Source organism: Platalea leucorodia (assembly GCF_965183815.1).
Source record: "Platalea leucorodia genome assembly, chromosome: 9".
In the NCBI taxonomy this organism is placed as follows: Eukaryota; Metazoa; Chordata; class Aves; order Pelecaniformes; family Threskiornithidae; genus Platalea; species Platalea leucorodia.
The window spans coordinates 1,517,218-1,658,696 of NC_138831.1; the positions used below are offsets into that span (position 1 = coordinate 1,517,218).

Genomic DNA, 141,479 nt, shown 5'->3' on the forward strand with positions numbered 1-141,479 from the left:
ATTAAACTTTCTTCATAGACCATGCAAAGAGAGGCACCTTCAGAATATTCGGAGACAAAACCCAATTTACACACTTGGAAAGAGCTTTAGTATCATTCACCAGCCATGGAGAAAATATGCCTATGATAGTAAAAAGTGAGACAAACTGGGGAAGTAGTCTCGACTTCTCTCTGTAAAGCCAGAGATTAATAGCAGAAATTCACCTAGTACTTTTTTCTAACAAATCTGTGATCTACAGGTGGAAGTCTGGAAGTATCTACTTGTATTTTTTAAAATACTGAATTTCGGTTTATAGTTATTAATACATTTAAAACCTTAAAATATTTAAAATCTGAAGTAATCAAATCAGCTCTAAAAATATGCAAGTATTTCCAGTAGATGGCAGCATCAACCTGTAGGAGAGATTACAGTATTTTAAAATCGGGATTCATGAGTAAGCATGAAATATGGAAGAACTGTCCATTCTGGACCTGGAACCCCATATTCAAAGGAAACAAACCTTCTTCCATATACGTGGAACTCGGTTTCTGGCTCTGTTAGCAGACAGTCTTGATTCCCAGGATCTAAGCACCAGACAGTATCACCCCAAAACATCAACTTTTTCAAAACCAGCAGTTGATTAAACTGACATCTAGATGTTCTGATATATCTTTCAAACTCTAGAAATTTCTGGGAAACCTGCTTCTCACTATTGCAGAGGCATTCCTCAGGCAGTATCCCTGGTTCAGCTGGGTCATGCTGAATAGGAGTCACCCCTGGGAAATACCTTGTCTACCTTGGAGTTCAACTTTGGGCCTTTTACCCAGATTCTGGCAATTGACTCCTCGGTACTGAGCTTCACAGACTTCAAACTAAGTGCTCCTGCTGTCTCACAGCAGACCTTTCTGTTCCAGGAGACAGGTCTTCATCCTGCATTGTTCTTTTCAGTGCTGCAGACCAAATCTAGGGAACCAAAGACCACGGTTACATTTTCTTTCGTAGTCTTGGGGGACCCATATATCTCAAAGGCTTCAAGGGCATTCTCTTTGCTTACCTTTCTTTCTCAGTCAAGACAATCTATGCTTTTACCTTTACTACTTCTGGTTCATCAGATCTTCCCACAAGCCAAGACTACCCTGACTGTCTGCTCCTACCAGGAATAAAAGAGCCAACAGGTTGGTAAGATTTGTCAAGATTTGTCAAAAAGGTACGAAGCTCTCACATCAGACTACTGGCTTCCTGCTCTCGAGAGCAAGATGCCTCGCCACTCACTCTTCTCCCAGACGGTGAGATCCAGAGTACTCACACCTCAGATTTAAAGGAGCTGGAACTCACCAGCATCTGCAGTCCTCTCCTTATTTTGCCACCCCCTCATGGCGATCTCGGAAGCCCTTGACGCCTCCAGCTCTTCACTGCCTCTTGCCTTTTTTACACACTCCACCCGCTCTCGTTCACTTCCTTGCCATGGCACTACTCTTCCGTCTGAGACACGAGTGATCCAAGATCCCTCAGAGATCCAACACGAGGATTACACAGCTTTGCGCTGTCTCCGCAGTGGAAGCACTGTACATGCAATGGTGGGCGACCTGAGAAATCAGAAGCAATTTTCTGGGTAAGAACCATGCAGAGGCCTATGCGTACTGCGGACATGCAGTACGCGTGCCACTTGGCTGCTGCAGCTTCTCAGACTCCATCCTGCTGACATCAGGATTACTAACCATGATGATCACTTTGACATAGTTACTTACATTACGTTTCCTCTTTACTTTGCATTCCGCATTTTACATTTTACCCATCCTTTTTGGTACGTTTTATTGTCCATGCCCCCCTCCCCCAATCAAAAGCAATTCTTTCAAAAGCAGCAGCGTTTTAAAAGTGCTAGACACAAAACAAGCTAACCAAATCCAGAACGATATTAGGATTCTTAAAGTGGAAGTCTTATTCCTGAAGATGATTTGAAAAAAAACCATCATTAAGCTTTATTAGATCAAATCAGTTGCTAAGTGCACCTCAGCTACAAAGCAAAACTGAAACACCTGCACTGCAGTATGTCGAACACGATGCTAAATGATAGTACACAAATGGAAATTATTCTTCTGAGATTCACTGGCTGGTTTGTGGCTTTTTACGTGCCCCAAAATTCATCATCTCAATGTTTTGGAATAATATATATTTAGCAGAGATGCGACCCACAAGGAATCAGGAGAGAGAAACTGATGGCAGGACATTAATTTTTTGTTCCACCTACTTGCTAGATTGATTATATAATACAAAACTTTGGGGAATGTGCCGAATTGAGTGCAGTGACTTGTTTCTTCATGACTATTTTGTATCTAGCAAATTAGATCCAAATATGTAACGCTTCCACGAGAACCAAAATATAAGCGTTGGTCACATATGTTAAGACTCACTGTGCGCACCGTCGAAATCTTTTTGTAGTCTTCTTGCACAAACAACCAAACCAAATAAAAATCAAAATGGTTTAATGTAATTTATTTGAAATGCTTCCAGAAAACTTTAAGGCTATTATTTAAAAAAAAAAAAAAAAAAAAAAAGAAAAGAAAAAAAATACACACATTCATTCTTTCTTCTCTATCTGAACACTTTACACCTTTTTTCGCTCTTTTTAAACGTTTTGCTGAACAGGTTGTATGAAAATGGTTCATCGTCTAGTATGCTTTCCTATGCCTTTCCTTCTGCAAATTTTTCCTTTCTCTCTTCACTGGCATACTCATTCAGCTCTAAAAATGAAGCAGTTGAAATAAATTACAAAGCCTGAAACAGAAAAGAAAATTGACTTTTTTGAAAAACTATAAATACGGAAATATGTTCTATAGGGTAAAAATGACATTTTTTTAAAAAATAAAAATACCTTGGTTTATATTGTTTATCATCTTGTCACACTGATTTCTGTAATGCGCATCAGCATATATATATGTAAGATACTTGACATTTACTATTTTCTGTAAACTTATAGAACACAAGAAAAACGTTTTTGGCAATAACTTAGCAGTTTTTCTACTTTTGTTGGTATATTTGCACAGGTTATCTTGTGTGCTATCAAGGATCATTTAAACTTATTAATATATCATTTTCATAGCTTGCCATACAGCACTGGCATTATTTCTTATACTAAGAAATAAAATCTTACCCAGGGATTCCTGAAAAGCAACAGGATGTTGAACTGAGTGTTTTAGACTGCATTTAAGTGACTCATCTGCTTCTCATCATAATGAGTAGATTAAATCAGCCACCAGAAAACACAGTAACATTCCCAATTACAGCATGAGATTAAATGCAACAGAAACTTTAAAACAAAACTTGAGAAAAATATAAAGGATGTAATACATCCTAAAGGAAAAGCAATTCCCTTTTTGTTTAAACTTTCTCTACATAATCCCATCGGGTATTTGTAGAGCACCATTTATATAAAATTGTCACTTAGTTTAAAAAACAACTATATGTAATTGTAAACAGACATTTACAGAAAATTAAATGTTTTAACATTAGTTTAGTGGTGTTTAAAACCAACAGTGGAGGTCAGTGGAGTGCAAAATGCTGAAGAGGGCCTATTCACAAGCAAAATTTTTTTTCCATTCTTATCCTGTTTGGGATTTTATATATATATATATATATATATATATATATATATATATATGGCACTGAAAGCAAACTACCAGCTTATTTACAAATACCCAGTATTCTCAGCATTTCATTTAACTCAGTGCTGGCTGTAGAGGTTGTTTTTTTTTTTTTTTTCTCCAGTTGATTATTTTTAGCATTACATGCTTTGATAAATAAACCATAGCACTATGCTGACCACTTAACTGACCAGATTTTAATAAGTTTGGTTGCTGGATCTTAGGACAGTGCTTCATTTTGAAAAATTAATCCCTAAAGAGTCACTGGTTACATGGCCCGTTGTTTATAGTTCTTGTTGATTTAACACCGCAAGAGTTCAGACAGGTTATTGCAAGATGTTTTTCTTTTTTTCCAAGAAACTATGTTTCCCTTCCATGCCTTTATGAAAACTTACGATCTTGATACCCATCCTGAAACTCCATATTAAGTCCACATCTTCAGCTGCCCCATTAAAGGGCAAATAAAGTACTTTTAAAAATTATGAAAAGGTTCTTTATGTAACGCACATATGAACAGTAGTTTAGAGATTCTGTTTACAGCAGGACATTGAGAATAACTGGTCAAGTACCTCTTTCATCCACCTTAGATGTTTAGGGAATATAAGCACAGGACATGAGTTGCAAGAGACTCCAGCTTATACAGATCGGCAGTTACAGTACTACACTCATAGGTACAAATACAAGAAGGGCTGCATTGACACTGTCACAAAAAATATTTTAAAAGTGCTTCTCCAAATGGTTCCATGTATGGAATGCAAATACTGTACAGGTAAGAGACAGATTTTCTTCCACGAACTGTAAGTTTTTGTCAAACATTGGTTTCTATTTGCTTTTCATGTTCACAGGAGTTTGCCTGTTCCATACGTTCACAGTCGACGCTGACCTCGCTGGTGTCCATGCTACAGTCCGACTCACAGTCCGACTGGTCCATCCGCTCAAGCGTGGTTTCTCCCTGGGGTACTCTGCTGCCATTTGGTGACAAAAGAAAATGCGCTTCCGAGTTCAGCACGCCAGCTTTGCCTGCACACGTCACTTTTTCTTTGGCCTGGCGGATACAGTTAAGCCACTGTTGTTTGTTGAAGGAGTCATTGGCTTGGAGTGAGTGAGTCTGGCTTTGAGATCCATTTTTGAAGCTGACTCTAAAGAAGTTTTTGACTGAAAGAAACAATACACATCAAAACACTGAATGCTTTGGCTGAATGGATTTTATAACCAAAGAGTATATAACAGAACCTGCAAAGTCTTTGACTTAAGGTGTTTTCCTGCCAATACCATGTCAGACCAGAGAGAGGAGTCTGGATATCTCCTTGTTTTGTGGGGCAAGAACACAGAACACCACAAGCACTTCTAATAATTTCTTATTGCTGGTTTAAACAATTTTGGTTCTGCCAGGCATGAACTACCCATAAAGCTTTAAGTGAATCAGCAGGATTAAGGCTTCTCCCACACTTCAATGCCTCTCCTCCTACTTCTCTGCAAAGCAGATTTCCAGAACCTTCACTGAATACTGTGCCTTGTGTCAGCCGGAGACTGCCTCATCTCTTCCATTCACTTCACTAATAAAGCGAATACATACAAAAACACCCTCAAATTTTTCACAAGGTAAGTGAGATTCAAAGGACCCTTGTAACAGAAACAAGCATCTTTATAATATGCTTAATTAGAAGGACATTAACTCTTACCTCTTGACATTAACAAGAATAGCTGCTGTCTTAACACTGAGCCCTACATTAATTATCTGTCAGCTGAAAGACTTAGTTATGGATTAGCAATCAATGTCTCCATAATACAAGGGAAGTCAGAACAGCTAAAGCTTAAGATTTCAAAATACACTTGCTTATAATTTTGTCGTTTTGCCACTACATTCTACATATTCTCCCCTTCTCAATTCAGTACAGAAGCAGGTGTGGGGAGAAATCCCATTATCAATATAGTGAACTTTGAGAAACAATCTAAAAGAAGCAAGTTACAACGTAATAAACTAGTTCAAAGTAAAAATCAAGGTGTTGGATATAGATAATGCGAATGTTAGAGAAAACATTCTGATGTCTCATTAGCAGGTGTCTTACGGTTATAATGATCCTATATGAGCAAATAATAAAAGGTGTAGTCATACTTCTCTCGTTGTTGCTGAATGCACCACGTATGGATCCACCCAATCGCACCTCTCCATCTTGCAAGTCTTCTAGCACAAGCTCCCTCACCGGAATTGGCTGCCGATACAGCTGGTAGCAGAGCTGTTCATTATGGGTGATAGCTCGGGTAATTACCAGCACTTCTTCAAAGAGGAAGACATGCAGTTTCTGTTAAAAATTAATAAATAATAAAGCATTATCCCTTCTTTAGAACATCATTATATTTAAACTTATGTTTTCAACAGTCAAAATAAGGATTCCTCTCTTCCCACTATTTAGAAGTCTTATGGCACAACAGCATGTAAATATGTAAATACAACAATTTAAAAACTTCTAAAATTATTTTTCCTGTCCTCTTCTCTGTTTCTTGTGTCATGATCCTAATTAATCTTCTGGTGTTGAGGCCTTGAAATGTACATGACATTTGGAAGCTCTCTCTACAGCAGCATGCTTATACGCATTCTGCCTGTGTTACTAAGAAACAGGTAGTCTTATTCATCCAAATACTTTCAGTGAACAAATATGAGCAGTCTTTTTACAGTTCACGTGCTGCTCACAATCAGCTTCACCACAGCTCTTTGAAGCTCAGAAAATTACTTTTGCTCCTAGCTGGCACAAGTCACCTGTTACCATCTTTAAATTATGTTCCTCCTCACATTTTGCAATCTCCAGTGGCTTCCAGTAATAAACAAACTGAAATTTTAAATTCATTTCACTTGATATCACGCATTGGAATTAATTTTTTTCACTGCCAAAATTTTCTTCCCAGTCACAAGTAACTGTTCTTTGCTTCTAAAGCTGACCTGACTCTAAATCTAAACAGACACACTATTTGCAGTTTTAACACAAGATAGATCTTCAGATCCATTTAGCTCACTGTCCCATCTTCCAGTAGCTCATGTTTTCAAAAAACTATAACGAAAGAGGTAATTATAGCAGAAACCTTTCCCAGTATGCCCTGGCAGTCTTCTGATATAGGAAAAGTCCATCTTCATTCTATTTTTCCACAAGAGATGCCTCATTTTATATCCACGAATAGTCCCAATTTTCTTCCACTTGTGCCTCTCTCAGTCTTTGCAGGACACACACCTAAACTTTGTTTGTTCCTTATTCCTCAGTGCTGTCATCTTTTGTATTAACAGCGACACTGTGCAGAGTCTGGCAAAGAATCTATCCCTTATGTGTTTCAGTTTATATGTTCAACAAATGGCTACCTTCTCATATGAATGAAATACGAAAGAAAGCAAAAATGCGTGAGATTAAACATTTGAGGTATATACAGGTATGGATGTTTGCCTGTTAAGTAGGACTGGGGTTTGGTTTTTTTCTTAATATTCTAAATGTGTAGCAAAAATACCTTGTTTATTCTGAAACTCAGTTTTCAAACTATCATCCACAAAATGTTGCAGATTGTTTATAATGTAAAGCTTTGTTATGGCTGATTTTAGTGGAAGTCATATGGAACTCCTTTCAATGGTGAGATCTCTTGCTTGCTGCAATAGCTAATACTCCGTAATAGCAGGTGTGAAAAGCAGACTGGTAACATTAAGATATGAAGAATCTGTTTTTCACCTCAAATCAAAGAAATGCATGAACAAAATTATCCCACACTGTCAACTGTATTCAAGGAATACGTCAGTGTGGAAACCTCCCAAAAATGGTGGGGAATTTTAAATACTGTTCATAAATTGAAAATAATTAATTATATACTTAATGTTATGCTACCAAAGAAAGGCAGGGGTAGTGTGGATGGAATAAATAAAGTTCACCAGAAAGATTAAATTTGCCAGTGTCTTCCTGCTAGCTTGCTATACATTAGCTGCTTGCCTGATCTTTTTCGGGTGAACCAGAAAACGGCATCTATTTCATCTTTCCAACTCAGCCGCACGGTAAAACATGATCCTTCTATTGTAGGCATAAACACGCTACATAGAAGCACTCTCAATGCTGAAAAATGTATTTAGAATCCTGCTTCCTTTGTTGGTTGTTTTTTTTTAATAAAACACTTCCATAAGCTCAGTTAATGAGAAAAAGATCTTTTTTCATTGTTTGTCCATTCAAAATTTCATGTTGTTTCTATTTAACCTTGGGGGGGGGGGGAAACCTCTAAGAATGACTGGTTTCTCTTCTATTAATATCTCTACTAATCTGCATGGTTTTGTTTGGGGTTTGTTTGTTTGTTTGTTTGTTTTAAAAAAAGGAAAGCTCAGCTTATGACACTTATCAATAGTGCAGACTCCAGGAGACTGGAATTCACAGTATCAAATACCAAATTTTTCTGGTCAATAAATTAACTTTGACTTCAACAAATAATCAAGTAAAACATTCTTAACAACCACAGCCTTCAACAGATTTAAAATTTGTTAGTACATTTTGTGTGTCATTATAGACATTACTATCGTGTCTCTGAGACCAGAAATACGTTTCTTATTTGTTTTTTTTCCCCTGCGAGTTTTACTGAAATTTATCAGATTTACAATTTAGCCAGGATATTGTTAGGTCCCCTTAAGAGACAGAGACACGTATAAGCTTATTATCTCCATATACAGATATCTGACTGCTAACAAAAAAGATGAGCGTTAGATATACTAGCTAATATTTATCAACTTCCTATATATGAGAGGGTGATGTTTCTGCACGTATATTCACAGCTCTTTTAGCTGCCATGCGAAATGAAGATATCTTTAAAAGCTATTTATGACAAAATATTTATTCCTTACCACGCCCCTGTTGTTCTTCAGTTCACCGTGACAACACACAACACGTGAATTATCAATCAATGAATCCCTTTGGCCTTCTTCAAGATAAATAAGTCTCTCTTTGTAATACCGGCATTCAGATTCACCAGTCTTTATGTTGATTTCAGCCACTATGCCCTGAATTATATTTATCTACAGAAAAACAATGAAAACACATGAACTTTAATTAGACAGTCCAATATTCAGAGATATCTCCTAATAATTTGAACTGTAGCTACAAGAAATACATTTTAATTTACAGTATATTTTTCATAAATTTTTTGAAGACCAGTCTGTAAGAGTATTAATATTAGCAACAGAATTAAGCAGACTACAGTGTATAAAGACACTTTAGCTTGGCTTTATCATTGTTTCTAACAATGGCTTAAAAATCTGATATTTATCTCTTTATATCAAACCTAAATAGGCAGAATTAAGATAAACAGATGTAGGAAATAAAATCAGATGTATTTTTGTCCGCTGAAATGTGCCAATAAATGACACAGGACAAATAACCTGCCTTAAAAATATTTAAAATAGGTTATAATTCTCTGAAAACTGCTGCATTGTATCAGAGAACAAGAAACAGAAGAACTATGAAGATCCTTATCCTGCAGAACATGCCCAAAACACTAAATTCTCAACTTTTGTTCATTATGAAAGTTACCTTCTGGAAATAAGGTAAATTAATTTTATTTTACAATACTACTTGCATATACCTACAATTTTACAATTGAAAGTAATAATTATTTTGCCTTTTTGCTTTAAAAAACATTTAAAAGAAAGCTTTGCCTTTTCTATAAAAATACGCTCCCTATCTTGAACTTCCTTATACTATGCAGCCTTCAAGGACTTTGAGATCAATTTATCCGAAACTTAAAATATGGCTCCTTAATTGGGCATGTGGATGTGACGTTCTGTTGGTTTTAGTCAACTCTAATAGTGATCATAGGCTGCTTAGACGGATCAAATTCCTCTGTTAAATAACTGGAGGTGGAGCAGGGGAAGGGCTGACATACATGCCCAAAGAGAGAATTCAAGACTCTGCTGATCCCAGATTTGTCTGGCACCAGCTGGGCCCAACGTGCTTACAGCAGATTGCCGGACAGGAAGACAAATGCACTTCATAAGCCTCAAACAGTGCTAAGAGCCAACCACATCGAGTAATTTCTGTTTCCTAATTTAACTTGGCAAATATACAATTTCTGAAATACATCACTATAAGATAAACAGTGTTCTGCTGAAGCAGAATACCACAAAGCTATATAAGGCTACTGAAATATCAAGAAAAAAATCCTGATTATACTTTATTAAACAATTAGCTAATACAAGGACTAGAAGAAAGCATTTAAAATATTTTTTTTAAAGATATTACCAGACATTATGCATAAAAGCAAACCTTAGAAATAAGCAGAAGAATTCTTTGAGATATTTATGGGGTTTTGTTTGAGTTTGAAAGAATACGCACAAGGGGAAAATGTACCGTATAGATTACACCTAAATGCGAGTACCCAAGCTTTGAATTTAAACCACAGCTGTCCAATTTTACAACAGAGAAGTTGAGCTGGGCAAGGGATTTGGGGAAGGAATAGCAGAGCGGTAGTGGTCAGGTACGCGTGTTCTGAAATATGCACTTCCCCAAAAAAGAAGGGCTGTCATTTTTCAGCAAAGAAATACTAAAATACACAAAATATTAAAGTCTAGGCAAATCATTAATTTTGCCCTCAAAATATTAATGACATTTACTTATATTTAAATACTATTAAAAAGCAGTAGGATACCGATTATATTTATTCATTAATTTACAAGTGTGTTTCAAACAAATCCGCTACACTACACTCACTGACTCCCAGATACACATTTGCATGTGTGCACATATTACTGGATTTTTTTAATATACACACACGCACACACACACATATATGGGAAAGAACCTTTCAGAATATCTGAATCAGGTCCCTTTCTATTAATAAGGAATTTTTAAAGCCTTGGTTTTATCCCTCTGGTTTTACTTCAGAAAGTGCAACGCTATTCCAAATGAAAGACAGAACGAAGGCAAATTTCAACAACATTCCCACAGACGATAATTAATCTAGATTCAGAGGTTATGTAAAGTTCTCAAGCCAGGGAATAAAACTTATCTAAATGATCTAAAACCTGAAAAGAAACGTCCACATTACTCAGATTAGAACAATGCGACATTGAAAGGTAAATACAAAATGGACAGGGATCAGACAAGAGCTGTGGAAAACACCTCCCATCCCCTACTTTTTTTTTTTTAGTATCACTTTGCTACTGAAATAGGATTTAATTGGGGGAGCAGGGCTAGATAGTTCATGTATTAGTTTTGGCTGTTTGTATAAGTATTAGCATTTCCATATTTTACGTAGCGTCCCTTAATTCATTAATAAGCTAAAAGTGCTATAGTCTCCTAAAAAAACCCAAACCCAACAGTAACTCACAGCTTCTTCAAGGTGCTGCTGATCTGGATGATCATTTGGTGTGTGTCTCAAAATCTCTCTGAGTAGTAATGGGTATTTAACCAAACGGCTTCTTGGGATGTCAAGGAAATTCCAAAGGTCCAGTTTGCGACTAAAGGGGGACTCTAAGCAGCGCTGTAGGAAGTCTTGGACTCTATGATCTTGTTTCTTGTGATCCAATAAAGCTTTGGCTGCTACTTGATTGCTGCAGTAGCTATCATAGGAGTTCAGGCATGGAAGCTGAGGAAAGGAATAAGTTATTCTCCAGCTGAAACAAAGCACAGTTTGCTATATAGAAAGTTTCAAGTGATTCAGGATGTTAGAACTCATGCTGAGAATCTTTTTTCTGGAGATTTATCCACAATTTCTTGATGATAATGTTTCCAACAAAGATAAGGTTTACAAGGGTCCTCTGACCACCTTGTTCATCATTTAAATCCTTTAGAAGCACTAGCTCATCTCTCAGTTCCTAGAGATCTCCAGTATTATTCCAAAGCATTACAAATATCCGTGACTTAAGACTGAGCACTACTTCGTGCAGACAATAGTTGAACACAGAAGTCCGATTTTCATTGTGAATGGAAACGAAAGCCTAGGAATGAGTACTCCCAGACCTGGCCTTTTTAGCCAAGCAAAATTCTATAGTCAAACTTCTATATTGCCCTCAAGAACCTTGACCAAACTAAGATGACAGAACCATGCCTTAAATCTGAAAAAAACTAGCTTGTATGTTGATTAGAACAATAGATCCATTTACAAAAACTGCTATATTAACACACAATTATATGTAAAATCTTCAACAAAGGAAGTTAGACTTGGACATATTTGGACCACGAGAAGTTCACTGGTGTTCAAACACACCAGAAAGTAAATATATTTAAAATCACTTTATGCAAAGAAAAAGAGAGATAATCTTTGACACTTAGAAGCTTATCATTAACTATTTGCATTATGTACTAGTAGTGATCGTGTTTCTCATGTTTACAATAGGCCACTATTTCACACACAGCTGCTGAATATGTTACTACTTAATCCCTTAAACCCAAGCCCTTTTTTTCCTGCTCAATTTCATTACTTATGTATACTTACAAGTAACCTTTTCACATATCTAAATCCTTTCAAAAATAGCTCTTTTAATATAATGAGCAATTTTATCAACAAAGCTACCAAAAACTATTTTCAGGGTTTATGTTGTTGGATGCTACTGAAACTGAACTTACCCACTTTTTCTTTTGTGTGGCAGCAATAGCATCTCTCACGTATCCCTGTCTGCCTTATTTTAACAAACTTTTAGAAAATTATTATCTTCAACAGCACTAACAACTACCTGTTACCTTGGCTGGAACAGGCTGACATTGAAAAATAACTGCAGGGTGCCATTACACAATGTGACTGTTCAAGCTTCATTTCCCTAGGGAACCAGAATACAAATGGCGGCAGATTCTTAAATGATCTACAGCAGACAAACTCTAGTCTGACTCTTGATTTTTATTTGAAGCATATTAAATACTGCTCATCTCCTGAATCGTAAGAGCTTTAAAAATTAAATTCTAGTCTAAATCTTTTCATGGAAAATCCTTGAAGAGAGCAAACAGTCCATTATGTCTCTAAATAGTTGCCTTACCTTCTAAAAATACTTTGAGAATATATTTTTTGACATGTTATGCTAGATATGGAAAGGAAATTGTCTGATAAATGTAAAAACTATGTTGCAGCTCCAAACTAAAGTCCCCAAATTGATTAAAAACTCTGCCTTACCCAACCCACAAGAATATGGCCAACATGTTCTGTTGATCCATCAGGTTTCCTGACTTCTTGAAGTCGCCTAAGAAGATCTGGTCATGATTAAAAAAATAAAAGAGAGAAACTTCACTTAATGAACCAGATGACTATAAATCTATGTGCAATAGTAACGCAGACAAAGACTATTTGAGTTTTACCTTCATGTAGAGGAATTAGAGAATCCAACGTTCCAAAAATCTGGTTCAACTCTTGCTCTGTCATTATGGAAAGTTTAAGCATTGGGTCATGATAAGCCTGAAAAGAAAAAAGGGGAGCTCTGTAATTAACGTATCATTGGTAGCTGAAAAATTAGTGATAGCATTTGAAGCTCCCTGTAAGTAAAAAAGAGACCAATTGCTGACAATATTTTAAGGTTTCATAAGCGCATCTTATCTATCCATTTCATATGTTAAAAAATTTAAAGCAGCACATTGAAGTGTTTCAGAAAGAATGGGAAAATAGAAGTAGGGTTTGGCTTTTTTCCCCCTCTTACTGTCTTCGCAATTATAAAAAGCAAGGGTTATTTTAAAAGTTGTATGAACCAATGAATGCTGTTTGTTGTGTTTTGTTCTTTTAAAAACAGACCTTTTTTGCTAACTTCAGATCTTCTATCAAGTCTTCTTCTCCCTGGGCAAGTTCAAAGATAGCCTGTAAAAAGAGAAACAAACATTATACAATATCTTTATTTAATCTGTACTCAACTTGTTGAGTTGATGATATCTTCTGAACAGTTGACTTAATACCATGTAGCAGAATTTCTCTGCTAAATCTAACAGCATAAATAAAACAAGGCTTTATTCCATAGCTACAGAATTATGTGCAGTATTTTTAAAAACACAGCTCTATCGGATTGCTCATAAAATGCTTCTCTTATCTGAAATACCCACAGAATTTTTTTTTTTTTCCAAATGGATGTGTTTCTGGGTGGGGGAGCTATCTTTTAAGTGTGATATTTTGGCTCGACTATATCTTAACCGTTTATACAACTATTTGCATAGGAGTTTGTTGCGTTCCGTTTTTACACGTGCAGTGGTAAACTTTCTAGGTGGCCTAGTAAGTAAAAGACAGACCTTCTTTAAAACACTTCTTCGGTAGTGAGCACTTATTTTGGTACCAGTTCATTTGTTTTGTTATGAAGGCAGAGCTTTACTCCACTCTCTGCTGATATTAGTTACTTGTCTTGAAGCAGATTTGAGACTTTAGAGCTGGCAGATTAAAAATAACCACCACCTCAATACACTGGCTTATCAAAACCCCAATGTATCTACTTATTGCATGATGTCATTCTAAACTGGGGTACAGTAAGAGTTAACAACATTTTGGTCGGTTAGAATTATTAACTTTACAGTCAAGGCTTTCAACCCGCATGAATCGTGGAAGAACATCTTCAGCTAGTGCAGGTTCTCCTAGCTTGATAATACGTGCAGATGGAAGGCTTGCCACGGTGTGAGTTAACGGGCGGCGCACGCCTGGGAGCGCTTCAGATATTCTGTTGAGGCGTGCAGTGTAAGAACCAATGTACGGCAGATCCCTCATGCAAAACTTCCTGGAATACAGCTCACTTATTTGGGCTCTGTGAAGGGTCCTGGCTTCTGTCCCAAGACAGCAATGACTCTTACACTATGCAAACAATTTCTACAGTTTATTTTTCAATATGCTGCCTTTGAAGTTCTCAGTTTTAAGAGTTATTTCCTATGAATTCTGACACAATGTTAAAATCTGCACAAGAAATGCTTGATGTTACTCTTGTTTGATTTGTGACTCAGTCCCTGAAGTATTCTCAGAGATCTTGTTATAAACTTTGTTGATATTGCTAGAAATTTCTGTAGAAAAAAAGAATTCTTGATTCTGCGGGAGCTCTGTCATTGGCTGTAACATCAACTATTTAGAATTTGTCATGCACAACACGTTAAAACCACTGACGTACTCTTTTTTTGCTTTGAAAGATATATCTTTTGATCAATATTCATCTTTCTAGCACTGAAAACTTCCTCAAAGACACTTTTCCAACACGGGAAATGATTGTGCATTTCTGCGTGTACATATCACTTGATGAATACCTGTTCCTGAAATAGCATGTTCATCTGTCATTACTAGAACCACAAAATGAAACATGAGAATATCAACCACCACTACAGAAACTGCCACAGTAAACGTGTACACGCAACCAATCACAGTACAAGATATCTTAGTAACTTCACACTTATTAAGGAAATACGATGAGCTGATTTTAAAAAAGAATATATTCATCTAATATAAAGACTAAGGGTAGAATTCTGTTTCTAGTGGAGGGGGTGAGGTTCTGTTTAATTTCAGGAAAGCGTCAAGTGCTGCCCTAATGCCTACTAGCATTCCTCAACGCCATGCTTTAAAGATGACTTTTGAACATGAAATCTACGGTTAAAAAAATTATACCTCTTGACGCTTGATTTCTTTAGATGTAAGCATGTGATTGACACAAACATCAAAGGTCTCGCTCCATAGTTTGCTGTCTCTCCGCTTTGTGTTAGCAGGGGGCACGTTTCGAGACCATGGTCGTGGACTGAACAGATCTGGGCGACTGTCACTACGGAAACTGATAGAACGCTGGAAATATATAGAAGAATAGTTTTTATTGTTAGAGCATTTTCACATTACGCATTTTTTTTTCCCCTAAGGAATTTACATACATAGTTCAGTACAACAAACAAATGTCATCTAATTAGTTTTTACTGTGACTTAATAGCAATGTTTAGTACTAGGACTGTAAGAAAAATTATCTTAATTCATCTTTACGGAAGGCCAGTACTTCCGTTCCTGCAGTGAATTAGGTCCACGTCCTGTTCTTAACACGTTTAAAACTGTACAATGCACTCACGTACCATGCAACAAGAATGAATACAGGGATAATGGCAGAATGGTCCAACACACTGAACTAACATAACTGATCAAACGCAAAGTTTCAATTCAGTAAACAGACAGGAATTATTCATGCATTACACATATCGGCCTCACTAGATCCCTAATACCTAAAAATTTAGAATTAATGCAAATTTTAGAGACAAAACGAGTAAGAATACTTTTTTGGTTCATTTTGAAAGAAGGATTCAATTGTTACAGAGAAACTCTGGAAAGCTGGGACAGCAAAATCTGGTAGATAAACTCATCTTGCTTATCAGCTGAAAGGCAACAGAATTGTTGGGGTTTGCTTATTTTTGGGGGGTGGGATTTTGGGGTTCAAAGATGTCTGTACTGAGAAACAACAGCTCCTACCTCGAGGATATCAGATAAAAAGGTGCATTACATCAAACACATATTAATGGTTTAGGAAAAAAATGTTTTCTCAGTTGGGAAGAAAGAGGGTTCATAAAGCGAGACCGCCCTTCAAAACCTTTCCTCTTACCTTAGTAAGTGTCTTGCTACCTGATGGTAATACTTTTTTTTTTTTGTAAACTGTCAGAATCATGAAAGATTTGACTGGTATAATCATTCCAGATATGTCCATAAGCAGGATTAAATAATTAGCGCTATAATGCTCTAACTGGCCAAACTGGCTTTGACACATGGAGAAACCTTCAGCTGGTGACATCCTGCCCCTTCAGATATATAATGAGATCAAGAAACTAATTCACATAGAAAGGTGTGACATGGAGATCTGAATGAAAGGAGAAGAACAATCACATTATCTTTAAGGAAAAGGTATGTCAATATGCAGATTTTAATGTTTATGACAAGCAACAAGCCAGATTCTTTTCACACCACTTGTTCCTACTTATTTCTTAGCATTTGAAGAAATGTGTGAAACAACCAGCGCTAGCAGATGGCAAATTGTGAACTACCAGTATTGTGTTCCGCTATTGTAGAATCTTTATTAATATTTCTGGAGCCTCTAGCCTGTGATGATGTGTACCAGCATCTCTGTATCTATTATGTGGCCTGGTCTTAAACTTCAATAAAAACGAACCCAATTTTAAGTGAGACTTGAGAGTTCCATTTGCCTGTAGACTCTTAGAAAGAGTTCAGGCTACAGATACATACTTTATGCTCTCACTGTCCTATTTTGAAAAGATTCCTTTCTTGCTTCCTTAAAATTACAGGCTTCTTTTTGAGGTCCTACCTCTGAAATGCCTCAAGTATTTCACATTGTTGAAATACTCTACATTTTTGTTGTTATTTAAAACCTGCCTTACATAACACAATCATTTTTCAATTGCCTTGGATAAGAATATTTAAAACAAAATAAATTATCTTCATTTCCAGGTTGAAAGCAGCATATACAAAGTACAATATTTGAAATTCTTCTCTGAAGATAAGAGCCCATGAAATGCAAACACTGTCTATAAATACAATATGTTTTTAAAATATCAGAATACGCTTTATATAAATAAAATCTGTGCCTTTTAACGGAAGCCATTTTGAGCCCTACTTGGAACTGACAAAATCCCTAAAAATAAAGACACACACACACACACACACACACACACACATATATACCAACCTTCCAAAACTTTGCAAGTCAGGTGCTAGTCTTCCTTCAAGAGTTAAGAAGATAAAGAAACACACGTGAAATTACATGCTTAATTTACACTTGTTATAACGATGAATCATGGAACCCGTTATTTTCACATGCAAATGGAAAGATTAGGAAGAAGAGGCAGAGTGTGTTGCATCCACAAACCACCACCCATGAGAAGGCAGCCAAGCAGAACAGTTGTCATTCCATGACCCAAAGTGGAACGCCCCTTCCCATGCATTCCCATGTGCATCCTCCAGTCTATAGCTCCTTCCTTTGTGGTGGTGATTTCTTAAAGGAATGTTTTATGTTGAATGAAGAAAGTACTTATAATGAACAGCAGCAGACAGACTAATTTTTAAAGTAAATGCCTTGATCTTGAAACCTTTTAACAGAAAGTTATATCATGTTGTAACATGGCATGCACCTGCAATAGCAAACTGAAATTACATACAGTGTTTTGAAAGAAGTAAGCTTTCACATCCACTGACAGTGATGTTTCTCTACGCTGCGTGAGAGTGCTCGATACTTTTCTCTAAAGCCCTATACTGTCCTTACTGTCCTCCATTGGGCAGAAGGGGCACAAAAAGGCTGAGACTCTCAAATGGAAACCAAACTACCCCAAATCCTGCTTGCTTGCTTAGCATCTTTGCTACCTGGACACAGTAAGTATACCTTTAACTGATTTCTCTCATACATCAGCCTTTGAATTAACCATACAAAGCGTACCTTGCTTAATATTAAGAAGGCACATTGGACTGAGGGTATTTATTAGTGGAAAGGGAAAGAAATGTTTTGAGGTGTTATTTAACAATGAGGCCAAATTTCACTTCAAGAGCAAGTGGTTTCCTTGTCTGACATGTTTCCTCCTTTATTATACACTAACGCAGCAAAGGCAAAAACACGGACTGACTTTATCCTGGTACACGGAAATCTAGTTAGGCTGGGAATCACATACTGCAGTGTGGAATCCAAGCTTATTTTAACATGTTATCTTCTCCTTTGCAGAAATCGGCTTGTAAAGCTATGACGAGACAAACTAACACATCACCAGGGAAATACTATTTAATGCTAAAATTAATACTTTGTCACTTGAGAGTCAAGCAAACTTGAATCATCAATGCTGTGACAAGAATAGAAATGAGACATAAACCTCATATATAAGCCTAATTAAAGAAATCCCCAAATAAACAATAAATTATTTCAACAAACCTCTCTCATAGTTTAAGATAAATGTACAACATCAGTTTAACCATCTCAGTTCTACTACTTCACGTTTCCCCCCCCCCAAATAAACAGACCCATTTCAGTTTGGTGGAATAGAGCCCTAAACTGAAGTTCTAGCAGAGTTTTTAAAAAACAAGTTTAAAGGTACTCTCATGGTATCTTTAGTTGTTACTTGCCATAAAGGGGGGGGAGCAGTCATGTGATAGAATCCCATGGAAGAATTGTAGGAATGTCAAAACAGCATTTCTAGGCCTCCAGTCTTAAAAATATTGTCTGGGTTGCTGGCTTCCTTAAAAAACATGTCCAGCATGCTCGTTAAAAATTATGCCCATCTGGGATTATTAAAATTTTCATGTAATTCCAAAAACTAAAGGAGCTGGGGAAGAATCCAGCCACAACACCTGATATTGTTTACTGTGTTTACCTGACTGCAATAGCTCTCACTGGCTGTTACAAGATGGTTACTGTGAGGGGTCAATGTGTTACTGATGTTAATTCATGCAATTAGCAAACCTTCATTTCAGCTGCAGTTATGCAAACAGCTTTATGCACTGGGGAGAAGGCACTACAGAGCAAAGTCCTAGCATTCGGAACCGATGTTACAGTTTTCTTCTTAAGGATGTTTAGAAATTTCCAGTCTCCTAGGACAGATAAAAATAATTTGGACTCCCTACTTAAATTCAAGACACGCTGATGAAAACTGAAGCTGCAGAGGAAGCTGGCCAGACTTTAATGTCTCTCTTCAGCATCAGCTGGAGCTCTTTTTCTGATCCTGCTTTCAGCTTTTAAGCCGAACAGCACAGCTGTGAATAAGACCAAGCAGAAACAAGCAGATCATCATAATCATTAGTCTAGCTTGATGCAGGCTGAAAATACAGCTATGAAATAAAGTGGTTTTCCAGGTGGATAAACAAATAAAGAGTACCTGCTTAGCATCTGGTATCCTGCAGATACACAGACAGACTCTGTCAGAGATGAAGCTAACGGCATGATATTAATCAGTTAGCGTACAGTGCTCCATGTGACAGAAACAGAGTGACTACAAATAGTCAAAAAAACCCCCAGAAAGAATGCTGGTAAGACCTTATGTGTTTTGGTACTTGGAATCCTGGTGGAAAAGTATTGACAAGAATGTGGAAAACTGTAATAAAGTTAAGACGACAAAAAAAAAAATCGAATACCTCTATAATCAATAAAATATGCAAAACTGAAAAGTTGCTAAGAAGGTATCTTGGAAGACACTACACACATCTCACACAGAGGTGTTTCTCTTCAACTGGCATGCAGGAAGTCTATTAATATAAAGTGGAAGCTACATATACAGAGGTAAGGAAAATTATGCACAATAAACTTTTTTTTCCCCTCTTACATGTATCCTCCGTTCAGAAAGAATATATAAGAAGGTTTGTTTGAAATGCCATAAAGGAAACTCAGAATTCTCTAATTCCTTTCATTGACGTTGTTGGAGTGGTCTTTTTGGGTGGATATTCTGTTGGCTTTGTTTGGTTTTCTTCCAGGGGAAGAAGTTGTTTGTTTTGGATGTTGTGGTGATGATAGTAGTTTTCTTCGTTTTACAGATACAGAACATCTAGCAGCAATGCAAGAAGAAACATGGGTTTTGACTGAAATAACTTAACAATAAAGATACGTAAAAGTTCATCCAGTGAGAAAAATCACCACTTTTTGTTCTTTTTATAGGTATTACACCATGAAAAAAAATCCTGCTCTATACTGTTCCACAAGGCACAGTGACAGCTATGTGAACACATAATAAAGTAAAAAAGCTATACATGCTTCCCAGAATGTTTCTAAATAATTCCAAATGGGGCACCCGAGCACAAGAAGGTCAGTCTTTTCTTCCCCTGTTCTACTGTTGCTGACAAAATCAGATGAGAAGTCAATTTACAGCCAGCCACGAAGGCAGTTTTGAGAGACATCACCAGCATTCAGCACTCGGAAATGGATTCAGACCTAGGATTTGGAGAACGTACAGGTTGATTTCTCATCGCAGCTCATTCAAGGACATAGTTACTTAGGGGAGATGGTATGAATAACATCGCTGTTTAATCTGCTTAGAAGCAGACAGTTAATGAAAATATATTCTACTAATCAGTATGAACAGAGCAAGACAGAAACGCCTGCAACAGTAGGACTTGCAACAAAGCCACTGTTTTCTCTCCTGTTTTTGTCAAAATTTGCCCCGAAACACATTTATGTAGCTCATCTCGGGGAGCTGCTACTACATGCATGAAAGGATAGCTTGTTATGGACAGTCCAAATCAAACTGTATTAAGTATAATATTGTACTGGACAACCCAGTCTCAGAGGCATTCACTACAGAACGATAGCGTAGGTACCTAAATGAGGACAACAGCTGTCTCGGGCTGTGAAAAGGGAAGCGCCGTGCTCAGAAGCAGCTTAGCCAAAAATTAATTCGCTTTCCACACTCCTCACAACTGGAACTAATGCAGTTCTTTCAGAGTCGGGCCAGTTCTTTCCTGGAGGCAGACTACGGAGGAGATTTATACACCGCAGGGAATACAGGCATCTCTGCTCTAGTCACGCTATAACACACCTTCTGGATCAAGCCCAGACCGAGGGGAGTGCAGCCCTTTTGCCTCGCCTCCAACCCACACGTGCGGCTGTTGTATGCCGATGTCTGCACTTTCAAAATCATAGGAACGCAGCACAGGAAAACCAATGTTAAAGAAACCCTGTAATATCTGTTTACCAGATCACTACCACTACAGAAAAATGGGGTTCTTTCCCATGACTTTTTATTTATTTGTCATAACTCCTAGCTCTAAGGTTTTATTTCTTTCCTCCTTGAGGTTAACAGACAACTTCAGTAATGCTCTAATTAAGCTAATTTTGATTAAGTAACATTTTTAATACATTCAAGATATTTTTATATTTCCTCTCATCAAAGAAATTAGGCTTGTTAAATAATTTTCTTTAGATCTTATACATGCCTTCTTACATAAACTGTTTTAAAGAGGAAACAGTCTGGCCTGCTAGGCCAGACCCACAGCAATACTGCAGCTCCCAGCTGTTTGCCACTCATAACCGTAGGAGTTGAGCACCCAAATGGTTTGCAGTTTCTAGGTCTGAAGGCACAAATACTTCATAAATTAAAGTCCCATTAGTCTCTAAGTATGTTAAATATTACACACCCAATCTATAATATAGAAATTGCAACTACAAAAATATGTAATTTCTAAACTGCATTTAAAATTTGCTTGCCCTTTATTAATTTTCATCAGCAGCCTCAAAAAACGACTTTTTTCCAATTGTTCACTAACACTTTTGTTTGGGCAAGGCCAAAGTTCGCTACACAGAAGGAAATTTAGGAGTCCTACATGACGTAGCTATACCAAAAACAACCAACCAAAATTAATATTAAGTGTCATGGAAAATTCTGTTCATGAAATTTAAAAAGCAATCGCAATCCTTTACCATAACAACTTTTATACGCTACAGGTGCAATGGTTTTCTTACTGGTAATTAAAAAACATCAGTTAACTGGACAGAGAAGTGTGTTTTTGAAGCGAGATTTCTGAGTTTTTAAGCGGGGTGCCTCTGTAGCCGTGAGTTGCCTAACCCGGTTTGGCACATTACAACGGCGTGCGCGCATACGTGCGGTTCACACCCCCATGCTAACCCCAGGAGAGACTGTGACCATGTACGCATTCCCCTTTGAGCAAGGCGGTGTAATGCAGCAATGCCTGTGCTGGGATTACCTGAAGCGTCTGGCTGAACCGCTTCAACGGGGTGGCACGCACGGGAGGGATGAGGCTCGCTAGCGAGGTAACTCTGGAGAGCGGCTTGACCCGTTTGTTACTGGGCTCCTGGAGCGGGGGGGGGGGGGGGGCAAGGGAAAGGAAAAAAACAGGGGGAGCGTGAGCATTATCAGATAAACATTGCTACCAGTTTGGCTGATTTTCCTAAGAAAGCATTGGTAAAACGCAAGTTTGTAAACCTGGTACATAATTAGGGTAGTAAATAAAGGATAGCAGTTTGAAATGCTGACAATGACGGATTGCTCTTGGCTGGTACGTACAGATCCTGGAAACAGCTGAAAAATGTAATGATGGAGAAGGTGGCATGGCTGGGAGCAGAGGAAGGGAGAAAGGTAAAGAAAGACAAAATCTTTTTATTATATTAACTCATTTTTAAAAGAAATTTTTAGCAGTGCTCTGCAGCTAATGCATGTTATGATAATCTCGTCATTGAAAGGAATGCTTTCAAATAAAACCAATTCCATTCGTTTCTCTGCCTCTGGCACTGTCAGCATGTGACTCTATTCAGTTAAATGTATTTTATTCCAGAAAATATAATTTAGACAGGAATCTCTAACCGTACTTGTCCTTTGAGTGCACATTCCTATGGAAATACTTATACATACAGGCAGACACATTAATAACATGTTTACATATATTTAATTTTTGTATAAAATAGAAAGGAAAATTAAAAAAAAATCTACCATAAAGCATTCAACTACATGTTTTTCTTTTCATATATACTTTTAACAGCACCTATAGTAATACATAACCCCTTCAATATAAAATGCCAATTGTCCTGCAGATTTAAAAAAAAAAAAGTTAACAGAAATCATTACACAAGAAGGAAGTTATTATAAATACATAAAAATAGAACAGTTACCCTTGGCTTCCTAACCTCCATCTGACATTTAATGGATCTTGAACAGCACATGCAAAAGGCAACTTTTGACAGAAAAAGAGCCAAACCTTCCAAGTGAAGTTAAAAAACCCATCCAACATCATATTTCAAGGACATCCTAAAGCAGTTCATCTTTCTTTTTCAGCCATGCTTATAAAGTTTGTGTAGGCTTGCTATGCCTCCAGTTTCCTAGACATAGCTTTAAGAAAATGAAGCATGCCTATTATCCTTTTGTTCAGAAATCCAAATCCTTCTGGAAATAATGCAGATTTCTCATCCTTCCTGAAATCAAAAAATAATAAATCTCAGCAGCGATGATCATCATCTGTGTTACTGGCAAGAAAAATTCTCTTCCATTAGTACAGCAACAGAGGAAAGGTGAGAAGCAGCGACATATTTAATTTACTTCTCAGCAGGCAGACCTGGAAATCCATAAATGCCGGCTGAGATGAGGGACAAAGTGTTTAACCCTCTAGCAAAAATAACGTATTCCATCACACATGAAACCTGGCATTACAGAATTTTAGCAGCTTAAATCAAGTTACATCCTTATCTTCACCACTGCACTGCTATTCGTTTTCCTTCCTTTTCAGCAACTATGTCTTTGACACAGGTTTTTGAAGGAGTGTTTTTTTTTTTTACGTCATTGCAGCACCACTAGCATATTTATCTACAGCATCACCATCCCCACCCCCTCCCCCCAAAAAAAGAAGAAAAACCTTTGAGATTCCACTGCAATTCTTCTCTAACTGGTGGCTCAGCCATCAGCTGGTTTTTTTTATGATTATTCAGAATGCCAGTCCTGGTGCACAGATAATATCCCATGGCAGAGCCTGCTTGTCACGAAGCGTGCTGCACTGCAGTGAAAGGGCCTGGAGTCCCAGGCAGTCGGGCAGGGCTACGCCAGCAGCACGGCTTTTGCTAGCACCTCCACCTTGGCAGCAAAGGCTGCGTAGGCATAAATACCACACCCCGAAAGCAAAATCTGGAAATCACGACTGTATGGACCTTCCAAGAAAACAGGGCGAGGGGGATGAGGATTAACAGAAAAGATTTCTCCTTCTTTACTGCTGTATCCTTTCTGTTACCTTACAACTTTGCTGCTATGTACATGTTCTTTGGTCAAAAGACAAAACTCATGCAAAATAGCACAAATTTGATCATCACAGCCATATCTTGCTTGAAAGTTAAATGCTCCCCATAGCCTTACAGACCTTTTCCACACCATTGTGACCTATCCACAACTTTGCACAGTCTTTCAGTCTTAACTTACAACAAAACTAAGCCCAGAAGCCCTTGGATAATTTTCTGAGGCGTCTACTGGCAGCAAATGAACTCACAAAACAAGTAAATCTGTATTTCACTGCATCTCTGCAGCATTTCATTTGAGTGCGTTGCAAAAAACTTGAATGAAACTTCCTCAATGGCATTTAAAACCAAGTAAGGAACAGCAAGTCAGTCTATCCTTATTTGAATACTTCCAAATACTGTGTGTGTGACTGCAGCTGAAGTTTATTAATTCCTACCCAAAGCCTGCAGGCTAAGCACTGAGACCAGGACCTAATTTGCTCTGCCGTGTGGGGCACATAAACCTCAGGCAGCTGTGAAAATTGATGCACAGCGTCAAATAACCTTGGAGAAAATCAGCCTGAGTAAAAAGAATGGAAATCGCCTTCTTTCTCTTGGAGAGTGAGAGGAAGTGAAGAAAACAAATATGATCTCCCCTTCTTCATGTCAGAGCGCCCAAAGGCTCTCTGGGACCGGCGCTGTCTCCTGGCCAAGGATGCCTACAGCTCCAGGGGAACACAGCAGAGTTTCAGCCACCATCACAAAAACATTAAGCTCTTCTAGAGCTTCTTGGTTTAAGCCACGAGAGGTCAGCACTTCTCCCAGCAGTCAAAGCAAAGTTAGCTAATGGGCCGTGAAGGTATGCCTGCAGGGGTCCTGCTCCTTCGGCCTCAACATCCCATCGTGTCTTCCTCATGGAGCGTATCGTATTCTGATCTCACACTGAAAAATCTGATCAGAACTCAAAATAGCTAAAATATGTAGTTCAAATTAGGAATTTGATCTTATTAAAATAGATAAGCATTATTAGAGGATTCTCTCCAATAGAATTATTTAAGATAATGAATCAATAATTTCAGAAGTCTAAGACTTTACACCTTTACCAATTAGGACTGAAAGTAAAACTTGTTAATCAGAAGTTCTTAATTACGGTGAAAGCTTCTTTCTGAATACTTCTAATGTGATTTTCACCCCACATTAGAAACAGGCAGTTAGGTTCAGATAGCCAGCTGGAAGTGAAAACTCATCAAACCTTGGTGCTCCAGGTGCCATCTCCCTCAGAGACGTCTCACAACAAGAGCAATCAGCACTGGGTCACCCCCGCCACTGTGGAATAATAAAGTGTGTCCAGGTAAGGCTTTGGCTGTGCAACGAACATAGAGCACAACCAGAGCAATTCTAGAACTGTAAGAGAGTAATACTGAAACTTAGACATTCGATCGCAGTACTTCTGTTGCATGGTCTACGTCCATTCTGCCTCCACCTCCCCGTTCATCAACGCCCTCCTTCGCAACACCAGCACCACAGAGAAGCTGAACAAACTGCTGAGGCCAATGATCCGGGCAGGGAAAAATTCCACAAGGAAGTGCATAAAAAAGTAAGTTTTAAACAGATGGTTGTTTTTCTCACCAAGGGCTCTGTTCTTCACAAGCAACAGATCAAACGGAGAGAGGAGAGTACCTGAGCTATCCTGCTTTACCGATCAGAATCTGCACTTGCATGTTAGTCCAATAAGATCAGGGAGCTGCATTCCAAATGCTGCTTCCCAAGCCCCTTCAATTCTTTTTTTTTTGAAGAATAAACTGCTTGCAGTTAGGAATTCCTAGTACATGTGCTCATTATTTTACTGATTTGTCTCTGCAAAATCTCTGGTCTTCCAGTTAACCAGGGGTCCCGCAACCATAAAATCTTTTGGGGTATGAATCTAAGCACACAGGAATGCTGTGTCTGCCCAGCACGAAGAGGTGCTAGTAAGGACATACTGCCCAGGTAGAATGATCGTCAGATTCCAGGTCTGTACCTCTGAGTGTGCTCGGGAGACTCAGAGCCACCCCAAGTCATCGCTTCTCCTGCTCCCCCTCCCAACTCAGGGAACGTCGAAGCAGACGGGACTGAGAGATGGGATTTAGCGGCTGGATCCACTTGCAACCACCACCACCTGTCCAGCCTGGGAACTGGGCCAAGTTATGACACAAAAAATTCAGGAGTTACCAGGTTGTGCCTGACCTTTTAAAGTTGCTGTTATTGGTATTGAAAATAATTTCAGAGTTTTGAAATAAAACAAAATGTTAGACTGCCTTTTCAGAGCCACGAAGGCTTGCCAAAACAAGGCGGGAAGTAAGTTAGAAAACAAAAGATCCAGACTGCAGTTTGGCAGACTTTCCAAATTGTGGAGATGGTATATGTGAACAAGTAATATTAATCTGACAGGGCTTTAAATTTGATATAAGGCTAAATAAAGCTAAGGGAAACATGAGTGCAGGAACTTCAAAGGCTGAACAGTCAAGTGAAGTCAAATTAATACCTGACTAGGCCAGAACAAAGAGCAGATGGCTTTTGGAGGGAGCTGTATATTTGAACTCAAGATGACTTTGGTAATATTTGAATTCAGAGAGAAAAAAATTAAAGCTGGAAATACCGTGTATATATGCAGCCTCAAGAAGATACTGTGAACAAACTGATAAAACAAGCAAATCTGCGTCCACAATCTGGATGGTTCTGGAAACCGTACAGTGGACATTTCAAACAACTGCTGTGTCCTCTGAGAGAGTATATTTTTTTCATATATTTTTGGGGGGAATTCATAGGAAGAAAAATTAGAGTAATCACAATGGCATAATCACTGATTATCACTGATTGAAGACAGGAAACTATCAGATAAGTTTCCAAGATGGCACGCCTCACCGTTCTGTTAATGGCCGCCCAGGTGTGAAGGCTGCAGTTCTCTAGATTGCTTCTTCGTTGTAATTTATTCTGTAGCTCCAATATATATGTGCAATTGTAATTCCAGTATCTTCTACATATTAAACTCTAACCTAATGATTGAGACTGCTGAGTAAGAAAGGAAAGCTCTAGCTTTTAATGGATAATTTTCAAAAAATGAGTCTTCTGCTGTTGGACAGCTGGGCAATGCGGACAGCAAGCAGCTTCAGCTGTAGTGCTACCGGGAAGCCACGCTCTTCTGAGCAACTTCTGCCAGCTCCCTCTTGAGTAAAATTTAAGTCTTTCTGCCTTGCATAACTGAATGAGGTGTTGCTTTTAAAAACTGTGATATGGTCATTTCAAAACGACAACACCTTGGCAAAAATCTAGCTTTTGTATCATTATTTTTGGCTCTAATACGCATGGATTACCATTTAAAAGGCTGCATTGTAGCATACAGCACCCACTCCTGGGGCAAGCTTCGCTCAACAGCCACAGAAGCGTGTTAAAGCAGAAGATCCTTTGAAGAATTAGGCACTTACATTAATTGCAATGTACTAACAGCTAAGTTGATGTTATTTTTATTTCTTCATTAGTGAAACTGGCACCTAATAATTGGATATATGATATCCAACAACACATTACACAGATACGAAAAAGCTCCTAGGAGGAGGCTATTTAGGGGAAGAAGCTAACACTTCTCATGCTCTTCAGCCACAAAACAACTCTTCTACTAGTATATGTAAAGAATGGAACTTTCCCAAAGTTTAAAGCAGAGTGTCAGAGTGAGTTAAATCCATTTAATAATATCAATTAGTTTTCTATACATTGTCATTCAACAAGGCCACCCACAGCTTAATTACCACACTTCGATGGATAAATTACTCCAGCAGAAGATTGGTTTTGATTTTGTAACCAACAGAAGGATAGGAAACAAAAAGAACTAGGCCAGGGTCCCTTTAGATTGCCTGCAGAACAGCAGAACCAACGACCTGGACAACGCACGCTGCAGAGCACAGAGCAGCAGTCAAGGCGCCCTGTAAGAGGCCTTCGTTTGCTTCACTACCTCACGTCCAAATTCTTTCACTCTGTGCTCCTGACCGGCTTAGCCACTGATTTCCTCCCCGCGAACAGTAAAAAGCAAACGTGTGTTCACTGCCGGTATGACTGTTTTTCCACCTGACTCTCCCATCTCTTATCAGCAACTTCAACAACAGTCTCCATGTCGGAGAACTGGGGCTGAATTGGACAAACAAGGGAAAATATTTCCCCGAGGGGCCGTTACACGCGGGTCTTCAGCCCACGTGCAGCACTGCTGTGACCACATTGTGTTGATTTTTCTGATTGTATTTAAAAACAAACTCGACAAAAGGAACATAGAGATTTTTAAGGCAACCCAGAAAATAAGTGCTACGTGAAAACTGGTACAGGCAATTAGCATTTTAGAACATTAGAATTTACCCTGTTTACCTTCAAAGGCAAACTAACCCTCTCTCAATCCACATACAAACCCACTGAAACTGGCAATGCTTGTTAAAAACATCCTAACTTACTGGAGTTCAACAAGTTCTGAAATAATTTATTTGCTGCAGTAATTCTGGATTTGGGGTTGCTAACTTTCTTGACATTTTATAAAAAAATTGCTGGTTATTTTTTTTCCCCTTTCGATATACTTTCTCTTTGTGAACCCAGACAAACAGATACCCAAAGCATTCATTCTGTGCTGTGGCAGCATTCATTAGTGCAAAATGGTTTAACTTAAATTAGTCTCAAAAGAGTTAACAGTGTAATAAATGGAAGACACTATAAATTGAAGTAGTACAGTAACCTTTGTTTCAAACATAATTCACAAGCAGTGCCAGCAAACTAAAACAGAACCACTCTGTTTCAGACTCCATGTAACTGGCTAAATTTCCATACTCCTATACTTTAAAAGTTATTAGTTCTTAGTCAACTTTATAAGGGTAAGTCAACATTTGTCATGGCAGGAAGCCCAACATTATTATTTTTATTAGTCTGCTACTAGTTAAATTGGCCTAAGATTAAACAGTTCTAATAAATGCCCCCAAAACTTGGAGTTTAATAAAGAAAAAAACACATTCAAGCTCTGTTCCACAGGATGTTATCAGTATTTAACCTTCAGCAGGATAAAAAAACCAAAACAAACAAAAAAGGTTAAAATAGAAAAAACAACCTGTGTTACAACACAGTCTGTTAATACAGCGAACACTTAACCCAAAAATAAATTCAGCCAGGCATCTCAGGCTTTTTGCACCTTCAGAGAGAAGCAAATCGAAACCTAGAACAACATTCTCAATTGTAAGCGGCGCTAATAAAGACTCTATTTTTTAATACTTGAAACAGCAGAGAATTTGCCTTTGCTTCACAGTATCTTAGAAATATTCCAATTGGGAAATTCTAGAACATTCACTCTTCTAGAGCTGAGGTTGATGGTCAAGAAAAACGAAGTAGGTGACTCTAAAGCAGCTCTAAGTATAGTTCAGTGTTGCACAAAGGTAACGGTAATCATCCACACAAATCCATCCTAAAACCTGGGAGAGGCATCCCGTTAGTAAAACAGCTAGCATCGCAAGACGCCTTTATTAAGCCATTTAAGTAAAGTGATACGCAAAGGCAACCTGATCAGCCAATAAATTGTATCAATGATACAACTTTCCTTCAAATCCACAAGGCCCCATCCACCGCCTGTGCTCCCTGACGGGAGCGGGAGGAGGTTTGTTACTCCTCCTCTGCCAGTCTCTGCAAAACCAGCGAGCAAATAAAGCCAAATCCAGAGACATTTTGTTTTAATCACAGCATTATAAAGAGGACCTGAAACGATAGTCGGGGTACAACGAAAAGCTATATAGAGAAGTGGTGAAGTATTCTCAGTCGAAGAAAGTTTGCAACACGCTACCGCAGCATGTGTTCGTCAAAGACCAGCTCCTTGCCGCAAGCAGGCTGCCCTCCTTAGTCACCACTCTTAGGGCCTCGATTTCATTTGCTGTACGCAAGACAGAACCACTGAGGCGTCGGCAGCACGAGGACAAGTTGCATCCAGCTATCTTGACTGATCATTCATCTGCAATATCCAGAAATCAATATGTCTGCCAGCAGTTAGGAAATGAAGGCCAATTAACAGAAAAACCTCACACTGAGGTGAATTAACACAAGTAACAGAAACCCTGAAAAACCCAGATAACTAATGTAGAGCTGATTAAATTCTGCATTTCCTCTCATTAGAAGCTGCTTGTACAGACTACCTAAGAAAGACCTTTTCCATTCTGGAACAAACTGGATATGAAGCTGGACCGCCAATTAACAAGCAGACATCATACGGCGAGTTACTGAATGGAAAAATAAAGGCAAGCTGTTTTGTTTCCAATTGCCGTTAAGCAGAACAGATCAGCAATTCCAAGCGTGGGGTTTTCACATGTTTCCACGTTTAGCTCACTGCAGTTACACTGCACATGAACTTACCTGAAACATATCAAAACTGCAGCTTGCTTATATTTCATTAAAAAAGAAATACATACGTTTATGAAGATCAAAGAAAATTCATGACTTGCTGTTTATCTCAATCTTTTGGCCCCTCTCCCTCTGGCTCCATGCCTGGTTCTCATGTTCATGAGGTGCCATGGCCCGGAGGCCTGTGGGTTACCCTTCGGGTTAGCTTTCCTGCACTCCCCACGCCGAATTAAACACAATCCTGAGCACGAGGCAGCCTAGACCTCCTGCACATCAAAATAGTGAGGCTATCGGGAGACAACAAGAGACAGATTGCAAACAGCCCTGATGCCTAGGTCTAAGACTTCTGCAGCGCAAGAGATGTAGGCAGACAGACAACATACTGGAGACAGAACGGAATTTATGCCACTGTTGTAGTTTTTAGAGCCTAAACCCAGGCACCGTATGACCTCCTGTACAGCAGAACCGAACATCCTTACTCTGAGGAATTCACGTCTTCCCATGACTTCAGACCTTTAAACTTCATTCTGCAATTGTGTGAGCCCTTTCTTGTCTGCTGCCCATCCACTGGCTCTGCTTCACTGTGTTTCCTTTAGAGGGGGTGGTAAGGGTGCTTTCACCAGTGAAACACCCTAAATAGTGTGTGTGTCTGTGTGTGTATATATATATCATTGGGAAAGATGGGGGTTTTTTTATACCTTAAAGCAAGGAAATTTCAAGTTTTACTGTCTCTATTTTTGTATTATGAAAAAGCTGGAAAGAGCCCAACACCTCTGTACTGTTTACTCCTAGAACTGTACTACGTTATTTTATGTGGGGTATGCAATGGTGTACGTAAAGGTCTTATAGTATTTCCTGTATTAATTAATTCCTCAGACATTGAAATGTTGTGCTGCCCTTAAACTGCATTAGAAAGAATTATAATTGGACTTTCACTAGAGGTACACTAGACTTTTCTCAGAATCCAGATTTTTACTGTTCACGTACGTTTCAGACATTTTATTTGTCACAGCTTTGTGGCCACGCTACATCTATGGAGTTTATGCCAAGGAAGCCAGTGTGGCTTAAAGAACGAACTCGAAGGAGAAAACCTCCGTCCTCTTTTGTGCCACTGACTTGTTCATCAAAAACATTCCTCGTTTTCCATTGCTGCTCTGCAGGCTCCAAGTGAAGCCCAACAATAAGGAAGAACTAATAATCTGTTGCCCTTAAGCTTCAGCTTGTTACCCAGAGATCCTGCTGGAAATTCGGGAAAATTTTACCAGTTCAGTATACGCTCAAGTTTTTAGCTGAATTTCATCCCATGTAAGTACGAATGTACTTGATCTTCCAGACTATATTCTGTATTTGTTCAAAACAAACACTAAAAGATTATTGCTTAATAAGGTCAAGGAAAATATTTTATAATCATGAGTTCTGATTTAAAACCAAAACCCAACATCTATATAGCAGAAAATCAGTTCTGTTCCACACATATCACCATTTATGCACAAGTTAGGTTGTTAAATAAATCAACCAACTTCACATGATAATAATTTAAATGAAACTCAGATTTTCAAAGCCACAAATTCATAACCCCCACACAACAAGCTAGCTTTCTGGTGCAGTAACACAAAATTGTGGTAGAAGGCGCCCAATAGCTTTATTTAGACTTGTATATACCAAAGGGTGGAAAACCAGCTTAATATTAGAGCTTGAGAAGAAACGCGGATTTGCCCCCCCCCCCCCCCCCCAACAGACTTCAAAGAACCAGGCTGCACACATCTGTCCTTGCAGTGCCCTTCCCAAAGAGCAGGTTTTATTTCTGCTTCCTTAACCAAATTTCTGGAGCGGCAGGTGGTCTTTTCATACCCTCCTAAGACGAACAGGAGAATGTTTAAAAGTTTATTTTTCAGAATGCTGGAAGTCCATCATACTCTCAGAAACCAGCCTGAAAACAGAGGGTACATTTTCTTATCCGTATAAAACGGAAACTGAAAGATTATAAATCCAAACCAACTGTTCGCACATTGTAATTTTGATTTATCACATCTGTTATTAGATATCTCCTCATGCTCTAAGCATTCACTGAGACTTTTTCTTTGAAATTTGACTATAATTAAGCTGCCCTTCCTAACTGTATGAGAGCAACACTCCGACTCTTCAGATTTGACAATTCATTCATAAAAAATGCTTCATGCAGTAAAGGCTAAAACCACATTTCTTTAATATTATAGTTAGTAAAATAAGTATCCTTAAGAGAACCATTTGGTACTTAACAACTCGTGTTTTACATAGGGGCATACGTACACGCACACACTCAGGGTGTTTGTTTTCAAAAATACACAGCTGAAAAAATTCCACTTTTGTTAACTGCAATAATTAAATTCCTTTATGTAAAAGTACACTGAAAAGCAAGACCACAGCATCTTCTTATTAGTTCCTAGCTTAAGCATCACGATTAAATAGTGACTTGGCTTGTGTTACTTTTACTTTAGATATATTCAACTGCTGAAGGTAATTAATCTTTGATGTAGTTGTATTAAATGCACCCAACCAAGTAAGTTGTCTTTAAGTTACTCAGCAAACAAGACTAGTGAAGAAGCTATATATTTAAGTGATAAAAACTTCCAGAGAGAAATTTTATCCCTCCCGCAGCGCAGCTAGACAGAGTCCTTAAGGTCACTGTTTTCTTTCCAAACAAGCACACAAAGCGACTTGACATAAAGTATCAAATATTTAAGTCTTTCATGAACATTGTTGCTGAAAAGTTTTACCATTTGTGAGAATTCTGCAAGTGAGTATGTTGAATTTGGGTGAATAAGTTAAGATTTTTCATGTCACTTGAAAGGATTTCACGCTTTTTAAGAAACAGAGTAGTCAACCCGCTGGCAGGGCAGCGTTTTCAGTTAACTGTTATCATATTAATTTCTTGGTTTATTACCGATAAGGAAAAGACAGATAATGCTTTAAGACACCGTTTTCCAGATTCCCTCCACTCAACAAAGCATTTAACCAGTTCCTCCGTAAGCTGAACAATTTGTAAGTAACGGTTAGCACTGGAATAAAATACAGATAAATGACTTTGAACTACATATCTAAACCAGGTATTTCTCAATTAGCTGCTTAGAAGATTAATTTTAATTCCTTAAAATGACAGCTGATGCAAATCTAGAGTCTTTGTTCCTTGCCTTATTCCAAAGGCAAGTTCAACATCTAGAGATGGCAGTAAAGGATGCCCAAACAAACCAGGCATTCATACATAGACGCTTATTTTCAAAGCGCGTTCCTTTTCCCCAAGGCAATGCAGGCCACGCTATAGAGAAAAAAGGAGTTGCAACCGTATCACCGGCAGATTAAGTACCTCCGTCTCTGTAGCCGGGCTGGTCACTGTCTGCGCGTCCAAGGCACAATTTGCCCTCTTGACGGAGAGGTAAAAAGGATAATCCTTGGCCACCATGGCGGCGGCAGGAGGAGCGGTTTCGGGGGTCACAGCTGATTCCGTCCGAGGACAAAGCGTGAGGACGAAGCCGAGCCTCCCCTCCCGGCACCCGGCAGCTCCGCCACCGAGACGCCCCGCAGCAGCTCCGGCGCTCGACTGCGGCACCAGCGGCCCCGAGCGCCCGCAGCGGAGCGCGGCCCCGGCCGGGCCCGGACCCGCCCCGGGGCGGGGAAGCGGCGGCGCGGGGGGGGGGGGGGGGGGCGAGCGGCCGCGGGGCGCCCCAGGAGGCGGCCGCCCTGCCCTGCCCTGCCCCGGGCCGGGCCGCCCCCCTGCCCCGCCCCGGCAGCCCCCCTGCCCCGCACCGGGCCGGGCCGCCCCGCCCCGCCCTCAGCGCCCAGCCGGCGCTGGCGGCACCTGCTAGACGGGGAAGCCGTCACCCAGCGCCCCTGCGCGCCCCCCCCGGGCCGCCGCGGTTCGGCCCCGCTGGGCCCCGGCCGGCGGCCCCCAACACGGGCTGCGGTCCCAGGACGGCAGCGGCATCTGATCTGATCGGAGAAGGAATGCTGCATCACGTTATGCTGCCACAGCCTACAGCACTGCTTTTATTTTTTCCTTTTCTTTCCTTTTCTTTTTTTTTTTTTCTGTTCACCCAGATTGTTGCTTTTTCCTGTCTGGAAAGCAGGAGTTTGTTTCTTGTGTTTTTAAAGTTCCACTTTTGTTGCTATTGTTTAGTCAAAGAGCTCCCCTGCCCGCACCCCTCATTGTAAGAAGCTGAGAAAGTGGAAAAATACCTTTGCCTAACATATCTCACAGGGCATTTCAGTGTCTGTGCGGCCAGGCAAATTCTGTTTGATGTCCACCTTAGGACAAAAGTAGTGAAAATTTCCTGAAAAGAAAGAGGAAGCGTTAGGGGCCCCGTCTGCATCACAGGGTGGGTGCGACAGAAAGAGCCGATGGGAGGCAAGGAAAAGGAAACCCAGGAGGAAGGGGGGCAGGGGAGGAGGGAAGGGTATTTTCAGCCAAAGGGAAGCAGCACAACCAAGAATAACTTCACAGGGTTTGAAAGAATTAACTGGTTTTAAAGGCAGACTGTATGATGGATGCTGCTTTACAAGCATTTGTTTTCCTAAAGGTTGTTAATCAGATAGCGATGTCTTTAGAATAAGCATAGTCAAACGGCAGGCATAGGCCTCATTTGGACACGACACTTGGACTTCAGCAATATCCCGAACATATAAAGTTCGCTGAAAGCATGAACATTGAACAGCTTCCATGTAGAGAACAGTTAAGCAGACAGGACATTTCAGAGAAGAAAAAGAAAATCAGAGCCGGTGTGATAAAGATGTACAAACCATGAGTGACAGAGAAAGCAAATAGGGAATGATTTTTCACTGCATTCAACTAGAGGGAAAAAAACGGTGCATCAGATTAAAGCGGATGGTGTCAGATTCAGAGCAAAGAAGCTAATTCTTCACATTATGTACAATTTCTGTGCTACATACAGCGGAAGTATTTGTCACAAGATGCTGCTGCTAAGAAAGCTTCTCAGACACAAGTTCTCGGCTACTGGGATAGTACTTTGGGGAAACATCGCGACAGGCTCTTTCTGTTCTGTACTCTTCCCTAAGCATCTACTGCTGACCACCACTGGAGGTTCGGCATTAGCTTACATCAGTCTTTGCTGCAGCCCCCGTTCCTTTCCATATTGCAAAAAAAAAAAAAGAATGAAAAGAACATAGCGTCTTATTTGAAGACTACCTGTCTTACCTGAGGATTTCTGAAGCTACCCGCAAGTTTTTCATTCGCATGAACGTGCATTCGTTTTTGCAAGTCTTCTTCAGCGCGACGTTGAGAGGACACGCCTCTGAGCACAACCTGGTAACGCGGGGCGGTTTCTCCTCGCGTTTCGAGCACAGCAGAACACCAATACGCACAGGTTGTATAAAATGGCCAAGAACCTCCCGAGAACGCTGCAGCTGCTGTGTAGCCATTTAAGCTCAAGAAGCCTTGATTTCAAATACCATCTGTGTATGTTTGTTTATGGATGTGTACGCTATCACCATTTTAGAAATCAGCTTCACTCAAATCGGTTAGATAAAATGCCTTCAGGGCTTGGCCTCAGAGCATTCCAATCCCGTAACATGCTTCACAGCATAAAGAGCGCTTCACACCGGACAAGAGTGTACCGGTTTGGAGATTGAAATAATGAACTTTGGTTTATACATGTAAAAAAACATAGGCCAAGAGAGGGACTCTGTCATTTTTCCATTCATCAGGCCACTGCACTTCAGCTTGACTAAGCATTCCTGAGAAACAAGAGAAGAATCTGTCTTAAGAGGAATACAATTCTTAAAAACAGGCAGGACCTCCATACCAGTAAGTTTCAGAGCATCTCGCGCCTACAAGGTAGACTTCAATGAACATCTAAAACAGGATTCATCAGACTCTCTGGATGTTTGTTTACTTCACCAGAAGAGTGTAAATACAGTTTCAGAACTGAAATTTGGACCCGAAGTTCACTGATGAATAGCACCTACTTTATAAGTATCATATTATCTGATGGAATAACACAATGGTACAGTTTCAGACAATTCTTTCTTCCAGAGAACTGAATTTGTCTGTAGAACACTACGTGCATTCATAATCAAAAATATGTCACTTTATTCATAGCATTGGGTCCCATCCGTATTGCGTATCAAATGCAACACTTGGAGCCCACTCTGAAAGATCTTGCAAACTTAGTCAGTGCTGATTTACATTTCGTTTGTACGTTAATTTAGACGGCAAAGTGACTGCCGTCAATAGTCACCGTGCTGTGTTGTCTTGTGCGCGCAGGCCTGAGCAGAGCCAAGCGCCAGTTCGTAAGCTGGTGGCTGAAAGACTCCGCAGTGCGCTCCAGTGAGAGACCCGGAGAAATAACGGGTTCAGTGACACCACTAAGGAATCCCGTAAGACTGGAGCCAGGGAGCTCACTCATTCCAAAAATTATACTGAAACTACAAATCTACAGTAACACTATAAAAATTAGACACAAATTGTAAGCTACTTTCAAACAAGAAACTAATACTTAAGAAAACACGATGACAGTGCATCCAATTTTGCCATTTCTGAAACAGATTTTTTGTGGGTTTGGGGGTTTTTTTTGTTTTGTTGTTGTTGTTTGTTTGCTTTTTAATTTACTTAGGCCAAAGGCACAGTTTATTCTGAGAGATACTTCTCTGTCAGGAAGAAGTAAGTAAACTATTTGGTAACTCGGGAAAGCCCTGCTCAAGAAAGGCGCGTACCGCCGTTGACCTGGTTCAGGACTGGAGTTCACTGACAAGGTGGTTCTGTGATTGAGGGTGTTGGTTGATGAGAAGCTCAACGTGAGCCGGCAATGTGCGCTTGCAGCCTAGAGAGCCACCCGTCTCCTGGGCGGCATCACAAGAAGCGTGAGCAGCAGGTCGAGGGAGGGGATTCTCCCCCTCTACTCCGCTCTGGGGAGACCCCACCTGGAGCCCTGCGTCCAGCTCTGCGGCCCCCAACATAAGATGGACATGGACCCGTTGGAGTGAGTCCAGAGGAGGCCACGAAGATCATCAGAGGGCTGGAGCACCTCTGCTACGAGGACAGGCTGAGAGAGTTGGGGTGGTCCATCCTGGAGAAGAGAAGGTTCTGGGGAGACCTTATAGCAGCCCTCCAGTCCCTAAAGGGAGCCTACAATCAAGCTGGAGAGGGACTTTTTACAAGGGAGCATAGGGATAGGACAAGGGGTAATGGCTTTAAACCGGAAGAGGGTAGATTTCGATTAGATATAAGGAAGAATATCTTTACTATGAGGGCGGTGAGGCACTGGCACAGGCTGTCCAGAGAAGTTGTGGGTGCCCCCTCCCTGGAAGTGCTCAAGGCCAGGCTGGATGGGGCCCTGAGCAACCTGGTCTGGTGGAGGGTGTCCCTGCCCAGGGCAGGGGGGTCGGAACAAGGTGATCCTTAAGGTCCCTTCCAACCCAAACCTTTCTATGATTTTGTGATTGTCTTGTTCACACCAATGCCTTTAGCTAGTTTCCTCACACATTCAAAACCTAATACTGAAGTGATTATTGCAAAAGCATCTGTCTGCATGGCAAAGTCCTTTGAAATATTTAGGTTTTGAACCTTAAAAATATCTTCATATGTGGCCGGAACTCCTTTTCACCTTATGCTAATCTTTGAGATTCATATAGCTTTGATCAGAGTAATTTTAAAATTAAAAAGCAGTTGATTAAAGATTTCTCAAAGGATACAATGTCAAAAGAATAAAAAACAAAAAAACCTGTTGCCTTTTAAAGAACAGTTAAGAAACCATTATTCTAAGCAGTAGCAAAGGGAACTGAGACATTTAATCTAAACGTTTAAATAAGGAAAAGCCCAGAGGGAAGAATCTTCAACCACCAAAGCCATGGGCTTTAAGGAGTTCAGTGGAACTGAAAATCATCAATTAAAGCTGAACTCTGCCTAAGGAAGAAAACCCACAACTAGATTGTTTCAAGATTTGAGTTGGTGTTTTTGTTGTTTTGTTTAAGTTTTGTTTTAACATGATCTTTGCCAACACATTTTAACTGCCTTTGGGCAGAAATGCAGAATCTGTGATTAAACAGAAATATTTTGAGATGTCTACACCCAGATCTCGATTACCTTCTGCCTCCTGATATGCTAATGTGACTGCTTTCCCTATTAAAAGTCAAAATCTGTTTTGCCAAGCTGTTAAAAAAATAAACACAGATAAATACAATTAATTTTTGTTAAAATACTGGTATGCCAAGAAGTAAAAGACACTGAGTATCTCTCTGCCTGCTTCTGCTTTTCTTCCCTCACCCCACGGGAAACAGCCCTTGGCCTGGTTTTGGTCTGCGTTTGACTGGGATGCCCAAGCAGCAGCCTAGCCTTAGCTGCAACAATTCAGTCTAATTATTTATTTTCTTAATTACAACTAGCAAAGCTAGAAGAAAAACACTAACTGTATTTCTCCTGTGATTCATATTAATCAGAGCTTTTCCTTTTGATCTGTCCATTCTGATGACTTAGAGACATACACTTATGCAGTTAGATACTTTCTTGGTAAAATATATGCCTATGTGACAAGTTTCCAGTAACAAGACAAGAGTTTAACAACAGGTGTAATGCTTAAAAAACCCCGAACAAACCAACAAAACCAACTATGCTACCACTATCATTTTCAGATATGCTATATTCCCAGCTGATTTTAAGAAAATTACATTAAGAACAATAAACAGTCCATTGCTTTGTTTTCAAAACAGATGAATTGCTGTAAGAACATCGAGTTACCCAGTAGTCTCTGAGTCATCCTGGGTACGGCAGCTCTGCTGCCTAGCTAAGTTAATCCCGGTTTATGGAGGGAGTAAAAGATTTAACGTAAAGTGTGTTGCAGAGGACCAGAATCTCCTATACAATTTTGGCCAAGTGTGCAAAGAATACTTGGCATATGATGTTTCTGGAAATTTTACGCACCATAAAACCATGAAATTAAGTAGAAACATTGCATACAAGTTTCAATGAAAAAAAACAGTCAGTGCTTTACATTTCATGGTGTATTCTCTCATATATGCACCCATCCTACGTATGTGGTTTCACAAAAGAAACAACCCAGAAGCCGCTGCCTAGGAAAGGCACAATTTCGCTAAGACTATTCAAAGAAAAGCTACTATTCCTACTGTTCTGAAACGAGCAGCGGAAGTTCGCCAAGCTAATGCTGCACATACACACACACTTCTGCACTTACTGAGTATCTCTGAAGCCGCTCTTCAACGTACCCCAAGCTCTCTTCAGGGTAATCATTAGGAAGCTTTCCTTTCAACAAAAACCAACCACCAAAACCAGAAACACACACCAACAACCAAAGCAGTCATTTCAACCAAACATTATAAATGTGAATCTGCTCAGGAGCTGGAATGCAGAAACACTGACAGAGGCGAGGGAGTAGCTAGGGCGCGTATAAACCGCGAGGTAAAGGGTATTTATCAGGCAGTTGCACAGCTCTTCATGAAACCAAAATTTCCTCATTGCAAATATGGATTGTACACATGGTAATGAGAGTTACAATTTACTAGGTAATAAATATTAGAAAAATATCACTTGATTAAATACTTTGGTGCTGAGAAATTCCCATAAAAATATGATTACTGGATAAACGATTACCATGAAAAACGTTCTCTCAAAAGACATAGCTATAGCTTTTCCAGGTAGAGTCCTAATCCTGGAAAGACCAGTGCAGAACAAAGAAACACATCTCTGGAGAACATCTGACATTACAAAACTGAACCCCAAATTTCTAGCCTGCCTAGATTCTCCACTGGAAGATTACCTCGCTCATGGCGTAACAGGAGGAGGAGGAGGAGGAAGGTGTGTTTCCCCACTGTTACCACGGGCCGTGCTTCGGGATTTGCAGCCAAGATGCCCTGAACTATTCCCCTAAGTTTTTTTCAAATACAATTAATAAATAGCAGGAGTCTCCGCTGTCTTCCACTGTGAGCGATGGCTATTTCAAAATACCCCCTTTATACCGAAGTCCGTTCATGTTCAACTGATGGAGAGACATGATTCTCATACAAATCATCATGGAAGTTTTATTGTACAGACTCGCATACTGCTTGTAAAGCAGTCCGCAGGCTTTCAAAGTAAGACATGCATACAGTGTTTCTTCATATAAATGCAGCATGTGGAACAATCCTGCACTGGGGGACAGACAGAGGAAAGAACCTGCCAAGTTGTTTTGTTTGCTTTCCTTTTGCTAAATTCACGTGACTTTTGATTACTACAGCAAGTCCTGCGCAGTTAAAGGATGCCCTCTAACAGCTGCATTTGCACTGAGACAGAAGCGCTCCCTTCACGAGCTTCCCTCAGGAAGCCAATAACAACTCATTTTTAAAGCCGCCTCACATTCATATCTAAAGGCTGTTATGGGGACTGGTCTGCAGCCCAAGACCAACGATGGCTCGCCTAGAAAAATCAGGAAGGATTCATGCTTCTCCCCCCGTTCCCACACCCAGCAGCGCAAACTGATGGGCGGTCCCCGGCGAGGGCAGGCAGCGGTGCGGTCAGGCTGGACAGAGCGACCCTTCAGGCGTTACGGAGTCGGCTGAGCGCGTCTGCCTGCCTCCCTGGGGCGAGCAGAGAGGAGGTGGGAAGGACTGCACTGACCGATCGACCCGGACTTTCAACCGCCAGTCAAGTTCTGCAGAGGGTGGAATGATGGGCCAAAGTGTAGCGTCCTTTCCTGAAATTTTATGTCGAAAGAGGCATTCTAGGGAGAGGAAATCACTTGTATGATGTTTAAATGAGATTACATGTAATTAAAATACTTTTCTTTAAGTTACAGGCAGTGTGGGAGCAGGAATTTCTCTTCAGAGCACTTCTGCCGACTGGAGAATTAAATAACAAATTGCTTTGTAAGAAATCATTGCCTCTAATGCACAGCGTTTACCGGGACATCACAGTAGTGGTCTATTTTTTGTTTTGGTCAAATTTTATTATAACAACATTTATATTACATGAGTAACTCTATAATATTTATCCTTAGAGAGGACAGTATTTTGTAATCTTTTGCTATATGCAAAACGAGGTATGAGCGAGCAGCACATTCTATTCTATTAAGAAGTAACAGGAATTTTCCCTGCTCTGTAACCGATCTCACATGTAATACTGGCCAAATGCCACTCGGCTTGTTCTTGCGACCACCCCCTCCCACTGCAGCGTGTAAAGCAAAGTTTGGGGGTAATATGGCTTGTTAGGCCAAATTATATAACCAGGGGGAAAACCAACCAACCAAAAAAAAAAAAAAAAACCAACCCAAAACCAAACCAACCAAAACCAACCAACCAACAACAGAAGAGCTTTCAGGTACATAGGTCCTTCTTCAGGTCAGAAATAAAAGCAGGGGAGAAAACAAAACAAAACAAAAAAACAAAAGAAAAAAAAAAAAAGACTTGGGCCTTTTGAGTTTTCTTTTTCTATCCATTTATTTACCTAGTTGTACAAATTTCAAGCCTTGTTAGACATTTCACGTTGTTCAGTTTGATACGTTTTACTGCATTTACCTGTCAGTATGATTCTCCCCAGTCCTGAGAAGTTATCTCAGTTAGTCACATTCTACCCTTCATTAATATTCTATTATTTTTATTAATTCCAGAATGAGTTTTTACTTTGGGAAGTGCTGTACTCAAGATGCAAATAAAGTCTCAAAGTGCTGGCAAAGAATAGGATTTTACGGTATCGCTGAGGTGAATTAACAGTTTGCCACTTGCAGAGGCATAAACCCGATTTCCCGCTCCTCTGTCCAGACTCCTCCTCCTCCTCCCTCCCTGCACGCTCTGCCACTGGCGCTGTGCCCGCTCTCTGCGTAGGCCTCCCCTGCCACCTGAGCCCAGCGCTGGCACCCATCACACACTGAATAGGTTATTGTGCCATGAGAGAGGCACCAGAACTGACTGAAGGTGAATGGTGGAAAAGTGCACAGGTACGAATAAGGACAGGGCAGGGAAAAGGCTAATTTTTCTCCTCCTAATAACTATAAACTGTTAGCTCAGCTGAAGTTGTTTCATGAAGTCATACCCAAAGAATACTGTCAGGATTTCAGTTTTTTGGACGAAAGTTTTGGATCAGAAGCTTTATTTATTTTAAAAAATCAGACCCGCCTATTAATTTCCATAACAACTGTCCACTGTTACTCATCTTCTAGTCAGTTATTTTTGCCAATGTGACTATCTTGAAAGTATGAGAACATCTGTGCTTCTTGAATAAATATTTAGAACACAAACCTTGAGACTGACTTCATGTTCTCCTGAGCACAATATACCCTTTTCTAGACCATAGCCAAGGAGATGCCAGCAGCGTTTCTAGACCCGAAGTTAAGCAACTTACAATTCTTCGGTACAGACTGCAAGACGTCCATGGGAAAGAGTGATGGTACTCAAGCAAATAGCGAGACTATTAAGTGCTATGCAAACAGTAAGAACAGTCTAATATCTCAACCCCAGCAGAGCAATCTTGAACCTTAGATGCCTCCTTTCACACTGCAATACTCACTGACAGCCCAGTGCAGAAAACCTCCACATTTGGCCCTGAATAGACTTTTGCAGATCACAGAATGCCTTACAATCCAGATTATCGCAGTGGTTATCCGAATTGCAATATTCCACTACTGCAGAATTAATCTTTTTAGAAATGCTGTTCAATTCCCATGTGCTATGACATACCATACAAAAAAATCAAAGATGAACACAACAAAATTAAATCATCCTTCTCTTACACCCACATCCTCTCCCTGTGCGGCGGGGAGGGAAATCGTGGTACAACTTCAAAAAGAAGTGTCCTTGCAAATACTGATAACGCATCAAACAACGACAGAACTAACCTGCTCCCAGTACCAACTGCGTTGTAGATGTATGACCTTAAAGATGATGTGGCATTAGCAACAGTGTGACTACACTTAAAGAGACGGTTGAAATGGGACATAACATCTTCAAAACCAGACACCGACAACTCGCCCTAGGACAGAACTTCTTTGTTCATACCCCTCGATCAAGAATCAGGGAAGGGAGAAGCCATTCCCAGGAATGTTTCACTTTGGGTTACAAAAAGGTTTTATTTAAAGTTACAAAATAACTGTCTTCCCAAGTGTAAATATAATGAGGTAATCCCATATGGTACAGAGGTTACTGTAACAAGTTAGTATAACTGAAACATAAAAATATAAATAAGAAAGTTTTCCTGAATACTTCTTTCTTGGTTCAAGAATGCTAACTATAATTTCCGAAGGTTCTCTCCTCTCTGGTCAAGTTGTTAACCACAAACTGCTATCTGGCAAAAAGATCAAGTACATCCTACTTTTACATGATCTCCATTACAAAATCTGCAACCACGATCCCAACAGCTACGAATTTTGGAGAGGTCCCTAACAACCACAGTTAACTTTGTGCCCAAAATAGCAGAGAGAGTCAATAATTGAGAACAGAAAAGAAAGTCTTAGAAAGTGATTCCAACCACCACAGATAAAATATTGGTTATTATTTTAAAAGCTAAGAAACAACTCAAAATTGCATCAGAACAGAATTTCTGCATCTATTAATCTTGAAAACATAGTGATTGAACACAAAAGCAAGATGATATAATCGTATGTTTTAGCAAACATTCTGATTTTATTATATAATTTGGTTGGCCTGAAATTACATGGATGTCAAATATTGTATGTTCAAATCCCTGCAAAAACATGAACATGCTGTCTTCTCAAGACCCTAGTAAATAGCGAAGTGTTAACATAAGAGACTTTAGAACAACGGGAGGAGACTTAAATATGAACCCATACCCATAGAATTATTTTGTTCTTATGATGCATGTTAAACAGAAAATATAGAAAAAATAAAAGAAAAAAGCTGTATACATTTAATACCAGGCGTTGGTTTCAGAGCCTAAGATGATGAACAGCTGTCAGGTTTGTTCTGACCATCATGTAACTTTTGAGGAGGGTTCTGAAAACATGGGGCTGTATAGGGGGGGGAAAAAAGCACACAGATTTAAAAATAAAAAAATCAAGTGAAGGATGAAGGCTGGTATTCCAGACCAGACAGGAACAGGAGTGAACCACTTCAATGGCAGAATGATTTGTGGGATTGGGATAAATAATTTGTCTATCCTTTCAAAAGCCTTTGTAGTTTCTGTTTGATGCAAAATAGAAGTCATCAGAGCAATGCAAAGAGCAGGACAGCATGAGCACAGTGGTCACCTAGGAAAATGGCTTTTGTAATAACATGGCTATATACATGGAAGGCAAAACTCATTTTGTTGAAGTCAGAAAAAAAGGTTGTTGCAATAATCAAAAATGCAACATAGTAAGATCCCGAGGGAGAATTTTAGCTTCGTAAATTGAAAAGACCAGAAACTAATGATGACATGGAAATAACACGCAAAATCAGACACAGGGCACACAAAAGGACCTGCTTCTCAGTCGAGTCCGATACCATTCAAGAACACAGCAAAAGAATTTTGGAAGAGATGGCATTATCGCATTAAATGAATTCTTCTGTCTGAATTTTATGTGTGGTAATACATGTTCCGTAATTGATCGGCAGAACAATTTTTGTTTTGAAGGCTACGTACTACGAGTGTCCCACTAGCGACCTGTACACAATACCACACACAAACTCCCAGAGACATTCCTGTTACTCAACTGAATCTTCAGTCTTGCACAAAAGCAGCAGCTTAGGTAGAGATGCAAGTGATAAAAAAATTCCTCCCAAAAAATCTTATTGGACTCTTCAACTCTCAAAATGCGAGTTCACGTATGAGTTCTAGGCTACTACAGAATAGAGGAGAACAAGATCACGTAACACTTCTCCGTAACTAAATCTGCTATGGTTATAATGGCTTGTAACAAAGAACTGCTTTCTGATTTTTGTTACTTTGAAGGACAGTCTAAACAAAGTATTTCTATGCCCAAACCAGAGGAAAAAACCAAACTTTTATTTTTGTTTTGTTACATCTTTTCAACCTAAAGAGAGGGGCAAACCATGAAAGAAACCCTGGCCACACTGGAATCAAAGGAAGTTTTGCCAGAACTCCACGCAGGCTGCAGTTCACCCATATCAGAAAAACACTGCACTAGTATAACGTAATGTAATTTGAGCAACAGCAACTTAGGCTAATTTAGAGATATTGATACCAGAAGAAGGTATCAATGGAAGCCATCTACTGACCTAGCAATGAGCTAAATTCCTCTTAGAAAAAAAGTGAATTAAAAAAAAATAAAAATCACTGCACAGGGGAGGGGGGAATTAAAAAACAAAGAAACCAAAACCAAAGTTGCAACCATCCAGAACTGCTAATGTAGCCTGAAGCAAAAATATTCTGTCAGATATAAAAGTTGAAGGAGAAAAAAGGGAAGTAAAAGGTGCAAGAGCAGTAAAAATCATGTTTTTCCAGGCTGCAGGATACAGGGCCTTCATTTTGATTTCCAGTAATAACTATCGATGAGAAGCATGATACATTCCAGTGCCTGTATACTTACCTTATTCCAGATATGATAATTAAATAATGACTAGAAAAGTATAATCAAAGCACCAAAAAATTAAGAGAAAAAGCAAGAGCAGAGTGCTGGCATGTGAACATAATGCAATAAAGTAGAAGGAAAAACGTTAATCTATGTTGTACTTCAAGCACGTTGCCTGGTACAGGTGTTCTCCGTGTGCTCTGCAAGCTCTCCTTGAACTCACCACTCCATTGCTCCCTAAAACAGGACAGGACAGGGGAAGAGAGCACAGACAGATATTCAAGATGACCTAAGGGAGTTGCAATGATAATCCACAAGGAAAAAAAACCTAAGTGTTTAAGTCCTATGAAATGTCCAGCCGTTGCACGGATGAATCAAAATTGAAAGGTTGAAAGGACACCTTCATAAAAGCATAGCTGTATAATAAAGATCGGAATGCACTTCATATCTGGAATAGAAAAGCAGGTATGTTATTACATACTGTTCTCTGGAATTTGGTGGGTTTGTTTTTGTACAAACATTTAGAGACTACCTGCTTCTGTTCACAATTGCTTCCTCTAAATCTGGTATTTGTATTAAAATAAAGGATATCTATCCTCCCAAAATGATTGCCGTTTTACCACAATAAGAATCTATCTATTTTGTTAGTTCAGGAAGTCACATTTATTTTAGTACGTGCTATGTAACAGCAGATGTGCATTAAAATGTGTCGTTGCAGGATATATCAACCACATCACATGAATAAGCCAAACAGCTGAAACAAGAAGCTACAAAGACCTTTTTGAACATGAGCAGCCTCCCTGATCTCTATGAAACTAAATCACCTCCCTGATATTACTCACACATATGGGAAAGATACAATAACCAGGCAATAGATCTTATGGAAAGCACAGCCTTGCGCCTTACAGCAGTACACTTGTTTCACGACTGTTACCTACCCTACCAGCACTTCCCCCCCCCCCAGTTATGCATTTAAACATCTACAGTATATCTACAACACAATTACAATTCAGGTATTATTTCCCCAAGGTACAAGAGCTCTGAGGGTGGAGGGGAGGTTGGTTTGTTCGTGGTGTTTGGATTTGTTTCTTTTAATCATTGCCTGCCCTCACATTCTTTCTCAACATCTGCAACATTTGAGCTGCAAAATCCTCTAAATTAATCAGCTTCTGCTCTAACATTTCTATCAGAATTGCAATATCCCCGCACCCTTTCCAAGGTGCAACGCAATCAAGAAACAATGTTAGCCAATTTTTACGTTTATATTTGGACTATGAGAAAGCAGTTTTGAGTGAGATACTGCCAGTTTTCCAAAATAATGGTAACAGAGAGAAACCCAAGTAACAAATTACTACAAAGGGACATATTTATTTTAAAAAGAGAAAACAAAGAGGGAAATCCTTAGCCCTGATGAATCCTTCCTGATGCCATCTCTGGTGTTTGAAGATGAGCCGCTGGCATTCGGACTTCATGTCCAACTCAGTAGGAAAATGTCACCCAACACCATGCCAAAAAATGACGTCAGAAACACTGCAATGTTTCTCATCCTCTATCTAACCTTACAGAAGCATACAGTACAAATCCAGTTCTGCCTTCTGACATACCCATGACATACCCAGGCTTGCAGAGATATCTCCATAAGTACCTTTTGCGAGCAAGTGGGCTCAAGAGTCAGACATTCTTTGGAAATAAAAGCTACGCAGATTTTACACTGGTAATCCCCAAACTTTAGGGATCGTGGACAACAATACTGAGTGAGTGCTGTGCTTACCAACAACTTCAGGATTGTAATTAGGAATTTTTTTCTAAACTTCCTATGGCCACAAGAAACATTAAGGTGATCTCAAAGACAGTGCTGTCTGCCATCCACAATCTCAGGTCAACTGTTTTAGACCTTTTTCCTCCAGTGATTAATAACAGCTGTGCTTGGGAGGTGACCAATACTAGCAGAAGTAATTGAACAGTTCACATGATACTAACAACAACAAAAATTCAAATGAAACTCAATACCACTCCAGTATGCACCAGTGGGGAGAAAAAAAAAAGCAAGAATACTAAAGAAACACTCCTAAGAGATAACATATTTGCTTACAGTTTTTAAGATTCTGATATGATCATTTTGTTAAATATTTTTCCATATGTGAATAAATTCCCCTATTTAAGACGACAGTTTCTTTTCTACTGTATTCAGTTCTTATAGGATGAAGATTATGTCTTGTTTGGGAAACCGGGTGGAAGTTGTTAATGGTCCTTTTCAGGAAGCATGCATCTGTTTTTTAAACCTCTTCCTTCCTAAACTTGCTAAAGCTGGCCCCAGAAATGTATCAGGAAATAACTGGAGGATGAGGGGGATGGGGGATGAAACTTTAAAGACCCCTTGTCTTAATTAAATCTAAAAGCGTTACTTCTTCCTGTTCAAGGGAGTCGCGTCGAGCGTTAGCACATCACACCTGGCTGGGGGGGACGTGGCGCCCCCAGAACCGGTCCGCATTTCAGCGCCCTCCCGGACCCGGCAGCCTGGAATTAATTAACGAAGTGGAACCAGCACATACTTGAATGCAGCACAACATCAAACATGGCAAGCAGTACAGAAAACAACCAAACATTACTGCTTTCTTCAACGCTCTTACTGCTGCAAAATGTGGAAAGGTGAAACGGTAAAGCCAAATGCAAATTAACCAATGGATGGCAGTGCCTCTAGCAGTCATTTTTACCATGGGGGGGGCTCTCGGCTGCTAAGCTCTTACCTGAACAAACAGGTAACACTAAGAACAGTTATCCTACCTAATAAAGAACAGCCTTGGACATTTTCAGTCTTTTAGGGTTTAGAATTATTTTAAATAATCTGTCTAAAGCCACATGATTCATGTGGCTATTACAAACAGTCTCAGCTGGAACCTCTCAGTACACAGGATCAACATTTCAACCACTAATTCAGCTGGAAAGCCAGGGTCAGGAATGCCGTCAGCTCCGTGTTCTCACCGACTCATGACAAGAATGTCGTTTCTGCACCCTTGCTTCTTGATCAGCTCTTAGTGTTCAGCACAAGCCACCTTCCCAGAGACGAGGCCAGATATTTAACTGCTGTGTTTTAAAGAACCACCTTTGGAAGCGAATGGACTAAAAAAATACCCAGTTATTTTTGGAGCATTTCCTTCTATTTCTTTTTGTTGTTAAGTAACAGCAGATCTTTTAAGAATATTTCTAGTGTCCTGAAAGAGTCTCAATTCAAGTCACTTTTTTTTTTTTTAACCTCAATAAATGTCAGAGAATCTCTGCTGAATGTTTTGGATTGTTTCTCTTGAATGAAGCTTCCCTTCTAAAGTTCTGAGCAAACACCGCTACCAAAACAATTTGCCTCTTCAAAATATCCTACAAATTTCTTATACTATTCCTGTAAAGCAGTAAAGCATGCCTCCTGCTTCAGCAAGGAGAATGTCAAACCAGGTGAAAAACGATGCGAGAGAGTTCAGGATAGAAGTCATATCTGAAATAAATTTTAGAATTTGGGAGTTCCCAATTCTGTATCTTCTGTTCCGCACGTTTGAGTGTTTTTTCTTCCTAAAAACCTCACTAGAAGGCTTACCTTAGCAGCAGCTTAACGAGACATCCACCATGAACAGTATCCTAATGGCTCCTATTCTCCTAACCTGGCCTGGGTCCCTGTCTCTCTCTGTCTGGGAGCCCTTAAGTATAGCCCTAAACAGACTGCACACTTAAATAAAAGCTTAGGAGCAAAGTACGTTTAGTATCTTGTCTTTTTTAACCATTCTTTCAGCACTTCATTAAGCAATTCAGTCAAGATTCAGAGAGATTCTTTGTGAGAAATATCGAAAAGATGCTTCTTCAGTAAAAACACAGGGTTGGGTTTTGCTTTAACTGCTCTTACAGAGTATCTGCAAAGCAGCAGATAATTTCTTCACAAACAATGTACATAAAAAAATCAGCACAAATTACTTACGTAAATTTATAGCTACATCACATAAATAGCTACCAGAACTTAAGAGTGCCAGTGATTGCTTCTTACAGTGGAACTTGCACTGATTTAGAGCTTCACAGAGTTGTCATTGATTCAGTTCACTATATATACACACGCCACTTCCAAGTAGTCATTAGTAATAATTCTATAAAGGAGAAAGAAGCCTTTCAAGTATTTTTTAGGTGATGCCACTCCAAAAATCACAGGTGCAAGCTTGGCTGGCTCAAACCTTGTCCGTATTAGGAAATGACAGTAACCTGGGAACAATCCAGGGTTCCTTCATTCGCTTTTATAATCCCCAAGGATAACACCTACTTGTTACAGACAGAAGTTTCCACATGGAAGAGCTGTAACATTTTAGCTTTTCTGACAATCCTTTAACAGAAGAAAGATGAATGTTGCCATTAACGATTTCTTCCCACCTCTATTTCCTATTTCTTTACCCACTGGGCAATTTTAACTCGCTTTTTTACTTTTAAGCAGCAGGAAGCTATGCAAGCTATAATAAAACATGGCACAGCTTCATTACCTGTGTAGCAGTACCTACATGTACCACTACAGAGCTCTATCAATCCTTCCTTTCTCACCTGCGTATAGGTTTGCATTTTGGAATGACCTCACACATCAGATTAAAAGAAAAAAACTAAACGCTGCCGAATGCACCAATTCTTTGCTTCTTGAACTAAGGCCACTAAGAGGAAACTAGAGGATGAGAGGTTTATCGGTAAATCCATCCAGCACTTGTGTATTTAAAACTTTGTGGTCTGTTTAATGTTAAGAACTGCTTTTTAAGATGTCCTCATCCGCATCTCTCATTTGAAGAAGGTTTTTAGCCTACTTAAAACAGTGAACACCACAAAGAGGAAGTTATTTTTAAAGAGCACTAAAGGTGACAAATGTGAGCAAATATATCTCGCAAGAGATACATCATTGCTTAACTAATGGATGAAAAATTATTAGTATGTTGACACTATTTATGTTTTCTGCTAATGTAAATAAAGACCACTAAAAGACAGATGACAACAGTAAGAATCACAGTATAGCTATACTATTGCCACTAAAGAAATTATTTTAGAAAGAAGGCATCTCATTTAATGGAAGGGAACCCATGGAGAAAATGATTTTTCCTGAGGCACACCATCTGAACTTCTTGAGGAGATACGCAAAAGCCGCCAGTTATGCATCTGATCCCACGCATGACCCTAGGTGCAGATGGTATCCTGTTCTATTGGTCTTTCCCTCCCCACCCAGCCCCTGCCCCATTAAAAAAAAAAAAAAAAAAAATATATATATATATATATACACTCAATTTAAAAATACAAGTTCGAGGAACGATGGATGACCAATGGCCACAAAGGGGTCATATTATCCTCAGCTGTCTCTTTGGCCAGTCAGTGTCTTTTGGAACTTCTGTAAATCTGAAATAAAGTGCCCATTTAACATGTCATTTTAAAGCCTGTACACAGAAAAATCAAGTGAGAATTTGATGCAGGTCCTGGCTAGAAAATGTCCTGGCAGACAGAGATCAGTATTCACTGTTATCTCAGCCATGTCGTAATGGCTCTTATCTTCCCCCCCCTTCTTACTGTATAACAGAACACCATTGCATTGACTTCATGCAGTAAACTGATTTTAACAAATTTGTACTGAAGTACGTCCTGGGACTGCTTTTAATTTGCTTCTTTCACAGCTGTGCATCCTATATTAAAAGACTATCTCAGCCACAGCAGGTCCTGAAATTCTGCAAGCAAAGCAAGCTCAATCTCAATCACGTAATAAAAGAATAACAGAATAAGTTTCCATTTTAATAACATTTTGTATAGTCCCTTAAATTTGATGAATGAATTTTCTTGCTATCGCTAAGGAAAAATAAGCCCATCAGCATTTTATAACCAGTGAAAACAAGCCACAGAACGGGTGATACGTCAAGTTCATACGAGAAATGTATGCCATAACCACAAATAGTCTCATAACTCCAGACAGCCACAAACCCAGCCTCCACATCAGTTCTTTGGCCAATTCCACATAGACGTGGGCAGCAAATTCATTATCCATAAACTTAAAAATTTCATGTGAGCAGAAAAGGGCATAAAAAACTGCTTATCCTGGCAAGAGTTCTACTCTAATAACAAAAATGTCTTCAAACATGAGAACGCACAAGCTGCTTGCGTTCGGAGCAGGTTTCACACCGCGCACAGGAAGTCCCTGGGCTATTCTAAGAAGTGATGGTAGCAAAGAAAAAAAGTCACAAAAGGAGCACAATTAACGTGCTTCAGATGTAAGCAAGAAACAACAGAACATGAAAACGACTCTCCCAGAAATAACACAATCTTACAATAAATAACATAACGTATACAACATATATTCCAATACAACAATGCTCAGACAACGCTCAGCTTTATGCCCCAGAACTGATTCATTTAGCTTAATTAAGAAGCAACTATGGAGCTTTCATAAAAGGGGTAAGAAAAACTTCATCAAACTACTTTGTACTACCTATAAGTACTTTCAGAACTTTACTTAATGGTTAATTAGTAAATAGTTAATTGGTAAAACAAAGTAGTGCAGACGCTCAAAGAATGCTTCTGCTCTCAGGACAGATCTAGTCACACAGTTTGCCCCTTCCTAAGTCCCATCCTGTTTACATCCCATACACATCACTGACCACCTTTAGACCCAACAACAGATACACACTAGACAAAAATATCTGATTTAGATGCTGACATATCTGATAAAAAGATAAGAGCATTAAAACTTTCAACTTGTCTCTGTTAATATTTTCACGCAATCAGGTTCCCTATTCTGGCTGAAATCAGAGGTTCTGGAAGAAATTCCATTAACTTCACAGGAAGAAGAATCACAGAATCGTTTAGGTTGGAAAAGACCTTTAGGATCATCAAGTCCAACCGCTAACCCAGCCCTGCCAAGGCCACCACTAAACCATGTCCCTCAGCACCACATCTCCCCGGCTTTTAAATCCCCCCAGGGATGGGGACTCAGCCCCTGCCCTGGGCAGCCTGGGCCAGGGCCTGACAGCCCTTTGGGGGAAGGAGTTTTTCCCCATACCCAACCCAACCCTGCCCTGGCGCAGCTTGAGGCCGTTCCCTCTCGTCCCATCGCTTGTTCCTGGGGAGCAGAGACCGACCCCCCCGGCTCCAGCCTCCTTTCAGGCCGTTGCAGAGAGCGATGAGGGCTCCCCTCAGCCTCCTCTTCTCCAGGCTGAGCCCCCCCAGCTCCCCCGGCCGCTCCTCCCCAGCCTTGTGCTCCAGCCCCTGCCCCAGCCTCGCTGCCCTGCTCTGGCCACGCTCCAGCCCCTCCATGGCCGCCTTGGGGTGCGGGGCCCAGCGCTGAGCACAGCATTCGAGGGGCGGCCTCACCAGTGCCCAGCGCAGGGGGACCATCCCTGCCCTGCTCCTGCTGGCCACACCGTTCCCGATACAGGCCAGGATGCCCTCTTGGCCCATTGATCCAGCCTGCCCAGATCCCTCTGCGGAGCCTTCCTACCCTCCAGCAGATCAACACTCCCACCCAACCTGGTGTCGTTTGCAGACTTACTGAGGGTGCACTCGATCCCCTCGTCCAGATCACCGATAAAGATATTGAACAGGACCGGCCCCAACGCTGAGCCCTGGGGAACAGCACCCGTGACCGGCCGCCAACTGGATTTAACTCCATTCACCACCACTCTCTGGGCCCAGCCAGTTTTTTACCCAGCGAAGAGCACACTCGTCCAAGCCGTGAGCAGCCAGTTTCTCCAGGAGAATGCTGTGGGAAACGGTGTCAAAGGCCTTACTAAAGTCCAAGCAGACAACATCCACAAAAGAAATTTACTGCCAGCTTCTCCCCCTCCAGCTAAGGGCTTGCATTTGTTTCATTAATTATTGCACTTCTGGAAGTGTGCAATTAATTTCATTTACTTTCAAAGCTCTTCACTAATGTTTACAGAACAGTAACAGCTGCACAAAGAACACCAAAACTCTTTACCGAGTTTATATATTTAAGCCTCAACTGTCATACATTTTCATTTGCGTGTCCCATAATTCAAAACAAAGATAAATGAATGAAATCTCTTGAAAGATGATGTATTCAAAACAGGCCGAATAACATATAGCCAGTTTTTACATTTCATTGAAGAACTAGCTTAAACACAGAAAAAAAGCAAAATCATAGAATTAGAACTTTGTGCTTAAATAGGTAAACTGTAATTAAATTGAACAGGTAAACTGTAATTCTAGTGATGCTATGGCTACTCTTTGTAATTACCAGGGTATCTACACAGCTTAGAGTTGCGCCAGTAGGAACACATTCTTGTTTTATGTAATATGAATTCTTAAAAGCTTTAATAATCAGTTATTTATCCACGTAATAGTAAAAATAAACCATTATAAATTGCCTCAACTTTTCAGTAATATGCAGCTGTTACAGAATAAACTTAATATTCAAAACACCCCTTTAATGCTTTATTCTACTTTATGAAGTCGATAAGTCACTTATGGTGTAATATGCTACAACATCAGGTTCGTGCCCTACATATATTAAAATCAAGTTTGTTCTAAACATATAAGGATGTCAAATTCACATTTCTTTACAAACCTAATAAAGTACAGTAAGGTAATTTGGAAGGGAAAATATCTCAAATTATAAGTTTTATGAGGAAATACATAAAAATTCATAAAGTGTTTTTAATCAACATGCTAAAGAAAAAACAGACTAGTGGAATATTGCCACCTTCTGAATTACATTTTTAGAAAATCAGATCAGAAGTCAATTACATTCTCACAGTGAGTTAAAATTGAGCAGAACCATGAAGCACACAGCAGCAGATATTTAAATGTATTAAGTTACCTACAGTCAAGTTTGGAAATTAAATGCTTTAGCACCTTTGGCAATTCTATGCAGATATATGTACCCACCGCTACCTAAGCATCTTTAAAATAAAATCGGCATACAGTTCTGAGCAGCGCAAAGGAATACCTTTGGCAGCTAAACTGCTTGCGCTCTGGGAAGGAGAGCTTTAAGAAGATTGCAGTTCAGTTTCCAGTACTGTCAGATGTTCACTAAAGCAGCCAGATGACGGAGAGAAATCTAGCGAATCCCTCCTCCATGAAGGGATTAAGCTCCAAGGGGCAAACAAAACTCAAAGGGCAACCTCTATCACCAGTACAATGCAAATACATACCATTTAAATAATATGTTCTATGCACAAAAATACCAGCTGAAAGTCTCAGCATTTCCTAAGACACAGTCAAATCCTTGCAGTATTAGTTTCCTTGAGAAGAGTGGTGAAAAATATCAGCTAGGATGTTATATTACCATTGCCTTAAGAATTAAAAGATCAATTAAAAGAGTAGACCTTTTAATCCAACTAATGACTGATTTAGCAGATAGGACAGGAGAGAGTATAGAGGAAGGAAAGGAAACAATCCTCCAATATAGCAGCAGATTTGGATTTGCAAATTTAGAATTGAGTGAATGAAGACTACTTGCATGAACCTTGCAGGTTCACAGAAAAATTATTGTATTTTCTACTGACTAATTTTTGTAGTTATCTAAATTAACAAGTTCAAATAACTGTAAAGATCTCAGAAGCCACCACTGGAGCTGTTCTGTCCTCATACAGGCAGGATGATTTCATGACAGTCCAGTGCTCAGAAGAAACTTGAAAATTCTCAGTCTAATCTTAAAATCTAATTTTTTTTTTTTTTAAGGCAGACTGGTAGGGTCCTGTAACGCCACGTGCATTATAGGCTCATTGCCTGTAGGTTTAAAAGTGACTAAATTATCTTGCTCAGCCTCCTGTATGGTAGTGGTTGTAGCTTAACCAGCAAGCGTATAGCTCTGTGAGTTTTAATTCTCTTTTTTCTGCATTTTTGTTCATCAGTAGAGCTGATACACTAATATTCTATTGAGAAACACATTCGCACACTTGTAAACAATAACTTATTACTTTTTGTAAAATACTCTTAGAGCATTTCCAAACACTTGTTGGGCTTTTCCCCCTCCTTGCTGCTTTACACCGCAGCGTAGGAAACAGGGTGCGGTTGCATTATGAAGTGAGTCAGCAGCTGCCAGCAGATATCCTCCAGCTGGCCAGACTGCAGAGCTACAGTAAGAATGGAATGGTAGAAGTAATAAAAAAATTTTTTCCCCAAGAGATAAGGGGACCTAAGGGCTACCAAATGAATTAGGAAATCACTGCTATGCAGAGATAATACTCTAAGATTACCATGGCACTGAAAGATGCCCCCAGAGAAAACTAGGGAAACTTTTATGAAAAATCATGTTACACCTCTCTGTCACAATAAACTTTAAGATTCACCTGCTTATGTCTTCCTACACTATTCTGCACTGAAGTGACCTCGGTTAACAGCCTGCACTGGTATACATCCCTTCCAATTGTAGCCATGGGCAACGGCATGCCGAACAACCCTCTAGAAATGTTTGCACGTTGGTCACAAAGCAGCTTCGGAAAACAAGCAAGCATAAATATTTGCATTTTGCTGATAAGAATCTGATCAAGAGAGAGGTTGGATGGTTCACTGAAGGTTACACAGAAAACTTAAGGATCATGCTGGAATAAATACAAGCTAAGCTATGTAACCTCAAATATCTGTATGAAACTATTTTTTTTTTCCCAGCCTACTCTTACCAGCCAAAACTGGAAAGTACGTAATAAAAGATTTTGTACAGCAATACTACTACTGACAAAATACTGATAAGATTTATAGTTATGAGGCTCATCTTTGTTTTTCTTGTTGCTAAGTTCTTGCTCGATAAGTTATTTGATAATGATTTTCCTGATAAAATGTGTCCAGTTTAAAAAACCAAACCAAAACAAAACTAACCTAGTACAACAGGTTTCTTCAGAAGATACAGGCAGATATAATCTAGTATTTAATGAAAATCAGGCCAATGTACTGTTAAAATGACTTTAACTTCTCTTTTGCTGAAACAAACAGTAGCTCCTCTGATTTGCCTAAGCAGAAGACCAAGTATTGCTGCACTTCATTAAAACTATGATTTTTAACTCTTGTAATGCAAAAGGCATCGTCTGAAATAACTTTGCTTATCAGTAGGTTCTGGCTACAGTGGAAAGTGTAGTATAGGATCCCCTGTCCATATCAGTGGATTTTAGTCTTACGTTGATCTGAACTATCACGTATAGTATAGCAGTGTCTTAAACGGGTTTGTGACAGGAAAATCTTGTTAACGACAGACACAGCAGCTCTAGACTAGATTGCCTGCAGAAGCAGCAGAGGCTTCTAAAAAAACTTGCAGAAACACCTGTAATGAATAACTTCATTATCATTTAATTCAACCACCGAGAGATGGATGGGACAAATGCCCTCAGTGAGGCCTACCCTAACCCAACAATGTCACAGAGGCACACCAGCGTATTTGTGGACAAACTTAATTCCCGGTTATGGCTGGTCACGTCTAGAGGCATAGCCAAAGCGGAGCTGGCATTACAGAAATTTATGGGCTTTAAAACAGCCAGCCATGCTAAGTCAGTGAAACCCTGACCCGACTTCCACTGGAGACTTCAGTAAGCACCGGACTATGTCACGATTTCAAACACTCCCAGCAGTTATTTGAAGACTAATGGGCCACCCTTCCCCTCTCCAATGGAATAACTATAGGTAGACTGTTTTAAGCAGAACTTTACATGGAGCCTTCACTTTTCTTACAAGTTCTGTCTGCATGGTCCATATTATAAATTCAATATAAAATATAGTTACCAGTGATGCTATATAAAATTTAATTTTAGAAAACTATTGGATGATGTAATATTCATCACTACAGAACTAATATCGGTTTTTATTTTGAACTCCACCTACATCAGCCAAACGACAGTAACTCTTGTTTCTTGATTCACTTTCATTACGGAAATGTGACTACAGCTCCTCTGCAAATCTTCATCAAGCCAATCACCACACGCATTTCTTAATGGATATCCAGCTTCATAGCTGTCAATAACAGCCCGCTCATTTCTGTTCACAAATGCTCCCGATTTTGCCATGTTGAATATAAGCACGTGTCAAGTCTGGTTCTGTAACCCAAAGTAATTCAAACTGAATTCAAACTTCAATTGCCGTTTTCCCTTATGGAGGAATACCACGAAGAAAAACAGCATCATTCAAGAAAACAACATTCAATTTATCAAATTACTACACTGCAATGAGATATGCACAGCGCGTGGAAAATACTGCACTGCTAACCACCATCTGCCTATAAAGTCACCATTCTAAAGACAACATAGGATAGAAAAGATACTACAGGAAATTCATCAAAAACTCACTTTTAGTATACCACACACAAAATAATGGCTGTAGCTTAAGAAGTGCTGGACTGCAGTTTACGTAGATGTGGCCAAGAGGGCTTGTAAATAGTTGCCACAAGCAGCACAATAGGCTGCTTCCGAGCTTAGCACAAGTTGCAAGGCTCATTTAGGACCCTCAGTTAATAACCAGGCAGCCAGACTGAACTGAACCTAACGTAGTATTATTACTATCCAAACTAATTATTTTCAATCTAACACAGACTTACGTATACTACTTTTGACTGAATCATACAGAAAAATAGAGTGTTATGTGCAGATGTCAAAAATATGACTTCTAGAGGCATAGCCAAAGTGTAGCTGGCATTACAGAAATGTAATGTTCTTTGTATTTCTTGAAGATAAAGTTCTCTTTTGTCCCATATATTTTTCAGTCAGGGAATGTCCTGTCATTAGGAGCAAAGCATACCACCTGAATGGATCTTTTGAATGAAACATTTCTGATTTGGAGACAAAAACTTAGTTCATTTTCTTCTCTTTTGTCGTTACAGTCAAGGGAAGAAAAAATTTGCATGACCATGGTTAATCTCGCCAAAACACACTAAATCTAAGAACTGGTATAATCTCTTTCCAGTTTCATACCACAAGTCCTCCACAGCTCCCAAGACTTTATCACAATTTAAGATCTGATCAACAATTGAAACAGATGGCAAAAGTATAAGCGACAGCTTTGCAATATCTGAGAAGCAACCCTGGATTCCTGTAAGGGGTTTCACAATGTCTGTTTTGCTCCACAGTTATGCATATTTTCCGTTTAGGAACATCACCTGAGCATGCCTCACCAGGGGAAAAAAACAAACAAACAAAAAAACCCAACAAACCAAACCCAATTACAAAAAAACTCCAAACCAAAAAAAGATTAGAAGAAAAACTGCTTTCTAGGAACTAACGAGTTCCCAACAAAATCTTGCTTTATTTCCCCCTCAAAGATTGCAGAAAGCCAAGAACTGCAGAAAGAAAGAATCTCAAAGCAGAGGAAAAGGCATACAAAATAAACTGAATTTATCTTTTTTTTCCCCTCCACTCAGGCATTTCTATTTCATTTTTACTGTTTATTCTATCTTTACGCACATATCAATAATCCTTAGCTCTGGAATTCGTGTTACTGCTTTTTCCTCTACTGTTCCATGTCTTAACAGTACAACAACTTGTTTAGTCTAACTCTGCCTTTTTTAGTCAAGATCATAAATAGCAAGTGGACGTGTTTCCTTCGGTTCAGATGTATCTCTTCAGAGATACAAGATGCATGGAACTTAAATTCTACAGATCCTACTGCAATTCAGTGAAGCACACTTGATGAGGCTTATCCACCTTCAGGCATTCAAAGCCAGCTCCTCTGACTTGCAGCCGTTAGTTCGATGAGACTATTCAAACACTCAGAAGTCAGCCAAACTACAGGCTTACGTACTTTGACGAAGGAAACCCCTTAAGGTCTTCCCTTGTTTTGCACATGACTTCAGCAACTCTGCTACTTACTGATCTTCTGTGGAGCAGGACCAGACAAGTGTTCAACTGGATCGATTCCGCCATTATTAGCTGCGTCCAGTACAGCAGCACTGAAACCATAGATACAGCGGTACTGGGAGAGGAGCGGCTGGCAAGTGGCCCTGCAGCAAGGGATCTGGGGTGCTGGTCGACAGCAGGCTCAGCACGAGCTAGCAGCGTGCCCTGGCAGCCAGGAGGGCCACCGGCGCCCTGGGGTGCATCTGACACAGGACAACCAGCCGGCCCGGAGAGATGATTGTCCCACTGTCTGCAGCATTGCTGCGGCCTCGCCTTCAGTACTGTGTGCAGTTCTGGGCCCCCCAGTTTAAGGACGTGAAGGTACTGGATGCGCCCAGAGGAGGTCAGCAAAGCTGGGGAAGGGGCTGGCAGTCGTGTCCTGTGAGGGGCAGCTAAGGGCTCTGGGCTCCTCTCCTTTGGAGAGGAGGCGGCTGAGGGGCGACCTCCTGGCTCTCGGCAGCTGCCTGAGGGGGCAAGCGGAGAGGGAGGTGCTGAGCTCCTCTCCCTGGCATCCGGGGACAGGACGCGTGGGAACGGCTCAAGGCTGCGCCAGGGGAGGCTCAGGCTGGACATGAGGAAGCATTTCTTTACCGAGGGGGCGGTCAAACACCGCCACGGGCTTCCTAGGGAGGTGGTCGATGCCCCGTGCCTGTCAGTGTTTAAGAGGCATTTGGACGATGCCCGTAATAATAGGCTTTAACTTGGACCACGCTGAATTGGTCAGGCAGTTCGACTAGGTCCTTGTAGGTCCCTTCCAACTGAAATAGTCTAGTCTATTCTATTTAAAAGGACATCCATGCCAATAACCTGAAGGAGAGGAGAAAAAGAACTAGAAAAGGGAATGCTAGGAAAGGATACAAACAGTCCTGCAGCTGTACCATGAGCTCAGCAGCACACCAGTTTATGCATTCTTGCACAAGGCACACATGTCCCAACAACCTCCCTGCAGCCTGTAACTATATTTTCCTTCCAGTCTCTTCTGTAGTATCTTCCCTTTGCTGCAAAACACATTTCACAGACAGTATCAAGGGAAGATTCAGCCGATCTCTCTTACATGTCCTTGTCCAAACAAGATCCAAATCTCAAAAGTATAAAGGAAATCTAGATAACTAACTCATACAGCTGCCAAAAGGTAGGCAAGATGAATCTATCACCAAAGCACCAACGATTAAAAGACCAAGTACAGACACTGATAGATCTGTGTGTTAATACATACAGGATTGTTTAATAGTCCTGCATAGGGGCAGAGTTGTACGGAATTTGCCATATATGTTCATTAGTCAAAGTATTTTTTCATCCACATCCAATTTCTGAAAATAAAAAATAAAAGGGAACAATTTCCCTGAGGTCTGTACTGTAAGAAATTTAAATAAGAGCAGACAAATAGATGCTAGCGCGTCACAGTAAGATATTGTTATAGTTTTAGTTAAACCTTGAAGAAACTTAAATAACCATACTTCATTTAAAGTACCTAAAGATCAGCTTTAATTTCTAGAAACTGGGTGAATTCATGCAAGAGACCATTTTCTTACTCAGTTCCCAGCTGCATAAGTATGTTTCAAGACAGTTTGGTCCACGTTTCCACAGAATTTGGCATATTTGTATAGACAGATTTGTACTGCAGATGTCCAACTTGATCACACATTTGCTATCTTCACCAGAATAACCTGTGACACTTACTGGAACAATTAGCCGAATTCTGAGAAGCTGTTGACATAAGAGCAATTGTATTGCACCACTACACAGGAAGTCTGAGATCATTCCAGAATGCGGAAAAAAAAAAAAAGAATGCAGCGTAAGCAGCAGTTTATACATTTTTCCAATAGAGCACTTGTAGGCCTTGTTTAATGAGAAATAGCAAGAGAATAACAAAACATAGCCTTAAGATAAATGACATTACAGTACTTGAAATAATACCCAACAGCAGACAGCGTCTAGTCTATAACAATCATGCGATGGATTAATAATGGATTAAGAACAGTCACTTTGTAATAAAGTCTGAATCCAGATGGAGCACTGACCGTCTATGCGACAGAGCAGTATTAAAATGTCATGCATAATTCAAACATATTGTATACATCTTACAGGGCAAGCTGAAGGCCTTTTACACACGAACATGCAAGAGACCAGAGTTTATAGAAATAAAAAGACCCAGATACAATATATATTTTAATTATCTCAACTCTGATAAGCTGATGTAGAAGTAATCCTCTCTAAGCTTTTCAAAGCTATCTCACCATACCTTAGCAATCAAATATTATTGAGTTTATAATTAAGTTTAATTAGGTCAAAGAATGTTTCAGTTATATTGACTCTCAAATACCTAACAAATGTTCACTCAGCACTAAAAGCAATCAAAATTAATGAACTCTGATGCAGTGTATGCAAACGTAGCTTAAGTCCGGGTAACTTTTTGTTTGTATTTTATATTGGGGCATATTTTATTAACTTGCAAGTAGACAGATAAGCAGTAAGACTTCTCCAGTTCAGAATGCACTAATAAATGACCATTTGGAAGAGTTTTATTTTCAGTAATAACAACTGTTCTATATAACCAAAACAAATAAAACTCTTCTGAGGCTTTGCATACAGAATTTTACCTTCTTTCTTCTTCTGAACAGGATTTTTCTTAAGTAAGTGTAATTTTATTCTGAAAAGCGCCAGTTTTGTATTAGGTTTTACCAGCTTTTTGCTCTGGCTACCTCCTGAGTTAGTTACGATTTTATAGAGTTGGGATTCATGAGGCACGTCGTATCATCTATCACCATGACAAGATTCCAGCTACTTTGCAGTTACCCCTTTTGCAACGGCCATTAAAAATACATTGCTTTTAACTACCTTGCTGAGTGCTCTACGTAAAAATCTCCAGATAACAGTGTCCATCACCACTTTGCTTAATATGATATACTAACTGTAGCTAACAGTCCCAAATTCCCAAAGAGCACTGGGCCTGCAGAAGCTAAATGGACAGCCTGTTTCCAAGCAAGGCACGGAGCACAGCGGCAGAGCGGGCTACGTGACCGGGACCCAGGAGCACAAACCCTTGCACTCCTCCAGCACTCCACCAGGCGCAGGAGGCGGCTGCACAGACTGAAGACACACCTTTCGAAGTCTGGGTATCAGAAAAGAACAAAAGTGGCAGCAGCAACAAGGGGTGAAAGCACAGGCAGAAAAAATCTGGAAGCAACTCGGAATTTAAGTAAGGAGAGATATAGTGTCTGCACAAGGAGGAATACAGAGAATTGTAGAGCTCTAGGGGGGTGTTCTCAACACAAAAAAGTACTTAGCCCTCTAGGATCTTTAAAGCTGTCTTGGTTTCTCTGTCCCAACTCTCTGAGCTATAAAAGGACATTTATAAAAACTAAAATTTGTGTAGGCCATGCTAATTACATAATGTCTGTAAATCAATATGCATATTGAGATCACTCTAGAACATACAACCGTTTTAAAAGAACAAGCATGAAACACACTACAGGCTGAGTTAACTGTATAGACTGAACACAAGGTAAGCGTTCTGGTGGAAAAAAGCATGTTGGATAATATATACATTTTCATTTCAATACAGACCTCAGCGGCCTCGTATATTCATGCACTCAGCCTCACAGTCTGCGGGCCACATCTGCCACAAGTTATCGCAAACTATTTGACATTGAGGCGATTTACAAATCCACTTCTTTAAGCTGGCAATAAAACGAGCCAAGACCAACCAGTCAGTTTAATAAGCCAGTTTATCAACTCCTGAAGCATCAATACCAGTCCAGATCACTAAACAACTACAAAGATCATTTAACATGCTTAGGTTGCCAGTCCTTGTCCTGAGTCAGCAAAGCTCCAAGCAGCATTGCCTGCGAAAGGCAATTCTGTCTTTGTGACGGATTCTCCTGCAAAAAGGCAGGTGTGTCTGGCAATGGTCAGTCATACAAAAAAAAAAATAAAATCTATTTTTATAAAAAGATTGTAGACAGATTATGTAAGCTGGCAGGAGACCCATATGGATGTTGCTTTCCAAGGTATGAAGCAACTCCAGTTTTTAAATAGTTAATATCCTCTTTCTTTGCCACCCCCACTCTCTCCTGGGCAAAGGCGATGAACAGATGCTTTTACACAAATGGGAAACTTTAGACAGAGTAGAAGAGGGCCACGTCTTTCCACTGGCAAGTACAAAGAGGCGGCACATCCCTGAGGCGACGCCTCTGAAGCCTGTGCAGCAGTGGCTGCAGCACGCGATTGACAGCGTTTCCTTACGTCAGCTTCTACACAAGAGAATTTTACATAATTGCCTTAATTATGCAAGAATAGAATACATACTCTTTACAGAAAGATGAAAATAGTTAAAACCAGCATTCGCCATCCCAGGTCAGAGTCAGACGTCTAAAAAGCTATCAATTTGTCCAGAATAAATAGTCAACAATTTCAAATTTTCCTTGAAGAATAATAATTCCTTCAAAGGAATCACAATTCCTTTGAAGTTATGCCCAATGTAAGGTCCAAAGCGATTAACTAACATTAAAGTATGACCTAACAGACAAGGTCAGGCTACTGTGGGTTATGATCTCCCAAACAGTGCTGGATTCTACCCAGCCCACCTGACGTGCCTAAAAGAGCTTGCATTTGTCTGCAGCCACCCAGGCAGACGAACCCTTAAATGTTGTATGGAAAGTGAAAACTGGTTCAACAGCTGACTGTAAACAAAACACTGAAAATGACGATACAAACATTGAACAGAAGGAATGGCAAATTTTCCCACATCTATTCTAGTCCCATGGATTGGAAAGGCTAAATGCAAGTCTACCCTTATGTCACAACTTGACATGAAAAACAACACGCGTTGCGGTTTACCGCGTAATTACACCCATTAATACTTTGATTCAACTCCCACCAAAATCAACAGAAAGAGTTTGGTCCTTATAGCTTATTTTTAAAGTAAGCAGACATCAGTCACTGGAGTAGGTTTTTTAAAAATAATAAAACCAGTTTTACCAACTCAGACAACAAGTCAATATTTCACCTTTACTTACAGAAAAAATTAAAAAATTCACAAGTCAGAAACAGTCTCTTCATACGGAAAAGCACAGACGTTAAAAACTGCACAATTTATATAAAACGTTTTCTGATGGCTTCTTCCCACCTGCAGCGCGTGGCAGAACGGCATAGCTGTATGTGATGCGCGCGTCACTTCAGTGACGCGTGTAGGTCTCAACTGCATTAATCTGACGTTACACAGCTTCACACCGCCAGCATTAACCACCACTGACATAACTGAAATAAAATCTCTCAGACAGCCATGCGATGGGATAAAAGGTCTGTTTTAAGTCCTGCATTCACAATGCCCTTTTATCCTGATAATTATTGACTAATAAGAGATTTGCTGCTTTACAATAAACTGTCATTCTGACTTTTTATTTTTGTCTTTAAAAGTTTTACCACAAAAAAATGAAAAGCAGTGATAGATTTAAATTTTTACTAATAAGCAGAACAAGTTATTCATGCTGTGTATGAAAACAATACAGCTGAAAAGATGAACGGGTTTGTTTCAGAGCACGCATAATAGCCATATTTTAATTCGAGGGGGTGGGGAGGAAGACAAAAAGGAAAACAAAATTACTTACACTTGTATCCAGGCTGCAGATACTGATTGTATCTTCATCTTGAGCACTCTGTTTTCGTTTCTTCTAGAAAACAAAATGAAAAGAAAAGCTCAGTTTTGACAAATAGTACCAACTACCACTAGTCTGGTCCTGAAACAGGTATACATAAAGCCATACACACACACATATATATGTGAGTGTATATATAGTTAATTATTTTCTCTCATCATTATAATCACCATGAATGTGAATACAAGCTCTATTTTCACAAGTTCAAAAGCTACTTATTAGCACATTAGTAAATTAACGTTTCTTTTTCTGCTCACAGCTAGGTTCACTTCAGTTAAGCACAACTAAAAGCACAAGTAATGATTGCATATTGTAAGTTGTCCTTTGGCACTTGGTATTAACTTTTGTAACTAATCAAACTGTCAGAAGGAGAAACTTGCCTTTTGTGTCGAAAGCCTATACTTAGATTTTTCAAAACATACATTCAGCAATCAAGTACTATTCTCAGACAGTCAATATTACATAGTGAGGATAATAGACGAAATGTGCCGCAGGGCTTAAATTAACATATATTTGGATTTCAATATCCATGTCAGCGAGTGCATTCTGCTCTATATTGGAAAATGGCAAGCCCTCCCTGATGTCATTTCACACGTTCACCACAAGATTAATCTTCACGCCCTTCAAACAAGAAATATGAAATTTCATTTAACGGAGCCCTGCCTCTTCTACCAGGCCAGGAAGATGTAGGAAACAAGAGAAGTCACAGAACACACGATCCTTATTTATCCAGCTGTGTTGTCTTCCACTGTCAACTGGAGATAAGCATTCACGGATACTAAGAGCTGGCATTTAGGTTCCAGTCTACAGAAGTCAAAGACTAGCAATTTAAAGAACAAAATACTCCACACAGATGCCATATGGAGCTCCTATCTTACGAGATGACCAAAGCTCAGCTAAAAGGCAGGAGCTGCACATTGTGCCAGTATTTTTTTTAATTAATAATTTAAAGCAAGCAAACAAACAAAAAACCCCATCCAAACCAAAACAAGCTATACGCCCTCCCCAGTACCCACATCATGAGCTCTTCTGAAGCCTGGAGGTTTTACTCCATCAAGCCAGTAAAACCACTGTTGCATCTACTAGGTCAAGCATATGGTTTCTGAGAACTGTCTTTGATGAATAAAGGAACATTTAGCATAAAATCCAGAAGTTTTTATTTCATGCTGTTTTAAAATTAAAACGGTAGCTGTTGAAACTTTTTATATTTATTCACTAGTTTTCAGCAGATCTTTGACTTGTGTAATCATATTTAAATACAATTTTGCTATTTTTTAGGAAACTTGTCTGTTTTCTGACAATAATAATTTTAAAGTCAAGGACAGCTGTGTTTTAACACCAGTATTATTCAGAAACAGAAACTGGATCCTGAGTTCTCTAACCACATTACACAACGAGAAGTGTCTTATGAAAAGTAATTCTTCACCCTCAGAGTATGCACAATCAAATCCCTCTCACCATTATAGTACAGGCTTTTAGCAACAAGTTAAAAGACAGAACAGAACACAGAAATTTCAGGACCAGGCCACACTGAGCAACAAACAGAAATATCTGAAATAACACTATGTTTGTTTATTCTCTAGTGGTGTTTTATAAGGTTGGGGGTCTTTTCCACGGGATAAACTAATCTGAATTATTATTCTAGGGTTAGTCAATGTGAATTCATGATTAAAAACACAAAACAGGGATAAAATCTGTACTTTGCCCAGAGGGTAACATTTCCCAAGATCCTAGTGAACATGTTGCAGACTATTCTCCAAACCTAATTAGACTTCTGTAGATACAAATGCACGTATCCTTTAGTTTTTCCTCAAAAAATTATATATTGGTTCCACCCAAGTCAACACTGAGTCTTTACTTTGCAAACAAGAAATTACAAAACTAAAAGGTACCATCCCTCCCACACAGTGGATAGAGGTTAAATCAAAATGAAAGGTGTTTATATTTGGAATACAGATTTCTACAAGAGAAGGGCGAATTCAAATGGTGTATGGATCTGGTATACCGGAATCTATACTAATGGTGATGCTGGTGCCCAGATGGACGGGATGCAACCGCATTCACAGCTTGCTTTGGTGTTGGTTTAAGTGTGACACATTTAGTTATGCATGTATAAAAATGGTGTAAACCTAAGCCTCAGTCTGCAAAATATTAGAGTAAAATTTAATTCCAAAACAATCAATATAGTAATACAATAAAAAGTATTACTCCATCACCAAAAGAAAAAAAAAGTAAGTTAGGTGCTTGATTAGGAGTATGTGCTCCCAATACTCAATAGGTCAAATTAAAACCAAACAAAACCAAACAAAACCAAACAAAACCTTGTCTCTAAATACCATGCATTTTGGAACGATAACAAACATTTTCTATAATAGAACAGTAGGATAGATGCAATTTCATTGTTACCAGTGTGACAAATAACCACACACCCCCCAAACAGGCAGCTCCTTTGTTAATAACTGATCAAAAGACTCTTACTGGTGGCCACATGGCTACAGAATAAGACAGAACGTGGCATTTCCAACACAGGCCAGCTCTGATGAAAGCGGATTGAGACTACAAACTACGTAATATGAAGTACGAGCATGCTGGCGAGGCTACAGGATTCAAGTGAACTTGAAGGAGAGCTGACACCCGGGCATTGTGGGACAGTTACACAACTGTGCGGGCTCCTGACTACTGCGCGCAACGTGGCTATACGGGTCCACACCACAGCGGTGTCGCGGACAGAGCAGTGTTCGTGAGGACAAGCGCCCAAGGCAAGGCTGTTCAGCACAAAATGCATTAGCAGTAAATATTAACATGCTCATAATTAATTTAGAGACAACCCCTTTGGTTATATAACTGAATCTCAACACACTCACGAGGAACAAATCCGTACCGACGGTGAGGTACACACCAAAAGGGATGAAAAGGCAGGTAGATTGTAAAAAAAGCGATTACATATTGAATGAAGCTGGGACAGCCTCCACAGAGTAGGTGAAGCTTGCTCTACCCTTATACCTTATTGTGCTAATCAAAGGATCACTCCTCACTTTATTTTAGCACTTCTACTTACTGAAAAGTTAACACACACAAAAATAATCTACCTAACTACATGTACATCGTCCTATTCTTGTTACCCGGAAGTTTGCAAGTATTATACTATTTATGTTCTTTGTACATTTGTCCCAGCAGCTATGCAAGACATTTCATACAGAAATTGTTAAATATCATCAACCACTGCAGTTAAGATTAATGTTTTAATTTTCTAAGACTTTCAAGGGATATTATCAATAGGGGAAGGGGGGGAACACCATAAAAAAAAAATTCCAATAACTGAGCTACCAGATAAATTTCTTTGCCCATAATATGTGGATTAGAAGCAAAGATTGCAGCAGATATTGCGCAGGGAGCTAAGGTGCTCATTAAATTAATCCCTGCTCTTTGTGAGCATCTTTTCCCCAAAGGAGTTACAAGTCCTGTCTCGGTTGCCATAGCACAACGCAGCTGACCTCTGAATCTCTCATGTTGCAGAAAATTACCCCTTAAATGTTGCTCTCCACTTTATGTTTTAAATCACACAGCACATCAAGTAACCCAAACTTGACTCCATTTTGATCTCAACAATTTGGTGTGTATTCCTTTCACAAAAGATCCTAGAAATAGAGTGCAATAGCTTTGGGATGAATCCAGAAGAATTACGTGATAAAGCATTGTATGTATCGCACACGTTTAGAGTGGAATGAGCTTCACGGCAAAGCCAAGGATCTTTGATAAAATTAATTTATAGCCCAAATACTGAAATCAGTTAAGGAGCACATTAATGAAAAAGTTGAACTTCCTGAAAGAATTTAAGTAGGCAGTGCTCTTGAGAGGTTCAACTATCTATTGCATGTATTGCTTGAATGACAAATAAACATATCGAACAATTCCTAACTGCATCATATCATCTTACGGTAGATTTTTCGTACCAGCTTATATTGTCACGCAAGACTATGTTAAGCCAAAACACATGTGTGAATCTTTATTCAACGTGACACCTGCACTGGCCCAGGCACAGCACTAGGGAGAAAGGACTGATTTCTCAATTCCATTTTATTACCTTGCACACGAAGTATCCCCAGTTCTTGTCAATATTTCTTACAGTTACCTATGGCTGTAGCAATCACCAGGTTTAATACAAATTAATAGCTTTTTTAGGACTATATGGCTTGCAGAAGCATGTGCAACAGGGAGAAGGAAAGCCCACTCCGCGCGTGCTACATGAAGGTGACATAGACTACCAAGGCCCCGGGTTTACCCGTGCAGAGATCTCACAGAAAGTTGCAGAAGATTTAACCACAAACATGTCAAGGGACAGAAAAGTTGAGGCCCTCATGGATACCTGAGCATGCCTGAATTATTTGTACACGTTATGTTCCTTACACGTGTAATACATAATCACGTTCTAACATACTGCGTACGCATGTTGTTTTATCAGAACCATGTCCAGTTAGAGACTGTATCATGTTTTGTTTTAATTAAAATCCAGTAAGAGGCCCCAAAATACTATGAATACTATGAAACAGGGATAAAGTTGTAAGACACATGACCATTAGTGTGCCCTGTCTTGGTACTTATGAAGTGCATTAAAGCTATTAATGTGAATATTCCTGAAGTTTTGAAGTGAACTATCCAATTAGAACCCATCCCTATTTTAAATTCAGAGTAATAACATGAAAAAAATAGAATTAAAAGGTAGTATGCTACCCTTACACTAGACACGATCACTTATTATCTCCAGTGTACATTAACTACATGAGTAATGCCATACCGCAGCATTTTATTAAATACAAAATACTGTGGTTACTCCATATCATGCTACGAGCAATGGACAAATGCCACCTGCTATCTCACTGCACAGTATTTCTTGATTAGAATTCGTATGCACTTGAAACAAAGTAAATTGAAAAATGTTACGAAGATGTTTGCCTTGCTGGGGAAAAAAAAGGACAGCTTGCAATGTTTTGATAACTCCCCTTTTCTGCACAACATTTGTAGACCTTAAAAAAAAAGGTGTACATGTCTGCATGAAAAAAGTATACCAATAACAAACATCTACTCTGAAGAGATGTGCCTGTGCTTTCTGACTGACCACACGGACGCATTACATGCATCTGAATGTGTACCTGTAGGCTGAAAAACATTTTCTATCCCACTTTTTTTTTTTGTCTTTTGAAATTAAAAACAAAAACAAAAACAAACAAAACCAACAACAAAAACAAAACAAACAACAACAAAACCCAAACAAAAACCAACAACAATAAACAATCCCCCCCAACAACCCCCAAACCCCTAAGTCCCCAGACCAGGATGACTGGGTGTGCAACAAGTCTGACTCTTGACCCAGGCCTGGGGCACGGCTGCCTAAAAGGCTGCGGTTACAGCCCCAGAGACAGAAGGCTGCCTGGGCTGAGCGCGGCAGGGAGGGGCTCTTCCCAATAGCTCACAGGAGAGGAGAAAGTAAGATATCCAATTATATATCAAAGCAGTGATTTAATTAAAGGAGTTAGAGCAATACGACATTGTTATAGGAAGGCTGGATCAACATCCTCTCTCCATCACAGGGTTTTAGTTATCAATACCAGAGATTTATATTTTACCACCTGGGAGATGAAATGCAAACATGTACAAAAATAGCTTGATAAAAAAATTCATCCTGTGACGGGGAAGGAAATGCTTTTCAGAAGAATCGCTGACTTTTGCTAAATCATCTATCCATTCTAATTGCTTCGAAATGTGTCTGCACTGACTGGCATCAAAATAAATAATAGTTCAAGACAATATATTTGCATAAGCACATAATATCCTTAAACCTTCTAAGTCATAGACAGACTTGTTTCAAAATAAAACACAGAACAACTTACTTTTTAAGCCCTTTTTTCATACATAAATCCATTTAACAAGTGAGGATCCATTCATTCTACCAAAACAGACCTTCTCCACCCCCCCCAAACCAAAAAGTCCAAAATAAAGAAAAATTAAAAACCGTCTAATCAGTCTGTATTTCAAATTGTTTTCATATGAAAATATCTAAAAAACTTAGTCTTTCCAGAACATACATGTGGGCATACTTCAACACTGCTAATTGGAAGAAAGCACCTTTGTAAAAAATGCAGTTCTAACCGGTGGTTTAAATAAAGATAGGTAAGTAGAGGTGCATAGGTATATATACACTCAGTTATATAAAAATACAATATATACTTGCATATACAAATACATATATCTCATGCAATTTTTTAAGAAAAACAAGACAAACATACCACAACATGTTCTACTACGGTTCCTGTGGATGTCCTATTAAGATTTTGCGGGAGGGAAGTACACAACGAACTAAAAAATATTTGGGTAAACATTGTTAAGTCTAAGTTAAAGAAATAGTTTTCCATACCAGTAACAATTCAAAGTTTCTTTAAAAGGATTTCGAGGTGAAAAAATGCAAGTTAACATATTTTTTGCAGAGTTCAATAATGAGAACAATTGTGGACTCCCAATCCCAATTCTCATAATAGAGCATCACCGTGCACTGCATTTTCAAAGGAAAACATCTAAAAAGGCATGAAAGTACACGTATGTTGTGTCTCTGTTTTATATGTGAATGATTTCCTAATGGATTGCCTACTTTTATGAAAGAAAATTGGGTCAGGAATAATGACCCAATGCACGCATTAATTTATTAATGTATAAACACTGCATTTTTGCTAAGTCTGTTCTATGTAATACAAGTTCAATCAAAAAATAACCCCCCCTAAACTAAACAAAAATAAAATTTGCAATAATACAGAAAAGGGAAAGCCATTTAGCCAACAAAATTTTTTATCATTTTTACTGGTGAGGAGAAGGCAGGAAGGGATTCACTGTTCTGGGTTTTATGCTCCTCTCCAGTTTATGGTATACTATTATCAAGGACAACCCAAAGGACAGTATCTCTATCAGATGGAGTTAAAAACCAAAACCAACCAAAGAAAAACAATTTGAAGAGATCAAGTGTAGTCAAAAATAAAATCCCAAAGGGATCAATGTGAAAGGAGAGGAGACAACAGACCAAACAAGTCCAACATCATAGGCCAGAAAAGGCTCAAGCCACACGCAAAAGGGCCGGCTACGTTTGCATGAAAAGCAGCTCTACAGTGTGGTTTTTGGTTGTTTGTTTTTTTTTTTTTTCTTCCCCCCATTTTAAAAAGCAATCAATATCTCCTTAGCCAGCTGAGAGCTCTCTCAATGAGCAAGGAACCTTCATATCAAAAGCCTGATGATGGCCTTCTGCACTAGGAATCACAGTGTTTAAGCAGCTGGGAATAAGGCAGGAACATACCATCATTTTCCTTCTATAAAGACATGAACTCCCAACGATAATCCAGACTTTCACGTGAATTTCTACTCGCACTGTTTTTATACAACATTCCTTCAAAAAATCCAGTTATCTTATAAAGTCTCTTGATACGTAAATAATTTTTATCAGCAAAATCCACATGTATATATTCAAATATACTAGCGATCCTAAGCACCCTTCTAATTCTTAAATATCTAACGTGTACAGAAGCTGGTAAATTCGAAAGAATATTCAGACACTACAGTTCTCATCTTTTTTCCTTTGTAGTCTGTCAGTACTTCCACACCCACCCATAACATGTTGAGCCCTCTCTTAAAAAGCCCTGAAAAATACCACTTGCCAAGGCCACACTTACTCCTTTAATGACTCCAAAACCTCCACCTGCTGTTGCTTCTCTGGTATAAGATCTGTCTCAAGCTTGCACTGTTTCCACTTCAAATCACGTTCAAATGATCTCACAGGTATCAAGCTCCCAGTTAGTTATATCACGGAGTATGAAGGATTCAGAGTCGGGACACAGAGCCCAGTGCTGAGGCACAAACAGTATGAAATCGATGTTAAAAGGTATGCAAAAAGTGAGGTAGGATGAAAGAAATAATGACAAACGGGACCGGGAGGGAAGTATTTGAATTCTCCAGACTAATTTAAAATATTTCCAGAAGTTTCAAGGATGACACAGCCAGAAAACAAGAAAGTTAAAGTATTTCAGATTAGAAGGTAAGCATTTTGGTCTTCCTAGTACAACGGGAGGAAATTCTGACTAAACGCTTCAACATTTTTCTCACCTGCTGTTATCACTCAGTTCACAAAATATGCCTCGGATCCAGCTTAAATTGGGTATAAAATTACTAAGCAGAGATTAATAACCTTCCATCTCAGGGTTAGTTGAATAATCGCTAATTTAACATTTCCTGCCGCAGGTGGTGGGGTATAACATGACAGAGCAGGCTTCGGCGGCGTCACGTTACCCAGCCTCAACCAGAACACTCCTGACCCTGAAACAAGAATAAGCCTCGCGTAGGATTACCCATTTTCCATCTTATCACGTTACTGTTGCACTGACATTCAAGTGTCTAAGATGAAATAAAGGTACAGATGCCAAAAATAAAGAACTCTGGCCTGGCTGATACAATGCACAGTGCCAGAAGGAAGGCTGTATAGAGGGAGACCACGTCATATGAATCCCAGAAGCATGTCTGTCTGCAATAACCAGCTAGAAACCTCCGAATTTCCTGTTGAATATGGTGTTCCTCCAAGTCTGGTTCAGAGCTAACCAATTACAGCTTCACAAACAAGTGATAATTCATTCCCTCCTTTAAGCTCACTCAGAGAGAGATGAATGTCCTGTCATCTCTTAAGGCCAGCCCTCTTTTCACTTTACCATGGCCTACCGCTCACCTTCACGCCGGTGCCATTATTCCTCCCTGCTTATCTTTCACTTCCATGGCCGTACCACTGACAGTCCTAACAGCTGGAAGGCATGGGAAGACACCAGCATCTTAACCCAGGTTTTCCCAGAGCACAGTGTCTTTTTTTTTTTTTTAGCTGAATAATGCACCATGTGCTTTTGGGGACCATAATTTCAGAATACTGAATTCTAATACAACATTTTAAAAAAAGAACAGAGCTTGTTACCCTGCATTCCAACATCACAGTTCTTTATGTTATGTTGGCAAAAAGAACTTGCTTAAGCTCTAAAGAGAACCTAAAATGCCTTAGTTTGATAATAAAGTGATTTCCCTGTATATTTCCGCTGCCCTCTACTGTTCAGAATACCAAAGACATTACAGGTTTCATCTCAAGAAAAATCTAAACAAAAGCTTTACTCCTTTGGAGGGAGCAGCAGCCAGAGATGACCCGATTGCAGAGTCTGCGCCGCGTCTGGTACGAAGCCTTGCCGGTTCTGCTTCCCGCTCTGCGCGTGCCGAGCTGGCAGGCTCCCTGTGCACTGGTGCTCCCAACAGCCCTCGCTTGTTCTCGATGACCCAAGCAAAACGAACAAATGAAAAAACAGACTCTGCTCTAATTCTGTTACAACGCAGCAGACAACTCTGAAATGGAGGCAAGGTCCTCTAGGACACTTAAGACTCTGCCACTGAAACTTAGGTAGCCCAGCACTTCTGAGGAGCCGCGCACATCTCCGCCAGACAAAACGGCAGCTCCCTTTCACTCTTCTCTGAGCACAAAGAAGCAGCTTTATTTCTACAGCGCTTATTGTGATGGACTTGAGATTTTCCGGTCAATGTAATATAAAATGACCACTGAAGCGAACAATGAAATGAAAGTTATATTCAATGTGTTTAACACTAACAACAGGAAATGGGTGTGCATGTACGGGATGCTGTAAGGACAAGGATCAGCACAGCTTTGTTTGAGGACTGGTATTTATTCTATCTTTATTTAACCTTCTTCCTTCCCCTTTTCGGAAGACGGGGGAGAATATCAGCCACTGGAATCTAGCAGAGAGTTAAACATGCTGAAACTTTTTCACAGTTTACTGTAAAGTCTGAATCAAATTCAGATAAATAAGTCACAGAGTTATATTTCTTTCTCTGTAGGAGCTCTTTGTTACATGAGTGAACAGCAATCTTCATTACGTGATCCTTTGTCAGTCAGAACTTGAAGATTGCTACATAAGTTATGCTTTTAATTAACACTTACAATCAATATCTAAGGAATCTGAATTCACCTAGCATATAAATAAAAACTAAGATGCAATTTGAAAGAGTCCATACACTATTTAGATTCATCTGCTGTTCTTCTCACAAACACTTTTCAGGTGGGATCCATCAGATCCAGCTCTTTGCGGCCTCAAGTAACGCAATCGGTCAGCGCGCAAATAACGCCTGGGCTCCTCTGCCCTTGGCAAGCTGACGTGATGAAGCTGCAGTTCCCAGCCCTGTAGTTTGCGTTGAGGGAGTTTATTATAGGCCTAGTTGTAAAAGCAAGCGTAACCAAAGTCAGGCTATTTTAATGCTCTAACTCTACCCTTAAAGGTTTTGTGCCCGGGAAGGCACGGGGACTTCCTCCGGCCGGACAGCAACGGCCGGGGCTTGCTCAGTTGACCATTTAGTCACAGCTGTCAGCCACCGCTTCTGGTTCCATAACTGCTTCATCTGTGTATGGAAGAGGGATGACTTTTTTTCCTTGGAACAAAAATCACAATGAAATTTTCCCACTTGAAAAGCAGATTCATTCAAGTGACACTATTATTTTTATTATATTATTTATTTTATAGGTTTGGGGGTTTTACTGTTCATTTTTAAGAATCCAACAGAGCTTCTCAATGTGAAAGAGAGCTTGGATTGCTGATGCTGTGCACAGTACCAGAACCACACACAGCAGAATGGAACAATTTCCATAAACTAGGTCTCCACGTAGCATCCAACTGGCGTACGTTTGCATAAACTGCAGTAATCCCTTACTGTTCCAATACCGTACTGCTAGTCTGCCTTCCCCCGCTCTCCCGCGCCCAGCATCGTTATGCCGCTGTCCCTTTAAAGCCACAGACAGGATCCTGCACGGGGCTTTTGATCCACACGCCTCAAGTGCTCCTCTGCAGCATCGCACAGAACAGAAAACGGCTGCACCCAAACCAGATTTTTCTGCGGATAAAAACAATACCACTTTTACTAAAATTACATGTGGCTATATCTATTTTGGGGTTCAATACATATAAACACACACACACACAAACACTTTAGCTCCATTTCTCAGGAAACAAGGCACATTGGCCGATATCCCTGTGACTCCTGGTTCCTGAATTATTTTATTTTTGTAAAACTTGTTGCCCAGTTTCAACCAAAATTGACAAAGAGATAAAGACGTCAATCATTCTGGACAAAGCATATAGAACAGGAGGCAGAATTTGCACCCAACTTAAAAGATTTCAAAGTGAGCTCAGCAATATCGGTAGACGCTAAACAATCTGTGTGATTGTACTTCACAAACGTGCATCTCCCTGGTGTTCCGTGAAAACTGTGGCATTTATTAGATTTCTTCTGCTATAATTTTTCAAGTGTATGATATCTAAAATACATACCCACAGCAAATATACGTATTAAGTACACCCAAAAAGACTACACCAATTTAACAATATGGCAGTTAGTAATCACCAATCCTATTCTTCAGTTATTTAAAAAAACCTGAGAACTCAAACGTATAACATCTATTAAACTAGTTTTCACTAGCTGAATAGCTCTTCAGTTCTCTGACAGTCTTAATAAACTTTCTGAGCCTGCTGTAATTTTGATTTACCGTTCTTAAACACGATTTAAGTTAGAACTGCATTAAGCATTCCAGATAACACCTTAAAAACATTCTGTGCAATACATTTATCACAGACCATCTCTCTCACTATTGAAAATTGCCCCAGCAAATGTAAAAAAAAGAAAATTTTTTATATATATATATCTCCTAATTAACAATCCAGTCTTAAGCTTCAGTATAACCTAAGCCACATTCTACACAGGAAAGCCAAGAGCATATAGGCCCTTGAGCACATCCCTGACCTGCTTGCCTCGCACTACAGGCCCCCACCTTCATCACGTGTTTCTAAGAACTTCAGAGTACAGTTTTATTCAACATATACAGGAATATTTTGAAGTAACTTTGCTTCTTAAATAAGAGGGAACTCTCTAGTTTTCCAAAAAGCGGAAGGATGCTACCAACTGGGACTAGACCTGCAAAGTTAGAGATCAGATTTGTGCACCTGTGACCCTGATGTGCTACTCTCATTCACGTTATTAACAGCCCAAAACCAAAATCCCACACAAATCATTAAGAACAATCAAGTATTAAATGCTAAGCATTGCAACTTATAAAACAGATCAATGTGTACAATGCAGCTCTTTCTAAATTATGCTGACAAGTTTGAAATGACAGATTTTATAATGTAATTGTATACTCTGTTCTACTGCTGAATGAACATTACAACGGGGAAGCGTTTCCCCCCAAAATATTTAACCTAAATCTCCCTCGCTGTGAAATAAGCCCACTTATTCCTGTGCTACCCTTGGCAAATACAGAGAACAAGGACCGACTTTGTAATTGTTCCCACACACTCGGAGACAATTGTATACTCGTACCTCTTATCAAGTCTTGTTTTTCTACACACAACATGCACTAAATCTTTTAAACATTCTCCATAGGCTGTGTTTTCTACAGCTATTATCCATCTTGCTACTTTTCTGTCCACGCCTTTCCAAAGTGCAATGTCTAAAACTGCACCCCGTTTTCCAGGTGATACCACATACACATGCTGCAGAGCAGAATCATTATGCACTGTAAACACACTGTAAATAGGATCTGCTGCAGCTTTCACTTCGACAGTGGATATACTTATGCATATAGCTATAAACGTTCCCATTTAAACCCTAGCATCAACCCAAATCCTCATTTTCACACTAGGAGACAGAGGCAGAGATGTTTACACATGTATGGTAAAAAAGCAAAACCAAAACCGCAACATCACCATCCTGCAGCAATAAACTACCAATACACAGAGAAAAATAAACAGTCATCCATCCCATTGGGAACATCAGAGTATATTATCTAAACTTTTAACAAATTTCTTTCCTTACAGAAGGAAACATTCCTGCTGAGCAACATTTTGGTTTCACGCATACCCAATTTTAAATCCTGGCACGCTTGGAAGCAGTGTCTGTGCAAGTTCAGCTTACTACAATGCCACACGGGCAAACAATAAAAAGTAACACGATCCCCAATGTCCACTTACCTGATGATGCACAAAGAAGCAACACCACACCATGAGGTACTTTGTATTGTACCCAGATTTTAGGAGGTTTCTTAATATTCGGCGTGACAGCGAGAAGCCTTTGCTACACAGGAGTCCCTCTGCCTCTCCTTCGGTTTTCGGCAGGAACTCCTCCCCGCGCAGCCACGCTTTGCTCTCGCTTCCTGCCATGCAGCGTGCTGCAAGTGTCAGAAGCCAAGCGAGAGCTTTGTCCTGCCTATCTCTGTTGGGGTTTTTCCTCAAGATTGCTTCGAATAATACTTTAAACGGACAAAAAAGTGTTTTAAAAATTGCTAACAAGTGAATGGCATCGGTATGGTAAAGGTAAAGACGTCATTAACATTCTTTTAAAGGAATAGGTAGATCTTTGGGGGCTTTGAAACCCCATAACCAAAACACAGTCCTTCTACCTGGGCCATTCGCGGCCTTAAACAGCGGCAATAGGCTTTAAACTCGAGGGCAGACAACTATCTCCAAACGTAGATGCCTCAGAAAACAAAACATCTGGTAGACACTAGGTGGAACTTTTAAACACTTAGTTCACAGAAAACTTCCAGTATTTCAGAAATTAAGGGATCTGCTAAGTGGGAGCTCTTAAATTAACAGAGGCACAACAGCAAGAACTCGGCGTGAAACATTTTAGAATCAGCCCCGAATCAAGGCCCAAAGATGAGCTTGGCAAGGCACCCAAGTTTTGCATGTGAGGACGTGTCAAGGAAGTGCAAAATTCGATTTTATCCCTGGTAGCTCAATATAACCGATGAAAGAAACTCCAGTTTTGCTGATTGTCCACCAATCTAGATAAGCAAACCTTTAGCAACTGCATCCTATGAAGCCCAGTGAATCTTCATTTCACTGGAGTCTGGAAAGCTGTATACCTTCAGTACCGAGAAAGCATTCAACTTAAGGTTATTGCTGCCTTTAAAATACCACATAAGACTGTTGCTGCCTCAATGACATAAAATTTCCCGGCCCACTTGAAATTTCACAGCTGCGGATCTCCTCCTGCAAGGACTCCCTCGACACACACACGTTGGCCACCAATGTGATGGAGAACTTGAAGCAGTAAGCTTACAGGATTAGGTTCCAGACTCGTAATCCAAACTGCAAAATATAATGCTTCCTTGAGAGCTCTTACGTTTGCATGCCAAATCATTCTTCGGACAAGAACAACTGGGAGAGACCAACCTGCTAGTAATGAGAGTCTTTGGTGGTCTCTCTCAAACTGCCAGCTAGGTCACCAGCACTTTCTAGCACATATCTATGTACTTTTCATATATAATGTACCCTTAATATATACTCCGTTAATTGCCTCTTTTGGCCATCATATTAAGTTACATTACTTCAAGGCAAGAAAAGCTAAGTTTCATGAGGTGCTTATCTGCAAGTTATCAAAACACAGGAGTTCCCACACATTATATGAAAATTTATATTTGCATATGATTCATATATACCAGTTTCAACCTGCATTTGAGCAGTCCTTTTCAAAATCTAGACATACATAGATATCAACTTCCCTTAGCCAAAGATAGCTAGAAAAAAAATGCAGGATATTGACCCTGCACAATGGAATTGTAATAATCAGAAGCAATTGAAACACAGTGCTTTATACAGCAAGTAAAAATGAGTGATGTCAAATGGCTTTCCTTCATCTTTCCTGCAACACAAAATTGAATTAACTATTTTGGGCAAGTGAAACTTGTCCTCAGAAACTAATAAAAAGGAACTATTGAGAGATATATGACATTTGGTTCTGTGCTGGTTTTGGCTGGGGTAGAGTTAACTTTCTTCACAGTAGCTAGGATGGGGCTGTGTTTTGGAGTTGCGCTGGGAACAGCGTTGATAACGCAGGGATGTTTCAGTCCTTGCTGAGCAGCGCTTGCACAGAGTCAAGGCCTTTTCTGCCTGCCCCCGCCCCAGCAGCGAGCAGGCTGGGGCACAGGGAGCTGGGAGGGGACACGGCCGGGACAGCTGCCCCCAGCTGCCCCAGGGATATTATATCCCACACCGCAGGGCGTCATGCGCAGCGTATAAAGCTGGGGGGAGGAGGAGGAAGGGGGGACGTTCGGAGGGATGGCGTTTGTCTTCCCAAGTCACCGTTACGCGTGATGGAGCCCTGCTTTCCCGGGGATGGCTGAGCACCTGCCTGCCCATGGGAAGCAGCGAACGAATTCCTTGGTTTGCTTTGCTTGTGTGCGCAGCTTTTGCTTTACTTGTTAAACCGTCCTTACCTCAACCCACGAGTTTTCTCACTTTTACCCTTCCGATTCCCTCCCCCATCCCAGCGGGGGGAGCGAGCGAGCGGCTGGGTGGGGCTCAGTTGCCGGCTGGGGTTAAACCACAACAAGTTCTTTTTTTAAAGCATACGTGGACTCTGATGTAAAGAGTAAGTGCAAATACAGGGAAAAGTAAAATCCTGGGACTTTTCTGATCCTTTGTACACTCTTCAAATACACAGTGAAAATGAAAAGTTTCTTGTGTGCTTTCCTTTTAAAATATTTTCTATACATTTGTAAGATAGTGCATTCTTGGTTTTAGAAGACTTCTTCATTAGTCATATCAGAAGACTGAATATGTTCCTACTACTGTTCCAAAGAGACATTTTTGTTTGTTTAAGACTTAAGTAATGATTGTGTGAAAAGAAAAGTTCAGGCAAGTATCCATAATGGAAAAGAGAAACAGCTGAATGTATCAGTCAACTGTTTCATTTTCACACACACACAAAAATCAAGTTTCCAGTACAATAAACATAAGATGAACACATTTTTGTATACACACACGGAGAGACAACTACTTCACACAGCCTACATCCTTACACCTCACTCTTGATCTGTCCCTATCCTGTTCAATCTTTTGTGACCTCCTCAGATCTACTGATGCTGAGCTGTTGTGCAAAAGGCTGCATACTTCCAGTAAGCAAGAATGTCAAGACAAATTTGAACTTGGGTAGCAAGCTAACAGCAACTCAGACTTCATTTTTGAAGAACACAGGTCCTTAGTGAGCTGGTGCAATCTTTCATCAGTTCAAAACCCAATTAGAACAAAAAGGTTCTGCTGAGCTTAGTCGAAGAAGATAAAAGTTGAAACTGGTACCAGGCAGCAACCAATTCTTTCGACAAGAGCCATCACATCTCTCTGCAGACAGAAAATACTAATTGAAAGAATCTTCAGGAAGCAGGCATTTTTGGCCAAGACTTTAAAAAATTACCGAAGTATTTCCCTTTTGGGGTACTGTAAATGCTGTTGGCCTGGCTTCCCTGCCTAAAGATGAGCTAAAACCAAATCTAGCTGCCTTCCAGCAGAATACAGTTTATTTTTCAAAGGAAATCCACATAAATTCTATATATAAGCCTGGAATTTTTTTTAAGGATTCTTTCCTTTCTCTCTGTTAACTTGTCATTAGGCTGTCACTAGATCTAAGTTACTTCTTAAACAATCTTTCACCCCGTCACAGGAAACCCTAATCCTTCGCTATCAGAATTGGGTAATCGCTCACCCAGGCTCAAACACAGGGGTGCAAGTTTTTGAAGTGTTATGGTTTTCATAGGTCTTAAATTGCACTAAAGATGAAGTTCGGTAGGCAGGCATTTTTCAATCAGATTTCCTGGTAACATCCAGATTTCCGTATTCCATTTCCTGGAGACCACAACATGCAAACACTTTAACTTGCTATGCTTCTTTATATTTGCACTTCTACGACTTCTTAGGTCACCTATAACCTCCTGCCTCAGTGGCCACTGGAATTTAAGAAGCCTAAAGGCAGATACCACAGATTTCGGCCCACCGTCAGGCATGAGACTGGCCAACCAGACTGTTTCTCGTCAATCCGGTAAACAACGTTTAAAACAGCCTGCCCCCACTACCTCTGTCAATCAACACAGATTAACAAGATGGCAAAAACTGCTCTCTAACTTCTGAGTAAATACCATGCTGTATTTGTGGCTTTTTCCCTTCAGTCAGCTCCAAGGTACTCTGCGCTTTGTTGACAGCAACATCAACAGCATCCAGCTGAAAGAAAGTGCAGCTTGAACATACGTATATTGTAAACACCCACACAAGTACCAAGGAAGGAAATCTAAGACATCACATCTAGATGCCAGGCAGCAACTGCCTCCAAGAAATCATAACTGACAAACTCAAACTATATTAATAAATAAAAGCTGTTCATTCAGTCTCTGTGCAGCTGTAGCACCGCTGCCGAGTCCAATGCAGTAACAAAACGTGACATGAAGCAAGATCGCACCATGAACACAGGATCAAATAGCCAGAACTATCCACAAAACTGTGGGTAAAAGGAATTAAATATTACTGTAACTTTGGGTTACAGGAACAGAGCATGAACACAGGGTATTAAGAATTTAAATTCAAAAAAATATCTGACAACACTTTGAGAAACTTTCCTGCCTTAATATTCTCACTTGTAAAATGCCCAAAGCGCAGGGGTGGCATAAGGTTAAAGTCTGTCAAATGTTTATAACAACAAGCACATGGTAAGTCTTTACTCAAGCAGTATACTGCCGGTTTCCAAGTATCTTCTGCTGGCTGATCTTGTCAAAACAGGTTCACTGTTGCCTTCTTCGTAATTGTTAAAAGTAAGGAAATTTTAAAAAAAACCACAAATAGGCAATTTTTTAAAAAAAAAAATCATTCTTTCAGGGCAGTATCCTACTGCTGCAACTAGGATTTTTAACTGTACAACGAAGGGGAACATACACATCTGAAGTACTGCGGTAGGAAGACAAGGAACTTTCCCTTTTTCCCTTCCAGAAGCCTAAGCAAGCTAAATGCAGGCTCACGTGCAGCCACCAGGCCGTTCAGAAAACCTGCAGCTATCTCCCTCTTCTCAGGAACTGCGCTGTAAGGGGGCTGACTTCAAACTCTGTGCAGCAGTCAATCCATTCTTCGATTTACCTACTGGTAACAGAGGAAAGCCTCCGCAAGGTTGGTATTTGATACTCTTTTACTACTGGATATTAAATTAAAAAAAAAAAAAGTCATATTACTTCAAAAGAAAGAATCAACCTACTCAAATATTCCTTTAAAAAACCCCAACCAACCAAAAAAAAAAATCCCCACAAAACAAAAAAACCCTAACTGCCCCCCCAACTTCTGAAGCTTAAATCCCTTTGAGTAGGTAGCAGTGGCATGAAGAAAGCAACTTGAAGAATTAGGCTATGAGGGGGCTCAAGTGTTTGTGCAAATAACAGAGGTACTGCACTCTTCAACAAAATATGACAAGACAGTAAAAGGTTGTAAGAATTTAGTTGAACAGGAGAATATGCAAAAGCTTGCATGACAGTAATCCTACAGAGATGACACACTGATTTCGGTCCTGCTTTTGTCCGCCCTACATGATACTTCTAGGGTACATACTGACATAATTTCTTGGACTGCCTTTGACTGTATTTTATCTAACTGAAATTCCTGGCTTAATGCCTCATGGGCTTGAACGCTGGCCTCTACCTAACGGACATGTGCTAGGAAGCGGCCTGGCTGTGTCAACCGATTCCTAATTCTGTAGTTACAATCAAGCAGAGATCCAGAGGCTTGACCTGACTCCTCGAAGAGCTGGGAGAGACACTCACTGGTAGCAAATTCTCTGCAAGACTTCCAGATTTGCCCGTCCCATCTCCCACAGTACAAACTATCTCGAGTTTGTCACATCTTACATATACTCCCAAAGATAATGATTTGGAGAACTCTGAGATGGTACTTCCCAGAACGTGAAAGATTGTCGTGAGTTTCTGAAGATATTAGAGTTGTGAGAATAATTTTTATTATTGCTTATACGACTGCAGTAGCCCAGGAGCAAGCGTCGCACCAAAGTGCGCCAGGCACTGCCCAACCAAGCGCGCTCAGAAGGTGCTGTGATTCGCCTCTCCCATCTTCTTCCAGTATCCTTCCAGTCAGGGCGTGCAACCTCATCTTATGGCTGGTGTCACCGCCCTCGGTTTATGACCCTTTCACAAGGCTACTGGTCTGCTTCGGACTGGAAGCATCCGAGAGGACACAGTGATTGTTGAAACTTAGGCTGCTTCTTCTGAGGATATTCAAGGTTGTGAACCACTGAAAACCTGAAACAGCACTTGGAAAAGAAATAAGCTTTCCAAATTCAGTGGGGAGCCTGCTGGCACATCGACAGATTGAATCTGTTTTATCATTGTGCATTTTGGGTGTTTTAAGGATGATAAATTTAACTCTCTCTGAAAAGCTTTACAATTAACCACAATCTAGAGAGAGACGGCACCAGTGTACTTTTTTTTTAAATCAAAACCAATATAATGAACGTTTTTAAATGCGCATTTTAGAGTAACATGAGAATGTTACCTCAAATCATGTTAGGATTATATTATATGCAATGCTTCATGCAACTTGAATTAGGTTTAAAATCCCATTTCAAAACATGTAGCAGAACCCAGGAATTAAATTCCACTCATGATGATAGATATTGTAAGAGCTTCAACAGGTCTGCTTTTTCTTTAAAAAATTAATTTAGGATTATTTAAGAAATGTTACAGCAGGTTCTTACAAAAGTTTAGATTATAAGTTCTTTAGAGAAACAACAGTTTATTATTATGCTTACATGAAGGCTAGCAAAATGGAGACCTTGTTTTCCCATTGCTACTGTAAAAACAAAATTTGTTTCCAGGCTGCTATAAATAAAAGACACTTTCATACTGCTCTTATTATGCATTTGTGTCAGATTTTAAAAGATGGCCATAATTTTTAATTGCTGTGTGCTTTTCTAACCACAGAAAATAGCAAGAGCTTTCAAGCAGAATCTTGTTCTTATGTTTAGTTTAAAAAGAATTAGGACTCATTCTAAGACTGAGATGTCTCAGAGCAAAGCTGGCTGCGAAAGCACTTTTACACTTGGGATGAACAGCATACAGAGTCCCAACAAACCCACTCAAAATGCTTCTTCCAATTGAAAATGTCAGAGGGAATTCAAATTTCCTGCTCTTTTTCCATCAGCTCTTGAGGACTGCTTAGAAGGTCGTTCAGAAGTTTTCAGAAGGCTTTCCTTCTCTCTTGGTCCTTAAAAGATTTTGTTTAGCCTCCTGTCACAAGTACAACTTGACAACCTAAATCAGAACCTGTGGAACTGGAGATGGCGGGGCAGACGTTTGAATAAACACTCCAGTATAGCACAGAGGATTTCCCAACTGTTTCTGCAAATGATGCTTTTGCAACCGTTTCCAAATGTGCAGCCTTTTTATTTAAAACTTACTCCACTGTTTTAAATAGTACTATCTAAGCACTGCCAAATTGGAAACTTTTAAAATCAACTGAGGCTGACCAGAGGGTTTTTACAGCATGAGCACTAGGAGATTAGGCAACAGACACCAAGTCCTACTGCAAGCATCATGACTCGTAAAAACAAACAAAAAAGCAATTAAAGTCCATGTATACATCCATTCGTTGTCCACTAGTCATTTTAAAATAAAACTGCTCATCTGAGATAGTGTAGCATCAATAAAATACCAATATGTAGTTCAAAATTGTTTCCAAAACGTTGGTTTCTCAGACCAAGCGGCATGAAGTTCAGCTGGACAACAGCATCACCCTGTTAACCACTACAGGTTTCTGAGACAAACTCATAGGAAATAATAATTTCACATCATGTGCTCGCAAAGAGCAGCCACTGGTGGGGTGGGGGGAAACAAATACAAAGAAACGGGCAGAGTTTGGTTTGAGTTAAATTGAACAGGGGTCAAGTTCATCTGCTGTTGAACAAAGAAAAGAACAGTAAATGACAGCAGGAGTACCAGGCAACGCCCAATCTATGATTAAAGACAGGAAATCTGCTATGTAACAGCCCATCAAACTTAGCCTAAGAGAATGACAACTGGACCTATCTGCTTTATCACATGTTGCTTCGAGCTCAGTATTGTTTGCATGTGCAAAATAGCTGGCGTGATGCGTTTATAGCATATACAGAATATTTCTACTATAAATAACAAACCACACCCAGAACAAAAATAAACTTGATACAAAGCACTTACAAAGATCCATAAAATAAAGCCCTACAATGTTAACAGAATGACTGCATGAAGCATTTTTCAAGAAAATATCTTTTCTGTGAAAAGATAACATGGAATTATAAGAAATCCTTCCAAATGGGGGATATCACAGTATTTTCATTATCAGAAAAACTCAAAATATTAATTGAATAACTGAGCTTTGATAAACAGAATACCTACCTACCACACAGCACAAATAATGATGGAAAAGTCCTGCAGATGTAAAAGCTTGTGACAGTTTCTTCATTTCAAGAATGCATTAGCCAAGTGCTCTATAAGCATGCCTAAAAATTCTTGTCCCAAGAAACCTATAATCTAAAGTGTATTTCATATAACTAGCATGTAATTAACTGGAAAGTAGCCCTGTAAACTAGGTAACTGGACAGGTTTAATGGCTATGTACTTAACTCATGATGATTTTAGATGTAAAAACCGCGAAAGTTTAATAAAACAGCTACTGAATTGAGTTAATGAAAACGTTGCAAACTCTTAAGCCTTACAGCGCTCTCTAGATAGCATGAGCAATATCAGCTCATAAAACGTGCACAAGTTTTTCTACCCGAGTCTCAAACTACTCGAAACCTGGCAAAGTCTACAGGCCAGCCTGCATCATCCTCTTGTATAAATCTCATGTATGTCCCTCCAACGCATGTTCAAGTACTACTGCACGTGAAGAACCTCGTAATTTACACTGCCTATTGATCCTACCAAAAGGTACAGCCATTTATCACAGACCTCAGAACTACTATATCAACAAATCACGTTTTGCTGGACTTTCAAATAACACATTCTGACATAAGTAACATCACACATTGTGGATGGAAATTACCATGGTAAGTAAACCATGCTGAGTCAGCGCATCAGTTTGGAATAATACATTCTTGAATTCTTCAAAATTGTCTAACTGGTCACACTGAATTGCTTTTTAAATTCCGTGTATACATTAAGAATATAACAATTCCGATGTGTGCTTTGGAACTGCAGATGGAACTGACTGCTATCCAGTTACGCAAATGCCACACAATGAATTTCTGATAGCATCTCTATTTGTTTGCCAACATAAACCTTGCTGTTCCAAGACAAATTAGTCTTGTGACTAATCAACAACAGTTCCAATGGTTTGTTCAAAAACAAAACCAATAATAAGCTAAAACATTTAAAACTCCGCCCATAGATTAAGCAGGGAGACATCAAAACCAGCCCTTTTACAAATAAAAATCAGTGTCCAGGCTGTCTACATGTTACAGGTTATAAGCTCAAGTATTCTGAACTACAAACTGTGTATCGTGGAAGGGAATTTTTAACACTCCTATTGCCCCCTACACTGCTGCTATCAGTCTGAAGTAAAGCTTACCTGCCCCTGCGATGGTGCAAAGAAAGAACTGCAAGACTACAGAGAAACTCAGCTTCTACTAAGCTCATTATACAAGCTCCATGTTCACAGCATCCATCTTCTAATACATTAAAGCAGGAAGACCACTTCCAATACCAGGTATCAGAGACATTCTGTCCCAGGAAAGGTCAATGCTGGACAGAGGCGCAACAGCACCTCCACAAAGGCAGAACAAAAGCAAGCCTGAACAAAGACAGTAAAAGAGAAGTGCTGGGGCAATTACACTCTGAAACGGAAGAACTTGCAACCCATGGGAAGAAGAAAGAGGAAGAGATCTAAAAGGAGCAAGTGGAGCACAGGAACTTATCATCCGTCAGAAAGGAGAAAAAGGAACACGGCATTTGTACTTTCTCTTTTTAAAGAGAAAGGGGGATGAGACGGGCCAGGGACCAAGCCTCCAGTTAGCATCTCCCTAACCTCCTGCAGGGGCCGGCAGGAAGAGCAGGACCCTCAGCAGCGGGCGGTGGCTGAGCAGGGCCAGCAGGGAGGCCGGCAGGGCCAGCAGGGAGGCCGGCAGGGCTCCCCCCGGGAGGAGCCTTCCCGTGACACGACGGAACTCCATTCTGACTCTTAAGTCATGATAGGTACAATGAGTCCACTCACAGCTATGCTTTCAATTATGCAAAGCAAACCTTTTTTTCCCCCCTCTACAGAGGAAGCTATTTAAATTGTGCATACGAAATACAAGCGCATTAAAATAACAGAAAACCACATGCGCTTTTTAATGTATATGACAACTTGTGTTTTAAAATCATATTGGTCACGTACTATGAGATAATGGTGTTTAAGCACATTTGCTCCAGAGGCATTAGTGCACAATTTTGCTTCAACAAGTATGAATAAAGACCTGTCTGACACCACTTCTAGTAAGTGTCCGTTACAGGTAACATCATTGCTTCAGCAAACGAGTATCAGTGGATATAGACATTAAGTAAAACCAGTCAGAATCCAGCAAGGTGAAGAGGCGCTTTCTCTTGTAGTATGTAATTATGTAATTAATCATCACATTAAATCTAGGAAAGAACTCTCTTAGCAACTTCTATCTTGGTTAGATTCACGCACCCTGAAGGGGATAACTGAAGCCTGCCAGCCGCACGAAACAAACATACTGTTTTGTAAATACTGTCTGAAGAGTGTGGAATTCTTCCCATCTGGCAGGAAAGACACCTCCTTCCCCAGGAACACGCTTGCAGCAAAACTAGCAAAGAAACCACTTACACATCTAAAATTGACCTTCAGCACGTTTAGCACATTTTTACGTGACGCTTCTCATAAATTAGATCAGCCTTCCTCACAGGTGACCACATCTGCAGCTTCATTAGTTAAAAGCTTTTGCAAAGCTAAAAAAGAAACAAAAAAGGAGGAAATAGGAAGAAGCCTAGTTGCAGTAAATTATCTTCAATCTTCAGGCAACTGCACACCAAACACATGCCTCAAAATATTTCCAGTAGAAAACATTGGTTTAGATTTCGCTATTTATTTATTTTTAGCACTGAAGTTCTTCAGCCAGATTTTGTGCGTAGGGGAAAAAAGTAAAGAAATCACCATAATGGTTCCGATATTTGCTTAAAATATGCAGGAAATGATGCTAGCCCTTTGTCGAACAGTAGAGAGAAATACCAACGATAAGCAAAGACAGAGCCAGCATCCTCTTCAGTTATGCCTACAACCCCAATATTCTTCATTAATCAGGTAACCGCTTTTCTTTTGATTGTCCGGCAGTTTCTTCATAGCCACCTGAAACGTCATCAAAGAACAGCAGGACTGCTATGTACCACTGCTTTTGCAAACGTATGTAAATACATCATTAGAAAAAAAAAAATCATGAATTTCAGTAACACAAGCCTACCATTCACGTAACTAAAGCAGTCTAGAAAATTATCATACTGTCAAAACAGAAAGTGGGTGATTTTTTAAAGGAGCAGGAGGGGAGACAGATAAAGAAGCTGAAATCTGAAACTCCTCAGGAGAGATTCTTAGTCTTCTTTAATTCAGAACTTCTTATAAATAAGCCTGACTATTCTTACTATGGAAAAAAATAGCACACAAGTGCGTAACCCAAGACTGTATCATTACTAGCAACCAACCAGAGAAGCTTTAATCCTGACATCTTCTAACTGCACATGCACGACTGTACAAACATAATCCTTATCTGATGGGATGCTTTCTTAAATAAAACTGTTTCCCACCCTGCGTGGCAACATAACACATTATTTCCACAGACACTAGGAACAGCATATTAAACTGCTGTCTTTTATGTATAAGCACCAAACAGTGGTGCTGAGGAAAGCCTTGTATCTGCATCAAGGTTTTAAGGGAAGGGCAGCATGGAGATGAGAAGAAGAAAAAGAGTGAGAGTTAATGATGACCAGAAGAGAGAGCAAAAATAGGATTAATACCAATCTCTGTGCTAAGACCTGTGCTGTTCTTTTCCTTATACACATTATTGACCTGCCTCTGAACTGCCCCGTCCCATCAGACATTCACATCTCTTCTCCTTACCAAGCCCTGGCCACAAATTGCTCCCCATCCACAAGGCGTCTGTATCTTCCTAGAGTCAGTATTGGCCAAGGCTGAACTGACTAACCTGTTGTGTTTTATAGAAGACTTCTGCCTCCACCCCATGCTTCCATCTCTCTTTCACACTCACCAGCTTTCCTCCATTTCCATCCTTTATCCCTCTCCACTCTCTCACTACAACTTTCACTGCTCTTTGCTTTCCCCATCCTGACTATCCCTCTTCCTGAGTTGCAGTTTCTCCCTCTTTCCCTCTCCAATCCTATAACCAGTATCTTCCTTTGCTTTATTCCTTTTCTACTCCAGGTACCACATCCACCACCTAATCTCCTATGTTCTGGTTTTCCCATTACACTGTCCTTCCAGTTTGCAATATTTCTGTCTCCACAGGTTCTGTGTTTCTTCCTCTGAAATTACAATTCTCACTATAAATATCTTCCCTCTAAAACAGTCTATTTGCTGGACACCTGACTATACAATCTCCTCAAAGACCAAATGAACCTGATGCCTCATGTATATGCAGGAGGAGCATATAGCAGAGACATTGCACTGCTCAGTAACTTTAAGCCTAAATTTAATCTAAACCAGGATAAAAAAATAAAAATAAAATCTTCTCCCCACTGATACCTAAACACTGCCCAAAGTTCTGGAAGTAACTGCTACCACTATCTAAAAATGACAGCATTGCTAGAAACACATAAATGATGTCATCTCGACATGGAAATCCCCATTGAGAGAATTAAATGTGATCTCTAACCACTGGGCTCAAAAGAGCTGTTCAACATGGAAAAAACTTCTTCTGATAAAATAAATTTAAGTAAGAGGAGAGGAAAAGAGAAGTGCAGAGGAGTTTCTTTGGTAAACCTTTAGCATCTGGGCCTGCCTTATCTTACTTTGAGGTTTCCACTGGTGTATGTTCAAGGACGCTTTAACACGCCCGCTTTATCCGCATGATACAGAGACATTTAAAAACCAGTGAACTGACTGTGAAGTGAGGATAGGTAGGTGAACACAACATTGCCATTTGGCGCATAACTACTTTCTTCTCTTTCATTTTTTGTGACTGTTGAAATGATCCCGTATTACAGGCTGTAACAGATGTTCAAAACCCCATAGCTATGAATAAGTCAGCTCCAGAGTTTTGTTTGTTATACTCAAGCATGGCACTGCTCCACTGTCAACATTAACTTAGTTCTTTTACCCAATAAGGCTTTACCTCTGTTTGAGAAAAGACATCAAAGTTAACCTTTTATCATACACCATCTGTATGAAAACCTTTGTGACTTCAAGCCTGCTCATTGGGCTTTTCATAACACAATTTTTCCATCCGTCAAAATAAAGTTGATGCTGACACAATGCAAACATCAACAGAGACTTAGCTCTCTTGTCCAGTGCTCAACTATCTTGGTTTCAGCATCTAAAGAGATCGAGTGAGCAACCGATACAGGTTCTTCCCTTGATGTCGTAGTTTATTTCAAACAATTAGCTGCAACTGCCAATTACTACGCTTTCTGTGAAATATTACAACTATGGAACATCTGTGTTAGTGTCCCATAAGTTTCCTTAAAAATAAGGTGGCAGACAACTCCCACAGATCTTCATTTGAACACAAGAAGGAAGCAGTGTGACGATCCTTTACTCGCCGCCTGTTTTCTCTAATCAGACCATAAACACTGCCTATTCCTGTCTCCTTTCAGGTTCTTGATTTCTCCTCTTGATTCTGAAGTCTTTTACTCCCCAGTTCTCTGTTCGTCATGTATTAGCCCACCCCACCTTTGCCATGCAGCTTGGATCACTGACTTCATGCTGCCGCACTTACCAGCCCCAGCCCCTTACTCCCACTGAGCTCTTGCTCTCTGAACTTTGGATCGCTGTTTCTCCAGCTACAACTCATACCTACAATGCTCTTCCTACTACTTTCATACCTACCTTCTTCCTCGATTACTTTTCCAGCATAGCTGAGGATTGGGAGAAATACTAGAGTCAATTTTACTTTTCAACTGGCTCTGAAATTTATAACTAATCTACAGATTAGAAGCTGCTGCTATTTTCCCTGCGTTCTTGACAATGCTGTTGTGAAGGAACTATTTTCTCAGTAACGCTGACAACTCCATCCCTATAGTTTTGTGGCGCAATGCAAGAAAGATGGTGAAAATAAAAAGCTCACAGTAAAAAACAGTGGATGCTCTATTTAAAACATTAATTATCTGATACTTATTAATATTATTAATAATAATTAATTAATTATCTGATACTGAAGTCAGTATCAGATATTGTGAAAAATATTTTTCATCGTAATGAAGTTTACCATATTATGACCACAGACCAGTAAACCTATCAATGCCATTCACCCTTTCAGCAAAGCATTTAATTAATGTCTTTCGACTTAAATCTTTTGTTTTTAAGAAGCTCAGAGAAGCTCAGAGAAAACATGTATATGCTCTCCTAAATACAAAACTGAACTCTTTAGATTCAGTATAAGTCAGTCCACATTACAGGTAAGGAAAATTTACCGTTCATTATACTAAATGAAGGTTGCAAGGCAGAAAAGACCTTCCTTTGACCTAAAGGCTGGAGTAACACTACGACTTAGATACAAGATGCAGTGACAACTCCTCCTCCTAGGCTGCATCCCAAGCCACAGTACCGACACGCGTGGCAAACACCACTGCCACCATCACATTAAGTTTTTCAACAAATAGTGCAGAAGGCTTCACAGGTCCCAGGGGACAGAGAGGGGACAACACACCTCTTTGAAAGAATTCATCTGTGTAAGAAGTACGCTTCTGAAACCTGAAGCAGACACGAATAAAAAGCTTCTGATGCCACCAGCAAATATTAAGGTTCTCAGTTTCGCTTGCTTTCCTTTTTCATGTACCTTTTCACTTAGTTACTGTGGGAACACACATGCTTCCACATTTCTTTTCTCAGCCAAAGAGAAATAAAACCTAGTCCCTTCTGCCTTGTAAGACATCCATGTAATTTTTGTTACCATTCTCCAACTGTACTTACGCAAAATTCACATACACAAGCTTTCAATAAGTAACTTGTACAAATATCTATATTAAATGAACACTTAAAAAACAGTACATATCAGTTCAATTTTGCTGATTTATTTTCAGATATGAAAACACACCAATTTTTTTAATTCACACTGTACGTTAACCCGCTTACATTAAATGATCTCCCCCACCCCTCATAATAAGTCAGTCAATCACATAAACAAAAGCTGTTTTTTTAGACAGCCTTTTACGAGGTCATAAAATTAAAAGCTCTATTTTATAATTGTTTTGCCATAATTTTAGTACTTGCAGATCATGTTTTAACGACAAAGTTACACTGCAGCAGAATGAAGCAGGAAGGAATGTTACAGAGTATGAACAAACACGACCGAACTTACCCCTCTGAAATTCCAGCCCTTGGTAGAAGCAAACAAGGAAAAATTGTTCTGTTGCTGTTGTTTCGGCCTGCAAAGAGACAAGGAAAAGTGTTTACGTTTTCAGCTGTCATATTTTCTATACCAATAACAGAGTGACAATGGCAGGAGAAAAGAAAGAGACAGGCTTCAGGTACCAGACACCTTAGATTTCCTTGGCTGTACTTCTGACAGGTTTCTCTCTTCAGTTTAGTTAAATGTTTTAATTCAGATCGAGAGCTAAGGGACATGGCAGCCTTACAAGCCTTCAGAGACGCACTGACTCGATGCCTGACAACAAGTTATTACTCCTACTGATTTTCAGCAAGCAGAGAACCCTGACCCGAACAGTGTGGGTCTATGAAGCTGCAATTATGCCATGTGATGCAAGATGGAGCAGTCTGCCAGCTGTACTAGATGGGGACACTAAAGAGCCTTTAATCCTAGCACTGAAGCTACGCAAAGGACCAACGTAAAGCAAGCTAGCCCTACCTTTGTGTGACACTGAAAACTAGAGAAGCTGACTTCAGTTTTTACTCATTACAAAACCTTTCTCCTACCCTATAATTATCGCTGTACAATTATTTCTGAAAAGTAACAATAACATTCCCCACTTCGCTCTTAATGAGTGCTTTTCACCAGCAAGATCTTAAATTACTTTACAAAGGCAGGCAAACATTGCTGAGATTTTACACACGAAGTCAGATCACAGCTTGACTGACCTGTTAAAGTTGACCAAACCAACAAATAGTTTGGTGGCGCGACCTAAGTGCTGAGCACACTGCAACTCCAACCATGCAATTACACAGATTACAGAAGCCATCACAAATAACAACAGGAATACAAAAACTTAGTTAAAAAATAGCAAATTAAATGGCTGCCTGCCAAACCTCACCATCCAACAACAACAGGATAGATGTTTTGCAGTTACGGCACTGGACTAACACATGACAGATCTGGGAGTCATTCCTGCTGCTTGTGGCTCCTGAGGGACTCCAACACACCCTGCCCCAGTCTCTCTTCTGCAGAGTCAGGACAGCAACAGTTCTCTCTGTCTTTTTTCTGCCTTCCCTATTTTGGTGTAAAATATTTGGTGTAAGGACATTTTTCTTGTTATGTGCATTAAAACACATCATAGTCGCGATCACAGTAGACGTTTTTAGATACCAACATAATGCAAATAATAAACTATAATCATGACAACAGAATAATTTTTGTAACATCAAAGGTTGAGACGTACATCTTCTCAGTTTTTCACTCTACCAGCCAGCCAAGCAGAAAGAATATCAATATCTGAAGCACATTGATAAAGTCAATAAAAAAGCACAAGGCAGCATACATCAGACTTTAGTGTTAGAGACTGTCCCACTAATAAACCCTCCTACTACAGCTTTCCAAGTTAAAATATTATGAAACTGAATTTCTAACCCAAAAGCCTCACGGGAACTGGAACTGCATTATGAAAAGAGAAAAATGTGATTAACAAGAGCAAGTTACACAGATTATCAATTGTCCTAGCAGTGTTTTGCACCCTTTTTGTTCACCAATGATCTCACACCAGAATCAGAGTCAGATTTTCCAAAAAGTACTGAGAGCTTTCCATGGAGTTTTGCTCCTTAGTCATTTAAAAAAAAAAGTTTCTCATGTTTAAACTTACATTTCCGCATTCTTCAATATTTTAATGCTGTTCACGCATTTATTTTCCCAGCTTATTAAGAACTGCACTAGTTCTATTTTAATTAAGCTGAATATAGGAGAAACAAAAGACACGTCAACTTCAATATATCAGGATTTATGATAGTTTAGACAACAGTTACAAGGGAAATGAAAACTTCATTAAAAATTATCTCTCCCTACAATCATCCTGTAACAAGAACTAAGAACTCCGTAATAAGCAATAAGTCTGTTGTATCGTTCATCTACACTAAACTGAAGGCCATCCACTAGAAGACGACTGCTGACTACCCCGGTTATCATCAATCTGTAACCTTCCCGTTCACCGAAAGCATCCCAGGCTACACAACAGCAGCCAGCCTTTATAGAGAGCAGACAATATCAAATCTACATTTTGCCAGTTTTCACAGTAGGTATCCTCCTTCCTTGCCTTATCAGTCACGAACCTTACTTCATTTTGGTGAGACTGAACCTCTCTATTATTCACAATGGTATGCTAACTCCTTTCTTTTTAACGCTATTACAGCATTATTAAAGAGCCCTAAATGCAGCAGCCTAATGAAACAAGCCAGCTTTACCAAAAGGAGTTAATTAAAAAGGCAGTGAAACACACTGAAGTCACTGTGTGTTCCTCCATGACTTACTGGCCTGATCTGATACACACAGGGTGTAACAAAACTCTTGCAAATTGTTTCTTCACCCACTGTGTGCAGCACTCTTCTAATGGGCAGAAGCCAGGCTGAAGCATTAGGCTCCTTTATCACCCTATGGGCTACCTTAAATAATTTCTTCAAAACCTGTCACTTTTATGCATCCAGCCTGGCTATTACTTCCCTATTTTCTATTCTATCGGGGTACTCAAAGTTTAAGTCTGGAACACAGTGAATACACCAAGTCTAATTTTCCCTTACAAGCAACCATTTCATACTGCCCATCTCAAACTTGCCAAGACACTAAAATTGCAAAAGTACTGTCCTACTCTCTTACTGAAAGACCGTTTTAGAAATCTCACTGTTCCCATAACTAGAAACAATCTAGGCTAAACATACTCATAAATTGTTTACGACCACCCTGCTGAACCAGCATTTTTCAGCTGAACACACTCCTAAATGATGTAAAATACAAGTTCTGGTTCTCAACTGCACCTCAAGTAACAAAACATAGTTCTACCAAAAACGAGACCTCATTTACAGTTTTCAGTTTGGTCCTTCACTATATTAAAATTATTTTGATCTCTTGGCATTCCCAACTGTCAACATCGGTGAGACCTGTACTGAAAAAGAATTAGTATTGTAGATTTTTTCAAATACATTTAAAATTAATGTCTTTCTCTTTTTCTACAGGGCACTACTACTGTTCTGAACATATTGTTTACTGGATAAATCTTTTCTGAATTGCAGCAGTATATAAGCTAATTAAGCAACAGCCTGTCTGCATTATAAAACTATTAAAATACTAAATTGCTGTGTGATATTTTAAATACAAAAACATAATGCTACAGAACTGTCAAAGAATTCTATTTTTGAAATAATCAATAAATGTTACACTTTGATAGGAAGGATACTATATCAATAGGTGTATGAGACCCACTTGGTTTGGAAATAAAATAATTTACTGACCAGACCAATAATAGAAGTCATCACTGGCATAAGTAGGTAGCAGATAGAACAAAACAAAACATGAGCTTAAAGATGGAAAGAGGAGACAAATTAATAGGCATTAACAGTGATGAGCAGGTCTGACTTTAGAAGCACGTAAGTCTAAAATAAATTACACAGGTGCTATAGTAAGGCTTTTTCAGATGTCAAGACGACGACAGGGATGGTTCCTATAACTGCATGCGCTGTGACTAACACTCTTGAAACACATCGAGTAGGTGATCACAGACTAGATCACGGCTGAGAAAGGGAAGTACGTAATGTGTGAGGGAAAGAGAGGAGCTCCTCCCTACAATTACCTGCAACAGTAATCTCTAAGCTGTAGTTTATAATACTTGACCTTTCTTACAGATGGATCTTTTTTTCATTTAGCTAAAACTCACCAGAACATTTTCTCCCCAGTACTGCAGTTTTAAAAATTAAAGACTAGAAGGTGGGACTACATAGGGGCTCTTGAGACTGTGGGAGGGAGCGGGTCACCAAACCTGTCAGCTGAGCTTGGTTTGGAGATCACTATGGAAAGTTCACCTTGGAAATAAAAGCCTGAAGCCAAGTCCATCCAGCCTGAGGAAAGCGCAAGCGGAGGCCTGTCACCTGGAAAGGCTGCCCATGAAGACACTCGACCTTCAGCCATGTCTAGCTGTTCAAGTGTCAAATTCCTCCTCCTCCTCTTTCGTAGGAGTTTCAACTGTTCATCTGCCATTTGATCTTTAAGCTCCAGCCTGGGCAAAATAAGCCCTGCAAATGGCATCTTCACATCTTAGTAGCTCAGATGTATCTTAGATCCCTTGAAACATTTACCAGGGAATGACTGAACTATACTGACTTGCTTGCCTGCTGGTTTCCTAGTGATCCTGCTGGTCAAAAAGGATAATTTGGAATTTTACTGAACAAAACATTTATTACTGCAGGAACTTTTGGCACTGGTAATATCCTCTGAGCTGTGGCTCTATCTTTAACCAAGGTGCTTCTACCACTATTTTGTAGCCTGGAGAGTAAATGGTCACTGAATTAAACACACAGTCAATTATCAACTTAAGATTTGTAAGGTCTCAGATTCTGTGATCCATAAGAATCACTTAAAGTCCTAAGTCAGCATGAATAAAAGTTCTAGAACTTCTAGTACTCATGAGTTAATTTATATAGTTCATTAGGTTAATTAAAATAAATCAACTCCCTATGCTTCTTGTAACACAAGGCTGTACTACACACTGCCCAACAGAAAGCAAAGCTTTACAAAAGAAAACCACTTGTAGAGGTGGGGAGGAGGGGGAAAAAAAAAAAGGGAGAAAGAACAAGATAAACCATGAAATAAAAAACTATTACAGACAGAGAAATGTTGTTTTCTTTCTCACAGCTAAGTATGTACTACAGAAGTTTGTATACAATAAAGACAAGATGTTGCCATATAATAAAGTATTAAAGTGGATTAAGGATAAACACCAGTTGGTTTTCATTGTGGAACACTGAATTAAAAATAATGATGCATCTCCATCAAGACTGAAGTAGGTATTATTTGCCTTGTAGTACATTTATGTTGTCCTATCTGCTGCTTGCATTCAGAAAGAAAAAAAATCCAGTATTTCATATTAAACCAGCATCATCATCATAAAGGCTTGTCTGGAAACAAAACATTGAACCTTCTTAAAATGGTTCTGCAAAAGTGATCCCTGTATTTTACATTTGTTGAGTTTAATAAGTATATACCTAGCATATTCCCATTCTGCCTTGGAACTGAAATTAAAACTTCCATTTTTTTTTTTCCCCCTCACCTGTCACCAGTAGCAATACCATTTACAAATCAGTGAAACCGTAGAGTTTTTGCAAAGATCAAATATGACCTATAACTATTCTTTCTGCATAAAACTCAGGAGAGAGCCCAGCTGTGTTCCCCAGAAGTTTGTTGACCATGCTAAGAAAAAAAAAAAGTCATAAAATAATGCTTTTGTCCTTAAGATGTGCAGGGTTTTCTGTTTAGGTTCCCTCACACATGTAGTATAAATAGATATAATAAAAATATCTGTTGGACAAAGATATCCTTATTGAAATCTTTATTTAACCACAATTTTTAGACACCAAATTAACATGCCTCCCATAATAAATCAGTGAAGATTTTTGTGCAACCTTTACTGTACTGTAGGTTAGTTATATAATGGCAATTGATAAGTAAAAGTATATAAAGGAATCTAAAGACTACAACATGCACTCAATGTTTTAAAGTTTCTATTATATTTACTAAAAAAAGTGTTATCTTGTCTTGAAGCACGATGATGAGATAAATGAACAATTTATGGCAGTTTATAATAAGCTCACGTAACTTTTACATCTTCATCTGATCCTGTAGGCTTTCTGCACACAGAATCACTGACTACACCAGTATATTTTTTAGATATGAATATCCAAGCTGTGTGTTTTGTTAAAAATACTCAGCTGCTACATCTGTTTGAAGATAAAAGCACAATGCACAAATCTACATGAATAGTCACTCAGAGTAAAGGAAAGCTCAAACCACTTTGACAAGCTGTGCTAAGTAAAAATTCTTTTCAATCTGCAAAAATAAAGGTTGTTACTACAGCTGTGAATATTTTACGAAGATACTGTTAAATAATAAATAGTAGTTACTGTTCAGAACTGTTCTTCATAATGTCATCTGCTCAACCTATCAAAAGTGTACACTGTTCATAAAAGCACATTTATTTTAACACACTGGAATATTTGTGATACTAAATTACAAAAACAAAATTCAAAGTGGTTTCCCTGGTGAAGCCTGAGATATGCAAGAGCATTTTAGCTTTGAACAATAGTTTTGAGCAATACTGATCATCTTAGATGTTTTAAGTTACGGATAATAATAAATTAATGTACCCTTGGTACTGATTTTAAGAGCAGATAAAAACCCATGGTTTGACCTACTTAATAAAAACCACTGACTCCTCCACTTGAAATCTCAAATACTATTTCTCCTCTATACTAGGTCTGGGCATTTTGGCACTAAAAGGAGATTGTGGAAAATTTCATTTATTTTCCAGAAAGAAAAGAACAAATTTAATACAGTAAAATTTGGCTCAGAAAAGTTTTAAGTTCATATGGAGACTTTACTTGATACACTTTTCTTCCTAAAGGCAAAGCATATCAAAGATTGTCTGTATGTTTGATTTACCAAGGTCCAATCCTGCAGACGTGAGCTCTTCAAGCTCCCATAGCATCTACTGACAGATAACTGGGGGGGGGGGAGGCGAGGCCACTTAGATTAGCAAGACTGAACACTTACTGCCTTGAGAGGAACAAAAATATCCACCAAGGAAAAAACAAATGACTGATTTTTACCAGCTGGGCTGACTTCCTGGATATTAACATAATCTTTTATTGTCCTACTATCATGAACTATGTGTCATAAACGTATTAAGAAAAACAGCCCTTGAGAATCTGAAGCATCACTGAAGCAGGTACACGTACCAGTGAGCTGTCCCACACCTACTCTTCTCCCATGCTTTCTTCAGAACATGTTTATTTATACTATGAATCAATGCACAACACTGTAAAATGTCCCATCACTAATAAAACCCAAAGAAGCTACAAAATGCATTTTTTCATTTCTACATTTTGATCTAAAAATCAGACACTCTTCAGGATGTAACGTTTCATCTTCTGAAGAAATAAGGGCTTGATTTAAAGATTTGAATGTAATTTATTTCTTCATCTGTAACAACCGCAGGTTAATGCAATAAATTATGTCCGATATACACCACTATAAAAGCATCCCCCTTGACATATATGAACTCCGTTCACAGCTGAAACAGAAAGCCCTGGCCACTATCCAACAGGATAACGCAGGCTTTTCTGCTGTTTGACAAAGGTATATCTGCATTAATGCCACCGAGGAGGAGAAGAGAGTCCTGTATTATGTGTCTGTAACAAAATACCAGTTTCATGAATATTGTAAAAGCTAAGATTAGAAAGATTATTCACTGGCTCACTTTGAATGCGCAGCCTAAAATTATTCCTATAGCATTTCAATAACAGTAGGAAGAAGAAATAGCAATAACACGTTCGCTAGTTTTTAGTCATTACCTCATCCCAGTGCTCTATCACGGATACACACTGAATTCTTCACAAAGAGAACAACTCCTCGTTAAAAAGAAATGTTTGCTCATCTCCACCCTACAGTCAGCCATCCAGATGAGATCCTCTGGCCCATGTAAAAACATGATCTAACGGTAATGATTAAATGGCCCCCATCATGAGAGTCAGAAAAAGCAAGCCTCCGGGCAAAAACCTCACCAGATTCATGCTCAAGGAAAGAGAATAAGTCTATTCCATTTTATTTTCAAAATAGAAGTAAGCTCTCATGGAGAACCTAAGGCTGGGAAATCCACTTAGTTTAGCAAGACTGGATACTTACTGGTTAGACAGAAACAAAACTGTTCACCCAGAGAAAGCAGACAAGGGATTTCTTTGCAGTTCGTGAAATCCAACCAAACAGCATTTTCAGTTAGCATACAGAGAAGCTACTAACACCCTCAAAATGATCATTCAAGTGCCATCACATCATGTTCTTGATAAAGGAAATGGGTGTTTTCTGAAAATCCTTTTTGTTTGGATTCATATCATCTGGCTCTCTTCCCGAAGGTAAACACGAATTCCTGCGAAGCCGCGGTTCACTAACAAGCATTTAGAAAAATCAGAAGGACTGAATAAAGAGGGCAACGCTATTTAAAACAAGTAACATTTGGGGGCAAGTCCATACAATCCAAGATTTTAAAACTCCTGTACTGCCATTTCCTTATCCCTTCATTTGCAACTTTATCTTTTTCTGCACTGTAGCTTGTATTTCAACTGAAAAGGCCAAAAAAGTAGGTTCGTAACACAGACGTCAAGAGGCTCATGACATCGTTAAGCCTATAGCCAGTTTAGCGGCTCCTCTCTGTTGCGAAGTGAAGAACTCCCCCCCCCTTTCAGAGGGCAGCACCACACTCTTCGCACCTCACTCTCAAGGTTAGGGCACTCGGCCAGCCAGTCAAGGAAGGAAACCTGCTTTTATTAAAGGCCATCAGCTACAGAGGGCTGTAACTTTCAGAATACTGTTTCATGGAGAAAGATTACTCTTGCATGAAGAAGTGTTTTACATCGAGTGACAAGAACCACTCCTGTAATTCCTATGCAGACAGACCAGAACATCTTATCTTGAGACTGTGACAGGCCTGTCACTGCTGCAGCTAATAAACTAAACTTCTCCAACTGTATGCAATCCTGCCCATGACTTAACTTCAGTGTGCAGTCACCCCCCAAAAAAGTCAAATTATACCACATAATTTCACATCTGCACTAGTTCTGTCCTCTGCCACGCCTCAAGGATTGCAGGCTGTCGTGGCAGATTCCATTTAGCTACTTTGTCATATAGAGTTCAATAACTTGGACAAAAAAAATCTCACCAAAGGTTAAATTCTGCAGCATACTGGGACTCTGCTCAGGACACAAGCAAGTATTTTGCTATGGCATAACTAAAACATGGGCAACAGAACTTCTCCCACACTTTAAGCATTGTCAGTTAACTAAAGAACAGAGTATGAAGAAATGAAAAAAGTCAGGAGTTCATCAACCTATCGACAACAAAACCTTTCACGGGATTGAGTCTCAACATTTATATCAAGTCTGAGGAAAAAGCTTCAACTTTTTCAAACAACCTTTCCCTGTTTCTAGAGCTTTTTATTTAGAAATTTAAAGTATCATGAGTTGGGATTTTTTTCTTTCCCCTTTGGGTGCTGTTTTAAAAATAAGCACCCGGTGAAACACCATCTTTTCTTTTAGGGGAATGCGAAACCTGGGAGAGAACACTTTCAGATCATTAGATTACTATGATCAATAGGTACAATAAACACAACCATGCTTAACAAAATATTTAGGATACTCACAGCTGAAGCATCTGTAGACAAGCAAACATTTTTAGTAGTTATGTACCCAATACAGCCAGTTTGCTTTAATAAGCTGCCAGTATATTTAATTTTTTTGAACTGAAATTATGTTATGTGCACCAAAATGAACTACAAGAGGCCCTGAATCGAAGTTTAAAGCAATATGTGATATATACATACAAGTCATCAAGATCAAACTACGCAACTTTTAGATTTATAAAGACATTTTCCCTTGTAAGACTTTCACTTGCATTATTAGCAGACTGTACACTGCAGGAACCCAAATAAAACAAATGGTGATTTCATCTCCATTTCAATCTGCACAGTAATTCCTCTTCAGTTGCATAAATAACTGTAAGAGCAACTATCAGCCCCCTGGGCTTAGAAAATTTCTTTCTCCTCATTTAACAAAGCAATCCTCACAACCTTCTTATTCAGCTTTAACACATTTTTTTTTTTTAGAACTTGAAAAGAATCAGCAGTGTCCTTTTAATATTGATTACTTTAGTTTCCCTTGTTTGATGTAACTCATTAGGAGTTTATCGTGGCCATAAATCCCCTGAGCTCCATAAGCATTTTGTCTTACTTCATGACAGTAAAGCTACCAAATCAAGCCCTAAAATGCTTTCAAGTTTAAAAGTTTATTCATATCATAAACACCGGACTGGTTTCCCCTTTGTTCCGAATGAAAGTGAAATAAATACAAACAAGGCAACTATATGCACAAAGGCCAGTTTACACATACAAGGAGAGCCAAATTTAAAAACAAACAGTTTCAATAAATATTGCATCCTCTGACATCACGATATTCTGTTTAATACAAACACCGACAAGTTTATTTCTGCAAAAATCAGAAGAGTTTTTGAAGGCAATTTATAAATAGAAACTGAAGTCAAAAATACTGACCTCTACCCTGTGACTTCTGTGATCTTGATCTCCATTGCACAGTGAGGTCAGAAGGCTATGAAGACCGTTTTATCTTCAAGAATTATGTAAACCCGTTTACATAACAAATAATACTGTTAATAAAAGCTAAGTTATAATTTCTGAGCGGAAGGTTTTATACTACATATTTGGAATTGGAAGTTTCTTTACAACATGAAACATTTGAAGCTGGTGCCAAATTTTACACCGAATGTTTGTAACACTCTTCATTCATCTGAGGGATGAGACTTCAGCAATATATTCAAAGGGCGCACGTACTCTGAAACCAAACATTCCTTTCATAATATCTGGATTTTTATGTAGTAGAATGACTTCCTATTAAGTAAGCAAAAAACCCACACTTTGACTATTTCCATCATTTCTGAAGGGATATTTAACCTGAGATGCAAAAGCAAAATGTTTTCAGTTGTTAGTTATTATTCACAGCGGGGTTCCTGTGGGAACATTTTGTGCATCAGTGTTGCCATAGTAATTACTATAGAAACCCCTGAATGCCATGGAGTAAAACCTGTTGAGACTATCGTTCCATTAAAGCTCCATTCAAAATATCAACTCAGGACAGAAAACATTCACCTATCTCCACTTCTGCCAGCAACAAGTTATGTTTTCTAGTCTCTTTAATATAAATACAATACCTACCTTACAGGAATTTCAGCCCAAGACCATTTTACAAGAGCATACAGAAAGCTGTGATAAATAACTTCGTTACAAGTACAGAATCCTATAATTAAAAAATAACATTATACCAGTGATGACTCTGAAAGCATACATTTTTTATTTTGTCCCGGGTCAAAGTATATTCATTAAAAAGTGCACTCATGGGTAGGAGAGATTTGGAGCCAGTTTCTTCAGAAATACATATATATATATATATATGTATATACACACACACATATACACACACACATATATAAAATGAAATGTATTTATATGGATAAATACACACCCCTTCCCCTTTTTTTCCCCTTCCAAACTAACACAATTCCTGCAAACCCAGGAATTAGCGTGTTCAGTGAGACCAGTGGCTCAGGCAGCAAACAGGGGTTTGCTGTAAAGCAGACCTGTGATGGGTTTGCTGTAAAGCAGACCTGTGATGGGTTCATCTGCCAAGGGAGGAAATTTTCTCATCTCTTTAAGGTAAGATTGTCTGTCCATGCCTGGAAGCAGGAAGGCCAATATCCTTCTTACTTTACCTTATTTATGAGATTTGTTATCAATTGCTTTAACCAATACAAGTATTTAGTTGCTTTCCTTCTGTAATCTCTGCCTGAAGTACAATGTCAGAGCAGCAAGGGCAATAATCAACGATGTTATTTTGTTTGCCTCACAGCATGCATTTGCATTATCTGTTTCAAATGTATTGGTGTATGTTCTTACAGGCAGAAGACAAAGTCAGACCAAAGCTTCAGGCCTATGACTCCAGATTATCTGTTTTAAGATGCCTCCCAAAATAAATGCAATGAAACTGCTCAAATGTCACAAAGTAGCCATGTATGAAAGCTGCAAGCAGAAAAATCTTGTAAGAAACATCACTTGTACACACCGTCAAGGGAAAATTACTGCTAATAAGTATCCAATGCTTCTTTACATTATTTTTAAGATTATTTTTGCTGTAGGAAATAATTAATTATTTTAATATATCATCAATATTGCTAAGATCACACTGCTGTAACTTGCTCTTCCAAAAAACACGAGCAAAAAATCCATTTACTTCTGCTATGTGTTTGTGCCATACATATAAAAACCTTCCTATCCAAGCACATTTTAAAAAAAAAAAACCAAACCAAAACAAAACCTAATACAGAACTGGCACTACCTACTGAAAAGATTGTCAGAAGGTCCTACGAAATAAACACAGCTGTACATGAAACTAAGTTTTTTCCATAGTTATTTATGAAACCATAAGGAATAATACAGTTTGCTCCAGTAACTCATATCAGAAAAACCTTAACATAAGTTTGCCAGAGATTATTTGCTTTCAAAGAAATAAACATTTTGGGGCTATTTGCCCTTGCACAGATTGACATATTCTCATCACGTAAGCTAGTACAGAATCATTTTTTTTTCCCCCCAAGAAAATACTCTGTGATTTGTAACACCTTTATAATACATGGTAGAAAATTCACTGACATGCAGAAACTACTAGTTTTAGACTCATTAGTTATTGTTTTTTGCTACCCTACCGAATGTTAGCAGTTACGCAATTGCACAGCATTTCATTCTGTATTTTCATCAGGTTTTTGGTTTTTTCAAGACATTCAGCACTATTATGTTTCCTCTGAAACTTTTTTTAATGCCACGCTTTTAAATTAGGGCATGTTTATCTTTGCTCTTACTCTTGCTGATAGCTAATGTATTTGGGTTTCAAAGAGGTATATTAATTAGGTTTAGGAAGCAGACATACACCGCAGTATTTCATTACAAAAACTGAAAAGCTTGCTAATTACAAAACAAGAGAACAGGCTTTTTCAGTCTGAATACAGAAAGCACCAGAACACAAGGACAACATTCTTTCTTACTACAGCATCTGAAGTAAGAGAGTCATAAACCACAGGGGAAGAAATCAAACAGATGTTGATATGATCAATGATGATGCAAAATTATTTACTGTTCCCTTTATGGCCATTGATACCAGAACGACTGTTGGTAGCCATCAGGGTGACAGGAACATAAGGTAAAGGGTCCTACTTGTTTTGAATATGTGAAACATGTTTCTAAAGCCAAGCTGTTGGATTTTTTCTAATCACTTATATTATATCTCTCTTGATTAATAAAACAGCATCTTGCTTTCACTACAGCACTTTTCATTTGGAAATGCATCAAAAATGCTGTTCTATGATTCTATGAAAAACTGACAGGAAAAGAGTTCACTTCATCCAATACTCTCCCCACCTCCAACTGAAGTGGGGTCTTTTGCATTAAACACATTAACAATTTAACGATGCTGCAAGATTCATTGACAGTGTTATTTGTCTAATAGCTCTACAGGCAGATCTCCCAACCCTGACAACTTCAAGCTGAGAAAGAATAGGTATGCAGCGACAGGATGAGCCAATCGCTTGGGACAAGTGGCATAGCAATGAAGAACATAGAGAGCTCAGCCTTGCAAGTCTGATGCTCCAGCGTGGGCTCTTTGTTAAGGGTAGAGATTAACGATAAGAAGCTGCTTTCTCATTCCTCAGAGAGTAAGGCGGCACCAGAACGAAGTGAAGCAGCAGCCACATCCTATGCACAGCATACGACCTGGTGATCTCAATCAGAATGTAGAACAGAGATAGAGCACTGAGCGTGCACATAACAGCAGAGGCATCATCTTGCTGCAGGCAGACACCACCTCTTAGCCCCAGGCGCTCACCCAGACCGACTCTGCAAGGGGCACAGCTGGTGAAGATTGGTTTCCTGTGGAAGCAGGCCCCGGGTTTCATCCCACACCTCAGCACACTGTCTCTCATTACCTCTGCGACACTCTGGCCACAAAAAGGCTGTGCTTAGTTCAGAGCAACACATCTGCTGGTAGGCTCCTGCCAAAAGACCGTAAAATGGCTGTGCTCTGGCCTTCCCCACAGTGGGGGTACTAACTGGGCTATTGGCTCTGGTATTTTTTATATCTTCTTAAAAATGAAACTGGGCAACGGGTTGAAAAGTTAGTGGCAAGAGACAGACAGCACAGTCATATGCCATTTCCTGAGGAAACCAGGCATTCTTTAAACCACACGCAAGTTTCTGCAAATCTGACTTTTCTAGGTACCTTGAGAAGCAAAGTAAATGGTTTCATAACTTCCAACTCCCACTCCCCCTTATGTCCTACTGAGGAAGATAAGAAGTTGTGGGGTTTGGGTTGGTTGGTTTTTTAAACTCAAAATGAGTCATAACTTTTTTCTTCAAGTAAGTCTATGGAAAGGGGAAAAGTCTGGTCGTCTTTAAATTATCATAATGAATCAACCACCCTACTCAGGGGGAAAAAAGTGCAATGATTTTTCCCAAAGTTCATAAAATCAGGTGGCTGTTCTTGAGAGAGAGAAATTTAAAATCACTAACAAGTGAAAAATGTTTAATGGTAAACTAAACCACAAAGAAATATATATTAACACTGTGCCTGATATGTAAACAAAGAGCTTTAATAAGATCATTCTAAATTCGACTGTTAAAGAAAATGCAGAGAAGAAACATTACGGTATTTTTAAGTTGTCTTTAAGTGGAAACCTGATCAAAACAGTTATACCTTTCCTCTAGTAGAATGCAGACAGAGTTGCAGCACACTTGTAAGGAATGAGTTCTACTGTGAGCAAAGACCTCAGCAAACAAAAAACAAACTGGTTGCTAAAATGCAATGCTAAGGCATTAAATTACCATAGAAGACATTTATTGTAAGCATGCTCTGATATCATGAGTATAAATCTTTGCACACCAGGTTACAACATCTAATTGACAATAACACATAATAAAAAGTGGGTGTTACGACACCTTTACAACAGCTTCACACAAAAACCTTTCCATTCTTACAGAAATCTCGAAGTGTATGAGTCACTGTGTAAAGAACCTGAAATTCTAGATATTTGACTTTCAAATAAATACAGGTATGTTGAATAACTGAGCTTGTTTTCCTACACAAGTTAGCACTGGCAAACAAGGAAATTCATGTGCTTTGTTAAAATTTCCACTTCACGAAGTCTGTAACAAAGCAAGACAACAGGCATCCGTACTGGTGCCAAATTTTGCTCTGCAGCACCGAAGTTCTGTTTACCTGAGAAATTTCTCAACTGCCAGATTAGGCTGCGAAAAAGGGTTAGCAGTTTCCTCAGGGGAAACACAGCTTTTTGTTTCACCAGACTACGAACTCTCCTCATCCATTCACCTAGCAGATGCTGTGATCTGATGATGGATGAGACGGTTCCTGGGACTACCAATACCTTGGCAAAAGAGATAGTCACAGATTCCTTGCTGGGCAAAAAATATTATTTGGATCACTGACTGAAACAGCTTGAGTTGAAACGGGCAAGGAAATAATACTCAAGATTTTCAATGGAACTTGCTAACACAAAACCATTTCCTTTAAATAAGGATACCAGAGATTCAGAATCCAAAACAAGTCTTTTGCCGGTTCTAGAGCTCTTTGTCAATCTCCCTACCTGCCCTTTGTGACAATTACGTGTTTCTGTAGGTAGAACTCCGTTGCTGAAACGCTTGAGGCAGGAGCATGGTAGGAGGAAAACACGATCACATCTTATCTGTACTGTTTATTAGAAAAACAAACAGAAGGAACATTCACGGTCAGTGTTCCTCAGGGAACGAGGGACAGCTGCTTCAGTCGCATGAAGTCACCACATTGATAGAGGAATATAAGAAACCGCTATTCTGTTTATGACCACGAAGTTACTGTATACAGTTTTTGTGAACGGCAGCGTACAGAGTAAGGGGACATTTCACAGTTGTCTTGCTGTAAACAGGCTATTTAGGAGCTGTAAGAGACCTCCTCAGGCCGACAGGAGAAAGCTATGCAAAGCTCACATACGAACCTGAAGGACACTGCTGGTCAAAAAAGTCCAGCCTTAAAGGCACAGCATACATACACACTGCGAGCAAAACCACGCAGGAATAACCTTCCAAGAGGAAAAGAAGAAATGGTCCTCCAAAACAAGGACAAACACCAGTAAGTGAGAGAAGTCTGGCTAAGCCTTAAATGGAATTAAAACATTACACATTTTTTAAATTAAATACCCTATGTAGTCACTCATAGTCCCCACAGAAAAACAGAACAATAAGCATTATTCACATATTGTTGGTAAATACAGCCCCCTGCTGCGCAACATATAAAACCTGTAATGCAGTTACCTTTCTGTCACTGTGCTTTATGATCTTTCTGTAAATTATTGTGTGCTCTCTCATTTACATACAAAATCCTGGTGGCAAGCAATAACAAAAGAAATTCAATTTCCTCGCAACTCTCCTACTCCAGTGAACAGAAAATGCAAAGATTCTGAACGGACAGGCGGTAAGCAGCCTATCCATTGCAATACCTATGGGAACCTTCCCTTTAAATTCCCCTCTCCCTGTGTTTAATCTTTTTTTTTTTTTTAAATCAAGCTGTAAATGGTAAATACAAACACATTATATACATATATATATATTTAAAACATCCTCCAAGTATAATTAAATACAAATCAGAATGAGGAGAAGTTCATCACTCATTTCAAACCTCTGTTGAGATGAAATGCAAAAGAACCAATTAAGTACTCTGTTACAGAATACGTGACCAGGCAAACGTTGGCTTGTGCCAGATGAGTTGCAGATTAAATAAGAAAGATTAAGGAGGGAAAATTATTTTTAATCACAGAATACAAAAGACCTCGAAAAGGAGCTATTACTTAATCTCTGGATTAACCATATGATGCCCAAGAAATTTTAGGTAGCTTTATCTCCTACAAGAACCGATCAGGAAGATGCTATAAAACAGGCATCACCATTGATTAACTGGATCGTCGTACAAGTTTCACCAGCTCATATTCTGACAGACTGGAAGGCAAGAGTTAGAGGGGTTTATTATCATTTTCTTATTTCAGGAATAATAAACCAGCAGATTAGCAAATATATATCAATGTTTAGTGATAAACTAATTTAGCCTCCTAAATGCTCATTTTTTTTCCTGCTTCCTTCTTCATTTGTATAAAGATTGGTGGACATTTCCCACTATTTTCTGTTTCGTTATGGAGTGCCCCCGTGTCAACACGGCACAGGGGAGAATGATGAAAGAGTTCCATAGGTCAGTTGTCAGTTCAGAAAAAGGAGGACATCTGGGGGAAGAAAACCCTTACGGAATTTGACGGATGGGACAGAAATGGTGCTATATACAAAAGCACAATAAAAGCATATCATCACTTTCCCCGTCTGCACTTTGATACAAATCACTTATTGGTCTGTAGTTGACTTACTGTGACTTCACTTACTGCTTTGTGTCAGACAAGTAACAGATATGCGAGCGAGGGAAACATGCCTAAGCAGGCCCAGTTATGACTTGCCAGGTCTTCCGAGTTCTGCTGTAGTAATAAATAATGCAATGTAAAGTTTCAAACGTGAACGTATCTAATCAAACTGCAGCAGTCAAATTTCTATAACAGTCTATTAAAGACCCTCATTTTTTAAAATTTGAGTGCAAGTTTTTTTGGTTTTGTTTTTTGTTTGTTTGTTTGTTTGTTTTAAATCTATCTGGTCACAACTTGTATTTTAATCTGTAGAAGAGAAACACATTATATAGCTTTCAAAAATCAAGCCATCTTTATCTTACTGTTTTGTACGGAGTGGGGTGGGGGAGACACCAAGCAAGAAAAATTGAGAGCTCCTCCTTTTTGGTGTAATTTGCTACGATAAATGAGAGTCTTCGAAACAAAATCTTCTCCACACTCAGAAGTATACTAGTAATTGAATTCACTTTTTTAAATACGGCTTTAGAATCAATTTTTTAAATGAAGACATAACTAACTGGACAGCTAGTAAAATACAGTTAGCTTCTGGCCTTCACCACTGAGCGCAAAACATGACAGAGACGATGACAGTGCAGCAGGAAACAAAGTACCTATATATCAGGTTACTTTTCCTGAATTTTAGTTTGTGCTTCTTACAATGATATTGAACTTCAAAGTCAGGGAAGCAGGGAAAAAAACATGCGTTAGTAATACTAACAAATATAAGTGGATATTCTGAAACATTTGCAGATATTTTTCAATACTTTGCAGTGCTCTTATTTTAGTCATGTATTCTTATTGAGTTTCTGTTAATAATGACCTTAATATGAGCTACTAGTATTAGCCCAGGTTTTCTTTTCCACATCAGAAGAAACAAATCTACAGATTTAGTAGGGGAATTTCCTTGTGCAGTTTTAATGCAACATAATGACACCTTACTACAGAAAAGCTGTTTTTTGTATCCGAGAGATTTGCAGGTGACCATATGTATTCAGCTTGAAAGATACATACTCACATCTTCTCTTACAACACTTATTTACAGAAATTTTCAGGGCCCACAGGAAAAGGAAGTTAATTTAACCAATTCACATATTCTCCAGCCTTCCCTGCCCTCCTCCCAAAGGAAAGACCAAGTTAAAAATCAGCCTTTTGTTTCTGATCTTTTGTTTCCAAATACTAGAACATTTAAATGTTCCCATAAAAACATCACGTTTGTTTTCCTTGAAAACTTTATCACCAGCTCCCTCTACAGTCAGAGAATTAGCTAAAAATATATAACCATTTTTTACTTGGGTGGGGCCAGGGAAAGTTTAAGTGTCTTATTATTAGTATTAGGGTATTATTAAGAAGCTCAACTGTACTACATGTTGAACAAGTGTATAAAATAATAACAGACTGTTTATAAAAACAGATACTGGAGTCTTAGTGAAAGGGAATCCTGAACAAGGACAAGAATCTCTAAAAGAGAAGCAGGCTAAGCATACAGGAAACAGATGGTTGGCAATGGTGGATCAATGAGATTTTCTTTTTACATTAAAAAAAATGTTGGATACACTTCATATAGGCACATGCACGTACATCCACTCAGAGAATCAAGATGTTTCAAAGTGGTTAGCAGAAATTCACACTACTCTACATTTTATAGGTCTTTACTTATGTATTTTATTGCCATTTACTTTGAAGGCCTTCTTTTTGTTTAGTGGGTTTAAGTTAAGAGTTATTGCTTTTTCTAAATCAGCCTACAATAAAACATACTCCACCTACAATGGCATGCAACAAAACCTGGTACGCTCCACTGAACACGGGTGCCTTTATTGCACAGTGAAAGGTACTGGCCGAGGGAGGAATGTAAACCCATGTTGATTGAGCAGAGAAGATTTTGGCTCATCAGCCAAATACTGCTTAAAAACAAAAACAAAAAGTATTAAACTGATTCCTAGGTACAGATAATAATAAACAAGAACAAGACAAAAACCCACCACGAGACTGAAGAGATTGCGGCAACTACATTTAAATCAAATATCGACTCTTGCCTTTGTGGACAACTTTTTCCACCCCAGTTGAAGAAGCAACAGAAAATCTCCATGGTCAAAAAGGTGATAGTGCTAATATAGCTATAATGAAGCCTGTAGGATACATAATTGCTACAAAGGCCTGGAAGATTTTAATTATCACCGAAATGATGTGTTTTGAAACACACTGGCAGACTTAACTGCAGTAAGCAGCTGCCCACAATGAATAAGGGTCCCTGGAGGGCTAATTGTTCCTGAAGTATTGATAGCAGTTAATGGAGATGGGGCTGATGAGCAGCAGAGGCATACTCTGGAAAGAACAGTCAACTTCACATGTATTTGATGAAATCTTCCATAAGTATTACTAGTATCATCTGTTTCATCTCATATCCTGCAACTGCTCTAAACAGAAATGGGAAAACCTTGCCTTGTTCCTCTGTTAGCTTGCTCAAAAGACTTACTTGCTCAGATGTCATAACACTATACACGGTATTGAAAGATCAAATCCATTTGAGGGAGATCTTTAAATAATAGCGTTTTTCCTACAAAACTCATAGTATGTGCATGAAACACGGCAATGTGCTAAAGCAGCTCTAATGGTGAGGTTTGGGGGAGGATTTGGGGGGATACTGATAATGAGTAACCCACCAACCCAGATGGTTAAAAGCTCTTCTACTACAATATGTAAGATTTTCTGTATGTATTAAGTGCTTATTGTTTATGATTCAAGTATCACATCATTGTATATTTAATTTAGCCAGAGTTAAACATTATTGGTAGAGAAATGGAAATTAAGGGAATTAAGACAACCTAAAAACATTACAACTCTCTTATTGCTGTTAATTTGCTATTGCCACATTATTTTTACATTATTGGAATAGACTATGAAGAAGGGAAGGAAATCTTTCCCTTTACTTTGCTTGTTAACGTGCTTCATATTTTGCAAATAGAAATTTTTACTATTTTGGCAATTTTTGTGTTTTTTCATGAAGTAATAGAGAAGGAAAAGAAAATGCAGCAAGATGCAGTATATCTGAATGAGAAGATGAGGCTCTACAGCATGAAAAAAACAACTAAGATGGATGACAAAATTCATCCTTGTTCTAAACTATGCAAATTCATTTATTCTGCATTTGCAAGACCGCACTGAAGGAGAAGTTCTCATCCACTATAATCATAACTTCAACTTGCAAATGACCAAAACACGAGTTAGGGATGCTGAGGCCTCCTTCCACAGTGTATCAGTTATTTACATTGGCAATCCAAGCTAATCACCATGCCTGCGTTATTTATCACCCTGTCAGCATGCACTTCTCTCATCCACAGAGGGGGGAAAAAAATAAAAAAAAAAAATCTTAACATGCCAAAATGAGAAACCCTGGTTCTTTAAAGCCATACGGATTCAGCTTCTCAGTTCCAGTGATTCCTGTTCCAGCCAAGAGAGTGACTGCCACAGAAAGTCCAAAGTGACATTCGTTTTTATTAAATATCTTTTCTGGATTTCACCAATATGCCCCATCAGGAAGAAAGGAAGAAGAGACTTTCAATGACATGTGGAATGATAGATTTTTATACTCCTTTCCTACATCAAAGTACCTAGAGAATACAGTTTTTAAACATTCTTCAGCTCTTTAAAAACTAAATATATTTCACTCTCTATACTGTCCTTGTGAACATTCCATTTACTCGTATGTCAGAGCATAAAAGCCATGTCACTAGCCTGTTCACTAATACACATTCATAAACAAAATACCACTGAGGGCAGTCTAAAGATGGTGTTACCTTTTACTTTAATAAAAACTTCTTGACGTTGAATTGAAACCAGTTAGGTATTTCAGAAGTATTTAACTCCCTAGGCTAACTGCTGTAATAAAAGAGAGACATGTAACAGTGACAAAGCAGGTAGAATACAACAGAGTCATAGCCAAGCATGTAGCAAATGTCTCAAGAGACAGACAATGGACCAATAGAAGTTATTTGAAGTATGACCTACAGACAATGTAATCGCATGTACAAAATGCAGGTGACAGCTTTATCCAGGAATCTAGGGAGTGATCTTCATTACCAAAAAAGAATAAATAAAGTCCTTACAAAAAAACAAACCCAAACATTAAATATTACCCACAAGCAGCAGCCTTAGCCCAGCAAGGTGGCTTTTGAAACAAGCAATCAGTAACTCTCGCCTCTGCTTATATCTCGTTATGCTGTCCCAGAATAAAGCGAAGGGCGGGGTGGGAAGGAGAACAACCAGAAACCAGAGGGACACCAGCGAGTTCGACACCGAGAGCAACTCGTTCCTCTGCGGGGCTGAGAGCACAGCCTTTCTCAGTCTCGGATCAAGCCTGCCATCTTGTGGGATTCAGAGTCAGGCCAGCATGCAAGCTGAACGCTTTTCTTGCTTTCTTACGGCAGCAATCAAGATTTTTTTGATCCCATCCAGGGTGAGGAAATGCAATCCATACCAAGTTTTGTAAGATATGATGATTAAACGTATGTTTAAACTTGTATTTGCCTCCGGGGCATATTTTCTTCAGTTACAAAGCCCATTTCACATGTGCATGAGACTTATGTCAGCAGCTGGCGACTGCTCCGACTCCCACCGTGTCGGCACCTTCCCACCTCTCGCTGTGTCTGGGTGTGCTACAGAAGCTGATGTGAGTCATCCTCTCCACGCTCTACCTCGCTCTCCAGATCTTCATCCACTCCCTTTAAGGGACTTGCTCAGGCTGCAAGTCCCAATGCAAATGACTCCCTCATAACAATTTTCAATTCTACTGCTCCTTTTATGGGCAGAGAAGTACGTTAAATAAACTCGAAATGTTAGGTAAGATAGACATGATTTTTTTTTTAATCTATTTTGTAAATATTTATCTGCTTTATTAAAATAATCTGTCATAATTGTTAGGTTATGCTAACTATCCTGGATATTCTTCAGCTTTCCAAGAAGAGTATTTCCTGTCTTTGCAATAAGACATTACTAGAAAACAACTAATTAAAGGCCTCTTGCAAATAAGATTAATTTTATCTAGCTATCTAAAGTGTTAATCTGCAATTTATGGGACCTCAAACACTGTAACCTTGTATTCTCCAATCATGTATGCGCCTTTTGTAATCACCAACATCTGCAGTTAAACTGCACTTGACTAGAGCCATTTTAAGTCAGTTCTTCAGGATGACTCATTTCTACTGATGGAACAAGGATATAGGAGAAACGGGGAAAGCTGTTAAACTTGTTTCTCTTCTCACTCTAATTCCAGACACATAATTCTTCCTTCATCAGTTAGCAGCTGGCAAAAGCTGCAACAGAATGATGATGATTTATGTCACGAAACCCGACTTCCCACACAAGCTAGGAGTCAGCTTGAACACTCCTCCGTCCGCGAGCTGCAGTACGCAGCGATTTAGCTACCCTGCGCTGATCCTTGTTAAGGAGGAAGGGTTGTGGGATTAAACCCACATGCATTAAGGTAAGTATCTACATACTACCTCACCGTGAAAATGCAGATTTTCAACTGCTCACCACTGCTTCCCTATCTTACTTTTACTCACATTGCAGTCATAGGCACATCAGTTCAAGCATCTTTTTAATCTCAGTTGACCCTGCTATTTCTATTTCGTTTTTAAATAGCAGATGAATTAAAAAAACCCACCCCCACCAAAAACTTAAAATACAGTTTGCACAATACCCCAGAATAACTACTTTTGCTATACCAAAGAGTTGCCAAATTTTAGCACTCAGATAAAACAATAATCAACGGACATTAACATAACCCATATGGTCAGGGAGTGATCTGATACCTAGCCACTGGGCAGAGCTTCACTGTAGAACCATTTTTCCTTACTAAATAAAATAACATTAAAAGCTAGCTGTGTAATTTTAAACCTGGTGGGTCCTAAATAAGTGAATGACTAAAAATAGGCTTAGCTCAGCAACAGCTGTTAAGAACCTAGAATTAAAAAAGTGAGAAAGGGCTTCACAATTGAGACCAGAGCTCAGCCACAGTAAGCCCAGCCGCTATGGATCACACGGACGGTACTGCAACAGAAACGCTACATAACTATGTACAGGCATGTAGTATGTTTTCTGGAAAACGCAAGAGTGGAGCTAACAAACATTTAGGGCAGCCTGAGGCTTTCCCTCCTCCATCTACCTTCCTTCCTGCACCTTCCACCCTGCACACTTGTTTGTTTTAAATGCTAACCTGCATTTCTGGACTTTTTTGCCACCCGGTATTTTATTTCTTTACCCCTTGCTTTCCTGTTTCTTTTCTTTCCATCATCTGTGACCTAAAACAAGGCCAGCCTCCCAAAGAAAATGCGCTGTTAGAAGGCTAACGAGTAGTTAGTTCCTCCAGCACTCTAGTCATCTTTTCAGTGGAAAAGCCTTTAAGTTTCAGTCATCTTAATAATTTACTCACAAGGTAATTTTACAGTGAATTAGTCCCAGTAAAAATCAATAGAACTGCATGGTGTTTGTACTATTAAACAAACTGGGTATCTTCACTGTATCAATTTTACCTTTTTTTGTGACATGTTGTATACAGTACTTAAGAACCGGCAAGAGGGATTTGATTCTAAGAAGAAAAATGCCTTTAAAGTAGGCCTATAGCGTCCTTGGGCTGGCTCTAGAAATTCTTCCAGCTCCCTATTGCCCCACTGAAGTCAGCACTTGCGCAGTCAGGCCAATCTGACTCACTGCATGAGCCTCCTTCCTTCCTTTGATCAGACAGCTACATACTGCATGTGCTTTTTTGAAGCCAGAAATCTTTTTCCAATCATGTAAAATAATGTTCACTTATGAAGACCTTACAAATCCTAGCAAACAGGCATACCGGATACTGCCTCCGGTTATGAAACAGCACCAAAAATAAAGATCAAAAAGAGATTTTTATTCATAAAGCTAATGTTTTAAAATAACGATTAATTATCTAAAGAAGCTAAGTATGAAATTTGGTCAGTTTGAGATTACTTTTCCTTATACATAACTGTACTTTACCATCGTAGGATAAAAACCACTAGTTTTGGCAAAGAAGTCCTAGTAAAGCAATCAAACCCTGTGACTCCCCACTTCCTTGGTTACTGTGTCCTACCCCATACTTACTGCAGTTTTTCACCCTCCGAGTTGTACCAAACAACTATTTGTAGGGCTGTGCTACACATAAAATTACTGAAAAAAATTATCCTCCCTTTGGGAAAGCTATTTTTAACCAAAATTTTCATCTAATTCACAGAATGGATCAATACTTTATTGGCACAACAGAGGTGGTGGCAAATAATGGTGAAAATAGGAACAGGCACCTGAGAGGCTGAAGTGTTTTAAAGTAGCTCCACTGCAAAAGCCAGATTATTGTGAAGCATCACTCCCAAATGTTTTCCTGATTAAAGAAAAAAAAAAATTCTGGCATGTTTCAATTAATTATTTCGTGTGTCCGTTTACAATGTTCTATTTCACATCTCTAAGGTCATGATATTTAAAAAAAAAAAAAAAGACAACAACAGCTAAAGTAACAACTTTGCTGCTAATTATATTCCACAGTATACCACATCCCTCGCCTCAGGAAGGGGAGAGCCAAGCACCAAACAACGGGTGAGGCTTCAGTGAGGACTTTAAACCAGGACCTCTGTAAACAGCCCCAAACCATGAAGAGCCCTACTGCCTTCATCAGTCACTCATGATACTAATAAAAAAGTTTTCTTTTGCTGACAAAAACTTGCATTTCTTTTAACTTACGCAAGCTTTTCTGGGTAACTATCACTAAGTTAGCAAATCATTACTAATTACTCGGATCAAAAATTCAAAATAAAAAAAAGCATAAGGAACTGGGATGCATGAAAGCAATTTTAAGAAAGTTTGGATTGTCAAGGTGGAGAATCAAAATTTTGGTTAAAATTACTAATTTGCTTCTTATTGATGGATGTTTTTCTCACATCTTCTGACAGGCCTTAGTGACTGAAAAAAGTCTCAAAAAATTCTAATGGTCAAATACAGCAAGTGCCATGTTTTCATATATAGATAACCACACCACTTTAAAAAACCACTGGAAGAAAAAAAAAAGAAAAAAGTAAATGCTTGGTGTAGTCTTGGGTGACCTACTCAAAAATCAGAGACAGAAGACTATTGTTGGGGTTTTTTTTCCTTTTTAAATAGAAAACACAGGAAAGGTTAATAATAACTTGGACCATTTAAAAAGGAAGTAGAAAACACCCAAAGTACATCTCTTTCTGGAACACAGAATGGTACACAACTTTTTACTCCTTAATATTTGTTTCTGGCAAATATTTATGGTTTTCTTACCAGAGGTAACAGCACATACTCGACTAAAGGAATGAATATTTTATTATATAGATAAAAACACTTGGGAACAAACCATAAATTCGCTGCTGCATTCAACTTTCCTCCATTTAGAGCTGGTCCAGCTTTAAAAATTGCAGAACCCAGACGTGCAAGAGCAAGTAGATAGTCCATATATCCCTGAATCTCCGGGTTTCCATATTGTACTTCTTTCCTGTCTCAAAATCTCAACCTCATTGAATTTACAGGATACGCTTCTCGAATCCCGAGGACAGCCCCATGAAAGACAGTCATTTTTACTTCTCTGTGTCCCTTTTCTAGACTCTGCCTTTAAATGGGAGCAGTGCAATGTGTTGTAATGGTATCTAGCCCTCGTATAGTCAATGCTGAGCTGGAAGGACTGTTATGTCGATAATGAGCAAGAAAAGCAGGCTCTTCCAACTTTGTGAGAAAACACTGAGGCAAGATTGTGCTTTAGGCATGAGGACACAGCCACACGTAGGGCAGACGGCTGACCCAATCTCATCGGAAGGGCTGTACAGCCACAGCTGCATGACAAGCAGTAGTGCCACGCATCCCACCAGTCACGGGCAGGAGCAAGATCCAACAACCTCTCTGCACCCTAGATACGTTCACACTAAGATATGACAGTAAGCTTTTTTCTTTCAATGTATGCAATTATGGAGCTGGTTTTGCAATTAGTTTCTGTAATACCTAACTAAGTTCAGTATCTAAGTTTGTCTTCCTCTTCACTATACAGACTGCAGTTTCAATAGCTCCCCTTCCCCAAAAAGTCACCGAAAATAATAGTTACAAATTGTCACTTTCTCTACAGTAAATTTATCAGAAAGCAAGTTATTCTTCTACTAAAGTTCAGTGCAGAAACATGATTGTAATTCCAGCGCCCAATGAAACACATAGCTCTCAAAAAACGACCGAGATCCCAAATTAAAGTTTTCACATAAGATACTTAACATTGTTATTTGCACGCCACTGCACTCTCAGCTGAGATTAGTGCCAGAACCCACATGCCTTTACAGATTACAAAAATACTTCCATCTCAGATTGGAAAGGAAAGCTGAAACAAAAACAACCTAGCTGTTAGAGCGGAAGACAAAGAACAAACAAAAAAGATTTAAAGACATTTCTGTTCCGAAACTCAGTTTAAGTCAAGTCATAAATACAAAGACAATCAGAATGCACTGGAGTCCACATATAACAATGCTTGTGTGGTTAGTTTTAAAATTTATAGATTTAATTCTTCGGAGCCTCATGACAGAGGCAGTTTGCAGAGACTTGCTCTGGAAGCGATGGTGACTGTCACAGAGATAGAAGAGCATTGCATACTCAGTAAGCAACATGACAGAGTATTTGGAGACAGAAACGGAAAGCCAAGGCACCACAAACTCGGTCACAGAAGAGATCCAGAAACCAAAATTTCAATTATTTCAATTATTAGTTCTAAAAAGCTGAAATACTTTCTGACTTAATCCTATGTAAAAAGATAAAGAAGTGACTAGCAAGATTTCATCCAGCCTAGAGGAAGCACATTATAAATCCACACACAATAACAAAAACTGGAAAATTTCCAATTCCCCTGCACATTTGTTTTCAAAAACAACGTGCCAGCCAGCTACTTCCATAGTAAGCATAGATGAATTGACGCGGTTCCCACTTGCTCCCTTATCTTTAGTTCCTTTCTTGCCATTTTCAACATTAAAAAACTGAGAATCTGCCAAATCAGTAGCTTCTGGAATTTCAAGGCTCTCAAGCCTTTATTTGTGCAAGCGCTGTTCCATACTAGCTCAGATAGTGAATGCTCGTAACATCAATTAGCATCAGCTAAATTTCTCAGTATTCCTGCTTATCAAGAAGAGCTTAATTTGGTTCACACATGAACTCTGCTGTGGTGCCCGCTATTATCAGACATTTACAGCGGTCACGCTAGTACTACTACTGGCATTTTTTTTGCTGCTGTAATCTTGATTATGTATGTTGGGATAAAAAAAAGGCAATAGAAGCAAGTGAAGCTTTACAAGTTGGAGAATTCAATTAACTCTATCTTGCAGAGGTACCAAACTACGCAGATACAAAACATTGATGAAACAGAATGGCAGAATTTGTGAATGGCTATACAACGTAACTGGGAACGGAGCAGAGAGTCCCGAAATTCAAACTTCCAGTAGTAACTAAATTTCTTGTATTTTTGGTTGGTTTTTTTCAGAAGCTTTTTCATATCTTCTCAGATTATATTCTTTTCTGGTATTAGCTCTAGAGAAAGAAAGCAGATAAGATTTCAGATGTCCTCTTCATAGTCAGTAAAGTAGTTAAACCATAGAATTTCCAATATCCATTAGCATTTTTGGGAAATTGAAATTAAGAGTTCTTCCCTCTTGCACTCCTTTCCATGAACTTCAAAATTCTAGCTAGTTAGTACTGTACTATTGGTACACTTCATCTTCTATAAATTACACTATCATCTTCTATAAAAGGGGAGAAAGTAATTTAGCGAACAATTTTTTATTTCCATTTGATAATTTACCCTCTAATCTATCACCAATATAAAAATATATCATACCAAAATTATTTATTTATAAGGCCTTATGCAACATCAAAGCCTTTTACATGCATCACTGTTACTGCATACTTTGAACAGTATACATTCCTAATCTTGCTATGACTAACACCAGTCCTTACTAATAGTCACATTTTCATGAAAATAAAACAACTGAGAACCCATCAGAATGTAAACATTTCAAGAATCAATGGAAAAGCAATAATAAATGCATGATGCAGTATGCAGTGCAACATTGTACTTTATTAGGCTGAGAAAAATAATGTTTATTCAACTCTAGTACTCACAAACCCCCACAAAAAGAAGAAAAAAAAATTTGGAAAACTTCCAATATACTCCAGATAGATCTAAATGACCTTGTCACCATTGTATTTACTGCACTCACCAAGTAACAGCCAAGTCACAGATAGTAAAGAACTCAGGTCAGCCACATCTTGCATTCATTGTACCAGACATGCACCAAACTGCTATTCAGCTTCTCAAATCCAAAACCCGACTAAAATTCCACAGATGGCAAACATGATGCCCTTTTTAACAAACTAGATTTTGGTTTATGAAGTAAGATGCTAGCAAAAGTAAAAGTGATACAGGTTGAAACACATTTAAGAAGATACGAGGCACACCTAAAGTTGGGTTAAATATTTTTAGCTCCCTGTAATTCAGCACAGGCCCCACAATTTACACTAAGAGATAACCTGGCTCTTTATACCGTTTCTGTAACCTAATACATGGTACTTAAATATAAAAGGATATCACAAAACTTATGGCAGCATATATTATTCGCTGCCCACAGAAGAGTTAAACCTCAATATATCCTTAACCACTGAAATGTTCATCGATTTATGTTTCAGTAATAAACACCTCAGCATCAAGAAAAGTCATCCAAGTTTCTACTCCCCCGATTAGCACTCTCATAAGCTGTCACATAGTTACTCGCAGCCAACAAAGTCTACAAGGTGAGATTCTAATTTAAAATTTTCATTTCACATTTATCTTACTGATTGAAAATATTTATCAAGCATGCATCCATGTATACAGCGGTGACTATACAACCAGTCAGTGTGAATACTCCAGTGGTTATAGAAATCTTTATTTCCAAGTGCCATGTAAATTGCATTAAACTAATCCTACAATGTGAAACAATTCTCTACATCTCAGTGACACGCTGAATAACTTGGTCTAGCACTGACAAAGATAAAGGCAGGGCCTTTGAGAGTACGCCTGCTCCTGCAGATGAGCATTTGGAATTCTGGATATTTATTTAACCTCAAATCCCAACATAATTTTACAATGTCTGAAAAAAGGAATCTGTTTTATCTCCTAATTAGAACTCCTAAACATCCTAGGATATTAAATAAAAAGATGTATTTAATTCCTGAAGAAGAGAACAATCTCTGCTCTAACCTCTGACTAATTTAATGAAGAATTGCAGGAAGGCAATGATTAAAAATATTAGCAAGTATGACTGAAAGTATGTCAAAGAAATTGTAGATTAGCATATACAAACAATATAAACAAGAATTTGGGGGAAGGGGTAGGGAGCCGGACAGACACGACCAAAGGCAAATCAAAGAGAAGTAGACAAGTAAATTCCGCTATTTTCCACCACTTTCTCTAAGGTCAATTACACATTTGTAACAAATCATACCATTTATTCACGATATCCTAATACTTGATAACATAAATTGTACTCTCCCACTATTTTAGTCAACATTACCAAGAATTGCCATGAGGCATTACAAAGAAATGCCATGCAGAAAATAAAATTAAATTGCTCAATATCACAAGCAGGATAAAAACAAATAAAAGAGATCAAACAAATGAACAGTATGTGAAAATTCCCCACCCCTCATTAGATTTGGGAGTCAGGAGGGAAGCTCACAAGTCTTCCTCATCCTGCCCCTTCATCCAAAGATTTTGTTTCTAGCTTTCAGGACGTTCCAGGAATAGTAGCAGAATAGTGGGAGATATTTAAAAAGAAACTCCTTTCCAGGTACCATGATGCTGTTAATTTAATCCTACATAAAAACAAAACCAAGAAAAGGTTCTACGTGATTTCCTGGCAAGCATCCAGCAGGGAATATAACATTCATTTGCTAATATTTCTTTAATTCTTTAGCTTTTCAAGGTTATGGCTCAGGCTACAAAACCAACGTAAGTTAGCTTTTTGTCCATATGGGTGCCATGCTTCATGCTATGAGTTTATTTGGTTGTTTTCTACGTGGTAAATAAACAACGTAACAAAACCCTAGCTAAACCCTAGTGAACAACAGCAAGTAAAAATCAGCAGGCTCTCAATAAAAGGCTCTCATTAACACAGCTGAAATAGTCTCAATGCCTTCGCAGCACCCTGTTCCCTTCATGAAAATACCAAAGGAGGTGCTGAAAATTGCACAGTCAGTAGCAGTTTTCACAGAAAAATTGTCCTACAGGGTAAGCATTTGTCCACATCTATCATTGAACAGCATAATATTTTTTTTCCTCTAGTACAGAGTAATTTTTTTTTTTTTTATAAAAAGTAGAAACGATTGACTTTGTAATGTCTCCCAGGGCACAAATTTCAGGAGGCCATAAGCCTGCACAGTACTGAAGGGCACTACTAATTGCATCGCACAAGCACGGCAACAGCATCAGGAGATTAAGACATTTGCCATATGTGAAAGATTCTTCCATGAGTACAACTGGCGCACTGTTGAAGCGAACAGGAGTTTTTCCATTGCCCATCCCCCATGACACCCTGTCCCATGGTCACCTGCTAAAAACTCAAAACCAAAATAAAAAATTATTTCCCTTTTTCCTTCTCTGTTGTTAAATAACACAAAATTCATGCAAACATTTATAACAAATAATTCTTTTACTTAATTTTAAAACTACATCTCCCAATATTGCTGTCTACTAACCTCTTAGAAAATTAGTAAAGCTTACCAAACTTTTTCTTCTTCCATTCCTCCTCTGGCACACTGGTTTATTACAGCAGGGCTACTCATGGTAAGTGCTGAGCTTTCAGAATTCATTTTTTTTCTACAAAGGAACAACACCACCAAAAACCATTAAGAATGCAATGTAAGTGAAGAGTATGTTTACTAATTCACCAGAAAACCAAAACTTTTAAGACCAAACACAGTATGCTTTACTCACTTAAGTAAGTGTCCTAAATCAATGGGATTAATTAGATGAATACATTGAGAAAGATTTGGCAGTTTTGTGGACTTGCTAGTTATGCCAAACTCAACACTGATTGTCCTTTGTTTACTTTTCTGAATACATGCCAAAAGAGTTGATGTCAGCAAGCCTGTATCCAGGGCTATGCGCAGTGTCAGTTATGTTAATTCAGAGCAGCAGTCACAGCTAGTGTTGCCATGGAACGATCCACACAACACCGGGGAGAAAATTTCAATTTCTGATATGTAAATATTTACAGAAGCTTTTTAGCATCTTTTAATACCTTAAGGTCATACTTTGCTGATTTGCAGAAAATAACGATTCATTCATGGCTGAAGTCACTCTCAAAAACAGCACTGACACATTGAAATGCTGGCAATAGCAACTCCCAAGTGACAGCGTTTCTGAAAGGTCTATATGGCCAAAGGTGCTTCAAGTAAGTGACTCGCATGGTAAGTCTCTAGATAAGGCAAGTTAATTTCACCATGAAACACTTATTTTTTGGTAACAGGATCCACAACATGAACATGGAACTTCTTACACCTATAGCTCTCCCTCCCTCCCCCCTCTTTTGAAAGAGGAAAAAAAAAGATTTTTAGCCATCAGAGTCATCTTATTTGACTTGATTTGACAGCTGGTTTCTATTATGATCAGCACAAAGACCTAATTGATTAACAGAGAACAGGTTCAACTGTATATTAATTAACATCTGCTAGAACATAACCAGAAAAGAGGCTGTGCTTGTCAAGATAATAACTCCTTGCTTTTTGCAAGAAGGTATAAAGAACCATTAAAAAGCTGGTTTAACCTGTGTGAAACCTGGGTCAAAATCTGACTTGAGAGTCAAAAAATCAAACCAAAACAACAACAACAAAAACCCAAAAGCCAAACCCACCCAAAAAACTAGTAATTCTAGAAGTGGCTAGCAGAGGTGTTGAAAGTTAAAGTATTACTTGCCTCTCTAGTCTATAATAGTGCAGGAAGAGGGGAGTTGTTCTTAAACATATTTCGAAGCAACAATGCAAGAATCCATACTTAAACATATTCTGCAAAGTTCCCCTCTTTCAGGAAGCAATTTCCTGACAGGCCAAATTAAAACTTTTCTTTTGGTCATGAATTTCTACCCTACACTGGGAAAGCCCAGATGCTTCAATGATCATGCAAGTTATGCCAACAAGTTTTACCTCCTCTTACAGTCACTCGTACTAGTAAGCTCAAAGGTTCAAGGGAAGGTTAAAGGCAGTCCATTAATTCTCAAAGTTGGAAGCCGAAAGATTCAAATTACAAAACCACAAGGTTGCCATTCCAGAGGAAAAAGAAAAAAAACACAAAACCAAAACCAACTTCTACTGTTCGCTTGTGAACTAGTACTACAGCAGTACAAGTGTTCAATGTATGACTTAAAAAAGTTTTTGGCACTCCCCTCCCCACCCTTGGAAACATCTAAGCAAACACTCCGTACGTATCCCTGCATTGAGATTTCCACACTGAAACTAGAGTAAAAGCAAAGGACAGAACAAGCAATAAGTTACTGTGTTATGAACTTTTCTATGAACAATTGATAATAAAGGTTGACGTATATCTAACAGAAAATAAATGAAATATGGCATAAACCCAATTTATGTTCTCACATGTTCCACGAAGAAAACCACATGAAGTAAGACAGAGAGGAATACATCTTGTCAAACTTCTCAACTACCCCACATTCCCAGTCTAATATCCGAAAATGTCAGTAACACGTTGTACTCCTTCCCCTCAAGCTCAGGATCTTATAAAAATCTGCTTCTGGCGTATTCTGTAATGTAAAAGGAGGGCATCAAGAGGCCAGCATTTATTCGTTCTGATAGCAAGACCTCATTCACCACACCTTCAGAAAGATATCTGTACACTGGATAAAACGGCAGGCTTTTTTGATACCAAGAGTCATATTCTTTCAAGATACACAGTCGTGGTCTTGCAGCCTCCACCACGGGGTTTCCAGTAACATGAGAGATCTGCCAAGTCACCCACTAACGAAACAAAGGCACTCTTCACTTACACCTGTGGAGGAGGGAGGCATAACAGCCAGTGACACCATGGTGGACAAGCGTCCTTCCTCGGCTACCACTGACGAAAGGGGGTCGGGAAACACCACCCCGCCTGCCTGGCCCTCTCCTGCCCTCCGCGCTTCCTCCAGATGGGAGCAGGTAGCGCAGAGCATCCCGCTAACTTCCCACCCAAAGAACAATACCCACCACGTAATCCCTGTCTGCTGTAGCATAAACTCCTAGCATCTCAAATGACTTTTGTCTGTATCAGCCAGCTTCTTTCAAATCACACTGCTCCTTCCTTACTGTCCTTTGAGATGGAGGAGATTGTTAAAGTTTTGAGACCAAGAGTCCGTTCACACTTTGGAGGTTAGACAGCAATGAGTCAGACAAGCTTCTGGAAAATCACCAGGGATACTCTTCTGTCATTCTGTGCCTGACAACAGGTCTACACAGGTCCTAGTTCACTCTTTACCAGGAGCGACAGGTAATTAAACAGCTGATCCCCACACTACTGACAAGTTTTATAGCCTTGTCACAATACCAGAAGTTTTTTAGTTTCTAAATGACAAATAGAAAATTGGTATCCATCTACACTTTCCAAAGCCATGGATACCAAACATTATCACTACTTTTCCGACTTGAAAGTCATTTCAATGAAAAATTCTCAGCCTGTAGATTCTATCCTGACTCATTGTTGTGCCACAGACTGCTCTTAGACTCTTTCATCAGAATAAACAACTATTTTTAAAATAAAAACTTTTCTATTTTAAGATGTGGAAGGGGATATCTTTTTTCAAGCATTAAGAATATTTTGTGGAAGTATTTCTAGTGAACACAAACTGCTTCAGTAGGTCTAAAATAAAACTGAATTGTTCTGGTGTAGAAAGAAAAGTTATTGTAAGGCTTATACTCTCTGAAAATACTGTTTATATTCAGAGTGAACCACAAAAAATTAAAGCTAACACTGGCAAAGTAACATTTTGTCTGGAATATACTGGTTTAGGATTTATTCTACCAGAATACTAACACTATCCCCAGAAATCAGCCTCCAGTAATAATATCTTAGAAAATAAAATGCAATTCAAGAAGCAAAAGAACAGTGTTCAGAAAAAAATGTTATTCACAGGTGCCTCTTTCTATATCACCATCCAACTCTTGTTTAGACTTGAACTTTATGGCATAGGCACTACACATGATGAAACTTGAAGGAGGAAAATAAATCTATCATCTTCCCTCTTAATAACTTGAAACCAGATGCCAAGGCAAGTCAATGAATATTAATTCAAGAGACTCTGCTTCAGATGTATTCCGTTCCTCATCCTCTGCTTGTACACTAAGCCGTGACTGTTGCAGATAAGGAACATGCGCTTTAATTAGGTGGTGTCCTAGAGGTCTGCTGCGCTGTAATAGGAGGAAACAGGCAAAAAGCAATTCCAGAACAAAAACATAGGAAAACAATGTCAAAGCCTTTATTTATAGCAGCTATGTTTAACAGTACTGTCACTATCTTACTGAGGGAACAGCCTTGAAGAAACATCCTTACGGGTTTTGAAGAGACATCAGAAATTTAGCATACTTAAGTCTTCTATGACCAAGTATAGATTTTTAATACCAGAGTACCCAGAAGTAAGCAGGCACCCCCAAATTCTCCTAAGTTATCTCTGCAAAGAAACTCATTGTTATGCTTCCACTAAAATAATTAACTTTGATTATCTGATGCATTATCAGTCCATCTGTCTTAGAGTAGATTCTTGCACCCCATAATGGCAGAGAAAAGCCTAGTAGTGGTAAGCCACTGGCTCAAGAACCAAGAAGTCTGTTATATTTAAGTGCATTTTATTCATTTATATTTAGATTTAATTCTGGAAGTTCTGCAATTACCCTTAAATGAACAAAAATAAAGGGGGGAAAAAAGGATCTAGTATAACACAGCACTCAAGCCTCCAAACACCTGCACAGAACAGCATTATAGGATCATTTGAACAGAAACAATGAGAAGGTTCAAGAAAAGTGTCGAAGCCACAACACCCCATGGCCTCAAACCAGCCTGTGATTTATATTTAGCAGAATGGGGAAAGCATTAGCCAATCTTTTTAAAATCATGATTCCCTACACAGGGCCCATTTTCTCTCTCTCTTCCCCCCCCCCCCCCCCCCCCTCCTTCTTGTGTTACAAAGTGTAGATACACTTTGATCCTCAGGCTAAAAATCTTTTTTGCTTCTCCCTCCACTCCCTATTTGTATCTCTAGACAAGCAAGATATTCACAGTAGCGGCAGTTAAAAAAATAACATATCATTCAACAGCTGTTCACTACAGTTAAAGTAAAAATAACCAATATCTTCTGATAAAACATGTTCCCACAGCTCCTTACCTTCACCAAAATGCTTTGCATTGTTGAAATAGTATCTTGTTATACTTGGTTGATAAGAGACCTGTGAGAAAAGCTTTACTGAACCCTAAGACACCTCAATGCAGAAACTATTATTCCTTTTAATGAAAAAGAAGGCAGTAGCATCACTATAGTTATGTGCAGACTACAAAGGAAAAAAATCAGGAGTGTTACACATCGTCATTGTCTCAAGCAGATAGCTTGAACAATAGCTTACTTAATTAGCAAACAAGCACCATAACATCTTTAATTTTAAAAAGCCAATTCTCCATTTCCTTACTAGCTGCACAAGTCTAATTTCTAGTGAACAAACACATTTACTCTTGCATTGTTTTCTGAAAAGTTGCATTTCCACACACAAAGTTAGCAAGCACGTAGTATCTCACATCTTGATAGCACTCGGCTCCTAACCAGCGACTGCCTTCGGCAAATAGCTTGCTGAAGGGCAGATTTAAACTTTAAAATGAACTTCATTATTTAACTGCATAACAACAAATACCAAAACCAATCTTTTATCCAAATTGTTTGTCTGAGCTTTTCAGATACTGCAGTTGCCTGACATCTTTATACCACTAAAGCATACTTCAGTAAAATCAGAGTGAAAATTCAAGAACCTCTTGAAGAATGTTTCTCCTGACTACAACTCCAAGCAGCAGGCAGTGCTGAGAAATTTCACATTGCGTAATCACTTCAATCCAAGCCCAGCATACCCTAAACTTTGCTTCACACACACTATGGTTATTTCAATTAAGTTTTGACCTCAATGAACACATGTGGCATACCATTACTTACTTTCTTGAAGTCTTTAAAAATGCACCTGATGCACTGAAGAATGAGGTTTTGGAGGACCTTTTCAAATACATATTTTTGAAAGGGTTTTTATTCCTGTCCTTGAGGCATCTCATTAAAAGTAGTCACCTTCTGTCCACTTGAGAAGCACAGATAAGTTTTCTATAGGTACTTTACACCAGTGCATATACAAAGATGTTTTGAGGAAGTAGTTCAGAGAACCACAGGCACTGCCCATAACTTTTCCCTCCGTATTTGGTGATTCCATCAGAACTCTCCAAGATGACAGAGAAGAAGCTTTAAAATAATATAATGGTTCCATCTCACAGCAAGTATCAAGTTTGGCTCCCTCTCCCATACACACACACTTGCTATAGACAGCAAGACAGTCTGTCCAGGCATATGTAAAAGACAATGTTTATTTTTGAAATAGTGTGAATGTTATTTATTCTCAGAACGAAGTAGATTAAAAGGTAAAAGACAACAGTTAAGCAAATAAATACAAGTTCATACCAGGCTGAAGCCAGAGCACTGACATGGAGTAGTGTCCCATGCTGGAGAAATACAGCCTACTATGAGACACTGTTCTCAATAGGACTAGTCCTTTAGTTTACCGAGATGTCCTGGCTTCAGCTGGGATAGAGCTGATTTTCTTCCTAGTAGCTGGTACAGCGCTGTGGTTTGGATTTAGGATGGGAATAACATTGGCAACACACTGATGGTTTGGTTGTTGCTAGGCAGGGCTCACACCAGTCAAGGGCCTTTCAGCTCCCCGTGCTCTGCCCGGTGCACAGGGAGCCGGGAGGGGGCACAGCCAGGGGGGCTGACCCCGACTGGCCCAGGGGCTGTTCCGTACCCTATGGCGTCCTGCCCAGTATAGGAACTGGGGGAGTTGGCCGGGGGGCAGCGATCGCTGCTCGGGGATGGGCTGGGCATCAGTCAGCAGGTGGTGAGCAATTGTGTCATGTATCACTTGCTTCATATATTATTATTGTATTATATTATTATTATTACTAGTACTACTACTACTATTCTATGTCATTTTACTTCAATTATTAAACTGTTCTTATCTCAACCCACGAGTTTTTCTGACTTTCACCCTTCCAATTCTCTCCCCCGGGGGGGAGAGTGAGCGAGCGGCTGGGTGGTGCACAGTTGCTGGCTGGGGTTAAACCGCGACACGAGACTTAGCTCTTTTCCCTAAAAAATACCAAAAGAAAAGGAAGACAACCAATTACATTACAATTCACCTCAATTACCTTCATGAAAGCACACGGAGAAGTTTACCAGCATCGAAGAGAGGATGTGGTTACAACTCGGACATCTGTCAGAACCGTTTAAATATGTTTATATAGTAAGACACCAGCATCAGGGAAACCACAAGCAGGTACATGCACATGTTTTATCCCAAAATACAAATACGGATTTTCCTGAGCTGGTTACTGCTGTGAAAAGTAAGAGTTATGAAAGAATTCAGACTGCTGGTTTAGTCTGTCCTGCATATCAGCATATTACATAATACTGTACCTCACTGCGATAAAGAATAGAAGAGCAAGGACTCATCTGCACCGTCCAACCTGCAAAGTTATCAGGAGCTTTGAGTCTTTTAGTGGTTTCAACTCAGAAACTTTAGCAATGTAAGGGGAAATAGGGAATGTTTGTGAGCTTTGTTGTCACTTTTAGGGATGGTAGTTGATTGCTACATCAATTAAAAAAAAAGGAACTTAATGTTTCAGTACTCTGTGTCTTAGTAATAACACACAACTAAATCTCTCTTATCTGATTAGGAAAAAATCTAACATTATGAAACACTAGCAAAGACTTGAACAGAACATTTTAAACAGAAGGTTTAAAATGCAGAAGGTGCACACACAAAATTAAATATACTGTTTAAGCACAGTACAGAACACTAAGAACTATATTCTATTCAATGTCAATAGAAATCAAGGAATTTTTTGTCACTGATGTTATAATTACATATATGTCATTCTGAGACAAATCTGTTTCTCCCTGGACTGAAAGATCCAGATGTTCCTATTTCAAGTATCTGGCTTCAGCACCAGACAGTAAACAAAACAACCTATCCACTCTATCAGCGTGCAAGAAGAATTCTCCAGCACTGGCCATTTCTCTAGCCTTTCCCCCCTTCAAGTTTTTAGTTCTTTTCAAGCAAGCAAGCAAACAAAACGCAACAGTATAATAATCTAGCTTCTACTGCAGACTTACTGCCAGCCTTTCGTCAGTTTGACAAGCAAGAAGGGGCAAAAAGTTATCTGGTTTTTTTCATAAACTATGATTTCAAATGCAAATACAACTACTTTAAAGCTAAACATACTGTATTGTGTTTTGCAGTTGACACTATGCAGCAAAACAATGTTGAGAGGTTCTTTCCAAAGATTATGAGTATTTATGTTCCCAATTTAGTGACTCATACAGCTAGCAATTTCTGAGATTAATTTAACTCTATCCTCCTCAAACTTCTGAATTTGAAAGCAAGTACTAAGTTGTTATTCAAAAGTTGTAACAATGACAAACAGGAAGATTTTATCTATTTTTTTTTAATCTAGATTTTATCTGGGGGAAAACTATTTCCAGAAATAACTATGTGCTATTTCTGTAAGGAATATTAGAAGGGCTATACAAAGCTAAACCAACTTAAGGGACAATTTAATAAACAAAGGAGTTTTCTGAAAGTAGCACTTAATTTAAGTCTTTCATGGTAATGGCAGACTCAGAAAAAAGGAAAAAAAGAGACACAGCATGCATACCCACTGTAAAATTAATGCAACCGCTGCTACATTTTTTCATATTCTTTTCTTCCTTTCAACATACTCCTGCCTCCCTCATGATAAAGGTGTTTATCCTCAACAAAAATACATTAAGAATAAATGAACACCAAGAGAAATACCACCACAGTTGAGACAAACACAACCTGTTTTCCCCTTTATCAGAATCATCACTGCCAGGGAACAGTAGCAGGTTTACAATTTTATCTCCATGGAAGGGTGTCACATTTTCTCCTTAACATTAAAATTATGATCCTTCCAGCCTACTATCTTAATAATCATGATTATTTCATTCAGGATTGCTGCACAGTTTAATAAGTCATTGAAGTTTGTCAAGTTGGTTTTGCATTTATTTTTCTTGGTTATTTAATAAATTCGAATGGCAGATAACAAGGTGTATTGTCCTAAAATTATCTTCTTTTCAGACTTTACAGCTTTTCACCTGCAATTGCTAAGGACAGCCAGAACCCAAACCGACATGGGAAAGTTTGCAAGATCACCCCTCCACACAGCAATCGACTCGCTTGAGTTTTTTCTAGGATATTAATTACTTATCTGTGGAGCATCAACAAATGCTAATTTTGACAGCATCTGTTTCTGCAGGCAAAGTATTTTACGGCTCATACTCACATAACAACCTCACTATCTACCGAGGGAAACGCTCATCATAGCCTGTGTCAATACAAATGTGGTAGCTTTAAGCACTGGACTGCAATTCACACATGCCTCCAACCTCTCCCAACCATCTGCTATCTGGATGCATCAGCTAAGGCCATATGCAAGCCAAAGCAGTCCGCCACCCCCAAAATACGCACTGTCCAAAAAGCTAGCTGCCGTCTTCAAGACAAAGGTGATGGTCCAGACAGAACCTTCTGAGGGAACACTAACTGGACACACTGTAATATTAAAAAAAAAAATCAGTAGGATTCCTGATACAGAGAGTGTAATGGACATCCTCTTCTCCTAGTTATAATCCCAAAAATTTATTCTGGAAAAATGCTGAAATGTTTAAAATAAACTAAATGAAAGCTGTCCTTCTGTTTAACAACTAAAATGTTTGAGAGAGGATACCAGCAGAGCAGCTGTTCTTGCTCTACAGAAACGACACAAATCCAGGTAACTCCTGCCAACTTTCCAAGTTTGTGCAAGCTTCATTGGTATAAAAGCCAGTAAACCTGTGTGAATACAATTTGTACCACACATGGATTACACCTGCAGACTTCTGAGGGGAACTGCACAACTGTGAGGGTAATTAGTTCTACGGGGCGGGGAATCAGTAACACTATAGGGCACATTTCTAGTCACATCATGTTACCGTTTTCGTTTGTATACATGAAAAGCAAAAAAAAATGCTCTTTTATTGTAAAGAACATAAAGCTTCTGCTTCTTGTCCAGTTTAAACAATTTTTTTGGGAGGGGATTGCTGGATTTCACTACTGGCTGTGCCTTCAAGTACCACCCCTCAAGCAGTGGTCTGTCTAAGACAGGTATTACTTTGAAGTAACTCACATACCTACGGCAGCATTTACTCAGATTTGAAGTCCTTAGACTATTCATCAGCACGTGATTAGGAAGAAGTAAATAAATATGCATGCACACACGCCCTTGTGTTTAGATATTAACAGCCTGACCATTAGCATGCTAACCACTTCAGCTGGATTCTATGCAGCGTGGAGCACCTGCAAGTTAATCATCGCCTACGTGTCCGTAATCGACAGCATATCACATTATGTTCAACCCTGGCTGACGCTAGATGGGAAAATATTTTTTGTTTGTTTGTGTTTATAACCTCTATGTTACATTTGGGGATGGAGGCCACCACAGTTACATGCTATATAACTATTTATTTCAGAATAGTTACTTTGCAGCTATTATAAGTCAAAAGCAAAGCACGAGGTGTTTCTTAATCAGAGATTACTGGAGCATATTTACTGAGTCCTTTATTTTCCAATTATTTACCTACTACACTACCATAGTTCTACCTGCTCTTAGAGACTTGTGCGAGACCATAGCCATTTGTTTATTCCAGATTTCATACGACTCTGACAACCGAAATCCGCAACATGCCCTCACAAGTTGAGGGGCACAATTTGGTAAAAAAATCAAAGGGACTTTTATACGACCTAGAAAACATTAGATATGTGGAGATAACATTTTTTTCAGCCAGTAAGTATAGATGCAAACATGAAAGTTTCAAGACTTTTCTTTGTCCAGCAAGTTCAAGTATTTTCATCTGTTTCCACCTCTTATTCCCATGCAGCGCTGCTCTGCTCAGGCTTTTTCCAAGTCACAGATTAGAATTTATCTATAAAGTACTACATTTATCTATAAGTACTGGAATGTATCTGTAAAACCTACATGACCTTGCAATGCTTATATCCCCAAGATTTAATAAACAAATAAATAACACAAAGGGACTGATAAAATTAAACATTAAGAGACTAATTAAGTTAAACAAAATAAATCAATAATACGATATATAGCACTCCGAGTCTTCTAGTCTTCCGCAGAGCGTATCATTTCCCAGTGTCCCTACATATCACACAGGAAGACAACGGCAACTCTTAACAAATTACTTCTCAAAACGCACATCACATTTAACAGAGTATAAGGTGTCTGCCATATAATACACACACACAAAGCACTCCAAAAGGATTCTAAATGCATTTATTACAGCATTTAGAGCAGTGGGCAGATGCTTTCACAAAAAATACTCAGAAAAAATACGTTTCATCAAAACAGATGATTGTTCAAAAACCTAAAATACTGAAAACATACAAATAAAACTCTAGCATAAACAGAATTTAAGGCATCAGGTTAATTTTCTTTAGCACCTAAAGCAAAAGACTTGACATGGGAAAAACTAGCCCCCGAGTCGGTATTAAGACATTACATATAAACTCCCGAGGAGAGTCAGGTATCACCCACTTCAATTCGTGAACAGCAAAACAAAACAGACTTTTGTTTAAGGACATGTGGTCTCACCGGCCGCTTGCTGGAAGCAACTCCACATAATACACCTCCAAATCGTGCGCGCGTAAGGCTCCCACAACCTGGCATCGCGCCAGAACAACTGTCTGCACAAAAGCGGTCCTGAGAAGAAGTGCGCTATTCAAAACAGAGCGGCGGTCTGCGAAAACGCGCGGGGAATGATACCGAATGTTACAGCGTCTTCGCGGGTCACGAGGCCTTGTCACATTGCTAACCCATATGCACCATTCTGATGGAAAATTAAAAGGCGTTGCTGTTCGAAACAATATGGTATTTTGTTTACTAAAACTGGGTAATAAGTAATTACTGAGAACAGGTAGCAAGTCACACGTATAAAATTTTAAATAGAAGGGCTAAATCCACCAAATGACAAGCCAAAGATATTCCTGTGCGTTCCCTTACTTCATGCACACTGGGGCAGCTCCGTTTCACACCCTCCCCACCTACATGCTGCAAGACCTATTCTTCTGCAATAAATATTTTGACTCTATTTGGTTCCAAATCCCATGGCTTCTCCTATTCTGAACTCAAATTCTGTATAGACACAGCACCCGTCTCACTGCACTTCGCAGACCTCTGTATGTGCCACGCAAGTGAGTATGTAACCAAATTAATTCTATAACAAGTGTTTGAGGATGAAGGAATTTTCTCTGCCCTTTCACTATGAAAATGTAGCACACAAGGTACTAAAGGATAACATTTAACTATAAGTTATATTAATGTATGTACGCACCCATGGAAAAGACATACACGAACGTTTCTATATTTGCAAGATTTAAGAACTACATAGAAAAATAAAGATAAGGCCTACCAAAGCTGGATTTCTGGCACTAACGTAAACGGTTCCTTCGTAAACCACGAACTCTGGTCGCCGCCAAGCAGAGCGCCGAGGTAACGGGTAAAACCCCGCCACCGCAACGCCAGGCCGAGCCAGCCAGAGGCAACCCGCAGCCTTCCACCACGCGGGCCTCGCCGGCGTTGGCCGCTTCCACGCCGGCAGCGCTCCGCGCCGCGCTAATTGACGCGGCCTCTCTTCTGCAGCCTGTTCGGAGCCGGCGGTGACTGACTTCACAAGTGTAAGGAATTACGCCCGGTGTTTGTTTTTTCCACTTTCCTTTCGCCTACAACCCTCCACCGCCTCCTCCCGCCAAGGTGGAGGGAAGGGCTGAAAACCAGAGACCGGCGGAGCCGCGCTCCCACTCGCCAAGGCAAACGAGCCGCTGGGGGAACAACTTATTTGTAATGACAATTACGGTATTCAGAGGAGGCAACAGGCACCTGGGACCGCGGCCCTTCCTGCGCGGGGTTCCCCTCCTGAACTGACACTCGTGTGAGATTTGTCCCTAAATAAGCGCAGGGAGTTCTTCAGAAGAATAAATAAAACAAACGAAGCGGCAGCCGAGCCCTGAGAGGGCGCGGGTCGAGCGCCCGCCGCGCCGCCGGCCCGCGCCCCCTCAGGGCCCCTCACAGGGCCGCCAGCGCCCGGGGGTCCGCGGGGCGGCGGCTCCCGCCCTCCGGCTCGCCTCAGGCCGGCCCGGCCGCGCGCCCCGTGCCTGCCCCTCCCCGCGGCACCGCCACAGCCGGGCGCGCGGGGCGGCGGCGGCGCGAGGAGACGGAGGGGGGCGGGAGCCCTTTCCCGCACCGCCGGGGCACCCCCGCTGCCGCTCCGAGCGGAGCCCCGTAAGGGGCGGCGGGCGCCCCGGGAGGCACAACGCAACCTCCGCCGTCAGCCCCGCCACGGCCGCCTCCGGGCGCCCCGCAGGAGCCGAGCCCCGCCAGCTCTGACAGGCGGCTGCCTCCCGCCCAGCCCCAAGCAGAGCCCCGAGGCGCGGGACAGCGCCTTACCTTGCCCCCTCCTGCTCCTCCTCGGCCCCCGGCATGCGGCTCGCAGAGCTGCCGCCCCGGCGAGGGCGAGAAGCGGCGCCGGGGGCCGTGCGGGACGAGCGGTTGGCGGCGGGCGCGGAGGCGGGGGCTGCAGGGCCGCCCGGCGGCTGTCAGGGGCGGCGGAGGGAGGAGGCGTCCGTGCGCGTCTGCCCGCCTGTGCCTGTGCGGCCCCCGCCGCCCGCCCCTCTCCCCGGCCGAGCCCCGCCCCGCGGCTCCGCGCCCCGCCCGGCTCCCCTCCGCCCGCCCCGCCCGGCCCCGCCTTCCCCAGCTCCGCTCCTCGGCCGCCGCGCCCGCCCGCCGCGTCCCCCCTCGGCCGGGTGCCGCCGCAGCGGTGGCCCCCGCGGCCCCTGCCTCTTCCCAGCGCTCCGGGCTTCGCTTCCCCGGCCTCCCCCCGCGCCCCGGCTGGGGAAGGCGGGAGGGGGCACCGGCACCGGCAGCAGCAGGCCGCCGTCCCCGCCGACCGTGCCCCGGGCCCTGCGCGGCCTGTGCCGCCCCGGCAGCTCCCGTCCCGCCGGCGTTCGGAACCGCTGGGGGGGAAACCGGCCAAAAAAGGGCAAATGGCACCAGTTCCGCGCTGGGAATCTCACACGAGGTTGACAGCAAGCGACCATTAGGTCAGCAACCCGGGGAAAGTAGTGACAGGTAACTTACAGGTGGCAACAGGCGTGTCTGCTCGGGGGGAAAGAAGAAGTATGGAAGTAGACTAGGAAGCCCCATTCATCAGAAAAAAACCCAGGGCTGTGAAGATGGAAGCAAGTGGATTATGAGCTCTTTAGGTGAAGGACTATCTTTCTGGTACGTGTTCGTACTGTGCCTGGTAAAGATAAGCTCATTTTGTGTGACCAAAGTCTACGGGCACTAGTTTGGTATAATCACGAATACTAACACTCGCATCCCTTAACGCAAATGCAAATTCAAGTGAAACGCAGGTGGTAGGCCTGTTTCCAGTAGTAGTATTGCCAACATAAAGCAGCCAATGGAAAAACGGTAATACAAGAGGAAAAGCAGCTCACCACATTTTGTACCACAGACACCAGAACTATTTTAAAATAGAATAATTAATTGTGTTTCTCAGCCGTGGTTAGGCTTCCCATTTCAAGCCTAACATCTTCCAGTGAGATCTAATCTTTCAGTTGTTTCAAATTGCTGAGGCCAGCAATGCGGTATAGACACCAGACCTTGCTTCTTTATAAGTAAGTGTCTTAAATTCCATTTAATTTCTTCAGCTTGGGATACTAAATCAATCTCCGAACTCCACTTTACACAGTGTGAAAACACACTGGAATTAAAATCACATCTAAAGAAACTGGTTCTTAAGGTGAAATATTCTTTTAAAACTCAGGACAATTCAACTGGAAAACGGCCATCAAGATGCCGTAATAGCTTCACAACTGCTTTTTTCCTGCCCCTAAAGCAGCAATTCACATGAATTAGGCAGATACATGGGGACCTGGCGCTTTTCTAGCCCTATGGCAAAGTTAGCTGCACAGGGATTTATGTGTTTTAATCAACATTATGTTACGGGCAAAACCTAGGCTGCCAGCAGTGTCAATGTAACTAGCAGAACAGAGAAACCTCTGGGGCTGCTCAGGTCCTTCTTATTTCTGACGGATTCCTGAAACATGGAGGCTTCATCGTTGGCTGCTGCCACAAAAACTAGGAAAGAGAGGTCCCACCCCTGCTTTGGCAGCGCCACTGGAGCGGTGCCCATTACAACAGCAGGGCTGCAACAGGCAGCAAGTGCCCGGCCATTTTTTATTCAGGACTTGCCATGCCTGTAAAGGAAAAGTGACAGTTTTAGACCCCTGTTTTAGAGCTTAACTTGGTATTCGTTATCCGGAAATGGGAAGAGATGCTCTCTTTAGAGACCTTTAACTTTTAGTCTATTTTGTGTGTCCTCAAAATTTCCACTTACTTATGTACACAGAGAATGAAGAATTAGCTGATGTAAATTCTATAATTCTATAACCTACTGGAATCTGCTCAACCACATCAACTAAAAATGTTGTCCAGGGAGATTTAACACTTTTTAGTAATTACTAGTTTGTAATTCCTGGTTTTTAAGATGATAAACTATATTCACGCAACTTGCAATTGTTTTTTGTTCAGCATTTTTAAAGCTTAACAAGCATGAAATTTTCTTTAGTATGCAAAATATAGAATGCAAGTGTTAAATGTTATTACTTCGGTCCCAAACATTATCTTAAAATAGTGATATTTGACAGTTACACTTAAAAAAAAAGTTTTTTTAACAAGCCAATATAAAGGTAAGAGCAGGAATATTCAAATAAATATACCTGTATTTCTCAGGTCTAAAGGCAGTCTAAGCAAAGGGGGTAAAACGTAGAAATAAGCACCCTGCCCTGCTTTCCTGATTCACTGTACCCATTGTTCTCGCTCCACCCTCAGCAGCTGAGCACTGTCCAACTATTCTGCAAAGAGATGGTGGTTTCCTTCCTAACACCTAAATCGCACCTTGGCACGTTTGCAAAAGCTACAATAAAGAGCAGAGAGTTTCCTTTCTGACGATGACTAATGGCTTACGGGTACATCCCCTGTATTAGACACTGCTAAAGACAAGCAGGTCTAATTCTCTTCTCGCTTTTAATTATTTTGAAATAAGTATGGTGTAACTGACAGCAATGAAATCACTCCTGATTTTCATCAAAATTATAGAGGAGTCACTCCTGCAAACCAGGGTCGCATCAAGCAATGCACGCCGAGCGCGCGGTACCAGGGAGCGCTGCGGGGCTGAAGCAGGCCGCTGCAGGGCCCGCCGAAAGCGCCCCGCGCTGCGGGGGCCTCCGCGGGACGGCGCGGAGGAGGTAAGACACACTGCTTAACGTCTGCCCCCAGTCTGCCTCTTCCTTCTCCTGCGGCTCCTGCAGTGCCGCCCTCTGCTTCCCACCTTGCTCCATCAGCAGGACGTGTTGCGGTGGTGCCACAGAACGCCGGAGCACAAGCAGCGCCTGCGGATTGTTCTGTCGCGCAGGCTATTGCAAAACGGCAAAAGCTGCAAGAGTAATGCCTCTACCCAAACACGCTGACTGGTTGGAGACTGTTGAAAGAAGCACCATTACGCCTCAAGGCTAAGACGTGAACCCCTGCATTCTGTCTTCAGCTGACACCAGCCTCATCTCTGTTCCGAAGGGGATCTATTCCCTATCTAGTGCCTATCCATCTCCCCTGTAAAACGAGGACAGCAACACTGGCTTACGGCCTTCATATCCCCAGCTGTGCACTCGTGGGGACAAAAAATCTGACTCGTGACACACCAAACAACTCCTCTGGTGTATGTCCCACTCACATTGTCAGTATCTGATTTCGTAACCAGAGCCACTGAAATGGGTTGAATCATCTGAGAACTAAAGCATTACTAAAGAGGGTGTGGCCACAGCATTCATAAAAGGCTTAGAAAATGTTAGTGAAAAAG

General features: G+C 39.7%; 1 protein-coding gene across 3 annotated transcripts; it reads right to left on the minus strand.

The window, feature by feature from the left end:
- Window positions 1-3,794: 3,794 nt before the first annotated feature.
- Window positions 3,795-78,732, minus strand: ARHGEF3 (Rho guanine nucleotide exchange factor 3). Of its 3 annotated transcripts, XM_082321652.1 has the most exons (11): window positions 78,621-78,732; window positions 65,482-65,544; window positions 22,215-22,322; window positions 15,171-15,341; window positions 13,341-13,403; window positions 12,914-13,010; window positions 12,732-12,808; window positions 10,956-11,213; window positions 8,476-8,646; window positions 5,737-5,923; window positions 3,795-4,775 (listed from the first exon to the last, which is right to left on the minus strand). In XM_082321652.1, exons 1-11 carry the CDS (start codon window positions 78,651-78,653, stop codon window positions 4,429-4,431), a joined length of 1,575 nt encoding a protein of 524 aa, XP_082177778.1. In that variant the 5' UTR covers window positions 78,654-78,732; the 3' UTR covers window positions 3,795-4,428. The 3 variants fall into 3 exon arrangements, with proteins under 3 accessions (XP_082177778.1, XP_082177779.1, XP_082177780.1); XM_082321653.1 differs by lacking the exons at window positions 65,482-65,544; window positions 78,621-78,732 and adding an exon at window positions 33,956-34,138; XM_082321654.1 differs by lacking the exons at window positions 65,482-65,544; window positions 78,621-78,732 and adding an exon at window positions 33,956-34,126 and having other exon boundaries at window positions 4,558-4,775; window positions 5,786-5,923.
- Window positions 78,733-141,479: the final 62,747 nt, after the last annotated feature.

Coding starts and splice junctions, on each gene's coding strand:
- ARHGEF3 (XM_082321652.1), bottom strand. CDS start 78,653: ATGGTGTGGTGTTGCTTCTTTGTGCATCATCAG. Junction 15,342..22,214: donor GGTTCAGCCAGACGCTTCAG/GTAATCCCAGCA, acceptor ATATATTTCCAG/CGTTCTATCAGTTTCCGTAG. Junction 12,809..12,913: donor TCTAATTCCTCTACATGAAG/GTAAAACTCAAA, acceptor AATCATGACCAG/ATCTTCTTAGGCGACTTCAA.